Below are 144,179 nucleotides of genomic sequence, written 5' to 3'. Positions count from 1 at the left end.
GATTGAATCACTTGTTGAGCTACTTATTGTTTAGGGTTTTCCTTATAGATATGTGTTATGATTTCTTGCTAATAGACGTGTTGGTGATTAATTAGTATGTTTCTAAGCTTGATGTATTACTGTTGATGAGTCAAAGCATTGTTTTGTTTTTGAGACTAGTTTTTTTTTTTGAGCTCTCAACTGTCCATTTGGTGCCATTTCATAAGTGTATGATTACTAATAGAAACATCAGTGAGGTGTTGATGGATTGATGATGAAAAAAGAAGTGGTATGGCTAAGTGATTTGATGCACTAAATGTTATGTTGTTAATGATATTGTTGTTGGGTATCATAGATGTTGTAGAGATGTGTGCATGGATGAAGAATATATATTGTTATTGATGATATGTTTATAAAAACAAAGTGAGTGTGTAGTTGAATAGTAAAGAATGTGTTGAAGGGTTTATGTTTATGTTGAAATTATCTGAAATACTGATTCAACGCCTCTCTCAATATTTCCAACAATTGGGATTAGAGAAGATTCATCATAAAAGAACTTAACAATTGGAAGGTGATCCAACGAATTATGTCAACAAAAAAAAAGTAGGAAGGAAGAATATTCAAAGAAGAAGACAATTCATATGAAGGATCATGAATGTGTAAATAATATATGAAATGAAGTGGCAGTGTTAGAAATTGTCCAAAAATTAAAATCAAATGTAGAACAAGTCATTCAGGAAATATGGATCATCAAGGCATACTTCTTCTCAATGATGAAAACTATCATGAAATCTAGATTAATATCTCTTTGATATGATGTTTGCAATTTAGTGTCTAATGGATATACTAAAAATCCCCCATCAAGTAAAGTACTACATTGGAATGTTATGGCTCTGAATGCAACTCAGTATAGTCTACCTGATTCAAAAACTTGAGAAAATTTTGCACTATGATTTGCAAGGGATATATGGACAACCTATAAGCCCTCCATGAAGGAGGTAACAATGAAAGAAATGTAGATGAAGAAGAAATCCAATAACCATGTATGGTTCTATGTAGGAAGATAGGTCATTTTGGTTCTTCCTATTCTAAAAACCATGATCAAGAGCATAAGAGTGAAAAAGTATTCCATATATCTGAAGAATAAAATCATAGTTTATCAAAAGATGAGTGTTTTTATGCAAAAGAATTTGTTCCTTTCATGTTAGATGGTGTTTCATTTAGAAGAAGAAAGGTTAAAAAAGGAATTTGATTTTAGAAGGAAATTTGTCTCTGCCTTGGACAAGATTAAGAGTCTCAAGGAGATGTTGCAGATATATGAGAATAGGGATTAGGATGTGGATGAATTAAATAAGACTATAATAGTCCTACAAGCCCAACAAGAAAGATTTAAAAGAGCCAATGAATTAGTGGTTGGATAGTTGAATGAAAAGGAAAGTCATTGTGAGAGACTTGAAGCTAAAATCATCTCTCTAAGGACTGATCTAGAAAAGAAAAATGAGCTTAAAGAAGAAATTATTAGTTTGAAAACCCATTTAGAAGAAGAAAGGAGAATTGAAGGAATAATGAGCAGTCAGCTAAAGGAAATATAAGGTTGATATGAGAGCTTAGAAGCTAAGCTTTTTTTGTTAAAGAGTGACATAAATGAAAATAACAAACAATTGAAATTTAAAGATAGTACCATGATGTTGGATAATTTGCTCAGTTTCCAAAGATTGCCCTCCCTTAAATCAAGTCTTGGATTTCATGAAATAGCCAAGGGAGAATCCCACTCACATGCATATGTAGGAAAACTAGAATACAATAAGGCAACATCTGAAAAAATTATTAAAGAAAACAACAACAATGATATATAGAAATTAAATAATGCGACCAAGAATAAAGGTAGCAAGTATCAAAACCAACAGCCAAGAAGAGTGTCATTTTCAAGAATACCATTTCACTAGTACAAAATGACTAATTAGTTACTAGAAAAACAACTAAAATTTGCATATAAACAACCATTTTTCAGTCAGTGACCATAGCTAATTTACAGTATCTTATAATGCAACCAACTTGTAGTCATTTTTAGCTTAGTCATTAATTGGTTTCCTCAATTTTACCATCTAGTAGTATATTTAGTCATTAATTTGGTCATTAATTTTTCATCAGTTTAGTCATTAATTGTCACAATTAATGACCAAATATATTACTATATGAATCCTCAAGAAAACCAATTAATGACCAAGGGAATATAACCAAAACATTGGTCATGTTATAAGATACTGTAAATTAGCTACTAATAGTCATATATATGCAAAAATTAGTCATCATTTAATAATAAAAGAATTATCATTTGCAGTAGTCATTTATCCTTTTTTCGTATTTTCATATATTCATTATATAGACCACTGATTTAGTAGTTTCTATTCATTTCATTTATTCATGTTCATCATTAATTAATATAAACTAATACTTTAGTAGTTTTATATTGATTTTATGTATTTATTATTAATCACCATAAATTAATTACTATGATTCTACGACTAAATTTTAAGAAAATGTCATGCAATGTGCATGTTTATCTAATATGATAACGCAAAGTTACATATGTTATTTACAAGACTAAATAATATCAAGTGCAAATAAAAATAATTTCAGCCATATAAATTTTATTATATAAAATATCAAGTATTACAATATGAGTTTCCAACTTAATATGGGTTGGACTACAATTTACACATGAAATATTGTTTCATCATTTCAAAACATTATCACTGTGTTGCCAAAGCATTGCAAGTGAATTCACCAACTCTGAAGGCTTGACCATCAGTCTCTATGAGTGTGTCTTATGCAAGATATTGGCTCTAAGGGTATCACTAGATAGATTCTCTTCTCTCTCTCATTTTGCATTTATCGCTCCAGTGTTATTATTCTTCTCTTTCTTCAATTGTTGCTTCTTACCATCAATATTGAGTTCCTCTCCTAAAAATGAAAGAAGATACAATGCAGAGTATAAGACATGAAAGATGATGAATACTTGAATATAAAATAAAGTAGACTATAAAAGATTTATATGACATATACCTCAACATTCGATAGTGTCCACTATGTGGCTAGATGACCTGTATAAAGAAAGCAAATAAAATGTCACCATAGAAAATGGAATTGAAGGGGGATTCATCATGCATGCTAGGATTTTTTGTGTTTTCACACATCATATTGCTCAGTTCTAATTGTATAAAAAACAAAGAGTATGCAAAATGACATGTAGTGACATGTGGGTGTCTATTTGACTCAATGATATGCTTGACTTTTTAACCCATTCCAATCCTACCACAATGAAATTAAGAGAGAAAAGGACACAAGAAGGACTATTATTAAATGAAATTAGAGACTTTAGAATGCAAATCAATTGTACCTAAATGTAACAACAAGTATTTAGAGCTTCCTCGTAACAGATGAGCATCAAATCACACTGTGAAAAATTCCATGCATTAGGATAATTTTGTTGCACCTGCACTAATCCTCTGTAGTAGTCCCTTGACTTGCATATAGATATAATTTTAGAAACAATCCTATTCATGCAATTCTTCCCTATATGGATCATCTTTGTCCCCCTGTATTGATAGTTATTTTTCAAGGAAACAAAATAGAACTCTCCAATTGCATCATTACATTTCAAAACAATGCTTGAGTATTTCCAGGTGATTGTTGAACTAGTCTCTACTCAGGTCCATGAAATCCTTGATTTGTATCCATCACAAAAACTTCTTTTCGTAATAAAATTATAAATCCCACATTTGCATTCCTCATCCCCGACATACCAATTCTTTAAAGTGGAATAATTTATCATTTCTCCCTCGGTGCAATAGAGATCCACTACTATGGCTTCGAGATGATTAGTGTCCTAAAATGGTATGGATCATCCTTCAATATATGTCACGAAACTCCTCTCACCTCACAGAACTCCTCTCATCTACAAAAATAAGAGTCCTCTCAAAATGGCTGATCTCCATCTCATTCATCCCGAAATAAGTGAATATTTCCATGGGTGACAAAGTGCGCTTGGAGATTTAATAGAAGGAGATATCATTAAAAAAATAAAAATAAAATGCAGCATAATAGTTATCAGCGGGAGTAGCAACCATGCCAAGCTACTTCCTAACTAGGTAAAGATACTCCTGAATTACCTCTTATAATGAACAAAAGATAACCTCAACTACCTATAGAGTCTACCTATGCATGGTAGCAATGAAAGCACCTTCAAAAACAACATCTACAACAATGTTTCTCAATCTCTTCTTCTAGTCAAGGGCATGCCCAACTTTTGAAAAGTATCAACCAGGTCAAGGTCCACCTCATCCAGGCTCCTCTTCTTCTTCTACTCTCTTTGTTTAGGTTCAGAACAATACCAAATTTCTTTGAAATTGATGGGTGGGTAAAAGTTATCAGACCATTGAGTTCTTCCATTTTTAATTATTTTTTGTAGGAACTGAATCTAAATTGCAAAAGTCGTTTAGGTTCCTTCTTTTTAGCTGAAATGAACCTAAGCATTGGAGAGCGGTAAGGTTTAATGGATCTAAGTATATTATACTTAAAATATAGTAACATGGTTTAAAACTGTAGCCATTCAGATCAGAATCTAAGGATGAAACAATAAAAAAAAGATTTTATGTTCATGATTACAAGAAATTTTAATTTCATGTAACAATGTTTGAGGAAGGTCTATCATTTGCATCCTACCAGAAAATTTTCTTGCATCACTTGAGCCCTTTTAATTTGGGCATGGTAGAGTCCATTACACAAACAATCAACCACTAAAAAAAGGTGAAAATAAAAAATAAAATTTCATGCATTCTGACCCTAGAAAATTTAGGGAGGGGCAAACTCATCTGTACAATAGGGATATGCAAAATGCTTACTTTTCCATTGTCTTTTGATGAATTGTTGGCCGAAATCAAGATCTGCATTATCATAATCATTAAACCCTTTGTACAATAAGGACATGCAAAATTCTTACTTGTGCATTGTTTATCATAATCATTAAACCCTTTGTACAATAAGGACATGAAAAATGCTTACTTGTGCATTGTCTTTTGATGAATTGTTGGCCGCAATCAAGATCTGCATTATCATAATCATTAAACTCTCAACTCTAGATAAAATAAATAAATAAATAAAAATTAAAAAATAAAAAATAAAAAATAAAATAAAAATATAAAAAAATTGATCATATAAACCCTCAAAATTATTTACCCATAAGAACAAAAATCCTCTTTAGTAAAAAGGAAGAACAAAGTCCAAATTCATACCCATGTACAAATTACCAAAATATCATAATCATTAAATCCTCAACTCTAAATAAAATTTATGCTTTGATCATATAAACCCTCAAAATTATTTATCCATAAGAACAAACATCCTCTTTAGTAAAAAGGAAGAATGGAGTCCAAATTCATACCCATGTACAAATTACCAAAATATCCATGCCCATTGACCTTGCCCTTATCATAATCATTAAACCCTCAACTCTAGATAAAATATATGGTTTGAACATACCCATAAGAGCAAAAATCCTCTTTAGTAAAAAGGAAGAACAGAGTCCAAATTCATACCCATGTACAAATTACCAAAATATCCACGCCCAATGACCTTTTCCTTATCATAATCATTAAAAATATATGTTTTGAATTTACCCATAAGAACAAAAATCCTCTTTAGTAAAAAGGTAGAACAGAGTCCAAATTCATACCCATGTATAAATTACCAAAATATCCACGCCCAATGAGCTTGCCCTTATCATAATCATAAAAGCCTCAAATCTAGATAAAATTTATCCTTTGATTATATAAGCCCTTGAAATTATTTACCCATACAAACAAAAATCCTCTTTAGTAAAAGGAAAGAACATAGTCCAAATTCATACCCATCTACAAATGACCAAAATATTGAAAGAAAGATTAGAGAGTCCAGAATCTAAATTCATAATGATGTACAAATTACCAAAATATCCATTCCCAGTGACCTTTCCCTTGCTCCATCTAATCATTGATTCTCTCCTAAGGTGTTTCCCATGCAAACTCCATTTGGGGTTCGAATCCCATGAAATCCATAGATCACGTTGATGGTCTTCCTTCTTCTGGAATTTCCACGCAGATATAGACTGTGAATATTTTATTTGAGCCCATTGCTAAACTGGAAATGAAAAATAAAAGAAATATTTATAATAGAAAAAATAATAAGAATTTCTTATTTTTTCATAGGATGCTGAATTAAAAAGAAGAATAAGAAGAAGTTAAAAATGATATTGGGATAAGTGTAAACATTTAAATATGACATCAATTAATAATAAAAAGTTAAATTAATAGAAATAATAAAATTTAATTGGTTATATTTTGATTTCGTTATTAACTTGTGAATAAGCTTTGTTACAATACCATGCGCCAATACCATTGCTTATCAATACCACAAGTCCAAAAACATAACTTATTTCATAACCAAAATATTTTACAACAATATGACAAGATTCTTAACTGTGGATATTCAACCCTACATTACGGTAGATATTATTAACTTGTAAAAAACAGCCTTTGTTATAATACCATGGGTCAATACCATAGATTATCAATACCACAAGCCCAAAAACATAAATTATTTCACAATCAAATATTTTATAACAATATGACAAGATTATTAACCATGGATATTCACCCTCATTGTATCATGGATATTAACTTGTAAATCCGCTTTGTTACAATACCATGGGCCAATACCATGGCTTATCAATACCACATGTCAAAAAATGATAACTTATTTCATAGTAAAAATACTCTAATTTAATTTAATTTTACAATATTTTTTTAATTGAATCTAAAAGGAAAATGTTACAACTTGATACATATCTAAACCCTCTATCCTCACGACTAAAAAAATATTCCAATAGAAATTAAAAATTAAATTGTGGTTTTAATAAAATTAAGCTAAGATGAATCTATGTCGGTTGTCTATATATAAAGAATCGACATATATATATATATATATATATATATATATATATATATATATATATATATATATATATATATATATATATATATATAGAGAGATAGATATATAGATATAAAAGAACCTGCATAGATCCATCATAGTTAAGGATCTAAGGGATGAGAGCAAGAAAATTGACTAATTATAATAGATTAAATATATTGCATGATTTTTTAAAGTTTTTCATTATTTTATTTTCTTTGACATGATTGATCCAAAATATCGACTTAATATTTTACAACCAATTAAGTTTTTCTAATAAAATTTAAGAGAGAGTTGGGGAGGGGGTGGAGAGAGGGAGCAAAACGGTGAAAAAGTTGGAGGATAGAGAGAGTGAATGGGGGGAGAGAGAGTGAGGTGGGAGAGAGGGAGTGAGAGGAAGGAAGAGAGAGGAGAGAGAGAGAGATGGATTTGGAGTGGGAGAGAGAGGGACGAAAGAACAAATACATAGAGAGAAGGAGGTGGAGAGAGAGAGAAGTGAGAAGGGATAGATGGAGAGAGACTGAGGGAGAGAGGTGAGGAGGGAAGAGAAAGAAGAGGAGAGGATAGAGATAGGGAGATAAGGGAAAGGGAGAGAGATGGAGACATAGAGATGGAGAAGGATAGGGAGGGGGGGAGATAGTGATAGAGTTGGGCAGAAGAGAGAGAGAGAGAGAGAGAGAGAAGGAGAGTCATTTGCGGGGGGGGGGGGGGGGGAGATATAGGGAGGTGGAAGATAAGGGATATAGAGGAAGGAAGATATAAATGAGCAGAGAGAGATGGAATTGGAGGGGGTAGGAGAGGGAGGGAGCAAGAGAAACATAGAGGGATAAAGGTTGAAAGAGAGATGGGGTGATAAGGGAGTCATGGAGAGAGAGTGAGGGAGAGATGAGAGTGGGAGGGAATAGAGAGAATGGTATAGATAAAGAGGGAGAGAAGATGAAGAGAGAGATAGACAGAGAGGGAGAGAGAGTGTGTGTATGTTATGAAACCAGCTCACAAAAAGATAGAAAAGAGAGATCCACGCCTTAGAATTCAGCCTCTTCGAGGGGGCAACCTCCTTTACATTACATAAATGAACAATTCTTGGATGATACAAATGAAAAACCTCCTTTCTATATATAGGAGTCTAAGGGTCACAATATAATCCAGCCGACCTAACAATAATATTATAAGGCACAAAAATAACAATAGAGGGATTCTATGTGGCACAATAATAACAATATGGGCACTAATGGGCACAACAATATAAATAAGGGGTATAACTACAATAGTAATGGGGTAATCACTAGTATTATAGGGACCCAACATGCCCCTCTCCTTCAAAAAAGTGTTGTCCTCAACGCTTGAGTAGTTCTGGATACTTCTGCATAAAATTCTCATCCTCCCATGTGGAATCTTCAGCGGATAAGTTCTTCCACTTGATAAGATACTCTGAAATTGATCGATTTCGTAGCTGTCGAGTTCTTGTTTCTGTGACTGCTTCCGGTTCCAATATAATTTTTCCTTCCTCGTCAAGTTCTGGCAATATTGTTTGAACTGGGAGCTTGTCGCCTATAACCTTCTTTAAACATGAAACATGGAAAACTGGGTGCAATCGAGAAGCTGCAGGAAGCTCCAATTTGTATGCCATAGTACCAATCTTTTGCAACACCTTGTACGGACCATAATACTTTGGTGATAATTTATTATCCTTCTTAGCTTGCTTGAGGGACATTTGCTTATATGGTTGTAGCCGTAGGAATACCCAATCACCTACATCAAAACTTCTTTCACTGCGATGTTGATCTGCCTGTTGTTTCATTCTATTTTGTGCCAACACGAGGTTATCCTTTAAGAGTTGGAGGACTTGTTGTTGATGTTCGATGTGATGTTCCACTGCCTGAACCTTAGAATTTTCTCTTAAATATGATGTGATGGATGGTGGTTGATACCCATAAAGTGCCATAAATGGGGTCATTTTTGTTGCTGTATGGAAGGAAGTGTTATACCACCATTCAGCCAGAGGCAACCATTTGACCCATTGTGTCTGTTTATCAGATACAAAGCAACGAAGATATCCTTCCAAACATTTGTTTACTATCTCAGTTTGCCCATCAGATTGAGGATGATAAGATGAGCTATGAGCTAACTGAGTACCAAGACAAGAAAATAATTCTGTCCAAAAATTTCCAGTGAAAATGGGATCTCTGTCACTTACAATAATCTTTGGGTTTCCATGTAGCTTTTGAATTGTTTCCATAAATGCAGTAGAAACTGTACTGGCTTTAAATGGATGTGATAATGCACAAAAGTGTGCATACTTGGTAAGTCTGTCAACTACCACCATGATGACACTCTTTCCCTCAGACTTGGGTAAACCTGTGATAAAATCCATTGAAACCTCCTCCCAACGTTGGCTTGGAATGGATAAAGGTTGTAATAGACCCGGTGTCTTAATTGTTTCAACTTTATTTTGTTGGCAAACCAAACATTCCGCCACAAACTTTTGAATATCTGATTTAAGGCCATCCCAAAAAAATTCCTTCTTAACCCTGTGGTAAGTTTTTAAAAATCCTGAGTGCCCTCCTAAGGGAGAAGTGTGCAATTCCATAAGAATCTTTTGTTTTAGCTGGGAATTCTTACAGAGGTATAAGCGATCTTTGTACCATAACGAATCATTTTTCCAGCTAAATGTATCAGACGTACTGGAATCTTGTTGTAGCTTTCGAATAAGTGCCCACACTTCTTCGTCATTCTTCCATTCCTCCCTTGCTTCGTTTATCCAATCTGGTTGGATAATAGAAATGGCGCACAACAATGCTTCCACATCCTCATCCTTTCTTGAGAGTGCATCTGCCACCACATTTTGCTTCCCTTTTTTGTAGATGATTTCAAAGTCATAACCCAACATCTTTGTGACCCACTTTTGTTGCTCTTCAGAGGATAATCTTTGTTCTAAAAAGTATTTAAGGCTATCATGATCCGTTTTTACCTTGAAGTGTCTTCCCATTAGGTAGGGTCGCCATTTCTTAAGTGCATGGAGTATTGCCAACATTTCCTTCTCATAAATAGCTTTGCTTAAAAACTTTCCCTTGATTGGACGACTTTCAAAAGCAATGGGTCTTTCATCTTGCATTAGAACAGCACCAATTCCATTTCCTGAAGCATCACATTCCACAATAAAGGTTTTTGTGAAGTCCGGTGTAGCTAAGACCGGTGCTTGGCACATTGCCTCTTTAAGATGTTCAAAGGCCTTTGTTGCTTCCGGAGTCCATGAAAATGCATCTTTCTTCAATAATGTTGTTAGAGGTGCTGCTATTCTCCCATAATTCTTAACAAACTTGCGATAATACCCTGTCAACCCAAGAAATCCTCGCAGATGCTTTATGGATGTGGGGATTTTCCATTCCTTAATGGCTTTAATTTTGCTAGGGTCTACCTTAACTCCTTCATGAGATACAATATGACCCAAATATTCCACCTCCTGGACTCCAAAGAAACATTTGGATCTTTTTGCATATAATTGTTTCTCCTCCAATAGTTGTAGCACCCTGTCAACATGTTCAACATGATCCTTCCAAGACTTGCTGTAGATTAGTATATCATCAAAAAATACTAACACAAATTTTCTAAGGAATGGTTTGAAAATTGAATTCATCAAACCTTGAAATGTTGAAGGTGCATTGGTAAGGCCAAAAGGCATGACCAAAAATTCATAATGACCCTCATGAGTTCTAAATGCCGTTTTCGGAATGTCTTCAATCTTCATTCTGATTTGATGATATCCTGAACGAAGATCCAACTTGGTGAAGTAAATTGATCCATGCAATTCATCCAGTAATTCATCAATGACAGGAATGGGGAACTTATCTTTAATAGTGAGCTTGTTGAGCTCCCTATAATCCGGACACATGCGCCATGATCCATCCTTCTTGTGCACCAATACTACTGGAGCAGAGAAAGAACTTTGACTCGGTTGAATTATACCAGCCTCTAGCATTTCTGCAACCATACGTTCAATTTCACTTTTTTGGACATAGGGATATCTGTACGGCCTGATGTTTGGAGGAACACTTCCTGGAATCAGATGAATAGCATGATCATGATCACGCATAGGTGGGAGACCTTTGGGAGTCTCAAATACCTTGGAATGATTGTCCAGGACTTTTTGGAGATCTGGAGAAATAGATGATTCCAATGTGGAAACATCTAGCGAACATAATTGTGCAATTACACCTCTTTGCTCCTTTTTTAGAAGCTTTGTCATACCATTAGAGCTGATTATCTTTCCTGGTTTCCCTGCAATACCCCTTAATTCAACTTCCTTTCCTTCCACAGAAAATTTCATGAAAAGTTCTTGAAAATTAAAAGCTATTGTACCCAAGGATTGTAGCCATTGGACTCCTAGTACAACATCAGCACCTCCCATTGGAATGGAAAGCATTGGGCTAGTCAATACATATTCTCCCATGGATAGCTTGATATTATGGCACTTTCCAGAGCAATTTATTGTTCCTCCATTTGCAATCATCACTTGACACTCTGGTGCTGGATATAGGAAGCAATTCAATTCTTTTGCTACCCTACAATGAATAAAATTGTGGGTGCTTCCTGAATCAATCAACACTATTACCTTTTTCTTCTTGATTTGTCCTTCTATCTTGATGGTTTGAGGAGTGGTAATTCCCGCCAATGCATTACAAGATATGGTCGGATTTATTTGTTCTTCATCTAGGCTTTGTTCCTGGAGTATATCTCTTCTTTTGACCTTTCTTGCTCCTTTTCTTCTTCCTCTTCACAATCTATGTAGAATAATTTCTTCTCAGCACACTTATGACCTTTTTGTATTTGCTATCACAATTGTAACAAAGCCCTTTTGCTCTTTTTTCTTCCAATTGTTGTGGTGTCAACCTTGTAGGTTGTGGAAGACTATGGGCAACAACACTTCCGTCTTTATAGTTGTGAATGGTATGCTTCCTAGTTGCCATAATTTTGCTTTCCATTTTTCTTGCTAACCTGAATGCCTTCTCTAATGAATCAGGTTCCCAAAGGCGAACATCATGTTGGATATTATCCTTTAAAGACCCTATGAACACATCAATCCTATGCTCCTCTGGAATATCTTTTACCCTTATGTTCAATTTTTGGAACTCCTCAATGTGCTCCATTATTGAACCCTTTTGTTTGAGACTTATCAATTGGCTAAAAAAAGTGTTGCTTTTTGTATCCTCATAATGTGCTATCAATTCTTCCGTAAAAATTGCCCAAGTGATAAATTGTTTACGAGAGCAAAGCCATTGATACCATACAAACTGATTTGGTTCCAAATATAAAGTTGCCATACGTACCTTTTGTGTGTTTTGCACATTATTGAGATCGAAGAATTGCTCCATCTGTAATATCCATGTGGCGGGATCCTTGCCATCAAACTTCCTCATATCGATTTTTGGAATATGGTGGGTCTTCGATCCAACATTAGAGTCTATGGAATCATGATTAACATTTCTTTTGTTCTCATCATGAGTTTCCTTTACTACCTTTTCACCATTAGTAAGTATTTCTTGTAGAAAATTTGTCAAATCTGTCTTCAAATCTGCCATGTCTGTCTTCAAATCTGTCTTCAAACTTGCCATGTCTTTCTTCAAATCTGTCTTCAAATCAGTCTTCAAATCATCCATCTTAGCTTCCATGCCCTTTATCTTAGCATCTGTTAGCTTTTGTGAGCGTGACATTTGTTGCACTTGTTCTTGTAATTTTGATATATCATGTAGCATTTCTTCCTCTTCTTCATGAGTCATGCTAGAGCTTTCAGGTTCCTTACTAGGTGTTTGCATTTTCTTTCCTCGGGGCATCAGTTACCGATAATAATGCTTTACTATGCCCTTTGAATTCCTTCAAACCAAGCTTATGCAAAAATAAAAAAAAAAACTACACACCTTTTTTTCACTTTGTAGAAGCCTGATATTGAATCTGATGTATCTCTGTAATTTCGAATCATCCAATTCTGAAATTGTGACCTGTAGTAGCTTTCTGTGTCCTCTTTCCAATGCCACTAGTCTGAACCAAATTGGATTCTCCAAGAAAGAGTTATGCAAATCTCCCACAGTGACCTGATTATAGACTGTTTCAGTAGAGCGAACTTGTATGAAGTGCCACGTGTCACTGTTTCAACCTTTGACTCTCAAAAATATATAAACGAAAACTACAGTTCGTCCTCTTTCTGTAACTTCTTACGAAATTTCAATCCGATGCTCAGAAAGAAAGTTATGACGATTTTCCCCAGGTCACCTGTTTTGAGTGTAATTCAGGAGTCTGCAAAAAGACCAACTTCCGCAGATCATATCTCCGAAAATATTGCGCGAAACGATCTAAAATTTGGACCCAAGGTTCCGCGGAAATTCTTCTCAAATGGGTTTTTTTTGCGACTTCTGAAGCGTCACAGAAAAACAGTTATAGCGAAAATACCACGATGACCTGTTTGGAGCAGCGAAACCCTAGAATCCAAAGCTCTGATACCAAATGTTATGAAACCAGCTCACAAAAAGATAGAAAAGAGAGATCCACGCCTTAGAATTCAGCCTCTTCGAGGGGGAAACCTCCTTTACATTACATAAATGAACAATTCTTGGATGATACAAATGAAAATACCTCCTTTCTATATATAGGAGTCTAAGGGTCCCAATATAATCAAAGCCTACATAACAATAATATTGTAGGGCACAACAATAACAATAGTGGGCTTCTATGTGGCACAATAGTAACAATATGGGCACTACATGGGTACATCAATATAAATAAGGGGTATAACTACAATAGTAATGGGGTAATCACTAGTATTATAGGGACCCAACAGTGTATGTTTGGGGGGTGAGATAGGTGAGATAAAGAGAGGGAATAATAAAGAGACACAAATACAATTATAGATATTATATATTATTATATAACCAACCTATATCCATATTAACCCCATAACTATCAAGTGCCGCGAGGGATCCAATCTCTCGACGTGAAAACATTTCCTCAAGTTTTGCACTAGAAAAAGAAGTTTGCACCTCGAGAGATTGGACCCCTCTCAACGCTTGATAGATTCAGGGTTAAGATGGATGTAGGTCATTTAATATGAAATTAAAGTACTTTTTATTTGATATTATAGTCTTAAAAAATAAAATTTCCCCTTAAATTAATTTCAAATTAGAACTAGATCCAATTAGATTGAATGAATAGACTTTTAAAAAATACATAAAATAATTTTTTTATTAAAAATATATTTTTAAAATTACAAATTATTAGAGATACATAGTGAAAATTTGGCTCACCTATACACCATGTGATGATGAAGAAGTGTTTAAGGAAGGATAACCTTTCAACCAATCTTTAAAAACCTTTCAATCCCCTATCACTTGTAAGTTTACATTGATTGACACAATTAAGATGACTAACATAAAAATCTGATTCATATTATTGTAGTATTTGTTATGTAGTTGTATTTTTGTTCTTAGAATAAATTAGTCATTCATGTTAGTCATTTTTAGTTGTATTACTTATTAGCTAGTCACATATTTTAACCCGTGATTAAATTAGTGATTTATGTTAGTCATTTTTAGTTTGGTCACTTAAGCTTGCTCAATTTTTGTAGTATTTCACTTGGAAAAGTTGTGCTGACTAACGTTTTTAGTCACCTAGTCACTAATTGCTCATTTTACACTAGTGTTTGCTTTGAGCGATGAGTATTGCAGAATTACAAGCTTATAAAAGAGGAACAACAATTCCTTTCTCCATTGATGGATGATGTTGAGTGCTTTATTTTCCACAACTTTGGAGACACTGCAGCTAAATGTAGAAGCAGATAGTTCATACCTTACAATCAGATTATGAAGTAGAAGAATAATTCTCAACAAGACATTCAAGGAAGAATTCTCTCAACAAAAAGATCATTAGTTCCCAGGTACATGAGTTTCTTTCATGGATACTATTTTTTTTGTAATTTATTTGACCATAAGGTTATACACTGGAAATAATATGGAAATGAAAGAATATGTGACAAAAATCATATATGTACAATCATTTTAGAAGACATGATTCTTTCCCCCTTTTCTGGTTACTTAAGATGTTACACATGCAATAATATTAGGCACATGTCAAAGGATTGTAGGAGTAAGTTAAGGAAATCCAAAGAACAAAAGAAAAAAAAAAAGGCTTCAACATACTAAATCATGGAAAAGAAAGGAATAGAAGCAAGAGACATGTATTCTTTCTATATATTCGCAGGATGAGGACAACTCCTAGTACATAGATAGCATATTCTGTAATCATATGACTGGTGATAAGAACATATTCATCTCTCTCAGGAAAACTACAGGTGGAGATGTTATTCTAGGGGACAATTCATTAGCTATATTAATAGGAAAAGGTAAATTCGACCTTGAAAGCAATAATACATATGCCATCAATACTTTATTTGTTGAAGGGCTAGAACACAACATCTTGATTGTGGTTCAAATAACTAATAGAGGACATGAATTCATATTCAAATTAAGAGGATGCATAATTATAGAAGAAGATAGTGGAAAGGTAATAGAAAAAGGAATTAGAACTCCAAATTAGGTATATGTGTTGAAGGGAAGTAAAAGAAGAAATAAGAGATTGAAGTAAATGTCTTCATCAAATACTAAATAAAGGAAGCAAAGCTCATTTACAATCCACTATTCCTGGTATATACACAAGGAGCACTGCAGAAGAAAGAGAGAATAAATATTGGCATAGTCATAGGGGGAGCATAATATGACATATCAAGATATATGATGAAAAAAATAACCAATAAACATGAAGTTGTAGTAGAAGAGTGGTGTGTGTGTAGGTCAAAATGTTCAGGTCCACATGAATAAATCTCAAACGGAAGAGAAAAAGGTAGATATTAGGAAGCATGAAGAATAATGCATAATCTCATGAGGAGTTGCACAAGGGTTCATTATTCAAGAAAGCAATAGATGTAAGTAGTTTCAAATTTTTGTATTTGTAGGAGGAGAAAGGAAAAATCAGTCATCCATTTATCATAGAAAATCCTTATGAATGAACCCTCTAGGGAAAGAGGAGCCTAGACAATTGAGGTATGGTCTTTGAGGATGTCAGCCAGCATGGACAACCATATGATGTCAAGAACTAGATAAATTATCAAGAAAGATAGCATGTGTTCAAGGAGGCATATAAAATGTACACTATAAAATAATGAATCAATATATTTAAGGACCATTTCTTGCAATTGTCTTACATTGATCTCACATTGTTTTGCAAAAGCCATTATGGCTTCTAATGATTAATTTACAAGTATGTCACTTGCTCAAGGGGAGCGTGTGTTTTGATCGGTAGCCATTGTTACCCTCTAACATTGGTTATACATAGGGAGTTTTATTTATTATCCATATATGTTGGTAGGTTCCATGAAAAATAGAAGCAAGTGGAGTGGCCATAGGTATTAGAAAGAAAAGGAATTAACAGATGTTATTTTTACAAATGGCCTTGGTGCTTGGAGATGTACTGAGATCACAATAGAAGACTCCAATATGATTTATCTTTTGCATTGATATCAAAGGGGGAGAAAGATATATGCTCCATAGTTTGTTAGTTGGTGGTTTCCATGAATGCCAAAGGGGGAGATTGTTGGCATTGTTGTGTTGGAATTGATGCCAACAGTCACATGGACTTTTTGGTTTGGATACATTATATTGACAATGAAATCACAAGGGTGTCTAATACAATAGATGTTTTGTATCAAGAACAATCGCCTTAGTGTCTTTCCCTAATGTAATTTTTGTTTGTATAACAATGGTTGATACAAGGTAATATGAGCTTTGGGATGAGCATGAAGTAAGATTACTATGGTTGGCCTAGTATAAATGGCACTCTCGAATTGTTCAAGGAATGATCATAATTCACGTTGGGTAAACCTATCTAAATTGCGTAGTAATCATTATTTATGTTGGATTATCATCTACATGCTACATAAATTATGAAATTTGTCTATTACACATCCATGCAAATGTTTTTAGGCATTAAAATCAAATTTTTCCCTGTCATATGCCTCAAAAAACATGTCCTTCACTCATGGTAATCTCATTTGGTTTTTCATGTTAGCCTAATTTCCATCAAATTTACCATAGAAATTCCCATGTTAATTCCACATTAGCCTTGATTTTGTTAATGAATAAAAGCCTATAAATACCATGTCAAAACCACATTTGAGGGATTTATTTAGGTGTGAAATAGATGCAGAAGATAATTGATTTGAGTCTAATGGATAAGGCATGGGTAGTTCTGATCAGGTTCATGTAATGGTGCGATGAAGGAATTCAATCGCAAACCTAAATGGTTTCTTTGACATGGGGTGAAAAACTTGAGAAATTAAGTGCACAACTCATATGGATTAGTTAATCAGTGTAATGGGTGTTTTATGTGTTCTGGTGACTCATTATAAGGACATTTTCTTCTCTATTTGAGTGTGATCCTGGAAGCATGTGAAAGCGAGGTGTGTTGTTTGCACTACTTGTTATGATCTGACTCATCTTGCTTCATCTGGTCTAGAATAAAGACCTGGGATGTAAGGTGAGGAATTAGGTGCATTGTTTCTTTATTTATGTTCTAGCGTGAACAGGGTTGATATATGACTCAGGGTCATGAGTACGTATGTTGTCTATGATCTAGTACAAGGAACCCATACAAGTAGATGTTGTTAATGGTTCAATCATAAATTTGATGCCATATGTTTATTGATATTTACCTTTTTTGGAAAGTCAACTGTAAATTATTCATATCTAAGTGTGATGAGTGCTAACACGTGAATCAAAATTTAGTGGTTGGAATTCATTATCTTTACATTATTCTATAACAAGTGTTTGGTTGTTGGATCTGTGAGCTAAAATGTGCATTTTTTCATGTCTAGTCTCATTTCTATATGGCCGCAACTTATCTAATCTGAGCTATTAGGTGCATAAACTCATATTCCCCATCTAACCTTGTGTGAATAACATACGCGAGAGGGAGGTCATAAGTGTTTGATCATTCACAAAGATTGAGTCTGATTTGGTATGTATGCTCTGTAACAGATATTAACTTCTAGATTATTTTACTATAAACTATGAATCTCTCCCTAGAAGTCTAAGCACATGATACCTCATTGATAGATATTAAAGTGTTGGAGATTGATGTTTTTTATTTATCTAAGGAGACACCAACATCACTGGACTGATATGTTAGATGGAAGGGTTGAAGATATTGAAATGGTTCAATATTATTAGTTGCAAGACCAAGTCTTAAAAGCCACGTTCTTACAAATTTTATGTAGGGTCAATTGTGAGACTAAGTTTACAAAAGAAAACCTTGATAAATTATCCATATTGATCATTATGTTGCAGACTTAATTATTATTGTTGCTCAAATATTTGGTCTTTAATCAACAATGTATTGAGGGGTGTTTTTTATATTATGTCTGGGGCTATCTATTGTTTGTTGTTGAGTGATTAAAGCATGTCAGAGGTACTATTGACTAAGCCATGACAAGGTAACTATAATTTTTTCTTGGATAATTATCTAACAGTGAGATTAGTTCTTGGTAATGTAATGAAGCTATTATTTCTAAGTATGGTAAGTATGCTCTAAGGCTTACTTATGCTATCAAGTATGTTGATTGTTCACATGCCTATTGAATTCAAAGATGTTGTGAAACTATCTGTTGATTGCCTACTTCTATATTCATAATGAAATTAGGGTTTATGATTTAAATTCTTATTGAAAACCAATGTTGTTGACTGATGACTAGAATTTGTGGGTTCTAATTAGCTTGACATTCAGGGTTAGAGTTGCGAGTTGAGTTGAGCTTGTTGTTGTAATATTGATGTTGATTTGTAAGCCAAGGTTGCTTCAGGATGTACATAGAGTTTTGTTGATGAAACTTGATTGGTGATGTATTACTTAAAATTCCATGAAATTTATGGTTTATGTTGCTAGCTGAGACTGAGAGATGTCAGATTGAATTTCTTGAAGAGCTACTTATTGTCCAGGGTTTTCCTTGCAGATATGCGCTATGATTTCTTGATAATAGAGGTGTTGGCAACCAATAATTATGTTGTTGAAATTGATGTATTTCTATTGAGTATGATGAGTCAGAGAATTATTTGGTTTCTCAAGTGAAAGTCTATTAAATCTTTTCATAAGGGTTTATGTTATTTGTTGAAGACTAGATTTGTTTGTTGAGATATCAACTTCCTAATTGTTGTCGCTATAAAAGTGTATGATTACTTATAACATAATCAATGAGGTGTTGATGAATTCATGGTGACATACTAACTGCTACATTGTTAATGATATTCCTGTTGGGTATGATAGATGTTGCAAGGATTTGTGCATGACTGAAGAATATTTATTGCTACTAATGATGTGTTGTTAATAATAGAGTGAGTGTGTTGTTGATTAGCAAAGAATTTGTTGAAGGGTTTATGTTGATTTTGAAATTTGTGCTAAAGGGAGTGGATCTAGTTTGAAAATGGATGAAAGGGAGGTCCACATTGATTTTGGGGGTCGGTCCCTCTAGCTGGTTGTGTCATCAAATTGATCTAAGGGAGTAGGTGCTTCCTGTTGGTGGGTTCCATTGAAACAGAATGAGGGAGTGGGTGCTTCCTACTAGTGGGTTCCAACGAACAAATGCAAGGAGTGAGTGTTTCCTACTGGTGTGTGCCAACCAAAAAATGCAAGGGAGTGAGTGTTTCCTACTGGTGGGTGCCAACTAAACTTTGTAAGGGAGTGGGTGCTTCTTACTTAAGATTAAAGTTGAAGAAGAGAAGAAAGATGGTATTTTTCTCCCTTTGTGGGTTTCCACCTAAAATCTATGTATTCATGTGTCTGATCATTATGACTTAACTATGTGTTCCTTGATGATATTAATAATTTAATGTTGAATGTAGTTGAACATGTTTGTAATTGTAACAACCCCTGTTTGATTTTCCATGTAAATAAAATAAGAACAAGGTCATGGGACACGTATTCTAAGTTGAATCGTGAGCATACATTATAGTCGGCATCACTTGTGGTTTAATAATGGCTATGGAAAATGGAAAAAGTATTGGAAAAGGAAAGGGGGAAATAATTGGCATTTAATTAAGGAAATAAAGGAAAATGAGAGAAAAGGAAGGTGAAGATATACATGTATGCATGCAAGGGAAATTAGAGAGAAAATGCAGTAAATTAAAGAAAAAGGAGACATCAATGATAAAAAGGTGCTTGAGAAACAACTGACATATTTTTCCCAACTTTTGATCAGGTGTAGCAAAGGAGAGAGAACAAGCACTTGGACAAGCACAAAATGGAAAGCAATGGAGCACAAGAGGACGTTTGGGTAGCTACAAGCAAGGACAAAAATCAGCTATGGATTGCAGGTAACAATGTGCATGTGAGATTTAGCATGTTAGGGTTCAAATGCATGGTGCATGCATTGGTTACTTGTTTATGTTTGTTTTTATTGGCATGGGATTTTCCTAGATTAACAGTGGTTTCAGCCTTGCCTTTTCATTTCCTATATAGCCACGGTGTAGTGGGTTCCCCATTTCTTTGGTTTTTGGATTGGTTCTCGAGTTCCCTATGGTTGTGAGTTGGGAAAAATTCTATAAATCCCTAAAACAACTTGGGTTCCATAAAGGTTTTTGGTTGAGATGGGAAATATCTGGAGCCCTATAATAGCTTGGGTTCCCTAGAGGTTTTGGGTGAATTTCCTATTTCCTAGAGCCCTTGACAACTTGGGTATAGACCAATCTCATTGATGTTATTGATTTTTGGACCATATAGGTGAGATAACTGTGCTTGAGGGTTGAGGTGGTTTGGCATTTGGAAGCCATGGTTGGTTTTATTTTGGTTTAACCCTTATGATCCCACATTCATGCTTGGAATACGGCATGGGGGTGATTGAATGAAAGATAGATTTGTTTCAACCCAATCTATGGTCAGGTGATACCTGGAAGCCCCTGATTTGGTTGGCATTTTCATATGCTAATATAAGTTATTTTCCTATTGTGATCTATGAGAACTTGTACTGGTTATTATCGTGATCTTATGGATGATTTTATCATAATTTATGTTCTATCTATATTCATGGTTTTTATGATGTGCTCTAACTATGGCTCTTGTTCATGATTTGATAAGTTACTAGATGGTTGATGAATGTGTGCGCTAAAAATTGTTATTGTAGCTAGCTATAGAGGGCATAAAGATTTTTTGGTGATTCTTAGATGAAGTTCAAAAGTTTATCATCATATATGCACATAACTTATAGATTCCATGTTTACTATTTGCCTGACGAAATGTTTTTCATGTATTAGGCATTTACTAGTCAAGATCTTGCTCAATTTTTGATTGGTTAGCATTCTTATCATCCTTGTCATGATTTTGAAAAGTTACAAGCCATTTTGAGCAGTGGCTTGAAGGTTAGCCTAAAAATATGGTGTAGATCTCGCCACTGCATGCACAAAACTAGGGATTTTTGGTGATAACTACATGTACACGGGCTTATGGGTGCGGTTTGGGAGTAAACCTAGTGGAAAAGTGTTTTAAATTAGGGATTGATCACTTGGGGTGCTTGGTAGGCTACTGAGTGATCTGTAGTCTCTAGGGGTGTCAGTTTACTTTCAGCTTGTAGACCCCACTTCCATAACTAGAACATGGAGGTTGGGTCATATCATAGTGACACTCAGCTCATGTTTACCCTAGATTGCTTATAAAAGTGGGTAAATGTGGGAAAGGTAGTTACTGTAATAATTGTTTAAATTATCTGATGTATTGTTTCACCGCCCCTCTCAGTATTTCCAACACAATAAATTTATTTCTCCAAAATTTCATAAAGGCTCTATCTTGAAGCATATTGAATTGAGTCATTATCTCAACAATATATGAATCTTATTCTTGAATTTTCATAAACAAATTTTTTTCTTAATTTTTGCACCAATGACTTCAGTGTAAGATTAAATTCATCATGAAATTTTAAGCCTCTATTATTTCATACTCACACCACTTTACGCTTCTTCTAACCTCAACCAAAACACACTCATTATTTTAACTACAATAGCCCATTATTAATATGGAGGGAAGAAGATTCCATGTTAATTTTTTTAGATTGTACAAATGCATACCTTCTTAGATATGTGTGTGTGTGTGTGGATTTGAGATTATATTTCCTCAAAATGACTTCATACCAAACCAAATATCATTTTTAAGCTAATTCTAGTCACAATTTTCCACAAGGGAAACCAGTACTATTGATGATGGACAATAGTCTAGGTATATCAAAATGCCAACAAATATAACTACTAAGTCAATTACATATGAAATAAATTGAACTACTAAAGTAAAATACATTCTCCGAGTAGCTAAATATAACATCAAGAATATAATGAAGTGACTAGTGTCAGTTCCTATGCATTAGTTCCTGCTGGTGCTGGAGGTTTCAGGCCACATTGCATATGGCCTTCTATATGAGAAATTTGTTCATCCATACTCATAAGGCAAGAATGTTGATGGCATCGAACCTCATGTATTCCATTCGGGAAGGATATAATGTTGTTATGATCTTCGTGTTTTTCCTCCAGGGCCCTACCCAAGAGTGTTTTTACTTGCGAGTGGAGTGTAATGGAGTTCAAACATTGGCTCTGTATTCTTCTAATATTTCCAAGATTAGGAACCCAATTGGTTACTACAACTTGAATTTTTGAGTTTTAGTAGGCTTGGCAATCATTAGTGATCAATTCTTCAAGTTAACAAATTTCCTCTTGGCTTCATAAAGGAGTGAAAAATGGTTGTTTCATTTTGTGCTTGTGATTGGGCTTGCAGCCAACCTTCGAGGCCTCTGCTACCTGACCCTCAACATAAATGCATCCTCTATAGGGGCATGTTCTCTCGGGCTACCAAGAACCAAATAAAGACACCTCCGAAAAAACAAAGAAACTGAGGAGACCACAAAATAGAGAATAAAATAATGGTAAATCCTAGGAAAGCCTGAGTTGCCAGGGGAGTCTGGAGCAACATCTTATGAGATTGAAAAACTAATGGATAGAAATTAAAGGACACTAGGTGATCCGTAAACTATCGTGCATATTCCACTAGATAGTTTGTCACAACAGATCTAATAAAACTATAATTAAAAATATGAAATCTACACTATTAGGGTGTTATTTCTCTTTGGATTTTAGGATATGTAGAATATTATCAATTGTGTATGCATGAAAATTAAAATTATACAGGAAATAGAAAATAGTGGAATCAAAACTCAAAAATCACAATTTGTCATAAAATATTACTTGGGAAACCCTTTTGGGAGAAAACCTAGCTAGAAGGTGAGGTCTCTCTACTCTCTTTCTCTAAATAGAAAATTATTGTGTGTTAGCTTAGGGGGTCCTAACCTAGGTTCAGAGTTAGCTACTCCAACTAACAAAACCATACACTACTGGCCCTTTCAGAAACAACCTACGTAGCGCAGGCTATAGTCTCACCCAAAGCAGTATGGGGGGATGCTAGAACCAAGTTTTTGCATCTAGAGACTAGTATGATGTCTTTTAGTAGCTCAGATCTACCTTCGCACAGATCGATACACCCTTAGGCCACGTTACTAAAACTCTGTTAAAACAATCTCCAGAGCTTCCCGAAGGTCTACGATTAGTATTTGCAGACCTTTAACAGTCCATTTATCCACTTACGCGCGCCAAAAAACAACCCTAAATTAGTGTTCGTGCATATCTACTTAAGTTATTAGTAAACATGGTAGAATTCATTAGAGTCTTTGCAAAAGTAATTAAACATGCATTGTGTACATTAATAAGACTTATTCAAGAGAATCGTGCAACATTTGATCAATATTCCATAAAACACATTATTCATCGATAGCATAAACATTCACAGAGATAAACATAAATACACAATAATTCTTTAGAAACAGTATTTATTGATCTTCAATTCAAGGTTATAGACTCAAAACTACCCTACACACTTAGCTACAGGGGTCTGCACACTCAGCTATGGACTCTACCTAGGCCTCTGCGCACTCATTTGCAGATCCTTTTTCCTTCTATCTTACATGCTCTTCTTCTTGTTATCACCTCTAAGACTCCATCCCTTATGCATTAGACTCTCTAAGACACACCTATTTATACCCTTTCTCATATAATCCCATGGTTCACAGACCATTGGTGAATCTCAAAACTGACTCAAAATTTACATAAAACAAGGAGATAAACCCCTTTGACTCCTAGTCATCTACGCACTCCAAATCCACAAATTGTTGATAATTTACATTATTTACACAAAATGTGCCAAACTTGGGTTATCTTAACCCCAAACTAACCCAGGGGACCCCATCCCAACAAGCCCCCAGCACAAAGATCGTGACTCACCCTCGAATCACTCTGTTGACATTGTGATCTTACTGTGAAGATCCCCCGCTCCACCTGGATCACTGCAACTTCGAGAGTGCTCTGTGTTGTTACCTACTTGACTTCCTCAGCCAATTTTCCCATGGCTGGTCCTTCTACGGCCAGCCTCATCATCAGATGTGTCTCCTACAACCCTTTAAGCGTATCCTGAATAATAGTCTGACTTGATAAGCCTCCTCTAACCAAGGATACAACCTGGCCTTTAGCAAGGCCTCATTCTTCTATGCTTCCTCTACCTGTGCTAGGAGTTTCTTCCCCTCCTATAATTTGGCAAGGCACTACAACAGTGCTATGGAGCGAGTGTTTTCCCTAACTTCATCGTATTGTACATGCAGCTCCCTTACCTCTGTGTTCAACGTCTGGAGGTTCGGATCCTCCTATAGATTGTTCATGAGCTCCATATCCTGCTCAAAAAATGTCACACAATTAGTAACTTTTGCATCTAATGTAGCCATGCTTTCCTTTATCACAAATTTGTGCTACTCCCAAACCTCAAGCGAAGTCATGGGTTGAAACTTTAATTGCAACTCTGTAATCTTCATATTGAGGTCAAACTAGACTCGACAAACCTCTGATTAACTTCATGCACACCAGTGGCTAGATTTATTATTGTGGCTTCTGGCTATACGTCCTCCAGGATGTGAAGCTCAAGCATTGTCTTTCATGCCTCTGCTACTGCTCACTCAAGACTAGAACTATGCATCTGAAGTACCTCCTTTTCCTTCAAAGCGTGTGCCATTTTAGAAAACATCTACTCATTGTTCACTTTATACTCACTGATGAGGTTAAAGGCACGTAGCTCCCTAGCTCTCAATTCATCTTCCACCCTTGTATGCAACGTGTGGAGTGTATCATTGGAGAGTGCCACTATATTCATCCCGATGTTCTTGATTGTACTCAGGATAATGCAATCATCAGCAGTCTCTATGTGAAGGGAACCATTTGGCAATGCTAGAGCTCTGAGGTCTAGGGTCCTTACTAACTCTGTTTCTTGGCTTGTCCTGGTTGCTAGACTCTCTTTCTCCATGCTCGCCTTTTCATGTGCCCTCCTGTATTCTTCTTGCCTGGATTTGCACCTTGCATAGATCCTTTCGAACACTTGCCATTATCTGCATGTAGTGCTGCTCAAAATATTGTAGCACTTCTATTGTGGTGCCCCGAATTTTATCCCTGATCTCATCGAGATCGCCCTCATTAGCACCATGGGATCACCCTGCAACTTATCTGATTTTTTCTTCTTCATATACCACCCTGCTGCTCCTTGTCACTTCTCTTCAGAATAAATGGGTTGCTCTACCCCTCATCCCCTCCACCGCCTTGTCCTGAAATTTCTTCCTCCTCTGTCTCTGACGAAGGTGACTTGTCACCTTTATGTGACTTGAGTTGTTTATGTTCCACTTTCTCATTGGCTACACATTCTTGGTCCACACAAGCCTTTTCTTCGACTTCCTTATTTTTAAGGGCTGCCAAGGTACATGCAGCCTGCTTAGCTACCTCCTTCCTTTTCTACGTGGCATAACTCTCCACACCCATGCATAGTCCAACAGCTAAGTCTGACGAGGCGTGCCACTCTGTAGGCCATTTCGCTACAACCTCCTGCAAATCTGTTTCTGTCACCGAATATGGAAAGTTGTGCCATTTCTGCTATGGATCCTTCCGCGCCTTGATATATACTCGGTGGAAGTCGGCCTTGAATGTCGCGTAGGGTGACAGCTACATGAACAAGGTTGGGGACAACCTCGAACACCGATTCATGGTCATGTGGAGTCTCATTTCCATAAGAACCCAAAATATCTTCATCTTCGTAATTCGTACAACATCCTCTGTAGCCCATAAGGAAGAAAATTGCACTGCCTCCGGAAATCTTTCCTCAAGTGGAGGAAATTACCTATCCTCTGGCAAGTCCCATGTGATGAGCATGATCAATAACAATAACCAAGCGTAGTGAAATGGCTTGGTTTCATCCTAGGCCTCTCGGTAGTTCAAGAGGAACTAATGACAAAGGTATCTCGACCAATTAAATTGTATGCCTTTTGCGCACTGTGCATCTAGGCAAACTACGGATGTCAGAACTTCATCTGCGTGACATTTCCTCATCACCTTCCCTGCTAAAATTTGGGCAGCCAATTGAACTACTAGGTCTATGATAGTCATAATAGAATACCCTCACAATTTATTGATGAGGTCGTAATCCCTCTTCATTCTTTCTGCGAGGTATTTTTCCCTAGTATTTCCACCAAACGCCTTGGCCAGGTTCGCGCCTTTATAAGGAAGGTGCATGATTATGTGAATAAGCGTGACTGTAATGGGTATAGGCCCTCCTAGCCATAGAAAACCATCATGCACCAATGTGAGAATTTGGCGCACACATATTGTGTTAATAGGGGTGCGATGATAATGGGGAACCTACAACAGATTGATTAACCCCGAGTTCTTAACACCATGGACCCATTCCTCCATTTTCAGCATTGTAACACCTAATTTTGCATAATATACACTGCGCATATACTTATCCATCACCAAGTGTGGAAACCTAGCATGATCTGGAAGGTCCCAATCCTCCATTTTCAACAGCGGGATCCTTACGAGTCGCGGACCTTCAAAAGGGACCTACTCTGGTAGCAGGGGCATGGACATGGTGAACTTCTCAGAATCTATTTCCTTTATGACCTTTGCTTTTCCCTTCCATAGAGGGATATACTAAGGGAACATTGTTATGTCCGCTCCTTCAGAGTCTATATCCTCTGTTCCCTAGGCTTCTTCCACCTCCAGGTCCACTACCTTCTCTAGTTGTTTATCTTTGTTTTGCTTTTGTGTTTCAGAATTATTTCTTGGGGAAGAGAAAACCAGCACTAGCTTCTTTGCTTATCCTTCTTTGATTTGGCTCGTTTCGTTTCTCTAGTAGGGTAGGCAACCACGACGTCGTAGGTACAGGAGTTGGATCTTCCAAACTTTAAACTTCCAAGGCAACTCCCTTAGAGGAAACATCACAAGTACTCATAGTTTCAGTAGGAGTTGGTCCAAGCATTTTGTCAAGAATAAACCTATGATTTATCTCAGAAAACTTAGCAAATTCGGGGTTCACGACTAAATCTTCACAAACTGATTGGTTCATAGGAATTTCACTAACAATCCTGAGAGTGCAAAGTGTTCTCTGTTGGAGGAGAACACATAATTTATAGGGGTTTTTGCATTCAAATTTGATAGTTCCCCCCAATTTGTGACAATTAATGTTGTTTTGGTGGTAGATATTCAAAGAATTTTTTCCTTAAATGCCACCATCCCGCTCCTCTTAACCATCTTCTGGCCATCAAGTCATGAACAGTGACTCTAATGGTCACTTTCCTATTGTGTTGCATGGTACCTTCCTTCATAGCACGACTTCCTATGCATAGCTTTATGGGTTGTATCTTCGTCATTCTCCACGCAGCCTGCTTGCTATGTTACCCTCCAAACTGGGCAGTATATTTTATAATCCCATGCTCCCTTGCAACTTCTTGGAGCACTAATACTATCTTGTTGTCATATAGTCATTGTGCAAGATCCCCTGTATGCAATTTCAACCTGCTTCCATTCACTCTTCCAGGGAAGGGTTCCCCATTCAGCTTTGTGAGTTGAACTACACCTCCATCCATAACTTCCTTGACAATATATGGCCCTAACCAATGCATCTGGAATTTACCCAGAAATTTATTGAACTTACAATCATATAACAAGACAAGATCATTTACCTTGAACGTGTGAAGCTTTATGTGATGATCATGCCATTCTTTTTCACGTTCCCTCTGTACTTGTTGATGGAATTGAGCCAAAAAGTGATCTTCTTCAAGCTCCATCAGTTGTGTGAGCCATTCCTCTAAGGCCTCGTGATCTTCCATATTCATCAGGGCTACTATGCGCAAGCTAGGTGCAATATACTCCATCAGCATTATAGCTTCTACACCATATACCAATCTGAATGGCGTTTGCCTTATCAGCTTCTTACAAGTAGTCCTATAAGCCCATAGTACTGCAGATACGTGTAGATCCCAGTCATTTCCCTGCGCGTTGCAGATATTTGTTAGCGCGTTCTCCAAAATATTATTAAAGGCTCCAACCATCCCATTGCCCTGTGGGTGATATGGTGTACTCTTCTAATGGTATACCTGAAATTCTTCAATCAACGCGCTGATCATTTCATTTAGAAAGTGTGTATTTTTTTCACTCATCAACACTTTCGGGCAACCAAATCTAGTCAAGACATACTCAAACAAGAACTTTGCTATTGTAACCCCTGTACATTACATAACCAGCTATGCTTCCGCCCATCTTGTTAAATACTCCATCACAGTGATAATATAGTGCGCACCTGTTTTCTTCCCCAGGGGCTGAATTGGCCCAACAAAATCAATTGCCCATGTCTAAAATGGCTTCAAGGACACTTGAGGATGTAGTGGCAACTCATCCCTTCGTGATGGTCTACCAGTCCTTTGACATGCATTGGATGCTTTACAATATGCTTTGGAATCTTTGTGTAGTGTTTGCCACCATAGCCCTGCACACAAAACTTCTGCGTAGTTGCCTTTCCTGCATAGTGGCCTCCCACGGCTCTTTCATGAGCTTCAACAAGAATGTTGTGCTGCTCAAATTCTAGCACATATCTTTGCAATATTTCATCGGTACCCATCTTATACAGATGTCCCAAAATGACTAAAAAATCTATTGCACGCACTACTAATTCCTTCTTTTGTTGCCTTATGTATCCTTCTAGTGCCATCCCTGTGGTCAAAAAGTGAATAATATCATCAAAATGACCATCTGCTACGTGCATCGTAAAGAGTTGTGCATCTGGAAACCCTTCCTCTAGATTATTAGGTTCCTCACCTATTTCAATCCACGATAGATGATCAGGTCTCACATTTAACCTCCCTGGCTTCACAATGACTTCCAAGTCATATACCTAAAATAGTTGCAACCATCTGCAGATCTTCCCCCCCAACACAGGATTATTGACCAGGTATTTCAAGGTAGACTGATCTGTGTACATCTTGAAATTCCCTTCTAACAAATAATGACTGAACTTTTGCAGTGCGTACACCATAGCAAACCCTTCGCGTTTCGTCATTGAATAAATTTTCTCAGCCTTTGATAAGTTCCTACTCGCGAAGGCTATAGGATGGTCCATTTCTCCTTCCCCGAAATGTCTTAGTACTACACCCAATTTAACGGAAGAGGCATCCACATGAACATGAAACTCCTTTTTCCAATTAGGGAATACCAATATTGGCATGGTGACCATATTTTATTTCAATACATCCAAGCTGTGATGACATTCTTCATCCCACCATAGTGTTGTGTCCTTCTTCAACAGTTTCTCCATGGGCACAGTAATTCGAGCATAAGATTTTATAAATTTTCTATAATATGCCATATGTCCCAGTGTCGCTCGCAGCTGCTTTACATTCCTAGGGGCCTCCTGATTCATAATGACTACAATCCTTGTAGGGTCTACCATCAGTCCTTTCTTACACACCACGTGAACTAGCAAGATCCCAAAGGGAACAAAAAATATGAATTTCTTCAAGTTCAACATGATCTGGTATCTGCGACACGTATCCAACGTCAAGCGTAAACTTGCTACATGGTGCTTCACTAATACAAACATTGTCCAATCGTCAAAGTATACTTTCGAGAACTTATGAATGAACTCCCTAAATGTTGCTATGACTATGGGGGAGAATATTGCAGGTGCATTCTTAAGTCCAAATGGTATCACAGTGTATTGGAAGCATCCCCATTACATCGTGAAGGTTGTTTTTCTCCTATCCTCTGGCGCGATCTTCATCTGATGATACCTAGAAAACTCATCAATAAATGAGTAGGCCTCTTGCACTCCAACATTGTCCAAAAATTCGTCTGTAAATGGCTCTTGGAATGGGTCGTGGACACACACATTGTTAAGATTTCACATAACTACACAAATTCTTATTTCACCTTTTTGTTCCTTCTCCTGAGCTACCATCGGGCTCACCCAATTAGATTCCGCAACAGGTTCTATGATGGGCACCTCCAGCATCTTATCCAACTCTTGGCGAACCTTTTCATTGTATTTAGGATTAAGGAGATATGACCTCTATTTAATAGGCTTCACATTTGTCTTCAAAGTAATCCTCATAATGCCCAAATCACCAATTATTCACTTCAACTGAAAAACTGGTGGGGAAAAGATCCTGGTATTTGCGGAGTAACTCATAAACTTTATCCACTGTGGCATCGTCCCAGTAATCTCCAATCTTCACAAACTTTGGTTCTTCATGCTAGAATGTTACATATTACAGAGCAATGGAACACATAAAATATTGCAGAAATATAAACACAGAAAATTTACAAAAAAAGAGAGACAAAGATATACGTGGTTCACCTAGTTTGGGCTATGTCCACGAAGAAACAACGAGTCCTTCGTTTTATATTATCCAGCAAACTCAAGAAATACAACCTACAGAAGATCCGTTGTAATTCCCTCTTCACTCTCAATCTTCTCTCTCTTCCTCACTCAGAATACAGATATACATAGACACAATAAAAGTCTCTCATATATAGCGAGGGGTTGCCTTCTAGGGCAAAAAACCCTCAATTAAAAATAACTTCTACCGTCAAATCTCTGCCTAATGAAAGGCACAGATTGACTTTGAAATTACAACATTTTACAAGACAATTTTACATATATTCTTAGCTTCGGGGGCACTGCCCCCGATCCCCCCACCAAGGGGGGGGGGGGGGGGGGGGTGGCTCCCAAAGGTCACGCCCCCCCTGGACCCCACCTACAATGAATATTTAACAGGCGGCATTGCCTCCCCATTATGAACTGGGGTCCAATGCAGTGATACCTTTGAATACAAAAGATAATCAAGCTCCACACCCAACAATCTCCCACTTGGAGACTGATTATAGCAACTCCACTGCTGCTCCATTTACTGGACAATGACTCCACTTTGGACTTGGTTGTTTCTCATCTTCTTCATCATACTTGAATACCAATTTAAACTGAGCAAATTCTCATTCTCTCCCTGGTTACAACTTTTATGAACATAGTTGAAGGATTCTGGCTAGTTTGTATATTTTCCAGCTTCAACTGTCCATCTTCCAACATTGACCATATGAAATGGTACTTTAGTTGTATATGTTTAGTCTTGGAATGAAATGCAGAGTTCTTTGCAAGATGTATGGCACTCTGGTTGTCACTGCATAAATTTCCCAACTCCTGCTTCTTACCCAATTCATCTAGAAACCTTTGTAACCAAATCATTTCTTTACTAGCCTCTATAGCAGCAACATACTCTACTTCTGTTGTTGAGAGTGCAACAACACTTTGCAGTTTTGAGACCCAACTGACAGTTGTTCCACCTACAGTAAACACATACCCTGTTGTGCTCCTCATGTTATCTCTATCACCCACCATATCTGCATCAACATATCCCTGTAGAGCAATGTTTGAACCACCAAAGAATAATGCTTGATTTGTGGTACCTTTCAAATACCTGAGAATCCACTTCACCGCCATCCAATGTTCTTTTCCTAGATTGTTCATGTACCTACTTACAACTCTCACTGCATGTGCAATATTAGGCCTTGTGTAGACCATTGCATACATTATGCTTCCAACTGCTGATGCATATGGAACTTTAGACATATGAGCCATTTCTTCCTGAGTCTTGGGACATTCCTCCTTACTTAATTTGAATTGGCTAGCCAAAGGTATATTAACTGGTTTTGCATTCTTCATATTAAACCTTTTCAACACCTTTTCTATGTACTCACTTTGAGACAATGTTAATTTGCGATTCTTCCTGTCTCTAGTTATTCTCATACCGAGGACTTATTTTGCAGCACCCAAATCCTTCATTGCAAATGAGTTTGCCAAATTATTTTGAGCACATTTATTTCCTGCATGTTAGAACCTACAACAAGCATGTCATCTACATACAATAACAATATAATATAGCTGCCATCATTTTGCCTTTTGAGATAAGCACAATGATCAGAGTGACATCTAGTATAACCTTGTTCAGACATAAACCTGTCAAATTTTAGATACCACTGCCTTGGAGTGTGTTTTAAGCCATACAAGCTCTTCTTCAACCTACACACTAGTTTCTCCTTCCCTTTTACCTCATATCCTTGTGGTTGTTGTATATATATCTCTTCCTCCAAATTCCCATAGAGAAAGGTTGTCTTTACATCTAACCGCTCAAGATGCAAATCTGCAGCTGCTACTAGACTTAAAATAGTTCTGATTGAAGTCATTTTAACAACAAGAGAAAATATCTCATCAAAGTCTATACCCTTTTTCTGTGCAAACCCTTTCACCAAAGGTCTAGCTTTATACCTTTTTCTACCTTCAACTTGTAAACCCATTTATTCTACAATGTTGTTTTACCTGCAGGCAACCTAACTAAGTCCCAAGTCTGGTTATGTGCTAAGGAGTCCATCTGTTCTTTGATGGCTTGCTCCCACTTCTTCCTAGTTTCTACCTGTACTGCTTCTTCATAACATTCTGGTTCACCAAAATCAGTCAACAATACATAATATAATGTAGGAGAGTATCATTCAGGGGGTCTACTTATCCTGGTAGATCTTCTAACACCACTTTCAGGTGTTTGAGGTGTTTTTTGCTATTGTAGTTGTTGTTCTGGCTGTTGATCATTATGATTTTCAGGCACCATCACTTTTCCTATGATCTCTTCAAGCACTGTGTATTCTCTGTTTTGTTTTTCTTGTTTCTTTTCATGTAGCTAATCCTTATACAAAACGTTTTCATTGAATACGACATCTTTGCTCCTGGTGATTTTATGTTTTTCATCATCATAAAAGCGATAACCAAAATCATTAACACCATATCCAATAAAGGTACATTTCTTTGATTTTTCCTCAAGCTTTGTTCTATTTTCTTTATTAATGTGGACAAAGGCTTCACAACCAAAAGTCTTTAAAAAAGAGTAGTTTACCTTTTTACCTATCCATGCCTCCTCTAGAATACCACCATCCAAGGAACTTGAAGGCCCTCTATTTATTAGATAAACATCGGTATCTAGAACATCTGCCAAAAATTGTAAAGGCAATCCTGCATGCAATCTCATGCACCTTGCACACTCCATGATTGTCCTGTTCATCCTTTCTGACACACCATTTTCTTGTAGTGTTCCAGGAACTATCTTCTCTCTACGAATTCCATTCTCTGAACAGTATCTATCAATCTCTTTGCTACAATATTCACCTCCATTGTCTGATCTGAGACACTTCAACCTTTTTCCTGTCTCATTTTAAACCAAACCTTTCCATTTCTTGAAAATATCAAATATGTCACATTTATTTCGAATATAATAAATCCAGGTTTTTCTAGTTGCATCATTAATAAAAGTAACATATTAATGAGATCCACCAAGAGATGATACCTGAGAAGGTCCCCATACATTTGTATGTACAAGCTCTAATTTTTCACTCGTCTTTTCTTTCCAAACTATAAGGAATCTGACTCTCTTCTGTTTTCCATAAACAAAATTTTGACAAAATTTTAAATCAACATGCTTCAAACCTGGCAACAAATTTCTTGAGTGAAGAATCTACATCCCCTTCTCACTCATGTGCTTGAGGCTATGATGCCACAATGTCATATCTTCTCCTATAGAGGTTAAAGCATTAACAAAATTAGAAATACCATTGCATAAATACAATGTACCAACCTTTCCTCCTTTCGCTATTACTAGGGATTCTTTGGTGACCTTCCAGGTTTTATCTATGAAAGTAGTTATGCAACCTTCACCTCCCAACTACCCTATTGAAATCAAATTTTTCTTTAGATCTGGAACATGCCTTACCTCCGTCAATAGCCACTGATTTCCATTTTGTTGTTTTATGAAAATTGTACCCATTCCAATGATTTTACAGGGTTTATCATCACCCAGTCGAACCTGTCCAAAATATCCTTGAACATAATCATAAAAATGTTTCCTATCAGGTGTGGCATGGAATGAGGCCCCTGAATCTAACACCCAAGCATCAATAATATTTTCTAATGAAAGAATCAAAGCATCTTGCAACACATCACCTATTACATTCACTTCATGATTAGTTTCTTGTTATGCGTCTCCTTCTTTTCCCTTTCAAGACTTGCAGTCTTTCTTCAGGTGTCCTTTCTTCCCGCATTCCCAACACACTATCCCTAATCTGGACTTGGATCTACCTTTTCTTGACTTATTACGATATCCAGGGCTCTTTCCTCTTTCCATTTTTCTTCCCCTAGTCTCTATATTCAAAGCATTACCTGATGTCTCATCGGAGCTTTTCCGTCACATTTCCTCACTAAGGATTGCACCGACAACATCATCAAACTTTAATGTACTAGATCCAGAGACATAGTTACTAATGGCCATAACTAAACCATTCCAACTTTCTAGCAATGAGCACAGAAATAACAGAGCCCTAACTTCATCATCAAAAGTTACCCCTATAGAACTTAACTGACTTGTAACTGTATTAAATTCATTTAAATGATCAACAATAGATCCACCTTCTGACATCTTCATATTAAATAAATGCTTCATAGTAAATACCTTATTTAAGGTCGAGGTTTTTCCATATAGTTTGGAAAATGTCGACATTAAACCCTCTATTGTCATTTCCTTTGAAATATTAAATGCTACTGACGTCGCTAGGCACAACCGTATTGTTCCAAGTGCCTTTCTATCGAGAATATCCCATTCTGTGTCTGTCATACTTGTCAGCTTCTTTGTCTTTCTGCTCAATGGTTGGTACAGATCTCTCTGGTACAAATAATCTTCCATCTGCATCTTCCACAGCTGGTAGTTTTTACCATTAAATTTTTTGACCCTAAACCTATCATCTTCCGCCATTTCTCCCACTCAAACCAGGAACCCTTCTCTCCTACGAGTTTATCAGCCAAGTAGACCTTCGGCTCTGATACCAGTTGTTAGAAAATTATATATTAGAGCAATGGAACACATAAAATATTGCAGAAATATAAACACAGAAAATGCATAAAACAAGAGAGACACAGATATACGTGGTTCACCCAGTTTGGGCTACGTCCATGGAGAAACAACCAGGCCTTCCTTTTATATTATCCAGCAAACTGAAGAGATACAACCTACAACAAATCCATTGTAATTCCCTCTTCACTCTCAATCTCCTCTCTCTTCCTCACTTAGAATACAGATATACATAGACGCAATACAATTCCCTCATATAAAGCGAGGGGTTGCCCTCTGGGGAAAAAAACCCTAAATTAAACATAACTTCTACTGTCAAATCTCCACCTAATGAACAACCTAGATTGACTACGAAATTACAACATTTTACAAGGCAATTTTACTTCTATTCTTAGCTTCGGGAGTGCTGCCCTCAGGGGGGACTCCCAAAGGTCGCAGCCCCCCTCAGGACCCCCCCTGCAGTGAATATTTTACAGGCAGTGTTGCTGCCCCATTATGAACTGGGGTCCAATGTGGCGATACCTTTGAATACAGAAGATAATCAGCCTCCACACCCAACACTTCATTAGTGTCAATTTTTACATGCTTTGTCTTCAATGGCGTAGACATGTTCAGGTTTTTTATTTGTGGAACATCGACTTCGTGATACCCTTCTATCTCTGGAATATTAATGTTTCTCAAGTCTTCATCCTCTTCCTCCACAATTACATTATATCATTCCAATGCATGGTGCAATTAGGTGCTCCAGTCTAGCTGGATCCATTCCATAAGTTTCGTCAGCGATATGAAGATAACTTCCTTGATCTCTTGTAGCACTTCATCAATGCTTCTGAAACCATCTTAAAAACTGAAGTTCAATGAGGACCCCTCCTTTAACACATCCCATTCTGTGGTGCCATGGCGAAGCTCCATTTCCAGATAGCAATTCATGGGAATTGTATTCAAAGTATGGAAGATTATGTGTACCCACTCTAGCTGCGGTTTTGTTGCCCAAGCTTTAGTCTATTTGGCTAGGTGATCGTGTGAATCATCCTTTCCATGATATTTATCTGTCATTCTAGTGTTAGCGTGCCCAAACTGTAACCTCATCATTCCTCGGTAATATCTCCATCCAGGAAAACTATCTTTACACGTACCCCACCATCTTGCAGGCGTAGTGCGCAATGCCAAATCTAATGCTTGGAAGAGTTGATCCTCAGGGACTTCATGCTCAAATTCATCCAAAAACATATCAACATCTGTTAAACCATCATAATAGGGTAATTTCCTTACCTCCGATGAAACACAACATAATGATTTTGTCATCATATTGCATCGCAGTGTAGATACATCATGCAAGCGGTTATGTCGATGTTCCAACTCTTCATCTGAATCAGAGGTGCAGGAACTCTCTCGGTCCCATGCAATATGTCCATTAGCCATCAGATTGATCCAGTCCTAGTCTCGCACTATTATTTTGTAGATTTGATCCAATTCATCATCAATTTCCTCATAATCACAAATTGGTTCAGTAAATCGCACCCCTTCCACAGGGTCCAATGGTACTACAACCTAAAGCAATTTCCTTCCAAACTACATTATCCTCTTTTTCAAATTGATGACCCCACTCATATCAATAGCCCAGTCAATTCCCACAAGTGCGAGGTATGGTTTACTCTAATCAACGATCTCTATAACCTCAAATTCGACCATTGCACTCGCACCCTCTATGTCAATTTTTACTCCATATATTCATCCCATGGGGATGATTTTCTGTTAGTTCACCATTCTAAGATGAATTGGAGACCACCGCAGCGTAGATCTCCCCATTCTTTCCCATGCTTTTTTGGGTAATATGTTCGCATCGGATCCCAGATCCAAGATGACCTAGTCTATCTCATAATTACCTATTTGTGCGGTCAGGCTCATCTCGCGCCCCATTCATGCCTTATGTTTACCAATATTTTTGACCACCCAGTGTCCATCAGGGACCTTCTCTTTGCTGTCACATTTTTTTATTAATTCCTGTAGGGCCTCCATAGCTTTGCTATCGTGCAGCATTTTTATGCAGGTCTCCAAAAATGTAGTGAGCACAAAGGGATCAACCTCTGTAGGTGCACTAGTTTCTTGTACATTGTTCTAAATTCATGAGGTGGAGGACTCAGCGAAGCTCTTCTTGCCTTCCATAAAATTTTCCATAGCGTGTGCTAGATCAAAACCAAGTTCCTTTTTTGGGGCCTTGTGGACCCATCCATCCTCTTCAGGTTGTTTACCTTTTCCATCGCTAGTCGTTATTCCACTTTTGAGCACTATGTTCACAATTTGATCCTCCTCGCAGGGCTTAGCTCTCATCATCTGTAAGTTCTAGGTAGGTTGCTGAGGTTGCGCTTTCTTCTCTTGCATTTTGGCTATGAGCACCTGACACTCTTCTATAGTATGGTCAAACTGGCTGCAATATTGACATGACATGCACATCTGTTCTGGCACTCTCACATGTAGTTCCCTGGTTGTCTAGAGTTGTAGCAAATAACCTGACCTTGGCCTACACCAACTCCTCCTCCTCTTCGGCCCCATCTTCATCCCTTATAACCTTTGCGTGTGCCTCCAGCACCCCAATCTAGAGGCCAAGTTTCTTCTTGCATCTAGTATGTAGGTTTTCTTTCCATCATCAGCTCATAACTTCAACAATGGTGCTCATTGTCGCCCACATATTTGCAGAAGTTACAAAACAATAGTTGAGGTATCTGAATGAATTTTTGAATTAAATTACAATTATTTGCCGCATGTTGTCCAACAACCTGACAAATAACACACCATAGCGCATCCCCCATGCTCAGCCCTACTGGGTCTTCTGGCATTAGGGGAATTGGTCCCCCTCCTATAATATAATTCACATACACTAAACAGTGGTCTTTATCATGTCCTTGGCCCTTGCACTTCAAACACCAGACTTACATGCGCACTTTTGGTTTAGTTATTTTGTATTTCTTCAAACATTGTAATTCCAAGTGTAAGCTTTGTAAATGAGAGTGGATCTAATGTACCCCTAAGGTCACATCCTAAATAGCTAATGTATGCAACCTCATCATGATTTCCATTGCTTATGCCTTCGTTCCTATCTTTTTTTATGCAAAAGCAATTCTCAGGTGGGGCAGAAGCAAAGCTATAAACCAATCGCGATGCTGACTATAAGTGAGCTGCATGTTACCTTCTCAAATATGACAATTCAACCTTTGATCTAATTCCTAAGGCATATCATAAACCCTCATCTTGATATCTTTGAATCTTAATACTGACTGTGAGTCGGACTTAGGCTTACTAAATTCCTTGTTTAAATTTTCCCTAGTCTCTGCTAGCAATGCAAGTGGATTATCAAAACAGTGCTTAATATACCAAGTTAGTGCGCGATCCTGGAGAGTGGTAACCAACTATGTCTTCTTTATATTTTCATCAGTAATTTGTTGTGCTATCCACATAGCATTCGCAAAAAACTAGAACTGCTATGTATCTTCACTCCCTATGCCCTTGAAAATCAGTATCTTCATTGTGTTCACCAAGTTGGATGGTGGTGCTGGAGGTGGAGGTGTGGGTGAAGGTTTATGCGGTGGAGGTGGAGGCGGAGGTGGAGTGCATGGATGATTTATTTGAGGAATCCCCGTAGTGATTAATTGAGCAGAACTTCACGACGGGGTCAATTTTGCCCCTTCGTCATCACTTAAAGGAGATCTGATCAATGGAAAAATACTCTGGTCCTGATCCTTCATGGTTTCTAAAGAGTCACCCACTTTGCATAGATCTGAACATCAAGGTAATGGCATCACCCTTTCTTCACATCACATCATTTTAACCCAAGTATTCAAATATCTTAAGCACTTACCTCACAGTCCTTTGAAAAATATTCGCTTCGCTTTGCTATAGATGATTGAGGTATCAACTGAAAATTTTGTAACAAATCCTCCTATAATTCATTAGAGCCAGTGATCGACATCCCATGTGATCTTGTTTTCATAGGCTTCTAACCTCTGCTCTAATTCTGGGGTCCACATTATCATATTATTGAGCTTCCACCTTCCATGGCTATCTGTTAATTTAGCCAACCACTCATACTAGTCAATGGGGAAGGTGCAAAAGAAGATCTCATGTATCTCTGTATATTGATACCTATTCAACCACTCTTCCTTCGATAGGCATGGATTCTTGTTTTCTTGCACTGTGAATTCGTGAATCTTCTAATCCAACCACTTTTCGGTTTCCTTCTTGGTCGAATTCCAATGATGTGACATCACATATCTCCTTAAGTATATCTCAGTCCTACAACAAAACTATTTGTTGTCTTAGGGAGTCCTGACCCAGGTTCAAAGTTAGTTGTGCTAACCAACAAAAGCCTACACTACTGGTCCTTTCAGAAACAACCTATGTAGCACAGGCTATAGTCTCACCTAAAGTAGTATAGGGAGATGCTAGAACCAAGTTTCTACATCTAGAGACTAGTGTGATGTCTTTTAGTACCTCAAATCTGCCTTCGCACAGATTGATACACCCTTAGGGAACATTACTGCAACTCTGTTAAAACAGTCTCCATACCTTTGCAAAGGTCTACGATCAGTATTTGCGGACCTTTAACAGTTAATTTATTCGCTTACGCACACTAGAGAACAACCCTAAATTAGTGTTTGTGCAAATCTACTTAAGTTATTAGTAAACATGGCAGAATTCATCAGAGTCTTCGCAAAAGTACTTAAACATGCATTGCGTACATTAATAAGACTTATTCAAGAGAATCGCACAACATTGTATGAATATTCTAATAAAACACATTATTCAAAGACAACATAAACATTCACAGAGATAAATAGAAATACGCAAGAATTATTCAGAAATAGTCTTTATTGATCTTCAATTCAAGGTTACATACTCAAAACTTCCCTACGCACTTAGTTGCAGGGGTCCATGAACTTAGTTCCAGACTCTACCTAGGCCTCCACATAATCAGTTGTGGAGCCTTTTTCCTTCTATCTTACCCTCTCTTCTTCTTGCTATCACCTCTAAGATTCCATCCCTTATGCCTTAGACTCTCTAAGACACACCTATTTATAGCCTTTCTCATACAATCACATGGTCTGCAAACCATGTGTGAATCTCAAAACTGACTCAAACTTTACATAAAAGAAGGGGCTAAACCCCTTTGACTCCTAGACATTTACATTCTCTACATCCACAAATCATGGAGAATTTATATTATTTACACAAAATGTACCAGAACTTGGGTTATCTTAACCCTAAACTGACCCAAGGGACCCCATCCCAACAGTGAGTATAAAGAAGTATGGCTCATGGCTCATGGGCTACTACAGTGAAAATTTCCTCTCCTTTTTCTCTACCTTCTATCCCACTTGACTATTTTTTTCATCTATGGAACTAATGCACTTGAAAAGAATGAAACCCCTTTTGCTCCTAGTGGCTTGGTTATAACATAGCCTGATAGCCTATTGGTGGTTAGTTTTGACTACCTCAACTATTAAACTGAGTTACAATATATAATGTTCTAGATTATTCTTCATCATAATCATGCGATTAACCCCTTTTCCATGAATAATGGGGGTTGATGTGGCATCCTGTCGAATTATGGTGTTGAAAACAGGGAGGTCAACTTTTGAGTCGCATAACTTTTGCATACATAACTTCAATTGATGTGATTCTTGCATTGTTGGAAAGGTATTTGTGTGTACAATAGGATAAAAAGTGTGAATCTAAATCTACAAAGTTTTAGCCCCAATAGCAGCATTTGATGCCTTAAAATGCTCCTAGAAGGTTTCAGACCCCAATTTTCCAAATTCGGTCCTGCCAGTAAAAATGGTCCTATAAGTTGATTCCTCCCCTTTTTCCACTTTGAAAGCATCAATATGCATGAAAATATTATAATGATCCAATACAGATCACACCACCCCATTTTCGAAGGCTTTTGGTCCCCAAAATCTTAACCAAATGAGGTGATGAAATTTTTCCTCTACCTTCTCTCATGTGTACCATTTATATTTTCCAAGAAGTTTTCCTTTCAAACTAATCTAACAAAGGCTATGTTTCCCCTATCTCATATTTATGTACCTATTTTTCAAAATTGTACCTTATGTCAACAATGCTTGAGCATTTGGTGCCATATCCTCCATAGAAGGTAGGGCATGTTCCTCTCCTTGATATAGCATGGAAGGCTCATAGAGTTACATTCACAACTGAGTAAAAGCGTGTGTACAGTGGTAGACTATGTCGACAGCCACTATCACCCACCTTTTCCAGTATCTCAAAGGGAAAATATCCTTGAGCCTTGATTTTATTTCCAGGAACATGTAGCCTCCCCTTTGTTATGTGCTGATAATACCTAGCTTTATTTTTTTCTTGTGACTTTTGTAAAGTATTTTTTTCTTTTATATGGATTTTCGTGATCTTCTCAACAAATTTTCCATCCCTCAAGGCATCCCCTATAAGAGCCCCCTTTACTCTTCCCTGTTGCCCATATGAAATATCCAGAGGTGAAGGTAGGAAATATCCAAAACAAGTTTCAAATGGGGACTTTCGAGTAGAAGTGCAGATTGGTCAATTATAAGAGTGTTATATATATACCATATTTTCATCCCAAGTCTTTATATGCTTCTAATTATAACTCCTCAAAAGATGCACCAAAGTCTTGTTAACTAATTCTGTCTATCAATTTATCTGTGGATGGAATGTTCTAGGTGTCTTCAACTTGGTCTCCATATTTTCCCACAATGTAGTTGAAATGCACTGAGAAATCTCATGTCTCTAGTTGAAATTATGCTCCTTGGTATCCCAAAGTGCACCCAGACCGATCCAAAGAAAAAAAGATTTTCTTCTTTCCCATTAATGGTCTTTTTACAAGGCATCAAAACACACATCTTGTTGAACCTTTCAACTTCCACAAATAGGTATTCATGTCCCTTCATGGTTGTTAGTGAAACTCCAACAAACTCCATGGAAATGATTTCCCAAGGATGAGTGGGTACATGTAAGGGATGATATGGAACTTGTTTCATGTTACTAGGCTAGTTGATACAACAAAGCATGCATCCTCTTATGAACCTAGCTACTTGTTATTGCATCTTGGGCCAATACACATACGTTTGTAAGTTGGCAACTGTCTTCCCTACACTAAAGTTCCATGCAACCTTGGAGGTGTGAGCCTATCTAATTAGTTGCAATATCTCACCTTTAGGAACACATATATTATCCAGCTTGTAGAGTAACCCATACTAGGAGATAGTTGTCAACGATGTTGTTTCCATCGTGCACATGACTCTAACTATGAAACTATTGAAACACCTACTTGAATTCCTCACCTTTTGAATATGCCTCTCTTTATGCACCATGGTTGAATGGCTCCATGTACATCAGAGTTCCAAACACTGTGATCGTTTATGTGGGTGGCCTTGTAAGCATGTTGACCAACTTGTTTTTATTTACCTTCTTGTACTTGATCACTAAATGAAATTGTTATAGAAACCTAATCCACTTGTAATGCTTAGCCTGCTATAGCTTACTCAAGACCTGTGGGTACTGTAGTGGATAGTGATCTGTGTGGATCATTGTCACCTTTCCCATCATATAATGCTTCCATTTCTTCATATTTTTCACCAAGGCATAGAGCTCGTTGTTGTAGGTATGGTATTTATGAATTTCCCCATGAAATACTTCAAAATGGTAGCATAAAAGCCTTCCTCCCTACAACAATACCACTCCCATAGAATACCCACTTAGATTTGTCTCCACATCAAATGGTTGTTGCATGTTTGGTAATTCCAAAACTAGTGCTTGACTAATCTTATTCTTTAGCTCCTCAAAGGCCCTCTGCTAACCCTTTCCCCACTAAAAACTCTTTCCACTAGTTGTTATGGCATGGAGTGGAATTTCTACTACTAAGAACGAGACTATGCACTTCCTTAGGTATTGTGTTACCCAAATGAAAATCCTAACCTCGAAAACATAAGGCATCGACCATTTCATGATGGCCTCCATCTTGTTAGGATCTATATTCAAATATCCTCCATCTATCACATACCCCAGATACATCAAAGACTAATGTGCAAGCTTACACTTCCTGACATTTTCTATCACTCAATGCTTCTTTAATGTCTGCAACAAGTGTGTCAAATGTGAGATGTGTTGCTCCTAAGTATCACTATGTACTAGTACATCATGCAAATAGACAATAACAAATGAATCTATAAAGGGGCATAGGATATCATTCATTAACCTCATAAATGTAGCTGGTGCATTCCATAGGCCGAAAGGCATGACTAACCACCCATACAAACCTTGCCTAGTTTTGAAGTTGGTTTTCCAAATATCTTCTTCTTTGACTTGAATCCTATCATATTCAGACATCAAGTCCAACTTGGTGAAGTACTTCGCTTCCTACAACTAATCCAGCAACTCATTTATCTTAGGTAGGGGGTACCTATTCTTGAGTATGATTTCGTTCAATGCCTTGTAATATGTACACATCTACCAAGTCTCATCCTTCTTTGGCACAATGAAAATGGGTAACCCACATGGTGAGGTACTTGGTCGAATGACACCCTATTCCAGTAGCTACTACAATTATTTCTTCACCTTATTTGCTTCTATAAAAAACTATATGTACAACCCAATATTTGTCAATGGGGATCCTACCAATAGTTGGATCTCGTGCTCCACTTCCCTCTTGGGTGGTAACCCTTTAGGCTCTCGGAACACATCCTTATATGCATGTAGAAACTCTTCCAGTTGTTATTTTTATTTCTTAGTAAACCCTTCTAGGGATTCCTTACCTCTTAGAGACTCTTATATTGATTGATTTTCTATTAAAAATAGTAAAACATACTTCTTGTTAGTACTAATTAATTTGTTGGCTTGGTTGGCATTTACTAGTGAAATTTTTGACTTGCCTTTGTGCGCATTGATGGTAAATTCTTTTCCACCCTTGATGAGTTGGTATTGGTTTCCTCTCTACATGATTATTGCATCTCACATGTACATGCAGGGACTTCCAAAAACCACTCCACATACATCAATTATAACCACATGTATTTCTACTTCATCAATAAAATCAACACTATTAGAAAATCTAATTTTTCACTATTTTGTTACTTAACTTTGCATCCTTATTTACCCTTCCCAATGGATATGGGCTTGGATGATCATGAACTTCCAAACCCATTTTTTTAACTAGCTTTGCTGCAATGAGATTCACTTGTGATATTGAGTCAAATAAATCATCAATCATTGTCTTCTTAACCTGTATATTTATGTGGAAGAGTTTGGTAATTTCTTTCTCTTCCTTTTGCTAAAGGCTACTCTGATTCACCTCCTTCTGCAATAACATACAAATAATATTCTCATCGATGTTCAAGGTGCTTTCAACTTGGTTGCATGAATCAGTGGCCATGAGGTTCTTATTCTTTTTGTTCTTCAGGTTAAGCTCTGGATGTAACTTACAACCCTTCTCCTCTATATGGTCATAAAAGTTGCAGTGGTTGCTGGTATATTTTTAGTGGTGTGTTGTGGCTTCTTTCTTTTTATATTTCCCACATTTCCACTTCTTCTTCCCCTGCTAAGAAGCATCATGTTTCTCCTTCCACTTAGATCCACTTGATTACCCTTTCTTAGGCCAATTTTTTTTAGGCATTGTGCCTATACACAAGCCTCGTCCACTGATCTAGGTTTGAACAACATCACATGCTTTCAAAAATGGTTGTGTAGACCCCCTAGGTACATCTAGATTCTTTGGGGAGATACCTATCATTATGTCCATGTTTATGAACTTTGTGGTGTACTCATGTATGCTTTACCCTTTCTTTTTCCTAAAGTAGTGCCACCAGATCCACTGGTCCTCTACATACCCAATAGGGTAAAATTGTAACTCTATGAGGGTTTTTAAGTCCTTCCACTTAGTCACTGGAGGTTCTCCCTCCAACCTTAGGGTCTCCATGTGGCTTCCCACCAAGTGAGGGAGCAATCCTCTAATTTGAGCCACACAAATGAAATATTTTCCTCTTCCTCAACATGATGGACACTAAAATAAAATTATAATTGTTGCAACCAATTATTTAGCTTTAGAGCAACAATATCATCTTAGTAATGCTTGATATAACTTCACTTCCATTTTTAACATGGGCTATGAATGATTTGTTGTACTTGAAATGAGTTGATCTTTTTCGGGTCCTTTCTTTGGATATATCTCTATGTCTTCTCGATATCCTGATATCTCCTTTGATCTAGCCACTTGTTACATAGCATTTTGTCACCGTCCCTGTACTCCCCAATCCATGATCTTGGAGGACCTCTACAATGAACCCTACATGCTTTCCCTTTATGAAGAAACTTCCTTTGTGTCCCTCTTGATGAGAAGAACAATTCCCTTTTGCATCATTTCCCAAAATCTTCTATTTTTCCCAGTTTACAAGACTGGCGCTAATGACCCATGTCCTCCTCATGTTGATATGCAGGGATTATAACTATCTCTAGCACCAACTAGAGGACTGAGCCTTGTTCCAGTCGCATCGATCCTCTTTTGGAATTTTTTTTAAATAAGGAGGTAAAGCTTCTAGCTCTACAAGCTTCGTAACGAAAGTTTGGTAAATAGTTAGGCCAGATAGAGTCGAGGAGATCAGTTTCGGATCCTTTCCCCTATTAGGATGGAACTACCTCAAGAGATAAGGCCTTCTCCCATGAGAAGAGGAACCATCTCCCTTCCATCCATGCTATATAAACATCCCTTTTTCCCAAGCACAAGCTAGTTCTAATTAGTCTTTGGTTAAAGTTTTGATTATGGAGTAATCAACAAGTTATTCATAGTTGTAGCCCTCTCATTGTGTGTGAGGGAGAAGTGTGAATTTGGTTTAGTGTGAAGACTAAAGGGAAGAGACTTAGAACTACCAGTGTTGAGGCCATCATGGAATGCTAACAGAAGTGTGAGGGAACCCAGATTTGTTGGAGGAGAACAACAACATCAAGACAACGGTTGTAATCTCTTCTTGATTTAATATATATGCAACTATCAATTGATTTCCTACATAATATATCATCTCACATGTTTATGGCTTAAATTTTATTGACTTGTTAAGTAGGTTGAATACAATTTGTCTATTATCATGGTTGTTGTTTGTTGTTGTTTACTTGTTTCAGGTGCTCGAAGAAGGAAATAGGAGATAGCTGGAGTGAGGAAGCAAGGCCATCACCAAACGGGATAACCATACTAAGAGGTAGGACCTCTTAATTGGTTCTAAACTAAGGAAATCTTGGATAGAATGTCTTGTTTATGGCTAGACTAGCTCTCAGGCTAGAGGAATTATTTCTGTCTACACTTAGAATTTTACTTCACCACAGATTGGCAACTACGCTGGGGAAACCAATCCTTCTATTTGCTTTCTTGAAATTTCATGGTTTTGTGTGAACTTTCCTAGTTTTGTCATTTCCCTTTAGTTCTATCTGCTTTGCATTGTTTATCGCTCTGGGTCTGAAATTCACAGTAGCAAGTCTAGTCTCAATTTTTGAATTTTATTTTCTTTGCATCCTCACTCAGCACGCTTATTTCGCTGACAATCACGTTGAACCCCTTCTGGCATGTGTTTTCAGTTAGGCAGCCGCGTCGATGCCTCTAGGTGTAGATTAGGGTTTACCCCAAATCTTGGCCAGTGTGTCTTGCTCTCTTGAATTCTACCTTGTAACTTGTTTAGACTGTCTTCTCCCTGACTGGAAAGCTTCATTTCACTTGGTTCATTTTCATGTTGACTTGCCTTCTTTTTGCTTGATTTCTTGGGTCATTGGATGGTTTGTGGCCCTAGGTCATCTAGGTTGTCATCCATTCAGCTGATTGTGAACTCAGTGAGTCGAGATGGTAATGAATTTAATCGTTTCATTCAGTTTTCCGTCATTTTTGTTTCTTTAGTCTCCATTATACAGGTTTGAAAAGTTTCATTTGCTTGTCTAAACATCTCTTTTCTGACATAGATCACATTGCTTGTCCAGTTTTGGTAGGGTCATTGCGACATTAGTTTGAAAGAGATTCTCTTTTTGTGTTTTTCATTTGCTTGAGAATAGATTATCTCTAAAACTTTTTCATTGAAGTGTTTTATGAGAAATTAATTTTTTCAATTCATGAAAAGTACATAATTCTAGTTTGCTGCGTCAATATGTTACATTAGTTAGCATCATTGAAGACTAGGGTTGCATTTGCATTTGAAAAAAGAAAATAATTCTCTTTACTTTTGAAAGGACTATTTGGAGTGTACTTGTTAGGAAACTAGGAATTGGAATGAATTTTTCATTAGTTTATTTTTTCAAAAAGTGAAGTAGTGAAAAATCATTTTGCTTTCGGTTGCTTGGTTGTTTGCATTTGATTGTGTTTTCTACCCTCTCTAGTGTAGGCAATTCATCGAATTGAAAGGGTCTTGTCTCATTTAGCTACATTTAGGACTTTTCGAGTCACATCACTAAGGCCTGAAAACCGAGACATAATTCAAGATAAACTTTAAAATGAACTCAATTAACCTAAGGCGCATTTGAAACCTAATGATCACATCTAGAAGGTCTAGGCTAGAAATGTGTTCCGACGTCTTTAAACCTAGAAGTTGTCATTAGCATCGGCACTAGACAACGCTAGTAAAAAATTGTGCTCCCCGTACCATTGAGTATATAAAGGGAGACCCCTATAGGCTGCAATCCTTTATCCATATGAAGTCGAGTCTATCGCCTTGCAAATGTGATACACCGAAAACAACATTCGGGGAGATTGCCTACCCGTACTTCTCAGTTCACTGGGAGGTATTCTGTAGTTCACAGTTGCCTGCTAATCCTTTTTACCTAAATCATCTGGAGTAGTCATTTGATCTTTTTTAATCATTAAACTTAAAAGATCATTTGAGTCCCTGTCCTTTTGAGCTCGTTTCCAATCAAAAGTGATAGAGTCATCTTTGCTTCTTTCTTGACTCTTAAAATAAGAAATAGAACCAGTTCATTTATGCATCTTAAAAAATTGTTTCCCACAATCTTATAACATCCTGTTAGTCTTTTCTAGACCAAATCGTGAGTTGTCCCTAAAGTAAATTTTAAAGACTTGAAATTTATCTCTCTTTTCCTATTAACTGAGACGAGGTCATCATCGCTAAACCATCTGGTTCACCTAGTTCCTCTTCCTCTCTTCCTTCTAAACAATTTTCTGAGGAGCCTTTTCCTAAATTACCAGAGTCACTCGAGGACCAAGGTGTTGAATGATCAGAAAATGATCCAGGACTTTAACCGCAGTCAAGAAACAAAGGTAAGGAACAAAGGTTAAGAACAAATGTTTGTACATGACTGTTAGTGCTAAGTGAATTAGTGTTAAAGGGTTAAATTTGGCCTTAAGTGCTAAAACCTTTTTTTAAGCCCAAAACCTTTATCAAGTGCCTTTTTCATTAAATACGAATAAAGCACATGGGCAGTATCAACCAAGCAGTAAATGGTATATTGCATGGGTGAAAGGCTGGAAGAAGTATTCAACCCAAAGCATGCGATTCCATTCAGTAGGTGACACGTAGCAGAGAAAAACTACTTTTCTCATGCACCCTCGATCAGATATCGTTTGTGTAGGAAATCTGCGCGAAATTGAGCGATGTCTGTTGGATTGAGCGGGGTCACATCAACAGCGGATATCGTCTGTGCAAGTTGGCCAGTCGACGACGTGACAGCCATTGGATGGACGACACAGATCGACGATTTAGGATTAACATGATCGTGAAAGCTATATGGAGGATTGCCCCTAACTGCCAAGGTTATATCGCACATATGTGTGCCCAACAGTTACGGTAATGCTAACGGCTACTTTTGACGGTCAGCCTCGTGGAGTGGCTAAAGTTTAGCAGATGTGCTAAGTTTAGTTGAAGTTAGGTGTGGTTGCTAATATCGGTGGAGGTACCTATTGTGGTCACCAACAACCCCCCTCTTTGTTTGGTATTAGCAATAACACCAAGCAAATGGGGACCCTTAGTAAAAAATCCAAAAAAACATTTTATCAAAATTTTTGTATTTTAACTCCCTAAAGTTGTATCGCATCGCGAGAAGAGAGTGAAACGTTTTCCTATGCGCATAATAAGCTGCGAACAAGCGACACGAAATTCATTGCATTGCATATATTGTGAAACGCTCTTAAATGAAAAACTTAAGGAATCGCCGACGGCCGATATGCGACGTCGCATATCGCAACATCGCATAAGAAGCACACAATGATTGGATGACTAAGCGCGATTTGCGATATCGCAATCTGCGATATTGCGATCTGCGATGTTGCGATCTACGATGAATGCGATCATCAATTCCTGCAGTGACACATCTTGATGATGCAATCCTCGATACTGCGATGCGAGTTGCAAAAATCACTCATCGCAAAATTTCCTCGACACAGTGTTCAAGGAAAGCTGTCTGTAGACCAAAATTGGGCGCGCGCCTTAAAAGAAATTAATGATTGTACGCCAAAGTATCCAAGAAGGATTGTGTTGTGTTTTTCGAAGAGTCAGTTCATTAAGGGTGTCATGATTATGCATTCATTAGAGCTTAAAGCTTTCATGTCAATCTTTTCGTGATTACTCTTTTCCTTTGCGTAAACTGTAAGGCAGCAACTAACATAAAGCAATGTGCAGGAAACATCTAAGGAAAAGAGGAAAGCGTCAATACTCGAAGAACAGAGAAGAGATTCCTTCGCAAACGGATGCCGCATGCAACAGGACCACAGATTCCAGAGTCTCACTCAACAGATATTGATGTCAATAGGCCATCCAAAACTCAGAGTCAAAGGCACACAAAAGCAGCATGTTTACAAAAGATCCTGAAGCCTAGACTGGGTAAAGCAAAAAGAAAAAGGCGCTAAAGAGGGAAAACGCACCAGAAAATCCTGGAACAAAGAACGGAGGTAGTTTTCAATACAGAAAATTGTTCAGAGAGCAACGTCCCTAACTTATTCAGTCATCCGCAAGGCTGGAAACCAAAATAGCAAAAGCACAATCAGTTTGAGAGAAATTTGGGTTATTACCAAGTATACACACAGTGAATACACCAAGCCAGAGGAAGATTTTCGAAAATATCTTCTAGTTTGTCAGAAAGCGGTGCCAGCTCTTGTTATTTCTATTTTCGTAGCTCAAACGAAAGGAGAAGACAACGAGCCGACTCTTCCTAGGCGAATGTTGCATTACTTACAGCACTAAGGAGCAAATACAGAAACGGTTAGAAATTAGATTCAATTTTTAGAAATAAATTTGCTTTAGTAGAAGGGCGGTCATTTGAAACCGTGTCCTAAATTTATGTAATTAAGATTAATTGGTTAGCAGTATTTAAACCCTTCTTAGGCATTTGGAGAAGGGTCCGGAAATTTGTCAAAAAACTTGTCCTCAGAACATGCACTTTTGCACCCTCGGAGGGGGTTTTTGATGAATGGATGGATCGAGATTTATCAATGTTTGCATTTGATGTCTGCTACTGATGTTGCACTTTTGTACTCTTAGTAGATGTTAGAACAAGTAGAGATAAATCGTTGTTGCTTGAAGCTTATGAGTGGAACCAGTCATAAATGGTACTTTTATCTCTTGACCAATTTCTGCTTATATTCTTAAAGTGATATGCAGTTTTCAGTTGTTTATATGTTAATGCATGAATGTGTGGGTTACCATTTGGCACTTCTGTACGGTGGAGTCATTTATTTGTGTTTGATATATGAATAACTTATTATGCGATATGCTGTTCACAACTGTTTTTCTTAACTTTTTATGCAGAGTGGTTTATCTTAATTGATTTCTATTCTTATGATAGCTGAATGATCTTTATTACCAGTTATTGTTCGAAATCTCTTTAGCTCGCATAATAGAAGAAATACACCCTGGGTTAGTGTAGATTAGATGTGTTGTTTCTCATTAGATTACAATAGCACAGAGTTAGTTTAGAAGTTTGAATTAAATTAGCTTTAAAAACTCCTAGATCAGCATCATCCAACTCTACACACACACACACCCCTTAGATTGGGAAACTGGTCCCATTATCCCCAGTCGGACCCGCTATACCAAACGGATAAGGAGCTACTAACCAAGGTCCGGACCGGGTGGGTATCCCCCTTGTTGTCGACCCGATTTTCGGGGCTTCAACATATTTGGTGCTAGAAGGAGGGCTTGAACCTCCGAATGGCACCTAAATCAAAATCTAAATACCATTCTGAGAGTAAATCACCCTCATCAACTCCCCCGACTTCCCCAATACGTTTAAATCCAGAGTCAGAAGTCGCTCGAGTATCAACCGCTGCTACATACCCTAATATTTTAGACCAATTTACCATTGAACCCCCTGAAGTTCAAACTCTGATTTGCAAACTCCAGGGATTTTCTATTTTTACTCAGAGGTCTGATAAATCTCAAAGCAGCGTGACTTCGCAGTACAATCCTACTCATCCCCTGACTAGATTAAAGAGTGAAAAATTTGGCATCCAGCCAACTGAATTCCCTCTCCCCACCAGGAAAAGAGCAAGGAAAACACCACCAGAGTCAGACACTGAGACTCTTTCATCTACGTCGTCCATTTCAACTCCCTCACCGCGAGGTTAGCCACCCACATCTTCATTCCAAACCACTCATCCATCTTCCCCAACCCCTCCTCTTCAATCATCAAAGATCATAATATCTTCATCTTCCCAGCATCAGGGATCATCCTCTGCACTTTCATTTACTAGCAGCTCAACGATGGCCCAGTCTCCATGGAACAATCCTGGGGCAGTTTTAATGCCTCCTCCCCTGAGCCAAATACCGGCCCATCCTGAGAAATGGCTACCCAAATTCAATCCAGAAGCAGGCATGCTAGCTGAAGAGCATATTAATAACTTCATGCTTTCTGTTAATCTCAACAGAGTTACTAACGAGGATGCTGTCGTCCGGCTTTTTCCCTATACAATGCAAGGAACAGCCGGGTCATGGTACTTTTCATTACCTTCTGGGTCTATCACAAGTTGGGACATTTTTCAAAGTCAATTCCTTACCAAGTTTGGCGATGACAGATCAACGGCGACGTTAATCAATGACCTATCCAATCTTAAAGCCGAGGCTAGACAACCCATCAAATATTTCATTTTACGGTTCAATAAAATCCTCAACAAAATTCCCGCTACTTCCCAGCCCAGCGAAGAAGTGAGATGTGAATGGTATATTACGGCCTTACCATCAAACTTGGCAATCTTCGTGGATAGGGCAAATAAGACAACCTTAGTTGAAAACTTGACAGAGGCGATAGCAGTAGAGAAACGCATAGTAGCCCTGGAAAAAAGATCTGCGATAGAGGAACGCAAATCTAAGAAAGTCTCCTTCAAGGAAAACCCCAAGAAGAAACAAACGAAAGACCCTTTCGATTTGGAAGGATTACAAAAAGTGTTAAAAACCATGTCCAATGAGATGATTGACATAAAAAAACAAGTAGCAGAAACTTCTTCAAAAAAGCCCTACAGAGCTTTTAAAAGAAATCCTTCAATGGATGTGAAACCACCCAACGCTATCTCAAACATCGAATCCGAAGAAGAAAAAGAAGAAGAGAATACCACTGAAGGGCAGACCGATGACGAAGAAGTTGTGGAACTACAAGGAATGTGGGATTTCATCCTACCGCAAGAAGAATATCAAGAAGCATTTCCGGTTAGCACACGAAGCAAAAATCAACTTGATCCTCCCCAAACTACCCCTAAGCAGAAAGGCGCAAGCCCTGCAGCAAAAGATAAAGTCGCAACAAAGAAAATGACCACTAAAGCGACTCAATCTAGCCCAGTCCAATCAGATCAAACACCTCCATCAAGAACACTGATTGTGTCGGATGAAATGGAGTACAATATTATTGATGACATGAAAAAGACTAGGGCTAATATCACTCTTTATGAGTTGAGCAAATTGAAACATCAACAGAAGATAATGATGAAAGAATTACATGCCGTGCCTACTACATCTTTGCCTACAGTTGTAGCTTCCCACAACATGGGAAGACCTCCAACCAACATGATCAATAAGGTTGACCCAAATGACATCGCCTTGATTGGAGGAAGATCAAGGTTTCACACTCCCCCTTTTCTTCTCACTTATGAAATTTTCAACAAAAACGTGCACAATTGTTTGGTAGATTCTGGCGCTTCAACGAATATTTTACCCAAATCAATATGTGCCAAGTTGAATGTTCAACCACAAAAATCCGCTGTGCTCATAGTTCAGCTTGATCGATCCCAAGTCGAAGTGATTGGTGAACTTAATCAAGTGACCATAAGATTGTCGTCTAACTCGAAGGTATGTCAGGTTATTGACATTCTAGTAGCTGATATCCCAGAATTCTATGGCTTGATTCTTAGCAGGGATTGGTCTGAAAAACTCCATGGATACTTCTCAACCGACTGGTCGCACATGTGGTTACCCTACAATGGTAAACCGAATCAAATAAAGGTTGAACGAGAGTTACACCAGAAGTACATAGTAACGGAATTGGAGGGAGAAAATGAAGCAATAGCATACAACAGCAGTATCATAGGCAATTACTCAGTAGATTCTTTCCTCGGCAATTTCAATGCTCATACCTCACCTTACTTACAAAATTCAGTTTTATCCCAAGTCGAAAATTTTTCCCAAACTGATAATTCAAAGTGTGTTAATTCTTTAGATAACCCCATAAATACATCTTTGTTTTGGAAATTATATTTTGATGGCTCTAAATCTAACGAGGGAGCAGGAGCAGGATGCGTTCTGATTAGCCCAGACGGAAATAAGACCATGCTTACGTGCAGACTTGAATTCGATTGCACAAACAATACAGCGGAATACGAGGCCTTGGTGCAAGGCCTATACAAAGCAATCGGGTTGAACATTAAGTACCTTCAAGTCTTCGGAGACTCTGAGATTGTCGTCAAACAGGTACGTAACACCATACATTACCTATCAGGTCATTCGAAACACTATCAATCTTTAGTACAAGATCTGACTGCACATTTCATAGCATTCAATATTTCGTCAATCCCAAGACTCTAAAATGCGAGCACAGACCTGTTAGCTAACGTAGCCTCTAGACTTATTCCCTCCGAAGATTTTAGTCCAGATAGATTCTCAATAGAATTAATCTTTAGACCGTCCATCCCTGACAACATCACAAACTGGAGAGTATTCAATGACGATCCTGACATTGTAAATTTCCTCACTTCTAAAGGATCCTACTCAAATCAAATAATTGACGAAGACCATCATGATCGAAAAATACAACAAAATAGCACTGATAATGCTATACCTAAATCGGTGGTTAAGTTAGAAGACTTATATGATTTGAAAAGTCGGTTTAAAAGGTCTACCAATTCTAAGCTCTACAGTTTGACTCTGAACTATGAATTAGTAAACCTAGGAACCGATGATAAACCACAAAACGTTAATCTAGGCCACGGCCTAGCCCCTGAAGAAAAATTAGCGTATATCCGTCTTTTGAGACAATACAAAAATGTTTTTGCCTGGAATTACGATGAGCTGAAGACATATGACACTTCTATCATTCAACATACTATCCCTATGATTGACAATGAAAAACCTGTCCAACAGAAACTCAGAAAAATCCACCCCAATTTAGAAAATCAGATAAAAACTGAGCTAAATAAGTTATTGAGAGCCAGAATAATTTTCCCCGTCAGACATTCCAAATGGGTCTCCAATATGGTGCCCGTTAGAAAGAAAAATGGAGATATTAGAATTTGTATCGATTTCCGGAATCTCAACAAAGCCTGTCAAAAAGACAATTTTACCCTCCCACCTATGGAGCAGATATTACAGGCAGTAGCAGGCTCAGAATTAATGTCTTTTTTGGATTGATTTTCAGGATACAATCAAGTGCTGGTACATCCCGATGATCAGTTAAAAACCACATTCCGAACTAAATGGGGCACATACGCATATTGGAAGATGTCGTTTGGTTTGATCAATGCCGGCGCTACATTTCAGAGAGCCATGGACATCGCATGCAAAGGTTTAGTCAATAAATCTGTAGTGATTTGCCTGGATGATATAACAGTGTACTCCAAGAAGCGAAGCGACCATCTCAAAGACTTGAAACAAATCTTTCAACGATGTTTAAGGTATGGGATTTCACTTAACCCAAAGAAATCTCTTTTCGCATTAAGTGAAGGAAAACTTCTAGGATTCATAGTGTCAAAATTTAGTATTCACATTGAACCTGACAGAATCAAAGAAATTTCTGAAATATCCATGCCTCATAACAAAAAGGCCATGCAATCTTTCCTTGGTCAAATCAATTTTGTGAAGAGATTTGTCCCAGATTTTTCACGTATTGTTTCTCCTTTGCAAAATATGATTAAAAAGAATTCAAATTTTAAATGGGGTCAAGATGAGCATGAAGCATTCAACTTGATCAAACAAGCTATCATTAACGCTCCATCTTTAGCAACCCCGAATTTTTCAGAATCTTTTATCTTATACACATTTGCCTCAGAGAAATCATATGCTGCGATTCTAACTCAAGCAAATCAAGAGAAAGCGGAAGCTCCCATCACATTTTTTAGCTCGAATTTACAACGTGCTGAACTCAACTATTCAGACGTGGAGAAACAGGCATATGCTATTTTCAAAGCGATCAAATATTTCAGACCTTTCTTACTTAAAGCCCATACTAAGGTCATTGTACCATTTCCAGCGGTAAGAAACCTTCTAATACAGCAGGATGTGGGCGAAAAAAGAGCAAATTGGATCACCGCTTTACAAGAATACGATCTTGAGATCAAACCAGCAAACATTGTAAGAGGTCAAGGCTTCTGCAAAATGCTAGCTGGAGCATCGCAAATTCCTGAGATTTCATCAGAAGAGGTACATACGTATGAGGTAAGCCTAAACGATGCTAAATCATTATATGCTGACACCATTTATTATCTTAAGAATGGGTATGCTCCATCATACCTGGATCACACCAAGAAAAGAGCTCTGAGATTGAAAGCTAAACAATACCAGCTCATAAATGATGTTCTGTTTAAAAGGAATTACGATTCTGTGCTTCTTAGATGTCTTGAGAAAACTGAAGCCGAAAAGGTTTTGCAAGAACTCCACGATGGACCAGCGGGCGGACACTATATTGGAGATGCTACTGCACATAAAATCTTACGTGCAGGATATTATTGGCCCACGCTGTTCAAAGACTCACACAGCTATGTGAGGAAATGCCAAGTCTGCCAGACTGCTGCAGGGAAACAAAAGAAACCATCCATGCCACTACAGCCGGTAAACATCGAGCAACCATTCAGTCAGTGGGGCTTGTACATAATAGGTGAGATCGTTCCTCACTCTTCTATGCAGCATAGGTACATCCTCACGGCAACAGATTATTTTACTAAATGGGTAGAAGCAGTCCCTCTCAAGACAACTAATTCTGGAAACATCATTGAATTCATAGATCAATTTATAATCACTAGGTTTGGATTGCCAACGGCCTTAATGTTTGATAATGCCTCATACTTTTCTGGAAATACAATGACTGAGTTTGCACTTAAAAGAGGGTTCAAACTGAAATATTCGGCCAACTACTATCCGCAAGGTAATGGATTGGCTGAATCAACAAACAAAAACCTGATCAAGATCATTAAAAGAATAGTCGACCAAAACCAAAAGAATTAGCACAAAGTGTTGGTAAATGCTTTATGGGCAGATAGAATAACGAAGAAAACTTCAATCGGCACTTCTCCCTTTAATTTAGTTTATGGGAAAGAAGTGGTTCTTCCAACTCACTTAGTCATCCCCTCTTTGTCTTTAGTACAACACATCGATGAGGTATCTACCTCCTCCATACAACTAAGACAAATGGAAATAATTAAATTAGAAGAACAACGAGAACAAGCTAAGAAAACCCATGCTCATCACCAAGCACTGATAAAATCCTCTTTTGACTCAAGCATAATGACCAGAAAGAATTTTCAGATGGGAGATTTAGTTTTGAAATGGGATAAGGCTCATGAGGAAAAGGGCAAACATACGAAATTTCAGAAAATGTGGCTTGGTCCTTTTCAGATTGTAGAAGTCATATGCCCATCAACGTTTGTGTTGCAGGATTTAGCAGGTAGAAGAGATTCTTTGCCTGTTAATGGACAGATTCTTAAAATATATTTTCCATATAAGATCACTCTTCTATTTTTGTAGGATAGTTTTAGTTTTTATTTGTTTTTTTTTCTTTCTCTTTCTTATAAATAAAACCAGTTGTAGATGATTACTAAAAGGGTTCACAAAAAGACACCAATTCTCTATCAGATTTTGAGCTTTTCTCTTGTACAAGTAGCAAAATTTTTCGAAAAATCTAATCTTTATTATTGACAGGTAGAGTTAACTTTAGCCTAAATATGATACTAGTTTCAACTTCAAAAATTTGATGAAAGCAACCTTTGGTAAAAAATTGTTTTATATCAGCACAATGAAAGGTATCAATAATAAAATAAATATTCTCTGTAAAACTGCTGTTTTCAAACTCTATTATTGTCGTCCAGAGCTTTCTTAAGGAAAAGCAATGACTTCCTCCCTGCTAAATGAAATCGCAGCATTCAAAGGAACAATCCGAGAAAACACTATATCTCAAAGAATGAGAGGTCTCATCACGAGTCGGCTTATCATAATCACAGATATTATAACTTGCTGACTTTTCCAATACTGTCCACCAAAACAGGGCAACGACTCAAGATTGTTGCAATCAAAAGACAAGGGGTCTCATCACGAGCCAGCTTGTTCAGCAAAAGTGTAAATCAAGTGAATGACTATGTCATAATTTGGCCACCAAACCAAGACATTGTTCTTTAAAGAATAAAAAAGGAAAAATTGTCAAAAAGGGTTTTTCTCTGAAAAGTTGTAAATAGCCTTAAGCAGGATAAAGGATCATTGCTGGGTAACAGGTAACCCTTTCGAGGCTATGGACGCTTGCGGGCAGCAGAGGCTCTACCTACGACAAATGAGCATATTTTAAAAGCCGGCACGCAAAGAAGACCTTATTTTATCTTTAAAAGACCAAGTAATGTCTGATGTGAATACAAGGACTAAGCCTGAGGAAACAAACAATTGGAATATGAAAAAGTTGAGAAAAAATATCATTGATAAGATAAGGCGTAATGTACTCTATCTGTCCATAACAAAACTTAGACATATGAAAAAAATTTCTGCTTCGGAAGTTAAAATTCAATAGAAAAGTAGAGATAACTGGTTCTTCACAGTGAATCTCCATTGTTATGGTCACCAACAACCCCCCTCTTTGTTTGGTATTAGCAATAACACCAAGCAAATGGGGACCCTTAGCAAAAAATCCAAAAAAACATTTTATCAAAATTTTTGTATTTTAACTCCCTAAATCTATATCGCATCGCGAGAAGAGAGTGAAACGTTTTCCTATGCGCATAATAAGCTGCGAACAAGTGACGCGAAATTCATCGCATCGCATATATTGTGAAACGCTCTTAAATGAAAAACTTAAGGAATCGCCGACGGCCGATATGCGACGTCGCATATCGCAACATCGCATAAGCAGCACACAATGATTGGATGACTAAGCGCGATCTGCGATATCGCGATCTGCAATATTGCGATCTGCGATGAATGAGATCATCAATTCCTGCGATGACACATCTTGACGATGCAATCCTCGATACTGCGATGTGAGTCGCAGAAATCACTCATCGCAAAATTTCCTCGACACAGTGTTCAAGGAAAGCTGTCTGTAGACCAAAATTGGGCGCACGCCTTAAAAGAAATTAATGATTGTACGCCAAAGTATCCAAGAAGGATTGTGTTGTGTTTTTCGAAGAGTTAGTTCATTATGGGTGTCATGATTATGCATTAATTAGATCTTAAAGCTTTCATGTCAATCTTTCGTCATTACTCTTTTCCTTTGCGTAAACTATAAGGCAGCAACTAACATAAAGCAATGTGTAGGAAACATCTAAGGAAAAGGGGAAAGCGTCAATACTCGGAGAACAGAGAAGAGATGCCTTCGCAAACGGATGCCGCATGAAACAGGACCACAGATTCCAGAGTCTCACTCAACAGATACTGATGTCAATAGGCCATCCAAAACTCAGAGTCAAAGGCGCACAAAAGCAGCATGTTTACAAAAGATCCTGAAGCCTAGACTGGGTAAAGCAAAAAGAAAAAGGCGCTAAAGAGGGAAAACACACCAGAAAAGCCTGGAACAAAGAACGGAGGCAGTTTTCAATACAAAAAATTGTTCAGAGAGCAAAGTCCTTAACTTATTCAGTCATCCGCAAGGCCGGAAACCGAAATAGCAAAAGCACAATCAGTTTGAGAGAAATTTGGGTTATTACCAAGTATACACACAGTGAATACACCAAGCCAGAGGAAGATTTTCGAAAATATCTTCTAGTTTTTCAGAAAGCGGTGCCAGCTCTTGTTATTTCTATTTTCGTAGCTCAAATGAAAGGAGAAGACGACCAGCCGACTCTTCCCAGGCGAATGTTGCATTACTTACAGCACTAAGGAGAAAATACAGAAATGGTTAGAAATTAGATTCAATTTTTAGAAATAAATTTGCTTTAGTAGAAGGGCGGTCATTTGAAACCGTGTCCTAAATTTATGTAATTAAGATTAATTAGTTAGCAGTATTTAAACCCTTCTCAGGCATTTGGAGAAGGGTCCGGAAATTTTTCAAAAAACTTGTCCTCAGAACATGCACTTTTGCACCCTCGGAGGGTGTTTTTGATGAATGGATGGATCGAGATTTATCAATGTTTGCATTTGATGTCTGCTACTGATGTTGCACTTTTGTACTCTTAGTAGATGTTAGAACAAGTAGAGATAAATCATTGTTGCTTGAAGCTTATGAGTGGAACCAGTCATAAATGGTACTTTTATCTCTTGACCAATTTCTGCTTATATTCTTAAAGTGATATGCAGTTTTCAGTTGTTTATATGTTAATGCATGAATGTGTGGGTTACCATTTGGCACTTCTGTACGGTGGAATCATTTATTTGTGTTTGATATATGAATAACTTATTATGCGATATGCTGTTCACAACTGTTTTGCTTAACTTTTTATGCAGAGTGGTTTATCTTAATTGATTTCTATTCTTATGATAGCTGAATGATCTTTATTACCAGTTATTGTTCGAAATCTCTTTAGATCGCATAATAGAAGAAATACACCCCGGGTTAGCGTAGATTAGATGTGTTGTTTCTCATTAGATTACAATAACACAGAGTTAGTTTAGAAGTTTGAATTAAATTAGCTTTAAATACTCCTAGATCAGCATCATCCAACTCTACACACACACACACCCCTTAGATTGGGAAACTGGTACCATTATCCCCAGTCGAACCCGCTATACCAAACGGATAAGGAGCTGCCAACCAAGGTCCGGACCAGGTGGGTATCCCCCTTGTTGTCGACCCGATTTTCGGGGCTTCAACAGTACCACATAAAATCACTCACAAAGTATTTTTATAAGGGGGAGTCCCGAGACATAGAGGCAGAGTCCAGAGAGACATAGGCAGAGCCCAAGAGTTAAAGAAACTTAAAGAGAGTGAAACAAGAGGCTCGCTAGACTAAATAGAGCTTTCTGAAGTTGATGGAATGATCCATAGGGGCTGAAGAAGTCATCTTCGTGGAGAATTCCACCCAAGTAGATTGATTATGGAGTTCAGAGCCACCAAAGGTTGGAGGTAGTTGTAGGAGCTACCAGAGCTCATTCTCAGTGATCCAACAGTCAATTCTGATTGTAATGAGATTTGTGAATCCATTGCAAGGATTTGCAGAAGAATCTGAAGACTTCTAAGGGCCAAGAAGCTATAGGGAAGTTTTAGGTAGTAGATGATCAAATGATCAGTATGTTGTAGGTGTCTGATGTGTGTTGAAGACAGAATAAGGATTTCCAGAGATAGTTGAAGAATTCTGATGGAGTTAGTGCCATCCAGAAGCTCAAGTCAGGTCAGTGCACTGACTGAAGGAATCAAGTCCAAGGAAGCTCAGATCTGTCTGCAGAGTAAGGACAACAAGGGATATAGATAGTATTTTAAGCCTATTGGTTGAGTTTTTAACCTTTGGAGTTAAGTGTGGAACTTGTAAAAGAAGTTTTACCATAATCCGAAAGAGCCAAGTCAAGTTGACAAGAGCTCAAGGAGACGTAGCCCATGATATCAGGGTGAACTCCTAGATTATATTGTTGTTATGTGTGATTTTCTATTTGCTATTACTGTTATTTTTCTTTAATATCAGCATGAACAAATAAGAACTTAAATAGTATAAACAGAGGCATACACCTATTTCAAGTACTTAATTCCACAATTGTCAACATAAGCTAGATCATATATTTGTTAAGCTTTGGAGTAGGAGGTTCTTGTGAGTATGACAAGATGTATAAACCCCCATTTCAGATCAGGTGGTATCAGAGCTAGCTACTTGATTAACAGATCATAGTTTCTTGATTGACAAAGCAATAGATTGCTTGTTTGACTTGAAAGGTGTTTAAACAGTACAAAGGATTTGACTGTTTGATTATTTGTAAACTAACTATTGTTTGAGTTTGCAAAGGTGAAGGGAAAGAAACTGATAACTAATTCTAGGAGAGGACAAGAAGGAAGAAGGGTTGAAGGCATTCTCCTTACCCCAAGAACCTCAAGGAAATCCTTGAAACACAAGAAGGTTTGCTTGCGAAAGGTTGCTTGAATAAGCTCTTTGTGAATTTTGTTGAAGTTCTTTTGTTCCTCGTTATAATGAAAACTTTTGCAAGTGAGTTCTCCTTCTCAAGATTCTTTGATGAAGACATGAAACAAGACTTTTTCATCATGATGGATATGGTGAGAGAAATGTATGACAATGAAAGGAAGAGCATCAAACTTCGAGAGCAATTGAATTCCGTGAAGGAGGAGAAGAAGTTGATTTCTGAAAGATTGCAGGAAGTGGAAAGTCAACTTCATATTCCAAGTATGAACCTGGAAAGGATGCATGAGTTGGAGACACAACTCCTTGTTTCTAAAGAAGCCTTAGTCAAGTATCAGCTTGAATAAGAGGTGAACAATTCTAGTTTTTCTTCAATTTCGTCTAAGAATGTTTATGTTGGTTCTCTTGAAAAACATACAAGAGGTATAGGGTCCAAGTTGATGTCACAAATGGGATATGAAGAAAAAGGATTGGGCAGACATGCACAGGGCATCATTGAGCCAATAATGGTTGAGGAAAGGCCTAATTATTTGGGTCTTGGCTATGGACAATCTTATGGAGAAAGTTCTAAAGCAGCCATGAAGGCAATGGAAACAGTTCCTAAAAGGAGTTTCATTTCAGATTCTCTACCTCAAGTTTGTAAAGATTGTATTCTTGGGGAATGCAATAGTTTGAAACATACTTTGCAAGAAGAAGGTGTTCATAAGCATGCACCGAAGAGTTGTGAAAGCTCTAAAACCATTGAAGAGATTGTGGGTTTTCCAAAGCGAGACAATTCTTCATTCATTTCACCTCCTCATGAAGGTAATAAAGGTGAAAGAAAAAGGTATAAACCTGATTCTAATCATATTCCTTTTGATCATGTGAAGCATGGTAAATTTCCACATAAGCATTGGAAAAAAATTGCATGTTCCTTTTGTGGTTTGGATAACCATAGTGTTTCTAGATGTTGGAAGAGAATGGCCACATGTAGGAAACTATTGAAGGAAATGAAGCAAGAAGCCAAAGGTCCACTGGACAAGTAAAATCATGCTATCAAGAAGATGGACATGCATTGCACTTACCGCCATAAGAAAGGACATGTTGTTTAAAAGTGTTGGACTCTGAATACAACAATGCTTCCACAAAATTTGAAGAAGGTGGAAAAAGAGAATGGCAAGAATGGAAAGGAAGTTTCCATAATTGATGTACTGTAGGATGATTCACATATTGATGTCAATGTGCAGACAAAGGAAGCACCTTTGAAATGGATTGGTAAGAAGTGGTTAGAATTCTTATCTAATTAAAGGTTTCATGTCTTTTGATTTGATGCATTTCTTTGCTAATGAGATGCAAGTTGCAGGGTTTTACCGATAAGGTGAATGGAAAATTTGAGTATGCAGACTCACTTTATTGCAACAATAAGTAAATTCATTTCAGTGTTGTAAGTACAGTGTGCTTAAGAGAAAGTTGAAGGATGGGATACATACATGAGCATGATATGTATGAACACAGGGATGTTGATGATTTCCTTGTATTGGACATGTATGTGTAATTGACTTGAAGGGTCGATTGCTTTGTTTTAAACATGCATGTAATGTAATATTGACTTGGGAAAAGTTGATTCGGTCTCCAAGATTGTAAAAGGGAGATAATGATGAAGTGTTTCATCTTTGAAAAAGAATCCTTAAGTTCTTTTTGTACATGCTTGACTTGAAGGGTCAATTGTTTGTAAAAGCATGTTTTTGTTGGCTTGTTATCTAGTCAATCATTTGTACACAAGATGTAAAAACATGATGGTGATTCACAAGATGTGAAATCTGTTTCTTCTGTTGAAGCAAGAGTTTAAGCCATCCAATTGTTTTCTAGTATTTTGTTGTTTTTTACAATACGTCAGAAAAACATACTGTAATTGGTACAAATGTAAATTTATATTAAGAAGATGTAATCTTATAGTTGTTTGAGCCACCTTGGATCAATGATCAAGGAAGAAAATCTCAACCACCTTTTGTAACCTTCTTGACATAAGTTCTACATGAATTCTGAAGGAAAACCAGTTTTAATAGGAGGACAAGCGCGTCCATGAAGGAAAGTGTTGACTACCTTCAAAGTTTTGGTACAGAGGCACTAGGTATGCAAGGCAAGTGTATGGAGGCTGAAAGAAGAGGGTGTTCTTACTCTCATCTATTGTTGAGATCAGTATATCAGTCTTTTGGGGTCAAAAATATTATCAATGGAGAGGAGTGATCAGAAAATGATCCAGTACTTTAACAATAGTCAAGAAACAAAGATAAGGAACAAAGGTTAAGAACAAATGTTTGTACATGACCACCAGTTATAAGTGAATTAGTGTTAAAGGGCTAAATCTAGCCTTCAGCGCTAAGACCTTTGTCTAAGCGCAAAACCTTTATAAAGCATCTTTTTCATTAAATATGAATAAAGCACATGGCAGTATCGGCCAAGCGGTAAACGGTATATCGCGCGGGTGAAAGGCTGGAAGTAGTATTCAACCCAAAGCATGCAATTCCATTCAGCAGGCGACACATAGCAGAGAAAAAATTCTTTTCTCGCATGCCCTCAGTAAGATATAATTCATGCAGGAAATCTGTGTGAAATTGAGGGATGTCCATTGGATTGAGCGGGGTCACATCAATGGCAAAGATCATTCGGGAAAGTTTGCCAGTGGATGACATGATAGCCATTGGATGGACGAGATAGATCAATGGTTTAGGACTAACCCAATCACGAAAGATCTATGGAGTATTGTCCCTAACCGTTGAGGTTATATTGCACATATGTGCGCCCAACAGTTACGGTAATGCTAACAGCTACTTCTGATAGTCAGCCTGGCGGAGTGGCTAAATTTTACTGGATATGCTAAGTTTAGTTGAAGTCAAGTGCAGTTGCTAATATTGGTGGAGATACCACATAAAAGCACTCACAGAGTAGTTTTACAGAGGGGAGTCCTGAGAAAAAGAGGTAGCCTCCACAGAGATAGAGGTAGAGCCTGAGAGTTAAAGAAACTTAGAGAGAGTGAAACAAGAGGCTCGCTAAACTAAATAGAGCTTCTGAAGCTGATGGAATAATCCATAGAATCTGAAGAAGTCGTCTTCATGTAAAATTCCATCCAAGAAGATTGAATCTGGAGTTCAGAGCCACCAAAGGTTGGAGGCAGTTACAGGAGCTACCAAAGCTCATTCTTAGTGATCCAATAGTCACTTCTGATTGTAATGAGCTTTCTAAATCCATTGCAGGGATTTGTAGAAGCATCTAAAGACTTCTAAGGGCCAAGAAGCTACAGGGAAGTTTCAGGCAGTAGATGATCAAATTATCAGTATGTTGTAGGTGTTTGATGTGTGTTGAAGACAGAAGAAGGAGTTCCAAAGAAAGTTAAAGAATCATGAGGGAGTTGTGCCATCTAGAAGCTCAAGTCAACTCAGTGCACTGGTTGAAGGAATCAAGTCAAAGGAACCTCAGATATGTCTACAGAGTAAGGATAACCAGGGATATAGATGGTATTCTAAGCCCATTGGTTGAGTTGTTAACCTTTGTGTTCAGTGTGGAACTTGTAAAATAAGTTTTACCATAATCCCAAAGAGCCAAGTCAAGTTGACAAGAGCTCAAGGAGACGTAGCCCATGATATCAGAGTGAACTCCTAGATTATATTGTTGTTATGTGTGATTGTCTATTTTCTGCATTTACTATTATTTTTCTTTAATATCAGCATGAACAAATAAGCACGTAAATGGTATAAACAAAGACATACACCTATTTCAAGTACTTAATTCCGCAATTGTCAACATAAGCTAGATCATATATTTGTTAATCTTTGGAGTGGGATGTTCTTGTAAGTATGACAACATGTATAAACCCCCATTTTAGATCAGGTGGTAACAGAGCTAACAGCTTGATTCATAGATCATAGTTGCTTGATTGACAAAGAAATAGATTGCTTGTTTGACTTGAAAGGTGTTTAAAAAGTACAAAGAATTTAACTGTTTGATTATTTGTAAAATGACTATTGTTTGAGTTTGCAAAGGTGAAGGGAAAGCAATTGATAGCTAAGTCTAGGAGAGGACAAGAAGGAAGAAAGGTTGAAGGCATTCTCCTTACCCCAAGGACCTCAAGGAAATCCTTGAAACACAAGAAGGTTTGTTTGCAAAAGGCTACTTGACTAAGCTCTTTGTGAACTTTGTTGAAGTTCTTTTGTTCATTTTTATAATGACAACTTACACAAGTGAGTTCTCCTTCTCAAGATTCTTTGATGAAGACATGAAGCAAGACTTTTTCATCATGATGGATATGGTGAGAGAAATGTATGAGGATGAAAGGAAGAGCATCAAACTTCGAGAGCAGTTGAATTGCATGAAGGAGGAGAAGAAGTTGCTTTCTCACAGATTGCAAGAAGTGGAAAGTCAACTTCATATTGCAAATATGAACCTAGAAAGAATGCATGAGTTGGAGACACAACTCGTTGTTGCTAAAGAAGCCTTAGTCAAGTATCAGCTTGAAGAAGAGGTAAATAATTCTACTTTTTCTTCAATTTCCTATAAGAATGTTTATGTTGGTTCTTTTGAAAAATATACAAGAGGTATAGGGTCCAAGTTGATGTCACAAATGGGCTATGAAGGAAAAGGACTGGGAAAACATGCATAGGGCATTGTTGAGCCAATAATGGTTGAGGAAAGGCCTAAGTATTTGGGCCTTGGCTATGGACAATCTTATGGAGAAAGTTCCAAAGCAGCCATGAAGGTAATTGAAATAGTTCCTAGAAGGAGTTTCATTTCAGATTCTCAACCTCAAGTTTGTAAATATTATATTCTTGGGGAATGCAATAGTTTGAAACATACTTTGCAAGAAGAAGGTGTTCATAAGCATGCATTAGAGAGTTGTGAAAGCTCTAAAACCATTGAAGAGATTGTGGGTGTTCCAAAGGGAGCCAATTCTTCATTCATTTCACCTCCTCATGAATGTAATAAAGGTGAAAGAAAAATGTATAAACCTGATTCTAATCATATTCCTTTTGATTATGTAAAGCATGGTAAATTTCCACATAAGCATGGGAAAAGAATTGCATGTTCCTTTTGTGGTTTGGATAACCATAGTGTTTCTAGATTTTGGAAGAGAATGGCCACAAACAGGAAACTATTGAAGGAAAGGAGACAAGAAGACAAACGTCCATTGGACAAGGAAAATCATGTTGTTAAGAAGATGCACATCCGTTGCACTTACTGCCATAAGTAAGGACATGTTGCTGAAAAGTGTTGGACTCTGAATCCAACAATGCTTCCACAAAATCTGAAGAAGGTGGAAAGAGAGAATGGAAAGAATGGAAAGGATGTACATACAAAGACATACACCTATTTCAAGTACTTAATTCCGCAATTGTCAACATAGGCTAGATCATATATTTGTTAACCTTTGGAGTGGGAGGTTCTTATAAGTATGACAAGATGTATAAACCCCCATTTCAGATCATTGAACTCAGAATCATTCTAAGTATTCAACCTTCTTCGTCTCGTCCTCCACCTACTTAAGATATTGGGTCACCTTCTGATTTTGGCTTGGAATCTCTAGACAATCTCATCCAAACTCCTGAGAGTTCACCGACTACCAAAGGTCAGCTTGGACTGGCTATATATCCTTTGAATCCCTTTTTCGACCCTGTTGTGATATCACCACAACATCCGTACAGTCTATATAATCATTTGGTTGTTCCTTTGGAATTATCCCCTCGTACATCTTCAATCATTTGTCATCACTTGTTTCCACCAATGGAACCTGAAGGAAAAGCTCCAGTTACCTCTCCAGATTAATCGGAAGTTTATACTCCACACAATGTCAAAGAGGAAGAGCATCAATTTCCTCTTGAAGGCTTCCCCTACACGAGGAGCATTCCCATTAGTGTGTATCGAAATTTGCCACCTAATTATGTGACTTTAGCACAGTTGGTCTCAAGTACACCTAATGCCTCATCACTTTAATCACAACCTTGTTTGGGCATCTGGTGTTATGCCTACCACAGGTCCGTTCATTTAGAACCTAACCTCCTAATAGATGGTAATTTATGCAGTTACTTCAGTCCCAGTGCAACACACCATTTCAAACCCGCTTCTCTCATCTGTCCAAGTCACCCGTCCACTTCATTCAATGATTTCGAGTCATGTTTATGTCAGCTCTTCGGTTCCTTTGTCAGTGCACGAACTGTGCCACCACCTAGGGGGTAGAATCCAAATGTGTCTATGGCATAAGGTACAACTAATGTGAGTAGCTCATAGGCTCACATGGTTTGGATGAACTAGCCTTCTTCTAGTGCTATCCAAAACCACGTTGGTCCTGTTGGATCGAGCAATGTCATGTACCAACAAGTCCAAAATCCCATTGGTCTATCTAGGTCAAAAAATTTCCAGTATCAATAGCCTTATGAGGCTCAAGCTCAGTACCAAGCTCCTTATGTTCCATATGGTTCCCAAGGAATGGTCAATCTGCCTTTCGACCTTCAGCCTAGACAGTATGTTCAGCCTGGTTTGCCCACTTTTCCGGGTGGCTATGACTAGATCTAGTTTGGAAATTTTCAAGGTCTTAATCTGGGAACTGTTCAAGTACCTTTGCAGCAGCAAGGACAACCTCTGCAGCAACAAGGGCAACCTGTTTTGTAGCAAGGGCCATCCATGCAGTAGTAGGCGCAGATGATGCTATAGAAAGGACAAGTGCAACAACCATAGGGGAAACCCTCGCAACATTTGCAGCAAAACATGCAGCCACAGATGCAGTATGCTCAATGAACCTCCCAACCTATGTCTTTGCAAGGCCAACCTCTGTAGCCACAAGGACAACCTTTGTCACTGTAAGGTCAACCCTTGCAGTAGCAGAGCAAACTCAGCTAACAGCAGCCCTTATTTACATATCAATAGGGTCAACCACTGCAAGGACAAGGTCAAGGTCAAGCCCTGCAACAATAGGCCCAAAATCCTAACATCCAAGGGCAACAGGTTCTAAATCCTTTTTTCTAAGGGTAGCAAGTCCAAAATCCCTATGTCCAAGGACAATAAGTGCAGAATCCTTATGTCCAAGGATAGCAGGTCCAAAATCCTCTTGTTCAGGGGCAGTAAGTTCAAAACTCGTCTGTTTAGGGACAAAAAGTGCAGTATCCATATGTCCAAGATCAACAGGCTCAACAGCCTTTTAACCCGTATGTTGCTTTCATCAACCTATGGTCAGATAGTTTCGAGGCTTTCAAGGTCAAAATCCTCCCTACGAGAAAGGTAACCTACAATGGGGGGAAAATCAAATGCCATATGGACAAAACCCTCCACTGTGCGGCCAAAATCCTTACCAACAGGGATGGGCTCGTCCGGTTGGACCCACTTATCAACCTCCCATGCCTTTCAATACTCAATTTTTGTTCTTGGCTACACTAGAGTTGCAAGATTTGTCTTGACTCATGAATGATCCAATTCTTCATTCGTCATACAGGCCTCCGGTTCCATCCAAGATCCTAAGCGATTGTCCAAACTTCGATGGAAAAGAAAAAGAAGATCCTCAAGCCCATCTAATGACATATCAACACCTGTGCTCTACAAATTCCTACATTGATGATTCTATTATTCTTCGTCTTTTCCAACGAACCCTTACAGGTGCTGCAGCCACATGGTACATTGAGCTCCCTCAAAGTACTTATCATGACTTCAACTCTTTAGCCATGGATTTTGTCACGCATTTCCAATTGCCAGTTCGCTTTGAAACTGGCACCTATTTTCTGACATTGCTCAAGAAAGATACTATGATGCACATCTCTGATCACATACATGATTGGAGACATAGACATCACCTGATCAAATTCATGATTTTTGGTCAATTTCTAATGGAATGGTTTAAAAATTCATTCGTCTCTCCAATTGCTCGTGATATAGCTATGAGTGGATGAGTTAGTAAAGAACAAAACATTTCTCATGCCCAGTACTTAGATCTCATTTATTCCTAGTCTCGCACTTTGTATGAGTTGTTACTCGATGCTCGAAGACCATCATCCGATCCAATGGCATCAAAGTCACAAGCTACACCTCCTGTTGATTAAATAATTGGTTCAGTGTCCCAGACCCCTGTGAAATATTCTTCAAAACAGAAGTCGATCTCAAACACTACTTCCAATAGTCCCTCCCAGAATCCACCTAGCCCTGGTAAAACATCAGAGGTCCACGCTGTTAAGTCTACCACAGCGGACAAATCCTCGAAAGGTAAGAAGAAAGGAAAAGGCAAGGGTAAAGTTGATGCCCCAAAACAGGGTCCTCCTAAGTCATCTACTGGTGATTCTTCACCACGGAAGCCTAAGCATATGTGCTTCATTTGTGAGGAGTATCACTATACCAAGGATTGTCCCCAACGGTCCAAGGTTAGTCGTTTTCTCAAAGGGACCCCTGCTGTCTTAAAAGAGTCGTTTCCATCTCAGCATATTCAAATGGTAGACCAGCCTCAATCGTCTGCTTCCTCAGGATCACAAGTGTTCATGATGAGTACACCTATTAATGTGGCTACTAGATCAAAATATTATCAAACTCCTACCCCGATAGCAAGGAAAGAGAAATAAGTCACCCCTTCTTCTTTTGCCCCATATAGTTTTGGCCCTCTCTATATCAAGCGCCCTAACCCTGATTCCACCATTCAACCACCTTCTCGAGGTGTGCTAAGGAAGTCCTCGTAAAATCCCAATGGTCAAGCCGGTCAGCACTATAATATTGTTGAGGATTTGGCTCAGGAACCATCTGTTATGTCTGCTCTCGAGCTACTCCAAAGTTTTCCATCTCAATGGAAATCATTACTATCAGCTATTGGAGGTATTGATCCTGCTGATTCTAATTTGATTTGTTTTGATCCACAAAACCACATTCCATGACTACCTCATCAAATTACCTTTCTCATTCAGGTAATCATCAATGAGAAAACGATTCATAGGACTGACATCGATGAAGGTGCTTCTACCTGCATCATGTCAGTCTCTTGCTAGAAGGCAATTGGTTCTCCTACTTTGAACTAGTCCCCTAACACATTGGAAGCTTTCGACGGGTGCGATTCGTAACCATTCGATGTCTTACCCAACCTTGCCATTAATTTGGAGGGCAAGACAGTACATGTCAAGGTGGATATTTTTTACGCTAGCCTCAATTATAATATTCTACTCGGATGGAGCTGGACCCATGCCATGCATGTTGTAGCCTCCCCCCTGTTCCACGTGCTTCGTTTTCCCCATCACGGTAAGATCGTCATAGTCTACCACTATCCTTCTTTACCTCTTCCTCCTCACATGGAAATGTTTCAAATGTCAAGCACACCGGTGATCCTTATGAGAGTGTGGGGGCAAGACTTTTTAAATATTCTACCTTGATGGGAATTTTTCCTCTCCCACATCTTCATGTTGCCTCTGTCAATGTGATCTCAGTCAACTCTGATCCTTGGATCATTCCTTCACTAGATCTCATTGATACCTTGGGTGAGGTTATGCTACTTAGTCCCATCGAGATAAATTATGTGGAAATTGTTTTAGCCTCGAGTTCTGTATCCTCTATTTTTCCTGTTTCGAGGACATCTCTCAATACGTAGTCTCAATCCTCGTGGCTTGGTGCTTTAGAATCTCCTGATCCCTTAGTCGAAACTTTTCTTGCTGATGAGAGTATCATGGAAGTAATGTCTCAAGAGGAATAACCTGGGAATGATACTCATCATCGTTCCTTGTTCCTGCCTAGCCCGGTGGTCATGTCTACTTGTCTTGCAGAGTTCTCTTCTCAGTTCCCTTCCCTACCACTTCAGGTGCCGATCAAGACTCATGAAGTATGGTTGGAAGGAAATTTTGGTAACCCAAACGATGCTAATCGATATTTCTGTCAAGCCTAGTGTCGTTGAAAATGTCCTTATCGGGGTAACTTGTTCTCTAGAGTAGATCAAGCTCTATACTCGTTTGTTCCAAGAATTCCGTGATGTGTTTGCATGGTAATATGAGGAAATGCCTAGCATCATCGTGCACGAAATACCGACTTATCCTCATGCTAAGCCCCTTTGCCAACAACTCCGCCCTGTGCACCCTAGGAAAGTGGCCGCTATCAAGGGTGAAGTTGAACAACTTCTCAAAGCTGGATTTATTTATATCATCCCTCTCACAGATTGGGTGTCAAATATTGTACCGGTGGCAAAGAAACAAGGAACGATCCGCGTTTGCATCAATTACTGTGATCTCAATCGTGCATGTCCTAAGGATAACAATCCCACTCCCTTCATTGATTAGATCATTGATGAATGTGATGGGAGAAATTTTTTTTCCTTTATGGATGGTTTTTCTGGTTACAACCAGATTAACATTGCGTCAACAGATCAAAAAAAGATAGCTTTTATCTATCCATGGGGTACTTTCACGTACAAAAAGCTCCCTTTTGGCCTAAAACTTTTTGGGGCTACATTTTAGAGGGTGATGTCCTATTCGTTTCACGACATTCGAAACATCATTCATCCTTACTTGGATGACCTTCCCACTGATACTTGTAAACACCATGATCACCCCGATCATCTTCAGCAGATTTTTCTTCGTGGTAGACACTACAACATTTGGTTGAATCCACATAAATGTGTTTTATGCATCGAATCTGGATGACTCCTTGGCTTTAATGTCTCTAAGGATGACAGTCACCTTGATCCACTTAAATTTGAGGCCATTGTTAATTTACCCCCTCCATCTTCGTTGCACAACCTATAGAGCTTGCAGGGAAAAGAAAATTTCCTTCTTCGTTTTGTACCCAATTATGCTGAGATAGCTTCAGGGCTTACCTAGTTGCTCAAGCAAGGAATGCCCTTCGATTGGGATGCAGTTGCCCAAAATTCTTTCAACGTCCTTAAGGCTGTCCTCATAAATTATCCTTTGTTGCATCCCCGGATTATCATCGTGATTACTTCATTTATCTAGCTGCAGCTTCTAGTACCATTGTTATGGTGTTGGTACAAGATGAATTTGAAGGCAATGAACATGTTATTTACTACCTCAGTTGCAATCTCCTTGACACCGAAACGTGTTATGCTCATGTTGAGAATTTGGCTTTGGCTATCGTGCAGGTTGTTCAGCGCTTTCGATACTACATTCTCTTATGCACTACTACTGTGATTTTTGAATGAAAACCCATGACCTACATCCTAACTCATCAGTTGCTAGGGGGAAATTATTCTAAATGGATTGTTATCCTTCAAGAATTCGATTTGGTGTTTACTACTGCCAAATCTAAGAAATCATTCGTTTTTGCCAAGTTGATTTTCTCCCTTCCTTCTACGTCTCTCCTCGGTGGTGTAGATGAGCAACTCCCAAACGAGACTCTTTTCCTAATTAGCACCCTTGACTCGTGGTACAGTGATATCATTGTGCATCTCCAAACATCCATGTTCCGGTCCACGTTGACTAAGGATGATCGCCGATGCATTCGGCATCAATCCCAACCCTACCATATTATTGGTGTTACTTTATACCGTGTCGGTGTCGATTTAGTCCTTTGCTCATGTCTTACTTTCAAGGAGGCTAAGAGAGTTCTCAATGACTACCATTCTAGGGAATGTGGCGATCATATTTCTAGATATGCTACTACTCAAAAAATCCTTTGTGTTGGTTATTTCTGGCCTTCCATGTTTAATGATTTCTTCCTTGCCATTTGCAAGTGCCATGAATACCAAATTTACCAGCGAAAAATGCGCACCCTGCCCACTCACCTACACCCAATTATTACTGTTATTTCTTTTTCCAAATGGGGCATTGACTATATCACATGTAACCCTCGTTCGGACGGGGGGCATGGCTATATTATCATTGTTGTGCATTATTTCATTAAATGGGCTAAAGTGATGCATATATACTCTACATAACGTAAAACGACGACTCAATTTCTATTCAATCACATTGTTTCCAATTTCGTCATACCTCAAGCCATTGTCACCGACCATGGCTCCCATTTCCAAGATTACATGATGGCTAAGTTGACCTCTATGTTGGGTTTATGCGATGATGGCTCAACCCCATATTACCCTCAGGCCAATGGTCAAGTTGAAGCTGTGAACAAATTTTTGGTTACAATGCTTCAGTGTACTATTGGGATGCAAAAGTAAAATTGGCATCTCATGCTCTTTTTACTTGTGTGGGCTTACCGAACCTTGACCAAGGACGCAACTGGTTTCACAACATTCCAGCTAGTCTATGGTCTAGAAGAAATGTTGCCGATTGAGTGTGAAATCCCTTCACTCAAGCTAGCTGTCGAACTGCTCCCTGAAACCTCACCTTAAGAAGAACGCCTCTTGTATTTAGAATGGCTGGATGATGCTTGTCGTCTTTCTGCTTTGGTCATTGAAGCGCAAAAGAAGCAAGTCAAGTCCCATTTTGATAAGTCGGTTTCCCCTCGATTGTTTTCTAAGGGTTACTTGGTTTTACTATATGATCAAGCTAATGGTAAGTTGGGGGCAAGAAAATTCAAACCCATGTGGAATTGGCCCTACATTGTTAAGCGTGTGTTGCAAAAATGGGCCTATAAGCTAATTGATTATGAAGGAAATCGTTTAGACAAGCCCCAAAATGGGCTTTAAATCAAAAGGTACTATACTTAGGTCATCTTGCATGGTTACTTGTGTATAGTAGTGTGTCATTCATTTTTGTGAAATGTGGTTTGGTGTGTTATTTTTCAAATAGCTTTCATGTTTACCATGTTTTTTCCCTGCTTTGCAAATGTTTATGACTCCTCACATCAGTTTCGCTGATGGTGCTTGTCATAGTACCCGAAATTTATCATCTGTGGCATGGGCCATTTATGAACCTCATGGTGATTTGATTGATCTTCAAGGTATTTGTTTAGGTCATACAACTAATAACATTGTTGAATACAACATAGTTATCGAATTGTTGTCAAAATCCATTGCTCTTGACATTCAGGAATTGGTTGTCAACCTAGATTCTCAGCTTGTTGTCCTTCAACTTAGCGAGCAATATTCTGTCAGAAACCCTCAGATATTGAGAATGTATCTATGTATTTGTCTACTGGAAAGATATTTTGATTACATTACATATCATCATATTCCCAGACACATGAATACATTGACAGATGCGTTAGCTAATTATGTGTTGGATAGACATTTACGAAACATGTGAAAAACTAAAACAAGTCATTTGTACCATAGTAAGTAAGAAAATACAGCATATATACATATGGAAATAATGTTTGATACATCAAAACCCCAAAAAATAATATGTGAGTTCAAATAACATTCGCGGCTCGCATACCTCATATATCTGTGGCACGCAGGCCTAAAAAATGTAAATGTTGGACCTAGCAGCTAATCAACATGGCAATCATGGTAACATGAAACTTCTCATGCTACACGAGTCAGCAATCAGTGGATCCGATCAGATACCCCCACTGTATGCCTCTGGTACTGGCATGAGATCTCTCCCACCCAGGCATACTCTGGGATCCCGCGAGTCAACCCCTCGAGGTTCCTCATTGTCACTTCCTTCCTGATAAGGAGAGACATCAAACTAGCGAGTGACGCACTTAGATATCAAGGAAAACCCAGAAAAACACTCTGGTCCAACATTTGAATTGATAAAACAAAATTTTATAAACACATATATGTCAAAAACAATTAAAAATCAAAAAAATCAAAAATTGATTTTTACCTTCATTGTCGAAATCCTCCCCATCTGGAAGTGGCATATCCGGATCTCCGTAGAATTTGGTACCGTTGTAAGGCCAATCCTCCACTATGAGTAGTTGTCATCATTGCCATGAGAAAAAGGCGGGCTTATAGGACATATGTTGGTCCCTGGCGATTCTAGGCATCAAGTGACTCCAACGGACCATTTGTGGGTCTCCTGGCACTGGCGGATCTACCTTAGCTATCTAGTACTAGAACAATAGAACCTGCTCTAGGAAAAAGGTCACTAGCATAGATCCTAATTAGCAAAATTGCTTCAGATTCCCCGCCTTAGCTTTTGACAGCTGGCGTTTCATGTTGATCTTCATGGCTTCCGCCCTACTGAAGATCATCAGTTTTGTACAATCAATATCATATAGAAACTTTAACTTATTGGTTTCATGCTCTGCTTGGGACCTAGCCACTCTATTGATGGTCAACAGTAGCACTCTAAGTGTAATATCTCACACAGTGGAGATCTTAATCTTGCCACTCTTGGATTTGAGGGCCTCTGGGAAATGTTTAGCAAGTAACATGGATATGATTACCCCAATCGGCCGTGACCCATATAGGTTGACTAGTTCCCCTCTCCAGAACAATCCTATGATGAAATAGCTCTTGGTCACCAATGATAAAAATTTCCTGATTTATGTCCCAGAGACTAATCAGGTATCGAAGCAACTTAGTTTGAGCCCACATCCCTAGTGTGAGAAAGAAATTAAGGAGCCCATAGTTCCTCAAGGAATCCAAGTAGTTTGTATCAGCTATTTCTTGGATGTCCACATCTTTGTGCTCATGTTCTTTCCAGTCCACCATTTTTGACGATTCTTTCCTACAAAAACCATGCATTCAAGTCAATAATCATTTTTGGCAACTGAAATTTGGATTCAAATGGTAGATTTAAGAGAAAAATTGTTTTTTCTTTGTTCATGATGCCGATGTGCCTATTTTAGAAACAACTGTGCCGATGGTGTTGTTGGTCATTTTAGAAACCCTCGGCTGGTGTGATTTTGTGCCCGTAAATTACGCCAATCGAGGGCGATTTTTTTTTTCCAAAACCTCCCTCAGAAATCCAAAAAATGGATAAAAACAAGAATAAACAATATGGAAATGGAGTTTAATGGCTTGACTCTTACCTGCAACTAACGGCTCGGCTAATGGCCTCCCGAATCTCCCGCGATATGCTCCAAAAAAATTAGTGCACAAGTGGGTAAAAAGCTTTTCACACAAAGGTAAAATGATAAATGGTAAAAAATATTTACTTTTCCCTCCTTTTATTCAGTTTTTCATGAAATATTTTGGTATTCAAGTATTTTTGACCTATTTTGCCTCACGAATTGGATAATGCATTTTACCTTTTGCGCGACGACAAGTGATGGATGTTTGACAATGGTAATAAGTCACGTTTCAACTCTTTTCTTCACTCGTAAAAATCATATGAAAATATTGCCGAGTATTTTTCCCTTTTGACTCCTAAAAGAGAATAAAATGGGGGGTCCACTTTCAAGCTCTTTTCCGACCTTTTAAACACGAAAATATTGTTGAGCTCTTGTCGTTTTGAACTCATTAACGGATGCGAAACGTCATGCACCCAATATATGTTTACCCCTTTTTCTGGCTAGGATGCACTATTTATGAAAAAGATACTCCTTGACTGAAATAGTCAAGCAGTTCTCTCAACTATCGTTTTCTACCTTTTTGGACTTGAGAGACACAAATGTACGAAAAGGGACCATGTGGAGTTTTCTTTTCCATGTCTTTTTCAAACTTTCTAAACATGAAAAAGATACCGAGTTACAACTTTGTTAGACTTGTTAAAATATTAAACGACATCAGATTCGTCATCATGAAAAACATGAGCTTATCCTTTCTAGGGCTCATTAAACTTACTAGGTCGGTTTCATCTGAAGGATGGAATTACAGTGCAAGAATATGCTATCCCCTTCAAGCTTGTGATTAAAAAATAATTGGGGTACCTCCCAGAAATGGTGGGGAAAAATTTGGAAATTCGATCAATCATGTCGGTAGCTCACTCTTGAACATGACACTTTCTATTTCGTGTCAGGTTGGGATATCCTCCTTTTCATCATTGTCTTTCCTGGTTGGGGCCGTTCATTTTTGCCTTCCATTTGATCTCTACCACGTCATCATGAACACCGATCCTATGGATCCAAAAGCTGCCAAACTCTGATTCATTTTGCCAATATGTTTAAGAGTTGTCCTTTTATAGTTACATGTACCCTTGATTCTCTCTATCATCCAAAATCATTTTTCATCCCTTTGTCTCGTGTCACTGATGTGGGATACATCATGAACCTCCTTCGACACAGTTGCTTCTTGTCGAATTCAGCTCATTATCCAAGACGTTGACTGAGAGACTCTCTTCTAGTACCTTAGAGATTGCATGCCCTAATGGCAAGTTCTTCGCACTTGATGACAAGTTCACATCATTGGCTTTCGATCGGGTGATTTCACAGGTGTTCAACTTCAGTTCCTTTATTCACATTCTGTGAATTGTGCTAAAAATACATTGAGGACCATTATCATTATTGGTGGTTTCTCTCGTACTTGTAACATTTTACATCATCGGCTGGCAATCAAGCGATTTTCTAGCATGTTCAACGTCAACACATATATTCACATGTTAGAATTTGTACTTTGATCGGGTCACGCTGGAGCACAAGACCCTGGGCTTAGATTACAAAATTCGAGGTTTCACGGCGGTGTGACATTATTGTGCTGATATGCATGTCTCTTTCAGATGGGTGGCTATGAGCATACCATGAGTTGTCATATATGATCCTTCTCATTATTGGATGGCTGCAACCATACCTTGACTTGATATGGTCCTCTTTATCAAATGGTTGCGCCCATTCCTGGATCCATTTACATGATCATTCTCTAGACGGATGCATCCATACTGTGATTCATGTATCATTTAACAGATTTTTCAGTTATCTATATGTATCTATACTTGCTTGCAGGTTTTCCAAAGACAAACTCTGGTTCCCTGCAATGGTTCATAAAGAATTTCACCCCTCACTCTAGTTTGACCTTCATGTTTTAGGGGGCATCTGTTACACAGCATTTTGTCACTATCCCTGTACTCCCCATTCCATGATCCTAGAGTACCTCTACAATGAACCCTACATGCTTTCCCTTCATGAAGAAACTCCCATTGTGTCCCTCTTCATGAGCAGAACAATTCCCTTTTGCATCATTTCTCAAAAATCTTATGTTTTCCCTAGTTTACAAGACTGGCGCTAATGACCCGTGTTATCCTCGTGCCGATATGCAGGGATTATAATTGTCCCTAGTGTTGACTGGAGCAATTAAGACTTGTTCTAGTCACACTGATCCTCTTTTGGAAAAAAATTTAAATAAGGAGCAGAAGCTTCTAGCTCTAGAAGCTTTGTAACAGAAGTCTGGTAAATGGTTAGGCCGGATGGGGCTGAGGAGATCAGTTTGGGCTCATTTCCCCTATTAGGATGTAACTACCTCAAGAGATAAGACCTTCTCCCATGAGAATAGGAACCATATCCATTCCATCCATGCTATATAAACCTCCCTTTTTCCCGAGCACAAGCTATTTCTAATTAGGCTCTTGTTAAAGTTTTGATTGTGGAGTAATTAGCAAGTTATTCATAGTTGTAGCTCTCTAGTTGTGTGTGAGGGAGAAGTGTGAATTTTGTTTAATGTGAAGACTAAAGGAAAGATACTTAAAACTACCGTTATTGAGGCCATCATGGAATGCTAGCGGAAGTGTGTGGGAACCCAGATTTTTCAGAGGAGAACAACAACGTCAAGACACCTGTTAGCGCTTGGAATTCACCTAGGCTGAGATAGACAAACTCTCAAGGCTACATCAAACCATTTCACCTCGTAGCTAGCCCTACGAGGTATGAGAAGGCTCTCTCGGGTCAGATTCGATAGATCTTTCAATATGATTAGGCTGACCAATTAATAATAAAGATTTTAGGCTAGTAAATTGATAAGGGGGTTGATTTAATGATTTTTTGGGGTTTTTGGTGGCAATTGGTGGAAGTGCAATTCAAGGTGCGGGGATTGAGCACAGTTTTCACAGGGGGATCTAAGGGGCAAGGTAGGAATGAGTGCTGATGCCTTAATCTGAGATGGATGATCAGAGATGATAGAGGAGAAGCTAAAGAGGGAAAACACACAATTCGAATCCTCTCTAGACAGTAGAAAACATTAAAATTTAACAAACTAAAAAGTTGAGCATGTCAAAACATGAATTCAAACTTTACCACTTCATCTGTCCAATTTAGAAGCATAAGAGAGATGTGAAACACATAAACAAACATACAAGAACATGTAGAGAACACACCATCAACAATCAGATCCACAAGAATCCTCAAAGATGTCTGTAAAACCCTGGCTTTCCTTGCCTTCAATTGCAGAAATAGATGCACAATATACAATAAAGCTTCCTTACACAAGAGTCCAACCATGAAAATGAGAAGGAGAGATCATAATATAGACCATCTAGACCATCTAACTCCTTTCCCCACCTCTAGGGGTCGAGCTCAGCTTCCTAGGAGCAGTTTGAACTAATTCTAAACTAAGAACTAGAAAATAGGCAGCCCAACAACTTGCCTCTATTACTTAGCTAACTCATCCATGCATTAATTTTTCACTTTTTACATCATGGAAGCTTCTAGAAGGGTAAAGAAAGATAAAATCTACCAAAGTGCCATGAAAATATTACATTTATCCATCATCTACAAGTAAAAATAGTCAACCATAGTCAAAACAGTGTTTTTTGACCAAAAATGTGAATTCTGGCAAATCTGGAAGTTCTGGTCGCGCCCCTGGAAGTTCTGGTCGCGCCCCTTCACAGCTGTTTTTGAGTGGGTTCCACTGGTCCAAATCAGGTGCAAGATGGCTCATTGGAAAGCTTGGCCTGTCTACTTTCCATCCCAAGTGGAATTTCTGAATTTGGTGTTGATTTGACCCCTCAAACACCATTTCTCCCAAGGTCACTTTCTGCAACTCAAAAAGTGGGCAGAAAGTCATTTTTTAGGTGTATTTTGAGCTTTTGGAGGCTCAAAACTCAAAATCAGGCTTCTCCCAAGTATTGGTAATTTTTCTTTTTGAATTCCCTTTCCAAAAATGCCAAGTTTTCAAAATTCCGAGCAGCCCTTCAAACTGGTCTCACCCGGGGTGAGACCAGTTCTTGGGAACAACCTGTAAATTGCACAAAAAATTCACAAATGACAAAAGTTTCTCCAAATTTCTTGAAATTTGGGCTGGGAGTCCCCAATCAAGTACCATGCTGAGTCAAAGAGGCTTTGGCCAAATTTTGGAGTGGATTGGGCGTTTTCCTTCGTTTTTGTGCTTTGGCCAACCGTCCTTGGAGCACCTTTGTTCTCGCCGGTATTTTTGACATTTCTCTCAAACCATGACACCTGTGTAAAAAGTGAAAGAGGCTTTTCTTCCTTGGCATGTTTTGGACAAAAACCTCTCTCAGTTTTGCAAAATTCATCTTTGATTGCTCTGGAACATCATTTGAGTGCGACTTGTCCCGATGTGTGAAGCAAGGAATTTTGTCGAAATGAAGCGGAATGAAGGGGACAGAGGGCTTCTAAATTCTTGGGGAAATTTTTGGGAGTGGGGAGGGATGTTAGGAAGTAGGGGAAAGTGGAATCTCAGTGATTGAGTGAGGGGAAGGGGTCGAAAAGGGCAAAACACAGGCCAAACCTAGAAAATTGCCAGATTGTAGCTAGAAACTAGGGTTTGTGCAAAAATGAGGAATTTGGCGGATCTAAGGGATGGGAAGTGTTTGATAAGGTACTTTAAGGATAGGGGAAGGTGTATGAACATCAGGAAACAAGTTTTGCTGGTGATTTGACCATCCAAGAGAAATTAGCTTCAAAACCCTAGGAGAGGGAAATGACCTTGCCTGGGCGCAACTGAAGCATGAACAAGGTATAAAATGACTCATTAGACACTGAGATGATAATGAAAACCCTTTGAATGATGATAGACTCAGCTGAATGATGACATGGACTGACATTTGGGAAAACCCTAGACCTAATGCCTAGTGACCAAATTTTGCTTGAAAACTCTTTGAAATGACAAAATTTGACCTTGACACTTCAAAATCACTTTGTAAGAGCACATTTGATCACTGTAGGAAGGCTGGAAAGACTGACACTAACAACACCGATTGTAATCTCTTCTTGATTTAATGTATATGCAACTATCGATTGATTTCCTACATAATATATCATCTCACATGTTTATGTCTTAATGTTTCTTGACTTGTTAAGTAGGTTGAACAAAATTTTTCTATTATCATGGTTGTTGTTTGCTATTGTTTACTTGTTTCAGGTGCCTGAAGAAGGAAATGGGAGATAGTTGGAGTGAGGAAGCAAGGCCATCACCAAACAAGATAAGCATACTAAGAGGTAGGCCTTGTTAGTTGGTTCTAACCTAAGGAAATCTTCCATAGAATGTCTTTTTTGTGGCTAGACCCACTCTCAGGCTAGCGGAATTGTTTGTGTCCGCACTTAGAATTTTACTTCACCACACCTCTACATTAGAACCCACATTATTATACAGAATCTAGGACTTCAGATAGGAGTATCTTCCCTAGACCTAGTGACCTGGTCTAGAAAAACATAAATCAAAGACTATAAATTTCTCCTTAGAGGAATCAGAGAATGGAAATATGCTTACTTGTGATCTATCGCAAGCTCTTATCTCCTCTTGGCTTGTAAGATCTAACCATAGCTTCAATCACTATAATTAGAACTTGCACAAACAAACAACACAAGCCAAATATCTATGACATCTATGTAGTATTATCTAGTCATTTTATTCAATGGATCAACATAGCATTGAAATATATGAATGTAAACATAACATAACACACATAGGAAAACGATATGCTCTTTGTATTAATATGAAAGGGAGAGAGTTTACAACCAAAACTGGTAGTTGATCTTGTATATATCTCCCAAGTTTACTTGTCCTTCATTTCCAGAATGTACACCTCAAAGTCACCCTAATGCATGGAAATTATAACTCTCTTATTATGAAAGCAGTAGCATAAGGGTATGATTGGTCTCCAAAAGCCAACCTCTAGCCTGTAGATGGAAGTAAATATATAGGAGAGAATGGTAGTTTAGGAATTCTTATCCATTTACCACTATAGGCTTGAGATCCACTCTTAATGGGAGGATAAGCTCAAGGGACAAGAGGTGAAATATCCAAGTTAGGATGAGATGGGATTTGAAGTTCTTATCTAAGATAAGCGGTTGTAACAGCTCCTAGAAGCTTCTGGAAGAGGAAGCTTCATGATTCTTTTTATTTTTCATCACTTTCTAGAATCGGCTCACCCTCAGCAAGGGATTACCTTCTCTGAACAAAGTAAGTGCAGAACTGTGCAACTTGTTCACTAACACAGGTCCCTAAAGGGCCAAGGTGCATTGGGCCTAAAAAGCACTAGAATGAAGCAGGCAAGGTCAAAAACTCAAGGATTTGAGAGATTCATGATTAGGGCTTTGTGTAGGGATGATGACAAGGCATTCATAGATGTTTATTGGTCTAGTTTGTAGTCTTATTAACCAGATGTGACAAAATGGCCTATAATAGATTGCCCTTAAAGTGAAAAGTCATAAGTAGTGGCTAATGACCAAAGTGCTTTACCTTGTGACAATTTCAGATAAAGAACAACTGGTCGGATCATCATCTGTCACAATACATTTACATCATGATATCTTTGTTGATGGAGGCATACCCATGAGTCAGCACATAAGCTAACATTAGATGTACAATGATCAAGAAAACATGTCCATTGATGACAAAGGGTGGAACCATGATTGGATGATTGTATGTATGATCATAGCTATCATATGTTGTAATCTTTTATTAATCCTTAAATTGCAGCCTAGATGGATGAAACTAGATCTGGGGTATTATATCTCATTCACTAGATTATCTAGCGTACGAGACTAGCCATGAGAATAGAGCTAAAGTGAAACATGGCAGACACCATCTGATTTCCAGCCAATGATGTAAGCCATTAACAGATGCAAGAGAAACCACCAATGATGTTAATGACTCTCAAGGTACTACAATACAATCTATATGGTGTGAATGAATGAGTTGAATTCAAACACCACACAAAATCTGTCAGTCGAAGGCAAATGATGAAAACATGTCACAAAGAGTGAGGAAAAATTCCATTGATGTATGCAAGCCCTAAGGTACTGGAGGAAGATTTTCTCAATCAAGTTCTTGGATAATGAGTTGATTTCGACAAGAAGTGACCCATCGCAGGAGGGCCTTGATGTATCCCCACCAATGACATGAAACAGGTTATATGATTCAGGACAGAATGACATCAATGTGTAACTGATTCAGGAACAACATACATGGAATGAATGCTTAAGAGTATCATAACATATATCAATTGAATGACTTCCCTTGAACACATCAACAACACTGAATGGAGTTGGCAAAATTGACCCAAAACTAGAAATGGAGGCTCTGAAATGGTATGATGAACCAAAAGACAAGCATATTTCCAAACTCAATAGCCATAGAGATGAGGTGGAAGAGTGTCGTATTCAAGAGCAACTTTCTGCCATTAATAGGTGGAGCATCCCATTTTCCCAATTTCCCCAACCATTTCTGGTCAATGCCTCTTCATTTTTTAACAAGCTTGAAGAGGATAATGTATGATTGATCTATAAGTCCATCCTTTGGATGAATCCCTCCGAGTATGTTTAACAAACATTGAGAAGGAGTGATTTGATCCCCTCATGTTGAACAATTCCATCGTTGTTTGATGTTTTAACGAGTCTAACAAAGGTCTAACTCGAAATATTTTTCATGTTTAGAGAGTTCGAAAAAGAGGCGAAAAAGAAATCTCCGAAGGCTCATTTTCGTAGATAGTCTCTTGAGTCTAAAAAGGTAGAAAATGATACCGAGGAGAACCTCTTAGCCATGTTTGACTAAGGTATTCTTTTCTTGTAGATAGTCTAACTTGGTCCAGAAAAGGATTAAACTTATACTGAGTAGATGCATTTTCATTTACTTTAACGAGTTTGAAAAGACAAGTGCTTAGAAATATTTTCATGTTTAGGGAGTCTAAAAAGAGATGAAAGAGGACTCCAAGGTATTCATTTTTCATAGGTTTACAAAGCTTGGAAAGGGGATAAAAGTATGCTCCTTCGTCAAAATTAACTGTTTCAATTCAGACATCATCAAATCTGTTAAAACAATTTTCATCCTACTCAAACACCACAAAAATATTAAAAATACATTTTTTTTTATCCTGCCACAATCTAGGCTTTAAGAGATTGTAGACTCTTAAAATTCTTCTAGCTTTCTTGGTATGAGGTAGCAAATATAATTATTGAGTTATCTTGTCCGTTCATGGGATGTTAAAGCACAAGCATTCAAACTTAGTGCACATATACTAGAAATATAGGTAGAGGATAAATATTTCTTGACTGGGTTGTCAAGGCGAGGTTCCCCCATCTCTTTGTCTAGTTCATGGAGTGGTGGAGAGATAGTAAAATGTTATGTCAATGCACATTGTCGATTAAGATCTCAACTAAGGATAGAAAAATTGACATCAAGGATGTAGTTTTTTTTCCTTTAAGAATGATCCTCTCCATTATTGTTAGATTGTTCAACAATGCATCTCTTCATGTGGTGAATAAGTCACATATGCAGTATGCTCTAGAATGAATCGAGTTGAAAGTATTCAACTGGAGTGAACGGGTGCTAGTAAACATGAAAGAGAAGTTGATTAAGGAAAAGTATGGACGGTTAAATAATTTTTGATATGGTTCAATTCTAATTTATTTTTCTTTAGAAAGGATTCCATTGCTTAGAACACAACATATCACGCTCAAGCCCGCAGATCTGAGAGTCCCACGGATGAGGAGATTTGTAGATCTCATGTCTAGACATGCAGTTCCATCGTCAATGAGCTTAACAACTATCTTCTTTAGTTGGTTGCATATGCAACTCATTATGATAGAAAGCTATCAATACATAGGGATGGATTTCTTTAGAGACCCAGAGCTTGTGTTTCCTGATGGCGAGTGATGAGGTGCCATAAGTAAAACATTTTGACCATTTTTATATTTTTAACTTTTACAGTTTTTTGTGATTGTTGATGTATCTGAGACTAAAATATTAGTTTGTACACATGTAGATATTGGACCAGTTTGACCAGTCGGTTCTTCTTATCTTCATTGTGCAGGAGACCCACAACAAGCACCAGCAGCAGTATAGTTTGTTGCAACAGGACAAGTGATACTACAACATCTTAATGTGGTCGAGGCCCTTGCAGAGATTGAGCGTCATATGGAGGGCTTGACCCATGGAATAGCTGAGACTAGGGTCGATGAGATTCCTATGAGATTGCAGTGACACACTATTGGCATGCCTATCCATATAATTCATCTATTGTGCAAAATGGCTTATGCAGTGACATGATATCATGAGAACTATGATTAGTCTACTAGGAGGCTTATAAATATTTTGACTGCATGTATATTTTAGGTCGTGTGGCCACATGTGTCTCGGGCACAGTTTTTTGTAAAAACAAACCTTTGATATATCTATAGAAATATATATATATATATATATATATATATATATATATATATATATATATATATATATATATATATATATCTTCAGTGTTTCTTATGGTTCTATTATTTCTTTCAATGTGATGTGATGTGTATTGAATTAATTTACATGTGTCACAGATGTCTATCTAAAACATGATTAACTAATGCATCTGTCAATTTATTTATATTTCTAGAAATATGTTGATACTAGATGAAATAAAAATATCATTCCAAAAGGTGAACCCTCATGAACATGTGAAACATAGTTGGAATTATAATCGAATATACATTAGTCAATTTTATTACTACAAGTTTTGAGTCAAGTCTGATAAATATACAGTAGATACCATGGGAAATAGCATCAAACAAAAGTTCAATCACTGTGTTATACTCAGTGATGTTATTTGTAGAGAGACCTATACAAATGCCTTGTAAACTCATTAACTCACATTTTGGAGCATTTATATCCCAAGATGCGGAAGAGATATTTTGAGTACTATGACTAGCACCATCAGCATAACCAATGTATGGTTCGATGGATGCCAACATCTACAAACCAAATGTAAACATGATTAACAGAAACCTAAGAATCTCTTAAGGGAACACACTACAAACACACTTAATCACACCTATCTAGATTATGTACACAATGCACTACGCAAAAACTCAAGAATAGGTTTTCTTAAGGTACAATCCATTCCTAGGTTGCACCAAGGGAAATCCATCAAAATCAACTAGCTCATAGGCCCCTTTAGTAAGAATATGTTTGACAATATATGGACCCAACCATATTGGTTTGAACTTCCCTGGTCCTAATTTATGAGACTCTTGATCACACAACAAAACAATTTCTCCTTCCGAGAAGACACAAGGCTTGACACTCTTATCATATTGGCTTGAACTTCCCTGGTCCTAATTTATGAGACTCTTGATCATACAACAAAACAATTTCTCCTTCCGAGAAGACACAAGGCTTGACACTCTTATCATATTGCGCCTTAATAAGTTTCTTATGGGATTAATTAGCCATTGCATCATTACGTTGGGTTTCATATAAGCACATCAGATGTAAGAGATGTTCATCTTTCGCAAAAGTGGCAAGGAGGAGTTCGACAACAAGTTTGCGGGATGGAATTTCACATTCAATAGGAAGGATTTCTTCCAGGACATAAACTAATTGGAATGGTGTAAACCTAGTAGAAGTCCTAACATAATTTCAGTAAGCCCACAAGGCTGCATAAATAATATGGTGTCAGTCTGATTTATTGACCCCTATCATACATTGAAGCATCATTTTGAGCAATTTATTAATTGGCTCAACTTGCCCATTTGCCTGAGGGTAGTAGGGAGTATAAATTTCATGGGAAAGTCCCAACATGGTAGACAATTCGAACATCATATGGCGAAAAAAATTTCCATGGTTTGTGACTACAACTTGATGAACACTAAGCCACATAATGACATGGTTGAAGAAAAATAGAGCAGTTGTTTTGTCGGTATTGTTATATGTAGGAATCGCCTTGGCCCACTTGGTAAAATAATCAACCGCTACGATTATATAGCCATGCCCTTCAGCTGAGTGAGGGTTACATGTCATGAAATCAATGTCCCATTTTGTAAAAGGACCAATGGAGATAATATGATGTAAAGGAGTGGGCAAAGCATGTATCTTATTATCATAAATATGGCATGCAATACAATTTTGGAAAGCAAGGATACAAACATGAAATATGGTGGGACAAAAGTAACCAACACGTTGGATCTTTTGTATGGTGGCATATCCTGACAAAATGTCACATGCCACCAAATGGAATTCATTAAGAATTTCCTAACCTCCTTATGGGTGAAGCACCTTCAAAAAATTGTATCGATACCGTGGTGATAGATATTATCATCGATTATAATATAATGTTTGGCTTGATATTGGATACGTTATTGGTCAGAGCAATAGGTATCAGACCGAAAAGTTTGGGTCTAGAGATATATGATAAATTCTCCATACCATAGGTCAAATGAAAAGATCAGAAAAAATGACTCATCTGGAATAGAATCTCTAGATGTTGTTTCATATTTAGAATTGGGAAGGTCGCAAATTAGCTCATCAAAAACTAATGATTTATTTGACTTGGATTTGATGAATTCCAAATCAAACTCTTGTAGGATGAAAATCAACTTAGAGTATTTGCCCCCTAGTAGCTTTCGTGATAAGATGTGCGTAATGGGGTTGCAATCCAAAATAACCATAATTTTATAGAGCAAGATATAATGGTTAAATATCTAGACAACTTGAACAGTCGCCAAAGCTAACTTATTGACATGGGTTTACTTTAATTTAGTATCATTGATGTTCTAACTCAAGTAATAAATAGGATGTTTAGTTCCTACATCGTTCTCCTAAACCAATACCATAGCAATGGTAGTAACTTCACCAGCGAGATACAGGAAATAATCACATTGGTAATCAAGGGGGCATAATAAGGATTCCCGAATCAACACATATTTCAAGGCATCAAATGATTTTTGAGAAGCGTCATCCCAATGGAAGGGAGCCCCTTTTTGTAGAAAGCAATTAAATCCTTTGGTTAGTTCAGTGTAATTGGGAATGAACTTCCGAAGAAAGTTAGCCTTCTCTTGGAGTCGTTGAAGCTGAAGGAGGGAATAAGGCATAGGCACATAAATGATTTCCTAAACTTTCAGGGGATCAATATGAATTCTTTGTTTTGATACAACAAATCCAAGAATGCGATTAAAGCTTACACAAAACAAACATTTGTTCAGATTGAGTCGAATGTTATAATCCCTACATCATAAAAATATGGCCATAAGATGCATTGGGTGATCAGCTCAATGTCATAAATGAGTAGGAAAATCATCCAAATAAGGTTTCACAATATTTTTGATGTCATGGAAGGCATAATTCATTTCCCTATGAAATGTAGCCCCAACATTATTTAATCCAAAATGGATTTTTCTACACGCGAATATGCCCCAAGGACAAATGAATGCAATTTTATGTTGGTCTGTCAGGAGAATGTTGATATGATTATAGCCAGAGAAATGGTCCATAAATGAAAATATCTCACATCTGGCACAATCATCAACAATCTGATCGATGAATGAGGTGGCATAATTATCCTTCAGACAAACACAATTGATTTCCTAATAATCGACACACACATAGATTGTTCCTTGTTTATTCATGACAAAAACAATTTTAGACACCAAGTCAGTTAAAGGTATGGGATAGATGAAACCATCTCATAAAATTTTTTCAACTTCAGATTTAATAGCGGAGGCCTTCTTAGGATGAACGGGATGAAGACGTTGTCGAATTGGTTTAGCATCATAATATGTTTTAATTTCATGCACAACGATGTTTGGATCGATACCAAGCATTTCTTCATAAGACCAAGAAAAAACATCTCTCAAATCCTGGAATAAGGCTTTATAATTCTTGACCTCATCACGAGAGAAAATCGCAATAATATGTAGATTTTTTACAATGTCATTTTTCATTGAAATGTCGTGAGGGATAGTCTCTTCAACGTTTGACAAGTTCTTCTCAAAATCAACATCATAGATGGATGCATAATTCATAGATAACTCAATGATATTGGGTCGATAAAGTTCATTAAGATTTTCCTAGAAGGAATTTGGCAAGGAGGAACAATGATGATGATCATCCCATGGTGCTGATGAGCCCCAATTTTTGGTACAATTTGGGCTCATTTGGCCTACTTGCTCTGCTCAAACCATTCATTTTTTATTGCTTATGCATTCATTTCTTGGTTTATTCGTGTCGCTTGTAGGAAGAAGGGTAGGCATTCTATCTACGTGACTAATGCATGATGCTTTCAGGTTTTTGGCATTAAAAGGGAGAAAAGACCACGAGAAAGGAGACAAGGAGACAATAAGGTGGCACTGCTGGTTTTTAGGAGAGGATGTCCATAGTCTTGGGGACCTTCCTCATGATTCCCACCATAGCTCCGAGCTCCAACCAATCTCCCCCACCGAGCTTAGAGGCAGCCAACCGTTCTACAGGAACCGCAGTTACAACTGTCCTACAGGAACAACAGTTATAACTGTTCTACAGGATCAGCAGTTTAACCTTCAGTTGGACAGCCGAGCTCCACAAATCAAGGACACCTGTTGGATGATCATTTTGCATAAATACTGAGGCCATAGCCTTGGATAGGAGCTTTTTGAACTTTTGCATTACTCTTGTAATTGGGAAGTACGAGCTACAGCTCGGTGTTTGTTCCTTTTGTAAGCCAGTTTTGGCATGATATCAGATGTTTGGTTATGAATAAAGGAGGCAGATTTTGATCTCATTCTGAGTTTCTAAGGGAGCTATAGCTCTCAGGTTAGGGCCCAACCTGAGAGCAATAGATCTCCTCGGTGTTGTAATGTTATTTGCATTTCGTTCCAGCACTTTGAGTCTTTACTTTGACATGCAATTTGAATTTACAGTCTGTTAATTTAGTCTTTTTCATGAGGTTGAATAGGATTAGTTTATGGTGAATTTGCTTTCAGTTGCTTAGATTCGATAGGAGGATAGTTATAATTTATTGGAGCTCCAGAAAAAGGTTGTTAAGGCTCACTGCCATCTCTCTTAGGGATTGGGGTGCAGTCCATAACCAACCACCAAAAAGAAACACAGTTCTTCTCACTTCCATGCAAGCTGCAACATAGACATTTTCGTTGAAGATCCATCCATGCACTTTTGATATTGAACCATACTCCTACATTCCACTTCCATGCACGAGTTTCATTTCTTGGTTTTCCATTGTTGTTCATAGGTTTCATGGCACAGTTATCATAGGTTAATGAATTCTCGTTTTTGGTGCATAAGTCATTTGTTTCATTTACGCTGCTCCATATCACTCCACTTCCTTCTTCTTCTTCTTGATCTCTCCTCAAGCCCTACTCGGTCTCTGTCTAGCTCATTTACCCTCCAACTCATCCATTGCCACGTAGCTTCATTTACTTAACCTTTCGTGATCCCATCCTTCCAACCATCAACCCACTGCATGCACTCTTCCTCCATCTGATTTCTCTGCTCCTGAGCCATCACCAGCTCCATCTCCATCTCACCTATCCTCCCACACCACTCCAACACTTCACCATCTTCCAAAACTTCCACGGTCAAACATCCTGTAGAATTGCACAGACTTCCTGTAGAATCCCTGAGTTTCCTATAGGATCCCCTGCAGACTTCCTGTAGAAGCCTGCAAACTCGGTTGCTGAGCATCCGAACGTGGCAAACTTCTATGGACTGATGCTAGAGACCCTCAGGGACCTCCCTCAGCCATCCTGACCTTGCCCATGCTTTCCTTCCATTCAAACTGCTCCTGCACAACCAAACCCTAATCAAAAGCATCATCACAATAAATCCAACCACTTAATGAAAAAATACAAAAACATGTCTTTTCAGATGCAAGTAGCTTAGATTCATGCATTTCAACTCACTAGAAGTAATGGCATCATTGGTAGAAGTTTCATTCACATTTTTGCATTGTAAGGGCCTAGCTAGTCAAATTAGGGTTTACTAGGGTTTTCATGCTTTGTTGGCTTTCAATTTCTTTTTGCAAATAGACTAGTCTCCTTTGAGTTAGCTTTCGTCCATCATTCATAAAGCTTCTTCTGTGAGCATATAGAAGTTGGCTTGAGCCCTAGCGGACTTGTGCCAGCTGACCAAGTGACAGCTGCGACAAGAGCTAGTACTTGTGCATACAGCACTGTCGTTTCCAAGTTTGTACGAACTACCGGGTTGATAAAATTAGAGATAGGAAGCTCCAGGAGTTGTAGCATTATTGCTACAATACTGGAGCCCACCATCTTTTTGGCGCCGTTGCCGAGGAAGCGTCAGATTATTAGTAATTGTTGCTTTTCTTCTACTTTCTTACTCTTGCCTTCTGCTAAGTAGTTTACTTCATTTCCATTCTGCAAAAGTAGCATAGATATTTCCTGCTTTCATAGATTAGCATTTCCTGCTTTCATAGATTAGCATTTCCTTTCTGCAAGCGTAGACTAGCATTTCCATTCTTGCAATTTCATTTGAGCAAAGTAGAATAGTTCTTTCCTGCTTTCAGTTTAATTCTGCATCTTTCACAGTTAGTATAGATCAATCTGTCTCAGTTTTGCAGGTACCAAAAGAAAAGAAAAGCAAAAACAATCAAAAGAAAAAGAAAGTCTTTTCCATTTCATGCCTCGTAGGAACCGAGATAGATCAGGCAAATTCCTACCAAACACCCCCACCACATCACTGAGTCACCCTTCTCTCTTCTTTGGTGATAGTGACCCAGAGGAACCTATAGGTGAACATCCTGAGATATACAAAGATCCTATAGTAGAAGAAGAGTTAGAGACCACTCCATCTGAAGCTATGGCTGACAATAGAAGAGAAGATGAGAGAATAGAAGGTGCCTTCCCCATCCGAGAGACCAATGGAGAGATGAAAATGAAGAACATTAGCCCCTCCGCCTTACCTCACTTCCATGGGCTGACCACTGAAGATCCGGATACCTTCCTGTTTGAGTTTGCTGTCCTTTGTAGAACCTATGACTATACTGAAGATGAGCAAAAGCTGAAACTTTTCCCTTCCACTCTTAAGGAGGCAACATTACGCTGGTTCATGGGCTTACCTAGGAATAGTATCACCACTTGGGCTCAGATGCAGCAAGCTTTCAATACCAAGTACCGGGATTACTGTAGGTCCAAGGAAACAAAGGGGGAAATCTTTCGGATGACCATGGGAAACGATGAGTCCTTAGAGGATTATGAGGAGAGGTTCCAACTAAGCTATAAGCGGGCCAGGTGCACACTTGACCCTGAATCCCTCAAGTTGGTCCTGCTCTGAGGAATCCCTGAAGACCTCTTAGATACCCTTCACATGTTAGCTGGGGGGGACATTTACCAACTGCCTTATGAGGACATCAAGACTGTGTTTAGAAACCACTCCAGGGCAGCTCGGAAACGAGGTAGAGGAAACCACCTCTCAACTAGTGTCCCTTTCTCCAAACATGAGCTTGCAAATCAATTAGAAGATCTTAAGAGTGAGGTGAGACAAACCATTGCCATGCAGCTTGACACATTCAGGATTTAGCAAAAGAAAGAAGAAGCTGAGAGAGCCTTGGCTGTCTTCTGCCCTAGGTGCACAAGGAGACACCCTAAGAACGAATGTCCATTGCATTCGGTTGAAGTGTGTTTCGTTTGTGAGGAGGACCATCCCACAAATCAGTGTCCAAACTTACCTAGGTTTAAAGCCATGTACCAAGGGGCAGAAGCTCCCACTGAACCTCTCTATTACCTCAACCAAAGGAGGCCACAAGGATCTAGACCTTATCAGCAGGGGATGCAAGGGGCATCTCAAGCTTATTACAGCCCCATCCAATCGACTCCTATGCCTTCCTGGGGTCCCCCTGCTCATCCTTCATGGTCCATGCCTCCTCCATGGTCTTATCCACCTCAGTACCCCACACAACCTACTTCTCATTCATATCACTCACATGCCCAGCCACAGCCTCAATGGAATGCACCTCAGTCGGGGTGGAGGCCCCAATACAACACTCCTCCTGCCATCTTGCCTCCACAACCAGTTCAACCTCAGCCATTACCTCCTGCTCCTCCAAGGCAACCTCAAATGCCTGCTCAACCGAACCCAAACCCCAACAACAGACAGGCCCAACAGGTATACACTGGGGAGACCTCATGTCCTACCTATGCTGTGGAGATCCAGGAGATCAATCTTCGATCTGGAAAGACTCTACCAGATCGCCAACCTCCTCCCCCAGAGGATGAGGAAGATAAACAGGAAAGTGAACCAAAGGCTATTCCACCCTTTCCTGAGAGACTAACAGCCACCACACAACCCAACCCAGAGGAGGATGAGCTTCTGGGTGAGCTCAAGCAGTTGTGTGTAAAAATACCACTTCTCCAAGCCATCAAGGATGTGCCAATATACAACAAACTGGTTAAGGAGAAGTGTTTCAAACACCCAGGCAGACGGAAGAAAGATGCCTCAACTATCAATGTCATAGGACAACTGTCTGACCTTATGTTAGGACAAGTCATCTGCCCAAAGTACCTAGATCCTAGAAGTCCTATAGTAGATGTTCACATCAATGGCACCATTATACCTCACACCTTGATTGATCTGGGGGCTGCCATTAATGTGATGACCAGGGATACCATGCTTAAACTTAATCTTCAGGGTTCCTTGAGGAAGACCTCGACAGTACTGCAATTAGCAGATCGCTCCACCGTGACTCCCGAAGGGATTGTGGAGGATGTCTTGGTATCTATTGACTCTTGGGAATACCCTGCAGACTTCCTGGTTCTACAACCAAAGGCAAAGCTTACTGGATATCCTCTCATTTTGGGAAGGCCTTGGTTAGCTACTGCAGATGCTTACATAAGTTGTCGTGCAGGAAACATGACCATCAAAAATGGTCCCATGTCCAAGCAGCTAGTCCTATACCCTCCTGCCCAACCCTCCTTAGAGCATGACTTACCACTCTGGTTGGAAGAAGGAGAGGAAGACGAGGTGTTCTCAGCACCTCTGTGCACTTTAGATACCACTAGAAGAGACCCCCCAACCGAGGATGACTTGATCGAGACCTTGATCCAGAATCCACCTTCCAGTGCACTACCCTTAGAGAAATTGGTGGAGGATGCCCAAGCCAGCACCTTAGTGGATCTTTGTACAACCAACCCTGTTACTCCCAGAGTCAAGAATGTGGAGTTCGGCCCTGAGAAAGAATTGAAGATCAGCTCCTCCCTATCTCCTTCCCAGGAAAAGGAGCTGTGTAGTCTGTTGGCCAACCACCTAGATGCTTTTGCTTGGAGCTATAAGGAAATGAAAGGAGTCCATCCTTCAGTCTGTACCCATCATATATACATCAAAGAGGATTGTAAACCGGTTAGGCAACCTCAGAGGAGAATGAATCCAGCCCTTAAGGACATTGTCAAGGAAGAATTGCAAAAACTGTTGGATGTCGGGTTCATCTACCCCATCTCAGATAGTGAATGGGTGTCCCCTATAGTGTTGGTTCCCAAGAAAAATGGGAAATGGAGAATCTGTGTGGACTACCGAGAACTGAACAAAGCTACCAAGAAGGACCATTTCCCTCTACCTTTCATAGATCAAGTGTTGGATGGACTGGCAGGAAAGAAGTTCTTGTCTTTCCTGGATGGGTTTAGCGGGTACAACCAAATCCAAATCAGCCCAGAAGACCAAGATAAGACCACATTCACTTGTCCTTGGGGTACCTTTGCCTACCGAGTCCTTCCCTTTGGGCTATGCAATGCTCCTGCTACCTTCCAGAGAGCTGTCTTGAGCATCTTCTCGGAGCTGGTCCATGATGCAGTAGAAATCTATATGGATGACTTTACTCCTTATGGGGCCAACTTCCAGGAAGCATTGTCCAACCTGGGAAAAGTCCTAACCAAATGCACCGAGATGAACTTGTCCCTTAGTCCTGAAAAATGTGAATTCCTAATGACTGAAGGGACCGTGCTAGGCCATACCATTTCTTGCCAAGGGTTGCAGGTGGATCCTAACAAAATTGCTCTCATCAAGAGGGTTCCACCACCTCAAAAGGTAAGGGATGTTCGGAGTTTCTTGGGATTAGCAGGATACTACCGGAGATTCATTAAATATTTCAGCAAGCTAGCCTCGCCATTGTTTGGCCTGTTGGCAAAAGATGTGGAGTTTAATTGGACTGACGATTGTCAGAGGGCTTTAAATGAATTAAAGGACAAGTTGGTGTCAACCCCAATCCTGAGAGGTCCAAACTGGGCCCTACCTTTCCACATCCACACTGATGCCTCGAACAAAGCCATAGGTGCAGCTTTAGGACAAGTTGAGCAAAAACTTCCATATGCCATTTACTTTGTTAGCAAAAACTTGTCCAAAGCTGAGCTGAATTACACTGTAACCGAGAAAGAATTCTTGGCTGTGGTCCATGCACTGAACAAGTTCCGACATTATATTACTAGTTACCAGACCTTTGTACATACTGACCATGCTGCAATTAGATATTTAATGAATAAACCAGATGTGAATGCTCGTATTATTAGATGGTTACTTTTATTGCAACAGTTTGATTTGACCATTGTTGACAAACCAGGTAGAGAAAATGTTGTTGCTGACTTTTTATCTAGATTGGATTTGTCTGCAGATGAGGATGGAACAGTGGATGACCAAATGCCCGATGAACATCTGTTTGCTATTTCAGTACTCTCTCCATGGTTTGCTGATATAGCAAACTATCTTGTTTCAGCACAGTTCCCTCCACACCTATCTTCCAGAGAGAAGAGCAGAATCATCAGAAAAAGTGCCTCATTTACTTGGATCGGGGGCAATCTGTTCAAGCTTGGCCCCGATCAGATCTTAAGGCGTTGTGTAAGGGAGGAGGAAGTCTTTGATATCCTCCTCACTTGTCATGATGGGCCTTGTGGAGGACATTTTGCAGCAAAGAGAACTGCCTTCAAAATCCTGCAGGCAGGCTACTATTGGCCCACACTTCATCAAGATGTCAGAAGATATGTCAGTCAGTGTGACCAATGCCAAAGAATGGGGAAACCGACCCAAAGGGATGAGATGCCTCTCCAACCTCAAGTGACTCTTGAGCCATTTGAGAAGTGGGGCATGGACTTTGTGGGCCCAATCAACCCCTCTTCGAGGCAAAGGACTTACATCATTGTGTGTACTGACTATTTGACAAAGTGGGCAGAGACCAAAGCAATCAAAGCAGCAACAGAAGAAAAGGTGGCCGAGTTCCTAAGAGAAAACATCTTCTATAAGTTTGACTATCCAAGAGAGCTGGTCATCGATCAAGGGAACCAGTTCACCTCCAACCTGGTTGAAGATCTACTAGCTCATCACAAGATCAAGCATAGGACTTCCACCCCTTATCACCCTCAAGCAAATGGGCAGGTGGAAGTCACCAATAGAGCATTAGAAGGGATCTTGACTAAGGTGGTGAGCAGCAGCAAAAAGGACTAGGCAGATCGCCTGGTTGAAGCCACATGGGCTTACAATACCACTTGGAAGACCACCACCGGCTTCACACCGTATGAGCTGGTCTATGGGAAGAGGGCTTTGTTGTCCATTGAGTTTGAATACAACACTTTGAGGATGGCAGCTCAGCTGGACCTAGATCTCAGCCATGCACAACAAGAAAGGCTACTGCAGCTGAATGGCCTGGATGAGCACCGAATGCAGGCCCTCCTTCACTCAGAAGTGGTTCAACTTCAGAGAAAGGTGTGGCATGACCAACATCTCCATGACAAGCAATTTCAGCCGGGAGATTGGGCTTTGTTGTATGACTCCAGATACAAAGATTTCAAGGGGAAGCTGAGAACCAGATGGCTAGGACCATATGCAGTGGAAAAATGCCATGACAATGGATCTTTCCTCATTCGAACCATTGATGAGGAAGCCATTCCCATGCTTGTCAATGGGCATCGTTTGAAGGTCTACAGGAGACCTCTCTCAAGACAAGAGTTCATCAAAACTATGGAGAAATCTGTATTGGTCCTAGAGAGAGGTTCTGCCTCTGCTTCTGGCATACCCTGAGGGATATGATAAAAAAAAAAAAAAAAAAAAAAAAAAAAAAAAAAGAGAAAAAAATAATAAAGATCCTTGGGTGAAAACCTCTCTGAGGCACCCAAGGCAGGTGGTAGGGGTGAAAACCTCATTGAGGCGCCCTTATTGTCTTTCAAAAAAAAAAAAAAGAGAAAAGGTTTGAAAAAGATCCTTGAGTGAAAACCTCTCTGAGGCGCTCAGGGCAGATGGCACGAGTGAAAACCTCTTTGAGGCACCCCTGTTATCTTTCAAAAAAAAAAAAAGAGAAAAAAGAAAAAAACAATAAGCAAAATATGGTAAAATTGCATGCAGGTTGCAGATGTTCTATGGAGGAGAGGAAGCCTTCAACTCAAAGCCAAGGGTCTTTATCATGCTGTCAAGGGACCTTACCAGCACCTCCTCCAAGGGTACCCATGTTTTTTCAAGGTATGTGCAATTTTATCATGGTTTGAATCCTCTACAGGAAGATGCAGTCTTTCTACAGGAAGATGCAGTCTTTCTACAGGAAGATGCAGTCTTTCTACAGGAAGGCACAGATTTTCTACAGGAAAGTACAGACTTTCTACAGGAAGGCCGAAATTTCTACAGGAAGCTCTGTGTTCTACAGGAAACTTCCTGTAGAAGTTTGGGACGGCCCAGAATTCATCTTAAAAGGAGATTTAGCGACTATGGATTGGTTTGGATGCATGCAAGCCTCTGTTGGCACCCTTGCACATTGCTGTCACCTTGCTCCACCATCCTTGTCAACATGCAACCAAGTTCCCTGCACCAACAAAGAAGATCGATGAGTTGTCGCGGGAAAAGCCATTTTCGAAGATAAACAAATGTTGAGATCTCATGCCACAGGCATTAGAAGCTCCGGGGACGTGATTGAAAGGCCAGATCCTCCGTCGTGCAGCATGCGCCCAAAGAGGAAGAACTGTTACGAGACACCTCGCGGGAATCCTGTAACAGTTCAACCTGCTCGAGTGGATACCATTCACAGCACCGCCATCTGCAACGAAACGTGGGCGCATGCAACCAAAGCATCCACTCCATCATCGGCAGCCTGTAACCACGAGCCTCCGAGTCTGTGTAAGTCACATGCAGCAGGTAGATCCATTCACCATCGTCCAAGAACTGGAAAAATCGTGTGCAGCCACGCAGGTAAGTGTCTCAACCCTTCCTTCCATCAAATCGCATGAATTTTACTTTGAATTGTTTGCATGGCGTAAAAGTGAATGGTTGAGCGGCCGTATGGCCAGTCGACTGGCCACGTCGGCTAGTTATGGTGTAATTGGATGTTTGGGTGGCGGCCACGACAAAGAGAATGTGCGGCACGCACGTGAGAACACTCCCGTCGGAAGCAAGAGTTTAACAGGAAAAGGCGGCGGAAAATCTGTGGGAATGGATACGGCAGCAAGTGAATACGCAGGCGAATGATGGATGACGTCGCCCAACGGTCCAGCGGGGACAGCTCACCCCCCGCGCCACGGATTGCGCCGATTCAAAATATAATCGGCTAGATCATGCGCATGCATTTATCAACCACCACTTCAAACTCGAGTGGCTATTCTGATCTCCTTTGCGCTTTGATACGCCGAGCTGTTGGCTACCAGAACACTGGTGAAGCACACCTCGAGCACAGGCCGACTACAGTCCTCCCCGAAAATTGCGCACTGCTCCTACAGGAACACAGTTTCTACAGGAACGCAGTTCTACAGGAACGCAGTCTCTACAGAAACGCAGTCTACTACAGGGAAGTGGGTGCCTCACGAAAAAAGGTGGCCAATTAAAGAGGTAACCCTGAACTCTTCATGCAACTGGTTAGTAAGAGTGGCAAGACCATCGTCCACAGTCTGGTCATAAAGATATCGGTGAAATTGTTGTTTGCTGTGCCTATGCTGTCGTTCTACAGGATGTCAGTATAAGTAGACTGTGTTGAATTTTGTGGATTATGTGCATGCTCTGTCTTAATAGACCAAATCTCTTTCGCATTTGCCACCTTTAATTAAAACAGCCGTGTTCATCATGCCGGGTGGATTTATAAGGCGGGAACCCACTGATTCAGCCAAATTGAGGGAAAACCCGGCAGTGGTAGAGCTCTTTACACGAGCACAGTGGATGTCTTTTTGTGATAAGCTGCAGGGCTACGATGATGAAGTGGCCGAAGAATTCTTGCAGGCTCTGAAGCCAAAATCCCAGACACTGGCCACGGTAAACTTCAGAGGTCTAAGCCTCAAGCTCACCCCGGAACATATCAGTCGGATCACAGAACTTCCTATGGGTTTGCCGTGGGATAAGGAAGAAAGAAAGCTAAGCCAGCAGGCAAAGAAAGAATTCTTTCCACCTGAGGAAGAATTCTCGGAGGACAAAAATGGGGTGCGAAGAACGAGCCTGTTGCCACCTTGGAATGAAGTCAGTTTGCAAATCATGAAATATATCACTTGTGAAGGCCGTTTCAGCATCATGTATGCATATCACTTTCGGTTGCTCACTGAATTGAGGCACCGAATTGATCTTCCTGTAGAACAAAAACTGAGCATCCCTTATTTCCTATTGCAGTCCCTAATGGAGTGTGCCACAAAGCTGAAAGAGGGCAAACCAGATCAGATAGCCCACCATCGGTTGATCAAGCTTCTTGTGGAGGATGCGCTGCACTCATATAAGGTCCCCCTCTCATGGGAATCTTTCCGGAATTTGACAAAAGATGGGGACATTAAAATGTTGATCGAAGAAACAGGTTCCTCCAGCAGTGAGGAACAAGAAGCAGTGGCCAAGGAACAGAGAGAAGAAGGCCAGAAGACCCTGACCACAGTACAGAAGAGAGAACAAAGGAAGAAGCATGAGGAAAAGGAGGACAAAGAAAAAGGTGGCACACCTATCTTGTCAGCAAGGGAAAAGAGGATGAAGAGCAGAATGGACAAAGCGGAGGTGGTCCACGTCGGCCCAAGTACCTCAACAGCACCTGCAACCAAAGCAAAAAGAAAAACTCAGGCAAGCAAGCAAGCAGAGGTGGAGACACCTGTGTCTACAGGAAAGCAGAAACAGGCTTCTACAGGAAGCCCGAAAACAAAAACAAAGGCTTCTACAGGAAGCCCGAAAATCGTTGAGAAACAGGCTTCTACAGGAAGCCCGAAAGTCATTGAGAAACAGGCTCCTACAGGAAGCCTGAAGACAGAGAAAGGGTCTTCTACAGGAAGCCCGAAGATTACCAAAGCAGGGGCTTCTACAGGAAGCCCGGGAGTGGCTAAAGCCGGGGCTTCTACAGGAAGCCCAAAATCAGGAAAGAAAGAATCTTCTACAGGAGGCCCGGAAGTGGGCAAAGCAGGGTCTTCAACAGGAAGCCCGAAATCTGAAAAGGAGGGGCCCTCTACAAGGAGCTCTGAGAGAGCAAAACGCAAGAAAGTGAAGGCTGGTATTCTCGAAAAAGAGGCAGCAGCGGCGTTGGCCGCCCTCAGTACACCTCCAAAACCGAAGGAGAAGAGGGAGAGGGAGACCCCTCTACCATCTGAAGCCAGGAGAAGCAAGAGGATGACCACGGGCAAGCCACAGCCTCCACCCAGCAGCCAAACCATTTTAGGGGATGTCCCTACTTCACCCAGTGCAAGAACCCCCTCTAAAACATCAACCACCCCTGAGAAGGGAAGCCCAAAAATAACTTCCTGGACACGAAAAATAGGCCAATCGCCTTCCGAAGCCCGGCTCAAGGAAATGGGGAAGGGGGAAGAAGCACCACCTTCGTCACCACCAGGGGCAGCAAAGGCAGGGCCGCCAAAAATAGGAAAGGAAGCAGCGCCACCCTCGGCAGAAAAGGCAGGGCCGCCAAAAACAGGAAAGGAAAAGCATGATCCGGGCTCTAGTTCTCGGCCAAAGATGAGGAGCCAGAGCAAAGTTGCTCAAGGATGAGCAAATAGTTTAGCTGGGGGGTGATGATGAGCCCCAATTTTTGGTACAATTTGGGCTCATTTGGCCTACTTGCTCTGCTCAAACCATTCATTTTTTATTGCTTATGCATTCATTTCTTGGTTTATTCGTGTTGTTTGTAGGAAGAAGGGTAGGCATTCTATCTACGTGACTAATGCATGATGCTTTCAGGTTTTTGGCATTAAAAGGGAGAAAAGACCACGAGAAAGGAGACAAGGAGACAATAAGGTGGCACTGCTGGTTTTTAGGAGAGGATGTCCACAGTCTTGGGGACCTTCCTCGTGATTCCCACCATAGCTCCGAGCTCCAACCAATCTCCCCCACCGAGCTTAGAGGCAGCCAACCGTTCTACAGGAACCGCAGTTACAACTGTCCTACAGGAACAGCAGTTATAACTGTTCTACAGAATCAACAGTTTAACCTTTAGTTGGACAACCGAGCTCCACAAATCAAGGACACCTGTTGGATGATCATTTTGCATAAATACTGAGGCCGTAGCCTTGGATAGGAGCTTTTTGAACTTTTTCATTACTCTTGTAATTGGGAAGTACGAGCTACAGCTCGGTGTTTGTTCCTTTTGTAAGCCAGTTTTGGCATGATATCAGATGTTTGGTTATGAATAAAGGAGGCAGATTTTGATCTCATTCTGAGTTTCTAAGGGAGCTATAGCTCTCAGGTTAGGGCCCAACCTGAGAGCAATATATCTCCTCGGTGTTGTAATGTTATTTGCATTTCGTTCCAGCACTTTGAGTCTTTACTTTGACATGCAATTTGAATTTACAGTCTGTTAATTTAGTCTTTTTCATGAGGTTGAATAGGATTAGTTTATGGTGAATTTGCTTTCAGTTCCTTAGATTCGATAGGAGGATAGTTATAATTTATTGGAGCTCCAGAAAAAGGTTGTTAAGGCTCACTTCCATCTCTCTTAGGGATCGGGGTGCAGTCCATAACCAACCACCAAAAAGAAACACAGTTCTTCTCACTTCCATGCAAGCTGCAACATAGACATTTTCATTGAAGATCCATCCATGCACTTTTGATATTGAACCATACTCCTACATTCCACTTCCATGCACGAGTTTCATTTCTTGGTTTTCCATTGCTGTTCATAGGTTTCATGGCACAGTTATCATAGGTTAATGAATTCTCGTTTTTGGTGCATAAGTCATTTGTTTCATTTACGCTGCTCCATATCACTCCACTTCCTTCTTCTTCTTCTTGATCTCTCCTCAAGCCCTACTCGGCCTCTGTCTAGCTCATTTACCCTCCAACTCATCCATTGCCACGTAGCTTCATTTACTTAACCTTTCGTGATCCCATCCTTCCAGCCATCAACCCACTGCATGCACTCTTCCTCCATCTGATTTCTCTACTCCTGAGCCATCACCAGCTCCATCTCCATCTCACCTATCCTCCCACACCACTCCAACACTTCACCATCTTCCAAAACTTCCACGGTCAAACATCCTGTAGAATTGCACAGACTTCCTGTAGAATCCCTGAGTTTCCTATAGGATCCCCTGCAGACTTCCTGTAGAAGCCTGCAAACTCGGTTGTTGAGCATCCGAACGTGGCAGACTTCTGTGGACTGATGCTAGAGACCCTCAGGGACCTCCCTCAGCCATCCTGACCTTGCCCATGCTTTCCTTCCATTCAAGCCGCTCCTGCACAACCAAACCCTAATCAAAAGCATCATCACAATAAATCCAACCACTTAATGAAAAAATACAAAAACATGTCTTTTCAGATGCAAGTAGCTTAGATTCATGCATTTCAACTCACTAGAAGTAATGGCATCATTGGTAGAAGTTTCATTCACATTTTTGCATTGTAAGGGCCTAGCTAGTCAAATTAGGGTTTACTAGGGTTTTCATGCTTTGTTGGCTTTCAGTTTCTTTTTGCAAATAGACTAGTCTCCTTTGAGTTAGCTTTCGTCCATCATTCATAAAGCTTCTTCTGTGAGCATATATAAGTTGGCTTGAGCCCTAGCGGACTTGTGCCAGCTGACCAAGTGACAGCTGTGACAAGAGCTAGTACTTGTGCATACAGCACCGTCGCTTCCAAGTTTGTACGAACTACCGGGTTGATAAAATTAGAGATAGGAAGCTCCAGGAGTTGTAGCATTATTGCTACAATACTGGAGCCCACCAGGTGCATCATTCAACATCATGATCTCCATGATTCTCTCATCGGTGGAAAACTTACGATATAAAGGATCAGATGATGTACCATAATATCAGAATAGGCCATGCAAGCTGAGTAGATGGCCTCGTAATCTATCTCAATGGCACTGAGCAGCATACGAACACAAAAAATGTCAATACTAGATTGATTTGGTACTACCCATGGATCAATTAGAGCAGTACAAGAAGATATCATATTAATATAGACAACCGAAGTATATTTTTTGGGCAGTGAGGGAGGAGGAAGCGAAAAGGTTCCCATTAGTGATGAATCCTTAAGTAGTCCAACCTCAACATGCTAATATACGTGAGGGGTTTCCACCACGAGAGGAATACTTCCAGTAACTGAAGAACCATTAGTAAAGAAAGTGATTTGATCTATGGTGACGATACTGCCTTTATGAGGAAAAACGATCATTCTAAAATATGCGGAAACAACCACAGCAATGGCATAGACCCATGTACGACCCAACGGAAGATTATAATCTAGAGGTCCATCGATAACTTCGAATTCTATTGATAAGGCCTTGCCACCTAATTCTACTTGTATAGAATTCAAAATCCCACACGATTTATAAGTTCTTCCATCAAAAAATTTCAAAGTGGTTTGGGACTGGCTTAATTGGGGATAACCAATATCCTTCCTACAAGAAATGAACATAATATAGGTTGAGGAACCTTTGTCCACAATGGAATAATGAATATTCTTACCACGAACAACAAATTGGATCATGAAGACTAATTGAACCAAAATTTCAAGTGTATATTTCTCATCGTTAAAAACTACTAGGTTGGAATCTGAGGGATCAATGCATCCAATTGTTGAGAGAAAATCCTTCTTTTGGGCAAGGAAAATTTTCAACACCTCATGGTTCGACATAGCTAATGGATCTTGAGAAAGATCCTCAACTATGTTATAATTTTGACAATCTCTTTCACAAGGGTTAAATGTCAATTTATAGATAACACCCTTGGGAGGCTTAATTGTTAATTCAGTAGGTATGACATTTGAAGTAGGATCTGATGGATATGTGTTTGAATTAGTAGGTTAATAAATAACCTTACTATTCAAAGGATTTGCATTACTGTAGTCCTTACTTCAAGTAGCCACCATAAATTCATTTTTGGTTTTTGTAGAAGAAAGCATCAAAACTGAGTTAGAGGAAGTGAGGTCTCGGACAACCATATTGGTCTCCTAATTCAAAAATGGGTCTATCAACACAGTGGGCATAGTAGATGATTTAAGGAATTGATTCACCTCTGCCCAGTGTGGACAATCATGAGTGAAATTCTCCTCATTATAGATCAAACATGGGTAACGAGGTTTCCTCTTCTCTTCAAGAGACTAATTGTTTTGTTTATCCTGTGGAGCATTGTCTTTATTTTTATTGCCTTTTCATTTCTTCTTACTTCTTGGTTGCGAAGATTTGCCTTTAGATGACTGAACGACATTGATCTTCGAATTAGAAGCTATAGGAGTGGAAGGAGGGCTTTGAGCAATGACAACAAGAGTTGAACCATATGGTTTACCTGTTAACTGCTAACTGGTAGAACCAATCACTCCATCAGAAGCATGTGATTCTTTACCAAGAGTTTGAGAAACAACATCGGTAGGTCGCAAACCATTTGTTATATTATCATAAAGTGTGCCAAATTGGGTATAAATGAGATCCATGTACTAGGCACGAGAAATCACCTGCTCTTTGGTTATGACTCTAACTTTGGCTACATCTTCTGTGATAGATGACAACAAAGACTTAATGAGCCATTTAGCTAACAATTGGTCAGAAACAAAAGTCTTAACCAAACGACAATGATGTCACCACTCATGAATATGATCAGAGATGTGAGTGGCATTATTCTGTTTGAAATTGGTTAAGAGTTCTGTTCCAGTCTCATATCTAATGGGTAACTGGAAATGTGTTAGGAATGTAGTAGCCAAGGTGCTAAAGTTATCAAACGAAGCTCGAGGTAATTCAATGTACCATTTATCTTTCGTACCAATGAGTGTACGCTGGAAAAGATGCAAATAAACAAAATCAGCATTCAAGGAGTTCAAAGAAAACCAAAAATGATAATTCATTATGTACATGAATGGGTCTTCTCCAAGATTTCCATTGAAATTATGAATATCAAAATGAAACTTGGTAGGAATAACCAACCACCAAGGAGAATGAGCAATGGGATCATTGGTGAGCCTAGTCAAATCTGGAAATTCAAGAGTTGCTACGAATGGAAACTTCATGTTAAGGTTTAGTGGAGGATATCCTAGATAAGATGGGATAGCCTAAGAAACAAGTATCTATGTCCTGGGATAGGGAGGATTTTGATAGCCAGTATACACATAACCTTGTTATCCAACTCCAAGATAACCTTGCAAAGGTTGAAACAGCTGAGTTTGGACTTGCTGATCGTAAGGAATTTGAGGGATACCTTGATACGGTGGATATTGTTTCCCTATGGGATTTTGCATCATCCCAACATAAGGTGGATTCGGTTGTGGTTGTGTCTGTGCCATACCATACACATTCTGACCCATTTGAGTTTGAGGAATGGCCTGCCCAAACTGTTGTGATTGTAAGTTACCTTGAAGAGGTTGGGTATACATGGCTTGAGATGCACCAAATACCAGCATAATGGGTTGAGTTAAAGGTACATCTTGTAAAGGTTGGCTCACATTCATTTGAGTTTGAACAGGTTGAGATATGGGTTGTTGAACAGAAATATGAGAGGTAGGTGGAACAGGTTGAGAGGCTAAAGATGAAGCCACAACTGAACCAAGTTGAATATGCATAGTAGGTTTCCAAACATTAGTAGTCAACCCTGAATAGGAAGATTCATTTAAGGTTGAGCGCTAACTTAAGGAGATGTAAATGAACCTACAACAGGTTCCCCCCCTACCGAAAGAGGAGGATAATATGGAGGCAACTGTCCCCCAAGAGAAGGATTCCCAATTGGTGATGGATTAGGTTGTTGTAGATAACCATGTCCACTAACATAAGGGCCAGTCTGTTGTTGAATTGTAGGTGTAGATGGTGGGAGAGGAGCAGACTGTGTAGCACTCATTAAAGAAGTGTCAAACAAAATTCTAGATGTAGATGTCATGGGAGAGGTCCATGGACAAGATGCTACACCGGAGAAGGTACCAGACAAGGATTGGTAACTAGGAAGGACGAAAGAGCCACCATACAAATGTGCAACTAGTGTCATTACAAACATGGATGAATTTGAAACTTTGCTGGTCTCAGCCATGGTAGCAGACACAGGCTAGGAAACCATAGCAGACCCAGTCATGGTTATCCTTCCCAAAGAAGATTGCTAAGGGAAACTCAAAGGTGATTTAAAAGGAAAAGAATCAGACAAATGAGGCTGAAATGGAGTATGAGGAGAAGGAAAAGGATGGGCCTCATAAATATGATCATCTTCTTGAATGGGAGAGGAGGGTTGAATCTCTTTTTGTGGAATATCTTCGATACTCACAAGACCAAGTGGAAGGGGTTCACTATTGAGTCCAAGATATATAGTTTATGGTTGTGTTTGAGATAGAGGAAGAGAATGAGAAGGTCCTAAAGTACTAGGTGTAGATGGTTGAGGTACCTCAAGTTGAGTTATCTCTGATTCAAGAAGGTCGAGGGCATTAAAATGAAGTAAAGAGATTTCCGGTGCTTCAGTTTCGACTGTATCAAAGTCAATTCTAGACAATGGAGAGGTAATATCAGGCTTCATACTCACAGGAAAAGATGATTCGAGTGGATCTATCTTAGACAGAGGACTAGAAGTAATATCCCCTGAAGTACTAGATTCAGTAGTCTGACGATGGTCAATATTTGCCTCTAGTGGAAGAGGAGGCTTATTTTTCATTCCATGTGAACAACAGGGTAAAGATTTTGTTCTTCCACATTGGATTAGTAAATTTTAACAATTAACACAAAAAATAAATCAATGAGGGTAAACTAGGCATAAACGTTTACCAAGTGTTATGCTCTTGACCCTATTACATAAATAAAGGGGTTAGAGTTGGACCCTAACACGCCCTCCCCCATAAAAAATAGGCTTGCCATCAAGGCTAAAGCTACAGGAACTGCTGAAGAATAGTGGATGGTTCCCATGTCACATCTTCTAGAGAGGTGTCTTTCCACTTGACAAGGACTTCCTTGATCGTGCGATTGTGCAGATGTCGTTCTTGTGTGTCAAGGACCTATTCATGTTGGAGACAGAGTGAACCTTCATCATCCAATTCAGGTAGACTGGTTTGAATTTTGTAATTGTTCAAAACCACTTTCTTGAGGCATGATACATGGAAGATGAGATGGATTTTTACAGTTGGTGGCAAGGTTAACTTGTAGGCTACTTCTCCAATGCGCTAAAGTATTTGATAAGGTCTGTAGAATATTGGAGATAATTTCTAATAGCCCTTGTATTTAAGTGATGTTTTCTTGTATGGTTGTAGCCTCAAGAATACATGATCCCCTTCTTGAAATGTGCGCTTTGAATGATGTTGGTCTGCCTATTGCTTCATGTGATTTTGAGCTTGATGGGGATTATCTTTAAGATATGCTAGCATGGTTTCACAGTTCTATAGGAGTTGATCCACTGCTTGCACCTTAGAGCATCCAGGCATATAAGAAGTAGGTGAAGGTGGGAGTTGACCATACACTTCTTCATATGGAGTCATCTTGGTTGCGGAATGATAGTTAGTATTATACCACCATTCAGCTAGAGGTAACCACTGCACCAATTGATGTTGCTTTTATGAAGTGAAGCACCTTAGGTACATCTCCAAACATTTGTTGACTGCTTCGATTTGACCATCAGTTTGGGGATCATAGGAAGTACTTAGTTGGAGTTTGGTGCCTTGTAGCTTGAAAAGTTCTTGCCAAAAGTTACTGGTGAAGGTCGGGTCACGATCAGACACAATGGAAGTTGGCATGCCATGCATTTTGAATATATGGTCCATGAAAGCTTGAGCCACCATAGTGGGGGTAAATGGGTGGAGTAGGGTGCAAAAATGAGAATATTTAGAAAGTTTGTCCACAACCAACATGATGACTGACTTGTTGCCTGACATCGGAAGACCAGTAATGAAATACATAGAAACATCCATCCAAATTTAGGCAGGGATGGGCAATGGTTGTAAAGTTTCTGGGGGCTTGACTGTTTCTCCTTTGTGGTGTTGACACACATCACATTCAGCTACAAAAGTAATAATTTCAGTTTTCATGCCTGTCCAAAAGAAGGAACGACGACTGCGAGCATAAGTCTTCTGAAAGCCTGCATGGCCTGTAGTGGAAGATGAGTGCAACTCTGCCAAAATGAGCATTTTGAGGGTGGATGTCAGCGATATCACTACTCTATCCTTGTAGCAAAGAATCTCGTCCTTCCAAGAGTATCCCACTGTGGAATTAGGATCTTCTCTCAAGTTATTAGTGAGTTTGGAGAGAGAGGGATGTGAAAACCATTCCTTGTGGGCTTCTTCAATCCAATCTAGAATGGGAAGAGAGATTGATAGTAGGGTGTTGTCATCCTCAAATTGGGGTGATAAAGAATCTACTACTACATTTTCATGCCCTTTCTTGTAAATTATCTCATAATCATATCCCAGCATTTTGGTCAGCCATTTATTTTTCTAGGGCGAGGATAGACATTGCTCCAAAAAATATTTGAGGCTTTGATGGTCTGTGCGGATTTGGAAACATTTCCCCAATAAGTATGGTCGCTAGGTGTCTATTGCATGTAAGATGGCCATCATCTCCTTCTCATAGGTAGATTGTCCCAGATGTTTCCCACTTAGTTGTTTTTTGGTGAAAGCCAAGGGTCGACCTTCCTACATTAAGACAACCCCAATACTAGTACCTAAAGCATCACATTCAATCACAAAAGATTTGGTGAAGTGAGGTAGTGCCAATATAGGAGTGGAACACATGGCGTGTTTGAGAGCCATAAACGCCTATTGTGCTTCATCAATCAAGAGGAATGATTTTTTCTTAAGAAGGTTAGTGAGGGGTCTAGCAATGCGACCATAATTGCAGAAAAAATTGTGATAGTAGCCTTTGAGACCCAAGAATCCCCTCAAACTCTTCAAGGTCTTTGGTTGGGGCCAATCTTGCATTGCCGGGATCTTTTTGGGATCCACCCTAACACCTTCACGACCCACAATGTGGCCCAAATAGTTGACTTCTTCCATGCCAGAAGAACACTTGGACAGTTTGAAAAATAATTTATGCTTCCAGAGCAGTTGCAAGAGCAAGTCTACATGTTGAAGATGTTTTTCCCAAGTGAGGCTGTAAATGAGAATGTCATCAAAGAAAACAAGGACAAATTTTCTGAAATATGTTTTGAGCAGGTGATTCATGAGGCTCTGAAAAGTGGATGGGGCATTACAGAGACCAAATGGCATGACCAAGAATTCATAATGGCCTTCATGAGTTTGGAAATAAGTCTTGGGAATGTCTACTTCTTTCATTCATACTTAGTGATAGCTTGAGCGAAGATCTAGCTTGGTAAAGAATTGAGCACCATTTAGTTCATCCAACAAATCATCAACAACCGGGATAGAGAATTTATCTTTGACCGTGAGCTTGTTGAGGGATTTGAAGTCTGGACACATGTGTCATTCCCCATCTTTCTTGAGCACCATGACCATTGGTGATGAATAAGGACTGATGCTAGGACGAATGACATCGGCTTCCAGGAGTTCCTTGATGATTTTTTCAATTTCATTCTTTTGGGCGAAAGGATATCAATATGGGAACACATTCGGTAGCTGTGCCCCTAGGACCAAAGTGATGTTATGATCATGTTCCCCTCTAGAGGGTGGAAGCTCTTTAGGTTTGTCAAAGACCTGCTAGTGGTAGTTTAAGACCTGTTGCATCTCAGGATGAATATGAAGAGTAGTGGGTGTTAACACCCAGGTTGTTCCCTATGACTCCCAAGGGAATACGGCCGGGGTAACCACTAACCAATCTTTTAATCACTGTTTCTAGCCAAACAGTGATCAGAGAGGGCTCTCTCTTTATGATTTATATCTACAGTGATGGTGTTTTAGGCTAGGTATTGAGTACAGGTCATGTTTGTGTTTCAGTTGATGAAATTCCCTTAGACTTCAGTGATGTAGTTTTTAGATATGTTGAATATCATTGGGCAATGGAGTCTGTGGCTTAATGTGTTTGAATCTGTGAGATGAAAGATGGAACTTACAGGGCCATTTGGGTGTTTAATAGAACAGATTTTTGATTAAAAGACTGGTAACAGGTAGCACGAACAGTGAAAGCATTTAAGAATTTTCACTATTTATCTATATGTTCCCAACAGATAGCTTTAAGAAGAGAAAACAGAGGTCTTAGGGGCAAAAGTTGAATCCCTGAGAATGACTGTTACAATAAAAACACAGTTTTGAATTGTAGCAATTAAGAATTACAATTCTGTTACTGTATATAAGGAAAACATATATAATAGCTCAGTTTGAGTCCAGGGTAAACATGGTTAAATCCTGGTACTATCCTTTCACCTTGCTATCAAGTGTAAAACATTAGAACGACAAAGAGAACAAAAGACTCAAAACAGACACGACAAGAGATTTGAGAATACTTATAGTTTTATGCAACACCCATGGAATCCTGTAACATGCATCCTTCACCACAAGACATCAAATACACCAAACTTCTGGAAGTTCCATTCCTCCTTTGTATTAATTCTCTGAAAATATTACAGCAGATGGAAGTTATCCAAGAGAAAATTCCAGCAACCCCTTATGCGTTACTAAGGGGGGGATATATACGGATTTACATTTGGAAAAATATCTGAAAGAAGAGTAAATGCCTCATAAATATGCTGCCAACTGCTAGTGAGCAGTAGCCAAAGAAGTAAATGAAGAAGTAAATGCAGTAGTAGCTCTTAGTCCTTTAGCTGTCAAAATCTGTCAGATGCTGTTGAATTTGTAGCAGTTGTAGTCGGCTGAAGGCGTGTGTTTCAAAATGTGGCTAGCTGTCACTGTTAGTGATGAATCACCTTTTAGATATTTTCCAGTCACTGACCACTTTATACTTGTCTTGCGGTGACCTGAGCTGGCTTTTGACCTGGAGTTTTGAAACTACTGTGGCAGAATCTGGAGCATGGCTTGCCACCAGTCCTCCTTGGGCATTTGATGCCTTCGCATTTTAATCAATGTCTCATCAAGCTCTGTGTATTTGAAAAAACTTGGAGGAGTTTCAAATAGATGATTAACTTCATTTTCAATAAAAAATGACCCTTCAAGCTGAGTGTACAAACTCTGTCCTGTAGGAGGAAAAGTTTCTTCAGAAGCACTGCTGGATGCAGTGATTTGATTTTCTATGTACGCGGCCATCCTATTTGTAAATTGATCTCTGTTGATCAATTTCCCTGTACCGCTCAATAGGCTAGGCATTCCTCTTGCCTGTAGCATCCCCATTCTGAGCTTGAAGTCTTCAACTTCAGTCTGTATCTCATAGCTCCTCCTTTCTGCTGTCTGCACATATCCTCTGAGTGTTAGCACCTTTTTGGTCATAAGGATGGCTTCCGTTCTGTTGGTGATTCCAACTGCTGCCAGCTCATCTTTGTCTTGCCTGTTCAGAAAGTCTATCAGTTGGCTAGCTTGTTCAGGTCTATTTCCTAGTGCTGTCTTAGCCCTCTGGATATCTATCTGAGCTTGCACAATTAAATCCATATGTTCATGGATTGTTTTGAGTGACTTCCACTGTTTAATCATGCTTTGGGTGATTTTATTCCATAAGATCCTCTTGATCTCAGCCATGGTGTTTTTGAGATCAAGCTCTTTCTCCAGGGCTTTGATTCTGTCCTTTTGGGTCTTGATCTGTCTGCCCTGTTCTGCCACTGTCATTTTAGACTGGTCATACTTGGCATCTATCTCTGCCAGTTTTTCTTTTGCCTTCCTTATCTCATCTGCTTGTAGCTCCATTTGCTTAACAGCCTTAGTTAGTTCTTCTATGCTGGGCTGGTCAACTGTATTTGCTGTTGTAGGGGCCACTGCTGCCTCAGAGCCTGTTGCTGCTGTAGAATCTGTTGGGGGAGTTGGTAGTGTGGATTCTCCCTGTTTGTCCTGTAATGACTTCTCCAGCTCCTTCTCTAGCTCTTGGATCCTTTGATCCTGCTGCAATAGTAGATCAAGTTGTTGATCAACTTGTTTTTCTTTTTGCAGTTCAGCTGTCTGAGGATGTTCTGTAGGTGACAGCTTCAATCTCCTCTTCATGGCATTGAGATCATCCTCTTTTTTCTTCAGGAGGGCTTTTACCCCGGTTGGGTCACTAGGGTTATGCCCTAGATCAACAATAATCTCTTCAAGAGATTTTATCCTGTTATCCTTGGCCCTGGAAGACAATCTCTCAAAATCCAGTTGAGTATTTGTGTGCTTCAAGGATTCTTTCAGCTCATGAGCAAGTGTAGCCTTATCTACCAAGGTGGCATAGACCATTTCTCCAGTCTGCTTATGGAGCTCAATTTGGTCCATAGGATGTATGTCTTTGGCCAAGACCTCCACCCTTGTTTTGATGAAATCAGCAGTGGACATTGGGTTGGGCCCCTTAGGTTTGAAATGGCTGAATATCATCTTCTCCTCTTTGAAGTCGTAGACCGACATCAATCTTTCTTGTTGGGCTGGAGTGGCATCTATAAATTGCTTGTAAACCTCAGCCCTCAATAGTTCATTTGCTGCCTTGATTTCTTTGAAGGTGGCCTTAGCACCTTTGAGCTTCTGGCTTTGTTGAGAAGAAGATGATACCTCCAAGCCAAGTTGTAAATTCTGCTCCTGCTGAAAGGAGCTAGTCCCTGTGTGTTGGCTGCCCTCCCTATCCTTGGCTGTATCATTGAAGACATCTTCAGTAATGTCTTCTACTTCTGGGGAGTCTGCCCTCTGCCTTTTAGCTTCTGGTTGTTGGGAGGATCCACTGAGGGGAGTGGACTCTTCTCTTTGTCTTTTGGTCCCCCTTTCTTCATGTGCAGGGGTCTGTAAAATTGAAGTGGTTAGGGGCTCCACTTGAGGGGGTGGTGTCTGCAATAAGGTGGTTTCTGGCAGCCCAGTTTGTGGCAGACCGGTTTGTTCTTCTTGCTGCCCTGTTTCTTGCTCTGGTTGTTGCTTTCCCTGCTCTGACTGCTGCTTTTTTGCTTCATCTTCGGCGTCCATTTTTCCCTTTCCCTTATCCAAGCCTGGTGCTGTTGTTGGCGGCGCTGTCCTGGTAACTGAGGTTCCTCCTCCTGATGTTTGAGGCAGCCTGAACGGTACCTGGGTCACATAGTCCAGGTCAATAGTTTTTTCAAGTTCTTTCATATTTTTAGCTATTTTTTCCTCTTCAGACAAGCTCTCAACAAGGGTATCCAACTGCCACTCTTGTAAGTTTGCATACTGTTCTAGATGTGGATAGTGGCAGTGTTTGATGGCTAGGAGTCTGTACTTTGTTCTCCTGGCAGTGATGAAACCTTGAGGGTCATATGGGACCCACCGGAAACTGTAAGACAACTTATATTTGTCTTTTAGGATCGAATCTGCAGCCTCCCATCCTTCCTTCTTATTCATGATAAAAGGGCCCAGCTCATTTTTGTAGTTAAGGTGTGCTTTTTTCTTTGAGCTGTGGAAGTGAGTGAGGTCTGACTGGATTAATTGCCTGTAATATTCCAAGGCAAATAATCTCATGGGAACATACTTGGGTAGTCTGTATGGACAGAGCTCACACCCATACACTCTGAACACAGTGTGGTGTTCATATAGGTACCAATCACCTATTTTGTACTTCTTAGAAAGCTGTAAAGCTTTCTTGATCTCATTTGATATTCTAGGTGGAGGGGATTTCATAAGTATGCTGGAGACTGGGTATACAAACTGATCTACAAATTCACAATAGCTGTAGGGTGAACTTGTGATTTCATGATAGACTGAGGTCCAGAATATGACTGATCTTTTCTCCCCTTTGTTGTCCAGCCTTCTGATGTAGCATGGGAAAGCTTCAGAGTGATGATACATGAACAGGTGGTAGATGTATGCTGAATATCTAAAGACTCCTTGTCTGTCCAATTTGCACAATTGATCATGGATCCTATTGGCTATGAACTTGGCAAAGTTGTACTTTCGGGCAGGGGGTTGTCGTGGGCTGTAGGCAGATAGCATTACGAGCATGGCTAGATCCACATGCTTGCTGTTCTGGTAGCCTAGCACATAGGCTATCATGTCCAGGAGCAGCCTGCCTGAGTCATTGAAGTGCTCATGTGGATAAGGAGGTGGCCCTATAGGCTGGTTCTCAGGCCACATGTAGTTCCTGGTGACCTTCTGCAGCTCTTCACTGGTCATTTTCTCACCTGCTTCTATTAAAGATCTCATGGAGAAAGGGACTAATAACTCTGTCTGTTCAAAGTGCAGCATTTTGTTGATGGTGTCAGCGTTTATATAGAACAAAATCCTCCCTAGTTGAGTGTTGACAGCTCTGTGCTCCTGATCATAATTTTGAGCACATAAGTGAATGATTTCAGGGAAAACATTCACAGCTGGGAGGCAGTAATAGGGCAGGTTTGACTCCCATATCCCATCTGTACCAAGTCCTGCCTTATAGTCTTCCCTTAATGTGGTGAAGGTCTTCAAAAAGTTTCTGTTTCCCTCAAAATCATTTATGAGACAGTCTTTGTCAACTAATGGCATAGCTTCCAGTTCCTTATTGGTTTGACTCAGTGGAGTGACACTGAGGGAGGAGGATGCAGATGCTGCCATGATACAGTCTGAAAGTGTGCAGCAGGATGCAGAGCTTTGATAAATCTCTTGAAGACTTTGAGCAGCAGGTAGGTGCAATTGGTGTGATGTCTTCTTCTGGTGTGAAGTTGTTCTGAAGCTAGCAAAGTACTGATGATTTTCAGGAATGTGGATTGTCTAAGGGAATGCTTACTGAGGTATTAGTATTTGTACAGGAAGAGTGTAGGTAACCAGTACTTGGCAAAAAGGAACAATGCCGGGTATTTCAGGGCGATTTCTGCAGTTCTAACCCGCGAGCTAGTTTGTACAGAGCTAAATTGGGGCTAATGGATGGCACAGGTTGCTTATGTCTGATTTGGGTGCTTAGGTAGAGCTAAATTTAGAGTTTTTAGCAGACTTTAATGGTGATTTTGCAGAAAATTGGAATTTACGGGCAGAATGGGAGAAGACGGCAAAATACCTGGCAAATCGACCTGGAAGCTTGCGGGCTGGGTTGCAAAGGCTTAATGCAGTCAAGCTTCGAACTTTGAACGGTTTACTTGTCGAATTTGATGGCTGAATGCAAGATTTCGCGGCAGCAGGCTTGACAACGGCTAGTTCAGCTTCGCATGCAAAATAAGCGAAAAATATGCGTTTAGCCGTTTAAAACGGTAAATTTGGCAAAAGTATGAATTTGGCGCTTTTCCGCCGATGACGTCAGCATGACGTCATGGCGGGGCCCAGGTGAGGGGTGACGTTGATGCTGAGGTGTTAGCCAGGTCGGCAGGACACGGTGGCGGGCGGGCGCAAAGGCGGGCCCGCGTGGAGGACCAAGGGACGATGGGGCGGGCACCGGCGGGGTGACGTCAGAGCGGCGTGGACATGACGTGTAGGCATGACGTGTGGGGTAGCGGTATACAGGGTGGCGGTAAGTGGGTTCCCCGCACCACCTTTGGGCAAAGGCGGTAAGTGGGAGGAGGGCTCCGAACAACCTTACCGCCCGCCACGCGTCCATTGTACGGGATAGGTAAAACCGCTTTCCCCGGACGCTAATTGTCGGCACATCGAGATCTGAAATTGACCGCCCACCCTTAGATCTGGGCGCTGGAGATCTGACGGCTGGCGGGCCTTCCGACTGGTCGAGCATGTTGGGGAGGGGTCCCGCCAGCGCAATAAAATATTCAGTTTAATTTTTGGGCGGAGGACTATAGGCAAGTGGGTTTTTTCGCAGTTTTGGGTTTTTTGGGCCTTTTCAGGGGTTTTCATAGGAAAAGGGGGTTTTCTGTGCGCTTTCAGCAGAGAGACGGTAAGGGCTTGAGGGACAGGATTTCTGCTCATAACCAGGGGTCAGAGCACATCCAAGACAAGGTTGACCACAGTCCCAGGTGGACTGAAGTCTCCTTGGACCATTTACTTGGCTATAATGCCAAAAGGAGAATATGTAGATAATGCTGGGATTTATACACCTTGGTGTTAGTAATATTAGGGAGAAAGGCGATATAAGGGATTTGTACAATAGGGTTAGTGTTAGTTGTGGAGGAGGAGGTAAGTGGATGTGGAAATCATTGAGTTTATATGAGACAAGCTTGGTTCCAAGAGTAGATCAAAATGAAAAGAACTTTAGATAAGAAATGTGGCTTTTAAAGATCAGGAACCACTATGAAAGCTTAGTCTTTTCCATGAATCTCAGGCTAGTGAGGGAATGTTAGAAATGAAATTGGAGGGGAGTGAGGGAAATTAGTCATGCTTCCAGCTGTAATCTTTTGCCTTGCTGCCCACCATCATCAACCTTGCAATGATAGGGATACCTTTCTGCAACCCCTGCTACCTACCCAGCTACTTGCCTAGCATTTTATTTCTTCTTGGAGGGTGCATTTGGACTTGCAGACCCTTACTTGCCTTTTCTTTTCCTTGGCTTTTTCTTTTGCTTTTTCTATCTACTTCTACCCTTATCTCTTTCAAGGTCCCAGATTAAGCTGTTGGGATCCTTTGTTTCTCTACCTGAACTATTTGTCTGCCAAGATTAAGCTGTTTGGACAGACTTCTTTCTCTATTCTACAACTCAAAATTGAAACATGGCATGATCCAGATTAGACTGTTGAATCATCCAAAAATTTTGTAATAAGGTCCTCAATATTTGAAGTATTTCACACACCTCTGATTTCCTGGAAATATGGAATCTTTGTAGTAACAAAGCAGAGCATATTTGGATTTTCAATAATCAATCATGAAATATGAAACCTATTATTATAGGTATCCAACAGTGGCTCCACATGGGGATGGTTTTTCTTTTGAAAGACCAAGAACAGCAGGTCAGATTGCCTTGTTGCTCGATTGTCCATCTTAATCTTTGAGCTCTGATACATGTAACCTGTCAAAATTGTGTGCTTTTTGATGGGGAACCTCTGGTTCTATGTGCCTATTGCTGCTAGGTGCAGCCCTTGGAAAACCTCTTGTTACAAACTAAAAATAGAAAACATATATAGGCCTGAATATATACAATGAACCTTTGGATCCTTATCATAGTGGACCATCATAATAGTGCTTCAGCATCCTGCCATTGACAGGACCTTCATCCAGTTCAGTTACAGTCAAACTTTTAAGGAAATAAGTGTTATTACCTTGCATTGCTTGGACAGCAAATGGTCCTTTCCACAAAGAATCAAATTTCCCATGTTTTCCTTTCTCTTCTCTTCTTGCATCCCACTTTAAAACTTTGTCTCCCATATTGAAATCTTCTGCTTTGGTTCTTCTGTCAAAGGCCTTTTTAAGTTTTTCCTGTAGTATTTGCACTCTGCTGAAAACTTGTTCTCTGGTCTGCTGCAAACAGATTATCTGGTTGATCCTTCTTTGCATATCATTTGGCTCTGCTTGACTTTCTTGTAGAAGTTTCATAACTGGCACCCCTAGTGATGAGGGAAATCTGGCCTCTAATCCATAAACTAACTCATATGGGCTGGTCCCAATTGATCTTTTGGTGGTTAATCTGTCTGCCCATAAAGCATTTACTAGCTTCTTGTGCCAGTTCTTTTTGTTCTCTTCTAGCACTTTATTTATGATGTTTATCAAACTTTTGTTTGATGATTCAGCAAGACCATTTCCCTGAGGATAGTAAGCTGTAGAATGGCCCAAAGTAATGTGAAATTTATGACAGAAATTTATCATTTTCTTGGATTTGAAGGCAGCAGCATTGTCTGTTATTATCTTTTCTGGGCAGCCAAATCTAGCCAGTATATTGTTTTCTAAAAATTGAATGATCACTGAGTCATTTGCTTGTCTGCATGGGGCAGCTTCAATCCACTTGGTGAAGTAGTCTGTTGCAGTCAAAATCCATCTGTGCTGTCCTGAAGATGAGGGATGAATCTCTCCAATGAAATCCAAGCCCCATTGTTGAAAAGGTCTTTCTGTTGAAATGGGCCTCAAAGGAAGTGGCAGCAACTGTCTTCTGCCTTCAAACAGCTGGCACTTGTGGCATGATGTTGTGAATTTCTTCACATCTGAGAACATGGTGGGCCAGTAATAACCGGCCCTTAATATTTTGTCCACAGTGGACTTCCAGTACAAATGTCCACCACAGTCTCCAGCATGGAATTCTTGCATAATTTTATCAGTTTCATTCTCAAGAAGACAGTGCAGCAAAATACCTTCATGGTTTTTCCAGAGTAGATTCTCATCCAACACACAAAATTTGGATGTTTTCATTTTTAGGAACCTAGACTTAGTTCTGGACAGTCCTGGGGGAGCACACAGGTTTTGTAACACATAACAGATATCAGAGTACCATGGAGATTGTTCAAAGGCTACATTGATCTTTGGAGTCGCCAGCTCTGTTTCACTGTCCAGTTGGTTGATATCTAAGGCTTGGAAATTTGCTTCTGTCATTAACTTAGCCAAACCTTGCCCTTTTATCAACTTTGTAGGCTTTATTTCAATGTCAAATTCAAGTATGTTCGCAATCCATTTTCCCCTCCTTCCCTCTAAGTTTTCTTGTGTGAGAATGTCTTTGACAATAGGACTTGGTACATAAGCTACAACATGGGAGTAAAGGATGTAAATCCTAAAGTCTTTGATGGCTTTGATCAAGGCATAGGCTTGTTTCTCCATTATTTGGTACTTTAGGGGGGCATCCCTAAGAGCTCTGCTGAAAAAAGCAATGGGCTTTTCATTCCCTTGGTCATCTTTCTGCAATAAAACAGCAGCAATAGTGTGTTGGGAGGCAAAGGAGAAAATGACGAAGTCTCTGTCAAACTGAGGGTTAGTTAACACTGGGGTTTGGGTCAAGGCCAATTTTATACTTTCAAAGGCTTGCTTTGCTTCCACAGTCCACTTGACCTTTGAGTCTTTCTTTAGCATATTGTTTAGTAGTCTGATCAATTCTGCTAAATTTGGGATAAACCTTCTCAAAAAGTTGATTTTTCCCAAGAATCCTTGAAGCTCTTTGACATTCCTTGGGTGAGGCATTTGTAGGATAGCTTGTATCCTATCTGGATCAATTCTTATGCCATCTTTCGAAATGATGTGTCCTAGAAGTTTCCCTTCTTCCAAACCAAATAAAGACTTCTTGGGGTTTAAGGAGATGCCATATTTTCTGCATGTTATGAAAATCTGTCTTAAATGTTTCAAATGTTCTTGGTCAGATTTTGAGAAGGGTGTGAGATCATCTAAGTAAATGACCAAGAAATCATGAATTTCTTTTGCAAAAGCAATGTCCATTGCTCTCTGAAATGTTGCCCCTGCATTTTTCAATCCAAAGGGCATTTTCACATACTTGAAAGTTCCCCATGGGGTAGTAAATGCAGTTTTGTCTTGATCATCAGGGTGCACTAAAATTTGATTGAAGCCTGAGAACCCGTCAAGCAGTGATATCCTTGAGGCTCCTACTACTCTTTGGAGGATGTGGTCCATTTTTGGTAAAGGGTAGTTATCTTTGAGTGAAACTTGATTCAGATTCCTTAAGTCTACACAAAGTCTGATATCACCAGTTTTCTTTCTTGTAGGGACCAAATTTGAAATCCACTCAGAAAACCTGATTGGTGCTATGATCCCAGCTTTGAACATTTTTTGTAATTCCTTTTCAATGGAAGGAAGAAGCACAGGATTGATTCTTCTCAATTTTTGTTTGAATGGTTTTTGATTAGGCTTGAGGGGAATGGTGTGCTGTATAACAGAAGTATCATAAGACTTCAAGTCTTCATAACCCCAGGCAAAGACATCTTGGAATTCTTTAAAGAGATCAACATATTTGGGCTTTTGATCGGGGGGCAAAGAGGCGGACAGCTTGACTATCTTAGGCTTTTCCATAGTGCCAATATTACATTCTTCAACTCTTGCATCTAATGGCTGCATCTTTGGCTTCCTAGGGATGTCGTTTGAGTCAAAAATATCCTCTAATGGGGTAAGGCCCACTGGGAGGAAGTTGTCTTTGAGTTGTATGATTTCAGTTTCAATGTTACTCATCTCTTCACTGTCCATTTGTTTAATTTGTTGAATGTTTTCATTGTTGAAAATGGTTGGGCTGAGCAGTTGTTTTGCTGTCCTAAGTGACATTGGGTGAGCAGATTGTTGAAACTGTAATTGTGATTGACTTGCTCCATCAACAATTTGAGATTGACTTGCTGTCTCAAGGTCAATATTTAATCCTGTAAACTCTTGTTGCAAAGTTAAAAAGTTGTTTATTTGCCTATCATTCTCAAATACTTGCCATTCTTTGACATTGTTTGGAATAGAAGGCCTATATTTGACTTCTGCTGTGAAACAATTGTTGGGTTGTAGTGGGAATTTGAAGGTGCTGGCAAATGTTGCCAAGCTGTGAGCATGGAGATTGTGGCCCCTTGGAATCTTTGTGAGAACAAACTCGGAGAAAGTTTCTAGCATTTCAATTACAGCAGACCTGTAGGACCTTAATCTTTTGTCATTGGTGACAAAATCCCCTTTTACTTGTTGAATTACTAGATCAGAGTCCCCCATGATTGAGAGGCTATGTTCTTGTAATGATTTTGCAATCTTGAGACCTAGTAGCAGAGCTTCATATTCTGCCATGTTGTTAGTGCATTTAAAGTTCAGTCTATATGCCCTGCCTTGTGCACAGGCTTTCTCTTTGTTATGTATCCATACTCCAGCTCCTGCCCCTAACTTGTTAACTGAGCCATCAAACTCTAGGACCCACAGACTATCTTGCTGGTCAGGGGATCCTAAATTCTTCTCATGGGATGGCCATGTGAGCATGAGTTGAGGTTTCTTTTCCCATTTGTCTCCTAGGATAATTTCATCATTTTTTTGACAATTTTTGACAACTAAAGGAGGGTGAATGGGTATTGTTGGGCTGATTAAATTTTGGCAGGTGCCATTTGTTTGATGGATGTTTTGTTCTTGTATGGGTGTTTCGGTCTTAATGTTATTGCTTAAGGAATTTGTGCTGTCATTGAAAAGGATGAAGGAGTCTATGTCCGAATGGACAGCATATATTGGAAAATTTTGAGGCTTTTCTTCACTGCTGACCATGTATTTCATGAGTGTTTCCCTATAAAGTCTCTTGGGTTGTCCAAAGACAGAGATGGTTGCATATGACATGTCTAATTGCAGGGAGCCTTGGAGCTTGGCTCCCCATGATCTTGATAAGAGCATTCCATATTTGGGTGGGATATCAGCAACAACAACATCCATTAAAATGGTTTTGTTGGGAAATTGAACCAGGGACACACATAAATCCTTAATCAGGCCCAAGCATTTTACTTGACTAGAATCAAAAGAAAACAGGTCTTTGTATGGTCTTGTTATATCCAAATTTAATCTTTCCATGACTGCTTTTGGCATGAGGTTGTGAGATGCACCTGAGTCAAACATTGCATTGTGCAGTATTTTATCATGAACGTGTAAGCTGACATAAAAAGGTAAAACCCCTGTGACTACTGTTTTTCCATCTACCTCTGGACCAAACAGTAATTCTGGAGTGTCATCTAGCACATTTACATCATCTTTGTTGTTGGTGAGCTGAAGGGATTTCTTGATCTGTTGCTTATATATGTCATGCTTGGCTAGCTCTAAAAGGGGAATTGCTATCTTTAACTTGCCAATCTCTGTTCCTAGGTCAAAGGGTTTATCCACCTGAATTTTAGGGTCACGGACAGCAGTCCTTTCCTTGTTCAATGAATCTCCTTGTTGGATTTCATCTTGATTTTGGAACCTGCCCCCCATGTCCATGTCTTGAGGGGTGATGTTCGGATTTGGGTGAGAGGATGATGTTGCTGTGGGCTCTTGTGGTGTGGACAGAAATTCAGTGACCTCCTCAACCAATACTTCCTTTGCAGGCAAGTTTGTTTTGTCATTAGGTTCAGTGACTGAGGCTTCTTTAGATTGCTGTTTCTCCTTTACCTTTTCAGGCTGATTTGCATTTACAGTCCGACTTCTTAGTTTGTACTGCTTATGGACTTCATAGACAGCAGTATCATATCCTTGCTTAAAGTCAAAGGATTCTCCTGATTGTGTTTGGAATGTTTTGTTTTCATCCTCATCATGGTCTTCTTATGTTAGGAAAACATGGCTTTTACCATCCAGACCTATTAAATTGATCTCAGGATCTTCATTGAGCTGATTAGCCGAGGAAGTTTCTGCATAATTTTCTTGAAAAGGTGGTCTGATATCTTGGTCAGCACCTGTTTTTCCTATATTGGGGTTTTGTGTTTTCCTAAAATTTGGGTTTCTAGGAGTATTGTTTAGTGGTGCTTCCCATGATGACTTTCTTTCTACTGATTCCACTCTCTCACCTAGTCTTTTCATGCTGTTTAGTATTGCATCCAACTTCTGATCGAAGCCCGAGGGCTCTTCTTTGAAACCAACCTTCTTTTCCAGCTTTGCCCTGTTTCTTTTGGCAATTAGGTTGGCCTCTACAGTGACTGCAACTCTTTGGGCTTCTGCAAGGGTTGGAGGGTCTCTTTCTCTCAACTGATAGGCCATATCAGAGTCAAAACCATCAGGGAAGTTATAAAGGGCCAAATCAGGAGGGGGCCTTAAGTTCTGGGGAATAGCATTGTATATGTTGTTAAACCTAGCACAATATTCCAACACCGTTTCTTGGGGACCTCTTTTAATAGTGTTATATTCACCAAGTATATGGTGTGGATCTCTCTTTTTCTCCCATCTGTTGGTAAATTCCTGGTATAGAACTTCAGAGGTTGCAATGGAATTTGCATTCAAGGATCTAAACCAAGTTCTGACATCCCCAGTTAGGCTTTGGACAAAAATTCTCATTCTAACACTGTCATCATCTATTTCATAGGTCTCAAAGTGGTCTTGCATCTTTTTAGCATGCTGGATGGCTGTCAAAGGGCCATGGGAGTCAAAAAATGAGAGTCTAGTTTGGTAGTCTTGGGGTAGAGCCGGAGCATTGGCTGGAATCTGCAATGGTGCATATCTGTTAGCCATGTTTATAGGGTTAATAGGGTTGATAGGAACAAATGGGACAACTGGGATTACAGGTGTACTGGGGTTAATAGGATGGATAACAAGTGGAGAACTGGTTGAGTGAGTATGTGCAGATGGTGAAGATGGAAAGGTAGGACTTTGAGGGGTTGAAGATGAACTAGGGGTGTTGGGTGTGGAACGAAAAAGGACTTTGCAAGGAGTGGGAATGAGGATGGGTTGTCTTGACCTTATATCTGAATCAGCAGGTTTATCCTGCTTGTGCTGTTTCCTTATGTTCTTTGGGATGATATTTGGGTTATCAACAATGATGGGTTGATCAGGGTCAGGGTGTGCCCTAGTATGCCTTGGGTTTCTTTTAGGAGCCAGCTTCTAAGTGTTCTTTCAGAACTTTATACAGAAGTTTTGTATTTACAAGGGCAAAATAAGAACTCTGGAATGACTATATATGTTTCAAGGCTAGGATAAGTTTCCCTAGTTAGCTCTTCCCTAAGACTGCCCCTGTATAAGAGAAACAGTCCTAAGATGTCTTGGCTAGCTTCAGGCTTGATGAAAGCTTTGGAAGATAGATAGTAATTGAATAGTCCTCCCCAGTGGAGTCGCCAATTATGTTAACACCCAGGTTGTTCCCTATGACTCCCAAGGGAATACGGCCGGGGTAACCACTAACCAATCTTTTAATCACTGTTTCTAGCCAAACAGTGATCAGAGAGGGCTCTCTCTTTATGATTTATATCTACAGTGATGGTGTTTTAGGCTAGGTATTGAGTACAGGTCATGTTTGTGTTTCGGTTGATGAAATTCCCTTAGACTTCAGTGATGTAGTTTTTAGATATGTTGAATATCATTGGGCAATGGAGTCTGTGGCTTAATGTGTTTGAATCTGTGAGATGAAAGATGGAACTTACAGGGCCATTTGGGTGTTTAATAGAACAGATTTTTGATTAAAAGACTGGTAACAGGTAGCACGAACAGTGAAAGCATTTAAGAATTTTCACTATTTATCTATATGTTCCCAACAGATAGCTTTAAGAAGAGAAAACAGAGGTCTTAGGGGCAAAAGTTGAATCCCTGAGAATGACTGTTACAATAAAAACACAGTTTTGAATTGCAGCAATTAAGAATTACAATTCTGTTACTGTATATAAGGAAAACATATATAATAGCTCAGTTTGAGTCCAGGGTAAACATGGTTAAATCCTGGTACTATCCTTTCACCTTGCTATCAAGTGTAAAACATTAGAACGACAAAGAGAACAAAAGACTCAAAACAGACACGACAAGAGATTTGAGAATACTTATAGTTTTATGCAACACCCATGGAATCCTGTAACATGCATCCTTCACCACAAGACATCAAATACACCAAACTTCTGGAAGTTCCATTCCTCCTTTGTATTAATTCTCTGAAAATATTACAGCAGATGGAAGTTATCCAAGAGAAAATTCCAGCAACCCCTTATGCGTTACTAAGGGGGGGATATATACGGATTTACATTTGGAAAAATATCTGAAAGAAGAGTAAATGCCTCATAAATATGCTGCCAACTGCTAGTGAGCAGTAGCCAAAGAAGTAAATGAAGAAGTAAATGCAGTAGTAGCTCTTAGTCCTTTAGCTGTCAAAATCTGTCAGATGCTGTTGAATTTGTAGCAGTTGTAGTCGGCTGAAGGCGTGTGTTTCAAAATGTGGCTAGCTGTCACTGTTAGTGATGAATCACCTTTTAGATATTTTCCAGTCACTGACCACTTTATACTTGTCTTGCGGTGACCTGAGCTGGCTTTTGACCTGGAGTTTTGAAACTACTGTGGCAGAATCTGGAGCATGGCTTGCCACCAGTCCTCCTTGGGCATTTGATGCCTTCGCATTTTAATCAATGTCTCATCAAGCTCTGTGTATTTGAAAAAACTTGGAGGAGTTTCAAATAGATGATTAACTTCATTTTCAATAAAAAATGACCCTTCAAGCTGAGTGTACAAACTCTGTCCTGTAGGAGGAAAAGTTTCTTCAGAAGCACTGCTGGATGCAGTGATTTGATTTTCTATGTACGCGGCCATCCTATTTGTAAATTGATCTCTGTTGATCAATTTCCCTGTACCGCTCAATAGGCTAGGCATTCCTCTTGCCTGTAGCATCCCCATTCTGAGCTTGAAGTCTTCAACTTCAGTCTGTATCTCATAGCTCCTCCTTTCTGCTGTCTGCACATATCCTCTGAGTGTTAGCACCTTTTTGGTCATAAGGATGGCTTCCGTTCTGTTGGTGATTCCAACTGCTGCCAGCTCATCTTTGTCTTGCCTGTTCAGAAAGTCTATCAGTTGGCTAGCTTGTTCAGGTCTATTTCCTAGTGCTGTCTTAGCCCTCTGGATATCTATCTGAGCTTGCACAATTAAATCCATATGTTCATGGATTGTTTTGAGTGACTTCCACTGTTTAATCATGCTTTGGGTGATTTTATTCCATAAGATCCTCTTGATCTCAGCCATGGTGTTTTTGAGATCAAGCTCTTTCTCCAGGGCTTTGATTCTGTCCTTTTGGGTCTTGATCTGTCTGCCCTGTTCTGCCACTGTCATTTTAGACTGGTCATACTTGGCATCTATCTCTGCCAGTTTTTCTTTTGCCTTCCTTATCTCATCTGCTTGTAGCTCCATTTGCTTAACAGCCTTAGTTAGTTCTTCTATGCTGGGCTGGTCAACTGTATTTGCTGTTGTAGGGGCCACTGCTGCCTCAGAGCCTGTTGCTGCTGTAGAATCTGTTGGGGGAGTTGGTAGTGTGGATTCTCCCTGTTTGTCCTGTAATGACTTCTCCAGCTCCTTCTCTAGCTCTTGGATCCTTTGATCCTGCTGCAATAGTAGATCAAGTTGTTGATCAACTTGTTTTTCTTTTTGCAGTTCAGCTGTCTGAGGATGTTCTGTAGGTGACAGCTTCAATCTCCTCTTCATGGCATTGAGATCATCCTCTTTTTTCTTCAGGAGGGCTTTTACCCCGGTTGGGTCACTAGGGTTATGCCCTAGATCAACAATAATCTCTTCAAGAGATTTTATCCTGTTATCCTTGGCCCTGGAAGACAATCTCTCAAAATCCAGTTGAGTATTTGTGTGCTTCAAGGATTCTTTCAGCTCATGAGCAAGTGTAGCCTTATCTACCAAGGTGGCATAGACCATTTCTCCAGTCTGCTTATGGAGCTCAATTTGGTCCATAGGATGTATGTCTTTGGCCAAGACCTCCACCCTTGTTTTGATGAAATCAGCAGTGGACATTGGGTTGGGCCCCTTAGGTTTGAAATGGCTGAATATCATCTTCTCCTCTTTGAAGTCGTAGACCGACATCAATCTTTCTTGTTGGGCTGGAGTGGCATCTATAAATTGCTTGTAAACCTCAGCCCTCAATAGTTCATTTGCTGCCTTGATTTCTTTGAAGGTGGCCTTAGCACCTTTGAGCTTCTGGCTTTGTTGAGAAGAAGATGATACCTCCAAGCCAAGTTGTAAATTCTGCTCCTGCTGAAAGGAGCTAGTCCCTGTGTGTTGGCTGCCCTCCCTATCCTTGGCTGTATCATTGAAGACATCTTCAGTAATGTCTTCTACTTCTGGGGAGTCTGCCCTCTGCCTTTTAGCTTCTGGTTGTTGGGAGGATCCACTGAGGGGAGTGGACTCTTCTCTTTGTCTTTTGGTCCCCCTTTCTTCATGTGCAGGGGTCTGTAAAATTGAAGTGGTTAGGGGCTCCACTTGAGGGGGTGGTGTCTGCAATAAGGTGGTTTCTGGCAGCCCAGTTTGTGGCAGACCGGTTTGTTCTTCTTGCTGCCCTGTTTCTTGCTCTGGTTGTTGCTTTCCCTGCTCTGACTGCTGCTTTTTTGCTTCATCTTCGGCGTCCATTTTTCCCTTTCCCTTATCCAAGCCTGGTGCTGTTGTTGGCGGCGCTGTCCTGGTAACTGAGGTTCCTCCTCCTGATGTTTGAGGCAGCCTGAACGGTACCTGGGTCACATAGTCCAGGTCAATAGTTTTTTCAAGTTCTTTCATATTTTTAGCTATTTTTTCCTCTTCAGACAAGCTCTCAACAAGGGTATCCAACTGCCACTCTTGTAAGTTTGCATACTGTTCTAGATGTGGATAGTGGCAGTGTTTGATGGCTAGGAGTCTGTACTTTGTTCTCCTGGCAGTGATGAAACCTTGAGGGTCATATGGGACCCACCGGAAACTGTAAGACAACTTATATTTGTCTTTTAGGATCGAATCTGCAGCCTCCCATCCTTCCTTCTTATTCATGATAAAAGGGCCCAGCTCATTTTTGTAGTTAAGGTGTGCTTTTTTCTTTGAGCTGTGGAAGTGAGTGAGGTCTGACTGGATTAATTGCCTGTAATATTCCAAGGCAAATAATCTCATGGGAACATACTTGGGTAGTCTGTATGGACAGAGCTCACACCCATACACTCTGAACACAGTGTGGTGTTCATATAGGTACCAATCACCTATTTTGTACTTCTTAGAAAGCTGTAAAGCTTTCTTGATCTCATTTGATATTCTAGGTGGAGGGGATTTCATAAGTATGCTGGAGACTGGGTATACAAACTGATCTACAAATTCACAATAGCTGTAGGGTGAACTTGTGATTTCATGATAGACTGAGGTCCAGAATATGACTGATCTTTTCTCCCCTTTGTTGTCCAGCCTTCTGATGTAGCATGGGAAAGCTTCAGAGTGATGATACATGAACAGGTGGTAGATGTATGCTGAATATCTAAAGACTCCTTGTCTGTCCAATTTGCACAATTGATCATGGATCCTATTGGCTATGAACTTGGCAAAGTTGTACTTTCGGGCAGGGGGTTGTCGTGGGCTGTAGGCAGATAGCATTACGAGCATGGCTAGATCCACATGCTTGCTGTTCTGGTAGCCTAGCACATAGGCTATCATGTCCAGGAGCAGCCTGCCTGAGTCATTGAAGTGCTCATGTGGATAAGGAGGTGGCCCTGTAGGCTGGTTCTCAGGCCACATGTAGTTCCTGGTGACCTTCTGCAGCTCTTCACTGGTCATTTTCTCACCTGCTTCTATTAAAGATCTCATGGAGAAAGGGACTAATAACTCTGTCTGTTCAAAGTGCAGCATTTTGTTGATGGTGTCAGCGTTTATATAGAACAAAATCCTCCCTAGTTGAGTGTTGACAGCTCTGTGCTCCTGATCATAATTTTGAGCACATAAGTGAATGATTTCAGGGAAAACATTCACAGCTGGGAGGCAGTAATAGGGCAGGTTTGACTCCCATATCCCATCTGTACCAAGTCCTGCCTTATAGTCTTCCCTTAATGTGGTGAAGGTCTTCAAAAAGTTTCTGTTTCCCTCAAAATCATTTATGAGACAGTCTTTGTCAACTAATGGCATAGCTTCCAGTTCCTTATTGGTTTGACTCAGTGGAGTGACACTGAGGGAGGAGGATGCAGATGCTGCCATGATACAGTCTGAAAGTGTGCAGCAGGATGCAGAGCTTTGATAAATCTCTTGAAGACTTTGAGCAGCAGGTAGGTGCAATTGGTGTGATGTCTTCTTCTGGTGTGAAGTTGTTCTGAAGCTAGCAAAGTACTGATGATTTTCAGGAATGTGGATTGTCTAAGGGAATGCTTACTGAGGTATTAGTATTTGTACAAGAAGAGTGTAGGTAACCAGTACTTGGCAAAAAGGAACAATGCCGGGTATTTCAGGGCGATTTCTGCAGTTCTAACCCGCGAGCTGGTTTGTACAGAGCTAAATTGGGGCTAATGGATGGCACAGGTTGCTTATGTCTGATTTGGGTGCTTAGGTAGAGCTAAATTTAGAGTTTTTAGCAGACTTTAATGGTGATTTTGCAGAAAATTGGAATTTACGGGCAGAATGGGAGAAGACGGCAAAATACCTGGCAAATCGACCTGGAAGCTTGCGGGCTGGGTTGCAAAGGCTTAATGCAGTCAAGCTTCGAACTTTGAACGGTTTACTTGTCGAATTTGATGGCTGAATGCAAGATTTCGCGGCAGCAGGCTTGACAACGGCTAGTTCAGCTTCGCATGCAAAATAAGCGAAAAATATGCGTTTAGCCGTTTAAAACGGTAAATTTGGCAAAAGTATGAATTTGGCGCTTTTCCGCCGATGACGTCAGCATGACGTCATGGCGGGGCCCAGGTGAGGGGTGACGTGGATGCTGAGGTGTTAGCCAGGTCGGCAGGACACGGTGGCGGGCGGGCGCAAAGGCGGGCCCGCGTGGAGGACCAAGAGACGATGGGGCGGGCACCGGCGGGGTGACGTCAGAGCGGCGTGGACATGACGTGTAGGCATGACGTGTGGGGTAGCGGTATACGGGGTGGCGGTAAGTGGGTTCCCCGCACCACCTTTGGGCAAAGGCGGTAAGTGGGAGGAGGGCTCCGAACAACCTTACCGCCCGCCACGCGTCCATTGTACGGGATAGGTAAAACCGCTTTCCCCGGACGCTAATTGTCGGCACATCGAGATCTAAAATTGACCGCCCACCCTTAGATCTGGGCGCTGGAGATCTGACGGCTGGCGGGCCTTCCGACTGGTCGAGCATGTTGGGGAGGGGTCCCGCCAGCGCAATAAAATATTCAGTTTAATTTTTGGGCGGAGGACTATAGGCAAGTGGGTTTTTTCGCAGTTTTGGGTTTTTTGGGCCTTTTCAGGGGTTTTCATAGGAAAAGGGGGTTTTCTGTGCGCTTTCAGCAGAGAGACGGTAAGGGCTTGAGGGACAGGATTTCTGCTCATAACCAGGGGTCAGAGCACATCCAAGACAAGGTTGACCACAGTCCCAGGTGGACTGAAGTCTCCTTGGACCATTTACTTGGCTATAATGCCAAAAGGAGAATATGTAGATAATGCTGGGATTTATACACCTTGGTGTTAGTAATATTAGGGAGAAAGGCGATATAAGGGATTTGTACAATAGGGTTAGTGTTAGTTGTGGAGGAGGAGGTAAGTGGATGTGGAAATCATTGAGTTTATATGAGACAAGCTTGGTTCCAAGAGTAGATCAAAATGAAAAGAACTTTAGATAAGAAATGTGGCTTTTAAAGATCAGGAACCACTATGAAAGCTTAGTCTTTTCCATGAATCTCAGGCTAGTGAGGGAATGTTAGAAATGAAATTGGAGGGGAGTGAGGGAAATTAGTCATGCTTCCAGCTGTAATCTTTTGCCTTGCTGCCCACCATCATCAACCTTGCAATGATAGGGATACCTTTCTGCAACCCCTGCTACCTACCTAGCTACTTGCCTAGCATTTTATTTCTTCTTGGAGGGTGCATTTGGACTTGCAGACCCTTACTTGCCTTTTCTTTTCCTTGGCTTTTTCTTTTGCTTTTTCTATCTACTTCTACCCTTATCTCTTTCAAGGTCCCAGATTAAGCTGTTGGGATCCTTTGTTTCTCTACCTGAACTATTTGTCTGCCAAGATTAAGCTGTTTGGACAGACTTCTTTCTCTATTCTACAACTCAAAATTGAAACATGGCATGATCCAGATTAGACTGTTGAATCATCCAAAAATTTTGTAATAAGGTCCTCAATATTTGAAGTATTTCACACACCTCTGATTTCCTGGAAATATGGAATCTTTGTAGTAACAAAGCAGAGCATATTTGGATTTTCAATAATCAATCATGAAATATGAAACCTATTATTATAGGTATCCAACAGTGGGATCAATGGCCTAGATGGCATTAAATTAGGCGATAACTCCATGATGGCCCTTTTTCAACAACTTTTCCATTCAATGTGAACTGATGATAGAAGGAGCAACTGCCTGGAGTCCACAGAGGGCATGCATGTGGTCATTCTTGCTTAAAACTCATATATAACTCCTTGAAATCCATTGTGATTGGTCCTAGTGTGTGAAGCTATTTAGCACCCAAGACAATGTCATAACCACCCATGTTGATGGAAAACATGTGGGTCTTTAGGTGGTAATATCCCATCTGAAGTTTGATATTTTCTCAGCGGCCTTCACATTTCATTATCCCCCCATCAACAATCTAGACCTGGAAATTAGAGACTGCCTTGAAAAAAAAATGCATAGCTTCAGTGACTCTCTGATGGATAAAGTTATGAGTGCTACCACTACCAATCAATACTACTACAGGGTGATGTTTAATAAAACCTATGATTTTGAGAGTTTGGGGTGTAGAAATGCCTACCAATTCATGTAGCGAGATAATTGGTTCTTCTGGCACAGACGGGAGCTCATTGTCCTGCTGGGTGTCCTCATCTTCCTCCTTTGGTCCCTTAAGGGGTGGGGCTTCCTCAGATGAGTTGTGATCAGTAACATCAATTTGGAATCATTTGGGTTCCTTGCATTTATGCCCCGGGGAGTATTTGTCATTATATTAGTAACACAATCCTTGTTTTCTTCTTTCAGGTATTTCTGCGAGGGACACATTTTGAACCATAAGTGTTTCGGTAGTTCCCTGAGCCTGGGTGGGGTATCCCTTGGCTATGAAATTTGGACAAGGCGACTGGGAAGCTAAATCACAATCCACTTCGATAGCCTTTTTGCAAGCGTCCATCCATGTGGGTGGGTGGTCCATCTGGACATGAGTTTGGGTGGCTTCTTTGAGACCACTTATAAAACATTCCAAGTAGAATTCATCTCCTAGACCTTCTGTGCGGATGGCCAATGTCTCAAAGGCTGAAATGTAGTCTTTTACTGTGCCTGTCTATCGGAGCTTAGTAAGACAACCCAAAAAATTAGATTCACGGTCAAAGCGGTCACAAATGGATTTTGAGAACACCTCCCAAGTAATTTTCCCGAGATAGCATTTTCGATGCCACTACCACCATTGCCATCTCTCTTGGTTCAAGTAAAGGCCTGCCACACGTAGTTTAGTTTCATCATCTACGATATCATTCAGAGTGAAATATTGGTCCATTTGTTCTACCCATACTACCGGATTAGAGCCATCAAATTTGTGCATGTATAGTTTAGGTGGTCGAGGGTGGAAATGTTGGTGATTTCCATGGAAGTGAATATGATGGCTAGATTCACCTTCAAGGTCTTCATTAGACTCATGTTCCTTCGATTGCAACCCCGACTTGCCCCTTGTGAATGTGTCCATGAATTGCTGCATCTGGTCCACTGGGCTCTTGAAAGAAGCCAACTATTTTTCAAGGCTCTCGATCTTCTCGTTGGCCATGGCTTAAGATCTGGTTTCTACCATATAAAGATCCCAGTCACTTGTCGTCACTTTGAAAAAGTTTGGGACAACCTAAAAATTGAAGCTGACAAGTGAATGGTACCACCTCGATCAGCTCGTCGTCTTGATCCTTATGGGCTAAGTCTCTTATAAGTGTCCCAGGAAGTTCCTTCTTTTTTTACTCCGAATGGAGTTTTACTCCTCGCTTATCAATACTACAGTGGCCAATTTCCAAAAAAATTAATCCTACCCAATGTCCTGCGAGAATCGCCCCAGGGTATAGGAGCCACAACCCTCCCTGCACAAATGGTTAGATGTGCCTGTGAAACCCTCAAATATTGAATGTGAGTTGGACTACTGCGACGACAGAACCCCAACTAATAGATCTGAATGGTACTGTGGTGGTATACCCTCAACTGGTGGATCTGATTGTTGTGGCGATGAAAGAACCCCAACTGCTAGATCTAATCTGGAAAAGAAGATAATGAGCGATCTTCAGAGAGACGAGGAAACTATGGTCTCAAGGAGTGTTAGGTGCTATAGATCGCAATACACATAAGGGTCCAACAGTAGTACTTGACCCAATCTTTCAGGGCACTAACTAAGGAGGATCGACCATACCCTTAGCTGTACTACCCAACTACCCTATCATATGAGCGAGTAATATCCCCGAGTGTTCTTCTCAATGTACTATACCAGCAAGACGACCGACAGTTTATCTAACGTGAGGTTTCAGGTGAGCCTATGGGGCTTCCGATATACCCAGAGGGTATGTGGAAGACAGTCTGTGCGCGGTTCTCTCTAATGCGCTACTACTGGAAGGGGTACCCATAGGGGTTACAAGGGATTCCAACAAGCGTGACCACCTCTTGTATTTCTTGCATGCATGCCTCCCTAAATCCACAGGTTTATGTTCTTAACGATAGATCATGTGGTTTAAAGACACCAGAAAACCTCTCTAGCCTAAAAACAATTCTGCTAAAAATTGAGATACCATCGGCCCTGAAAAGCGCTCTGATACCACTTGTTATGCTCTTAACCTGTGAGAAGATGCCAGAATACCAAATATACAAAGAAATATGACCCAAAACACAAAACGAAATGAGAAAAAATAACAAGTATTTTATTATTTAGAGATGAAAGCAATGTTCACTTGCCTCTTTAAGGGGACAACCTCCAACAGCGCAGAGCTCGATTACAAAATAAGACACGATGCTCCTCAATGTGGAGTCTCTATCCTTTATATAGGATTCATACATGAAATACGATGGGTAAATACCACTTTTCTCGCAATACCATCTATCTAATGCCATCGCCCATTTGCAACTAACTATGGTCCCTTTCTTTAAATGCGTGTCAACAACATACAATTATTAATACGAGCTTTATTGACTCTTTAACTAACTATAATGATGACTCGGCCCTATTACATAAATAAAGGGGTTAGGGTTGGAACCTAACACCAAGCAACTGTGATCTGTAATATACAACCTTGGAGAACCAAGGATTTATGTACGTACATGAAACCTCCCTGAATGTTGTGTTCAGTGTATCACAGTGTACAAGGAAACTGACTCGGTTACCTATTTCAAGGATAGAAACCTATGGTGGACTTCCAAAATATACTCGATGGTACGTGGAAGTGAAGTTTGTGTTAGTATTGTCTAAGGCATAGTTGTATAATGAGAGTGTTCTCATATAATTTTCATGCATGGAGTATCATCCAATATACCCAGAGGTACGTGGAGAACAGTATGATACACTTACGTACGTGTAACGGGATATCACCCCTGGAATGAAACACTCATAAAAAATGACGGCTCTTATGTTCATAGACGCTGGAACAGGTCTCTAGCCTAGACCTATAGATGTTTGCATTAATGTTACAAATGCTCCTTAAATTGATTCGGTAAATTTTAAAGTTTATCTTGAATTAAGTTTTGGTTTTTAGGGCTCACCACGAATTTCACCTAAATATCCTAAAATACCAACTAACATGATAAAATGAAACTTTTATTTTCAATGAAAATTTATATATGGGAGGGAAGAGAACAAATAAGATGTAACATACAAGATGCAACAAACAAAACCCTAGATGCAATGCATGATGCATAAGATTTTTATTTTCAATTCCACTTAATTTTGAGGTGAAAACTAATATATTTGCCTAATAACTGATAAAAACACTTTTCAAAACGATGACTAAAACACCAATTTATTCAGGTAACCCTATCATCAAACAATTAGTTTTCTAATGACCTAATGATAAGGACAAAGCAAAATCTAAATAAATTATTATCAAAGGCACTTCGGACCGAAATAAAACAAGATGAAAGCTTCTAAAAGAGCTAAACACACTCAGGGACACAAGGAGGACCAACTGCAATCAAATTAATCAGAGAGAAAAGCATGAAAAGGAAATGTTTTTCATGAAACATTGGTCAGTGCAGGTACAAAGAGTCTACCAGTGCTTTGCAATGTAGGTACAAAGAAGTTCAGGGTTCTCTACAACACTCTTTCAATAGACTAAGGGGTGCGTTGATCAAGGAAAAGATATTTTTTGACACAAAAAATCAAATGCAACTCAATAAAAAGTCCTCCTAGGGTCAATTGAAACTAAGTGAGGCATAGGAGATCTTTTCAAGAGGTGTAACAAGGGATAAAGTCAAGGAAACTACTAAGTAAACGAATCGATTCCTAGTATGTTCGCCAATTTGTTATATGGAATTTACGACTACGGACAAAAGTATCTTCCCTAGACCGAGTGGCCTAGTCTAGAACAACAAAATCAAACACTATAAAGTTCTCCTTAGATAAATTGCAGAATGGAAAGATGCTTACTTGTGATTCGTCACAAGCTCTTCTCTCCTCTTGGCTTATAAGCTCCAACTGTAGCTCTGATCACTATAATTAGAACCTGCACAAACAAACAACACAAGCCAAAGATCTACAACATCTATGTAGCATTATCCAATCACTCTATTCAATGCATCAGCATAGCTTTGAAATATATGAATGTAAACATAACATAACACATATAGGAAAATGGTATACTCTTTGTATTAATATGAAAGGGAGAGAATTTACAATAAAAAATGGAATTTGATCTTGTAGATATCTCACCAAGTTGAATTGTCCTTCCTTTCCATAATGTACACCTCAAAGTCACCCTAATGCATGGGAATGATAACTATCCTATGATCAAAGTAGTAGCATAAGGGCATGATGAGTCTCCAAAATCCAACCTCTAACTTGTGGATGGCAGTAAATATATAGGAGAGGATGGTAGTTTAGGAATTCTTATCCATTTACCAATCTAGGCTCGAGATCCACTCTTGATGGGAGGATGAGCTCAAGGGATAAGAGGTGAAATCTCCAAGCTGGGATGAGATAGGGCTTGCAGTTCTTGTCCAAGGTAAATGGTTGTAACAACTCCTAGAAGCTTGTAGAAGAGGAAGCTTTGGGATTCTTTTTATTTTTCTTGAATTTCTAGAATCAACACAACCCCAGCAAGGGATAACCTTCTTTGACCAGAGCAGGTGCATAACTGAGCAACCTATTTCTGAAGGCAAGTCCCTAAAGGGCCACAACGCACTAGGCCTAAAGAGCACTAGAATGAAGCAGTCAAGGTCAGAAACTCAGGGATTTGAGAGATTCATGCTTAGGGCTTTGTGTAGGGATGATGATAAGGTATTCATGGATGTTGATTGATCCAGTTTGTAGGATTATTGATCGGATGTGACAAAATGGTCTATAGCACCCATATTCTCCAAATATCTTGAGCTTACTACTCAAGGCCGACATGAGGAGATTCATATTACAACTTAATGCAACTTGTACTGCCAACCGTGAAAACCTCTCCTCTACGATCCCAAGGGTTATTCACAGATTCATTGGCCATGGTTAGGGTTTTACAACTTTTGGCCTAAACGATCTAGATCCCCTTCAAATATCCACAATATACCCAAAGAATCTTTCTCTGATACTAATATGATTTGTAAATTGTTGTGAATATTCCAGTGGATAGTTCATCACAACATATCTAATAAAACTACATTTAAAAATCCAAAATCTACACTAATAGGGTTTTATTTCTCTTTAGATTTATGGGTAAATAGATTATTATTAATTGAGTATGCATGCAAATTAAAATTATGCAAAAAGTAGAGAATAGTGAAATAAATACTCACAAACCATGATTTGACACAAGATATGACTTGGGAAACCCTTTCGGTAGGAAACCCTTTTGGGAGAAAGCCGAACTAGAAGTTCAGGATGTTATGCTCTCCTTCTCTTAATAGAAAATGGTTGTGGGTACAAAAAAGAATAGCTCGTGGCCCGTGGGCTACTACAGTGCAAAAATTTCTCTATGTGTGCCCTATCTCCTATCCCTCTCAGCTATTTTTCCTCATCTATGGAACAAATGCACTCGAAAAGAATGAAACCCCTTTTCCTCCTAGTGGCCCAGTTATAACACCTTATGATAACCTCCTACTGCTTAGGTTTGACTACCTCAACCCTTAACAGAGTTACAATATGGACTCCTCTAGAGTCTTCTTCATCATAATCATGTGGCTAGCCCCTTTTCCATGAATAATGGGTGTTGACATGGCATCCTCTCAAATTATGGTGGTAAAAACAACAATGTTAACTTTTGAGTTGCATAACTTTTGCATACAAACTTTATTTGACATGATTCTTGTGTCGTTGGAAAGTGGAAAAGTTTTACCCAAAAAAATGTCATTTGATGCCTCAAAATTCTCTTGTAACATTTCAGACCCCAATTTTCCAAACTAGTTCCCACTAGTAAAAATGGTCATGTGAACTTATTCCTCTACTTTTTCCACTCTAAAAGCATCAAGATGGATGAAAAACAATATAATGATCAAACTGAATCACCAAGCAGGGTCCAACAACCACAAAGAAACAAGGATACCAAAACCAATGCTCACCACCATTGCACTCTGAACACTATATACTAGTAGCCACCAAACATAAGCTAAACCATTGAAAGAGTTGACAAAACAGGAGAGATTGGACATAGGATAAATTACCCAGTATTGGTTGGCTCATTGGGCTTGAACCTACGTGACAACGAGGACAAACAGTTTCTTGTCTCCACCCACCCTTGCTTGAGTAATCGCCATAACTACCACTAGCGTTCCAGAGGTCACCTCCATTGTTGTCTTTGACCTTCTCCTCTCACAGAGGCTTGGTGCCTAGTGCATGTCTTGGAGGTTAACATCCCTAGAGACATGACCTCCTAGAATTACCATACACATAGAGCCTTGGCCATGGGAATATTTCGTTCTCTGTGCCATAATTGAAACACACAGCTTGTCGCACAACACTAAACCAAGACCGTCAGTTTCAAGCACCACAAAGCTTGCTTTGCAAGGGAATTGTACAACCTACGGCGGTGGAATGTCATAGGAACACTAGTTAAACACAAAGCCAAGATATCTCTACTAAGAATTCCTAGACAGAGAGTATTTTGCCATATAATTGTAAGATGAATGAATAATTATTTGCAAATATAAATGCATAGAGTGAGTTGACAATGCCAACTTTCCCTCTTAAATATGATAGGAAGTGGCGAACTTCCCTCCTCCATTAACACCAATTCCAATACCTGAATGAAAGATATAAAAGCATATTTTGTTTATGTGGTAAATTCTTTTAAAAAATAAAACAAACCCTCGACCCACTTTACCAATGTAAAACCCAAGAGCACAAAGGAAGAAGCCAATGCAAACCAATCCACACTTCTAGAGCCAATAAATCGCAATAAGGCTAACAAATTATTCCTCTAATTAATATAAACACCAACTAATAATACATCAGGAATTGAGCCTAATTAAAAGCCATAATCATTTACCTCATGATATAGAATCATGAGACACTCAAAATATACGACCCTTAGCAACCTTGATGTAAACAAATGTTATTGAAAGGGTATGAAATAAAAAGATCCTCTCTAATTGAGTATACTCACTCTAATATTGGCTAGGTAGTCTCCCACAAAGTTGTGGGTTTAAAAAAATTGATTAAAGTCCATTAAAGTTGTGGGTTTTTGCTTTGTGATTGGATGTTAAATTTTTGCTTGTGATTGGACAAGTTGTGGTAGGGAGGGAATTTGGGAAATTTTTTAATGGAGAATAAATGGTGATTAAAAAATCGTTAATGTCCACGAAAATTAAAGCCTTTAAGCTTTGGAGAGAATTAGAATAAATGATAAACCTTTTATACATTTACATGATTTATTTCTTATTTTTTCATATATAATAAACAATTTGTATATGTCATTATTGTTTTAACCCATTGTAAATGAGAATATCTCATTTAAAAGTAATTTATTTTCATTATATATCTTTTTTAATTAATATTATTTAAATTTATTAATTAATTCTATTTATTTAAATTAATAATTTTTAAACTTATTAATTTTACTTGTTTTATTCCTTATTTCTATACTTTCTTTATTCCTTATTTCTATACTTATATAGCAAATAATTTTTACATGTAATCATTACTTTAACTAGGGAGAATTCGTAATCCAAGAGAGTTTACTTCCATTATGCACAATTTTCCACGAATGTCATTCTAAATTTATCGATTAATTTTATTTATTGAGACTCTTAATAATTATTTAAAATTTTAAGTTTGATTAAATAAACAAATTAATTAAATTTTAAAAATAAAAATAAAAATTAATGAAATATTTTAAATTAATATTAGTTTCATGAATTTTTTAAAGTGAATTATATTGCTTTTAAAAGAAAATTGGAATTTATATTATGAGTATAAACAATATTATAATTGTCTTACTAGGAAGATCAAACCATATAGTTTCTAATGAAATGGATTTGAGCTTAGATTCAGAGTAAGAACTAGATAAAATTTTGACTCGAAAAATATCAAATACCTTAAATTTATTGCCCATGGGGCTTTGGATTGACGGTGAATGGGTGCATTGTTAAGGCATTCGGTGTGATAGGTCACTAGTTCAAATCCCCCATGGGTCTTACCTAGAAAAAAAAAGTACCTTAAATTTATTAGGCACAGTTTCCATTCGCATAGTCAATGAATAGATTGCTTCTTTGAAACCTTGAATCAACATAATCAAACATTAATAAACTATTTATTCACTAGAAGCTATAGAATCAAAGAATAATAATCAAATCGAGGAGAGTTACAAAGACATCCATGATGAATGTCAAACCTTGCTCCTTCTTCAAAACCTCTGTAACATTGGTTTTCCAAACTATGGTTGATTGCAGTAAATTCATCTCCGTCAACACAAAATATGGTGTAAAGTTAATGAACTGGCCCGTTTCACAAAACACATTAGGGGAGGGATGCCATTAGACGAACACCTCCACGTCGACCACCCCTCTTACCACGCTGGCATACTCAACCACCATACGACACCTAACCCACGCATGCAGTGACGTGTTGGTCGTATATGAATACCAGTTCGGCAGGTTATGGTGGGGTTTAGGGTTTGTTTACCATGATTACCATGTGCCTTGTTCATTGCTACGTTCATTTCTATTTGGGACCTGTTCTTGTCTGTTCGCTCTGCTGGGTAGTTGAGCGCCACTGCTCCAATGGTGGTCACTGCCATTACTATCGTCAGTGATGTGGGTAGTGGCTTCAGTGATGCAAGTGGTGGTTTATGGACCAGTAGAGATGGTCATTCTTCAGCTTGTTCGGTTGTTTTTGTGCGTTTCGTCTTGTTTTTTCACCTGGTTTTCCTTCCCCATCTGGTGGTATGGGCTCGTTAATCATCTTCCTTTATCCCTATGGCAAATTTAGCTCGACTCGGTGTTGGAGATGGTCGTTTCGTGCTCTAAACGAATTTTTCAGGTTTGTAGTTCAATTTATGAGCTGCAATTTCACAATTTAACTAATTTTTGGTCCCTATCTAACCATTTTGATGTTGTTTTGCAGGTTATTGTAGGTTGTTGCAGTGTGAGCTACTGTTTGAGAATTTTGGGGTTCTTGTGGCTTTCTAGCATGGAGAGAAAAGGTGGCATGGAGAAGAAAGGTAGGACATTGTCCTACCAGCCAGAAATATAGTGTTTTTTAACACATTTAGCCTCCATTAGAATATTGTGCCTTTGTTTTATGCTTGCGCCTTTGTTTTAGGCTTGTGTATGCTTGTGTATGTATTTACCTGTGTGAGTATTGACTAATTTTTGGGTTTTGGGTTGTGGGTTTTGGGTTGTCAGTTTTACAGTCAGTGGGTTTGTGTTTGTGGTCTTCAATCAGTGGGTTAGTGGGTTTTACAGTGGATTAGTGAAACCAGTAACTCGGGATGTCTCTCACTATAACTATAACCCGAATAACCCTTGGCTCAAAGGCCTCTAGGTGAGAAAGGCTTTTATTTACTGTTTTTGAGAAGCATCAGTGAATTTACTTCTGCGATAACTACCATAAGCCATTCATAACTAGTGTGCTTTTTCACATAATATAAAAATTTCAACATTGTTTTGACCTAAATAAAAGTCGAATGATTCCAGGAGATTGCAGTAGTTTGGGAGACGCTAGTATTTTTTCCTTCAAATTTTCTAACATTTTTTTGTCATGTAATAAAAGTCTAATGTTCCTGAGAAATGACAGTCATTTTGTTGAGGTTGGTATTTTTTCCCTTATATTTTCAATATGTTTTGACCTAAGAAAAAGTCAATGTTTCTCAGAAATAACAGCGGTTTTGCCAATTCCGTCTATGGTTCTGAGAATTGATAGTGGTTTTGGCAATGTCATTATTGTTTTAATTTATTCAAATAATCTGTAAAAGTTGGTGTGTCAGGATGTTGTATTAATAAGCTTGGATGAGATTGACCTGCAATGCACTGTATGTAAAAAAATGAAATTCAATTGGATTTTTAGAAGGATAGTTTCCAAGCAACTAGGGGAGGGACTATGGTTGTCTATTCTTATTCGAAACTAGAGATTGTTTTTGGGTTGCTATTAACTTAGTTGGACCCAAGGATTAACCCAAGTTCATCTAAGATGGTTCCAGTCCTGTTTATTATTCACACGTGTCTAGTAATATTACTATTATTGCCTTAGATTTCTTTACATGGTATTTTACCATTTTGTATCAGTACTTAGAAGGATTCTTTTAGAGTTGGCCAAGCATGAGATGGGTATTTTTTTGGTTTTCTCAACAACTGTAGATCCATGGTATGGTAGTATTTATGCTTGAGTCATAGCTCTGGGCCTTGCAGAGATCGTATTGAAGCATTATTTGTGTATCTTCTATTATTATTGGTGATTAGTATCTTCTATCGGTAACTACTTGTCATTTATGTTCACTTCTTCTCCTTCTTTATGTTGTTGCCTTTCATCAAGTAATTACCAAGACTATCGTTCAGCTGAGTCAAGAATCTGTTCTAAATGGTTCTTAATGAGCATTGGTTCTTAATGAGAATTTGTGTTATTCAGTTGAGTCAATAATTTGTTCTAAATGGTTGTTAATGAACATTTGATTTTTGTTGTTGTGGTAATTGCTTTCTCTAGTGGCCTATTCTATAAAGCTCTGGAGTTGAGGAGTGGTAACTGCAGAGATTGTCTTGAAGCATTATTTATCTTGGCTCTTTAACTTCGTTACTTACATCGTTCATTTATAAACTCTTAACATAGTTAAAATTTCATTATTATTTACAATTTATTGATATTCATATTGTTTGATTTCACTCCAAACAGAATACTTATACATTTTGGCTCTTTAACTTTGTTACTTACATCGTTATTTACAAACTCCTAACATAGTTAAAATAATTTTTTGGTTTTGGCAATTAATAGTTATTTACAATAAACCTCTAATTTATCAGAATCCTTACACATACAGTTTTCTATAATTTTTTATTTTAGCCTAAACCTTGAAAAATGAACTCAAGTGATATTTCTCACTTTCACTACCCTGTTGGCATTTGTCTATAAATTCCTTGGGTGTATCAACTTGATACGGAAGCTAGTTGACTAATCATACACTTGTCAGATTGCCTTTAGTAAGGAGCCTAATCATAATCCTCATGTTAAAGCTCAAGGGTTATTGGACTAAACTCAAGATCCTAATCTTCTTAGCATGATCAAAGTATCAGCATACTCTTCCTAAGGTAGTAAGACTGTAGGTTGTAAGACTGTAATAAGATGATTAGACTGCTCAAAAGGTCAACTCCTAGGTTCTAAGTTTGTTATAAGGTTTCATAAAATTTTAAAATCAAAATAATTGTTTTTATAAAAATTCAAAGTCAAAATAAACATTAATTAATTAGTGATTATTTACAATTTCTTCATATTCATATCGTGAGATTTCACTCCTAACATAATACTTAAGAATCTTTCCCCATTAATTTCATTACTTACATCATTCAGTTACAAACTCTTAAGAGATTGTCTTGAAGCATTATTTGTGTATATTCTATTATTATTGGTGGTTAGTATATTCTATTGGTAACTACTTGTGATTTATGTTCACTTCTTTTCCTTCTTTATGTTTTTTCCTTTCATCAAGTAATTACCAATTTGGTCGTTTAGCTGAGTCAAGGAACTGTTCTAAATGGTTCTTAATGAGCATTGGTGTTATTCAACTGAGTCAATAATTTGTTATAAATGGTTCTTAATGAACATTTGCTTTTTGTTGTTGTGGTATTTTCTTTCTCTAGTGGTCTGTTCTATAAAGCTCCAGAGTTGAGTTCATTTATGTTCACTTCTTCTCCTTCTTTATGTTGTTACCTTTCATCAAGTAATTACCAAATTAAGTAATTACTACTTCTTTTCCTTTGCAATGTTGTTTCAAATTGGATTCAATTTATCTTTACTT

This window comes from Pinus tabuliformis, chromosome 9 (genome assembly GCF_031772625.1).
Source record: "Pinus tabuliformis cultivar Carrire ecotype Pingquan chromosome 9, CPIR1, whole genome shotgun sequence".
In the NCBI taxonomy this organism is placed as follows: domain Eukaryota; kingdom Viridiplantae; phylum Streptophyta; class Pinopsida; order Pinales; family Pinaceae; genus Pinus; species Pinus tabuliformis.
This window is presented reverse-complemented; position numbering follows the sequence as displayed.